A 121,896-nucleotide genomic window follows, 5' to 3' on the forward strand; every position below is an offset into this window, starting at 1 on the left:
CTCCCACAGTCCAAAGACATGCATGGGGTTCGGTCAGTTGGTGATTTTAAATTGCCCATCGGAGGGAATGTGTGCATGGATGATTGTCTGTCTTTCTGTGTTAGCTCTAGGACAGACTGGCAACCTGTCCATGATGGACCCCACCTTTTGCCCTAAGATAGCTGGGATAGGCTCCAGCCCCCCTGGACTGTACAAGCGGAAGAGGATGGATGGATTATGAAAATGAAATGAAAATGATGTGTACTGGAACACAGGAGTGTGAATTTATAATGATTCACATCAGTTTCATATTATTTATAGACCAAAAAAAACCCAAAAAGACATTCACAAAATACATCTAAAGCTGCATGATGTGTTGCAGTTTCACTCAGGCATTCAGCCTCACTCTGTCATTTGATTGCTGTAGGATGGGCCTAAACTTCATCCTATTTCACAGCCACACTGTCCTCCCGAGCCGGTGCCAATCACAGCAGGCAAACTCGCCCAGAGCTCAGAGTGGCTGGAGCTCATTAGAAAAAGCTGGGCATGTTGTGGAGCCAGAAACATCCGGAAACCCAATGTGAGACATTCCTTGAGGCGTAGGAGAGGTTAATCAGCAGGGCAAAAACAATGAGCTCGGGTCCTGCAGGTAGAGAGGAGGGAGGAGGAGAAGGAGGAGGGAGGAAGAGGAGGGCGGTGTCCGAGGGAGTGCGAAGGACGGCGTGGTGGGTCGACTGTGAAATGAGGGAATGTATCAGGAAAAACACAAGGACATCCTGGATGCTGCTTGTTTCTGTGTATGCAGCAGATTTTTGTAAGTCACAGCATATCAAGTGTTTCGTGGAAGTGTTCAAAATTCAACATCTGTTATAAGCCAAAGGTCCTGTGTTATATTAAGACTTTTTTATTCCACCCAAAGCAGACATTAGGCAAGGCACCATTATGGCACACTGTGCTCCTCAGAGTGAACAAATTAAACCTGCAGTAGTGAAACAGATTGCATATATAAACTAATTCTAGCTAGTTAGGTTGTGTGGATACATATACTTGCTAATGACAGCTCATGGTCCAAAGGTCCAGTTCAGGGACTCCAATTAGCTGAGGTGAAGATTAGCAGACAGCTAATGTAATTTAAACAGTTGTTATGATGGGGAAAATTAGCTATAAAGATCAAGATATTTTTTTCTGTAAACAACTACTGCTGTAAAGTTGGAAGTTTTTGCATAGTAGTCTCTGGGGACTGACTTATTTCTGGAGCCTCTAGTGGACATTAGAGGAAATGCAGGGTTTAATTGTTAATCTTTTAGTAATGTTGAGAATTGTCAGCATCAGCTGTATTGAATTTTATCCACACTCTCCTGACTTCTATAACTACTTGGCAAGCATTTCAAGCATTGCCTTACTGTCAAATGTTTACTGAAGATAACTGTCGCTTTCCAAAAACAGTCTGACTAAAGCAGTACTGTACAAAAAATGTCAACATGTGTCCATCTACAGTACAGTGTACAGTGTTGAACGGGGAAAAAATTTGACATTTCAAACATGTTTTCTAAGTAAGGTGTGCGTGCGTGTGTGTGTGTGTGTGTGTGTGTGTGTGTGTGTGTGTGTGTGTGTGTGTGTGTGTGTGTGTGTGTGTGTGTGTGTGTGTGTGTGTGAGGAGAAAAAGAGATGAGCAGTGAAGCAGCATGTGAAAGAGACAAAGATGCCCCACCCCTTGCGTCAAAGGCTCCAAAAGACTGATTTCTCGCCCCCTTTTTAAGTTTACTTTTTTATTTCATATCATTTTCATTTCTCAGAGCCAGCAGTCCCTGCTTAGGTAGCAATCAATATGTATTGTAAAAAAAAAAAAAAACATAGAGTGGTGGAAACTTGAGGAAACATGCTTTGGTTGTGCTTTGTTTTTTTGCTGAATGGGACGTTCCATCCATGTAATGCGGGAGCAGATTTAAAATATAACACAGAGTGGATAGCTTGGACAGTTTCATACATACACCACAGCCCATTTTAACCACTAATGGAATGGGCATAGTGTCAATTCACGGCCGGTCCCAGCTGTAGGACTCACTGTGGCTGGTTTTTATATGAGGTGCCTTTGGCCCAGGCCCACGCCAGGCTAACCACACTGCCCTCGCACCGCCACTCATATGAGACAAAAATACTGTACATCTCTCAGCAAACAAAGTTATGAAAAAGTATGATTCAAATGAAACAGCAGGGACTAATCTGCGCAGTATTTTTGTTTTTCCCATGGCTCCAGGAAGGATGATTTTTTTTGGAGCGATAATGTCAGCTGAGGAAATGAGAGATAAATCAAATGTCAGTACAATCTCGCTCACACTCCACCCTGAAGGATTTTTTTTAAAACTTGTTGATAGCACCACCTTCCATTCTTTGTACCTCTGGCTTCACCTGCTGCAGCCTCTGCTTTCTGCTGCTGTCACTGGACACATTCATTAGCATATCTGGTCATTTTCCCTCCTTGTTAACATGCACAAGTCTTATTCGTTTGTGCCTCAGTTATCAGCCTGTACCATATGCTGTGTAGGTGGTAGCAAAGAGTCTAGACAGATCCTTTGGCAACTCTATCTGCAGACCCCCTGAGACTTTCCTCTTAGTTGCTTCCCGACACAAGTTTATTCATCCCCTTCTATGTTTGATAACCCTCCCCTCCTGGGTGCTGTGTGTGTTTGTGTGCGTGTGCTTGTATATGAAGGTGCCCGCATGTGTCTGAATAGGGCAATGATGCACAGTCTCCTCTACAGGCATTAATCATTCCCTGGCAAAAATGTGACGTTGGAGCTGAATTCGCGTGTGTTCGGCATTTCTTTTATCTCACCTCTTGTAGGGCTGAATGCATGCGTTAAACCCGTGTCCACCTCTCCACCTGTACAACTCTGTATTTTTGGCTGTGTGATTTTCAGTTAATTTGACTTTATTCTGAGACACACGTCAGCTCTCTTTCTCTTTTTTAATTCTTTAGACACATGAGATAAATGGACCCTTTGCCATTAATTGCTTGACAAAACAGCCACAGCAGCAAAGCACAAATCAGGGTAGCAGTCTAACAACATAGTACAAGCATGCTGATTAATTGATTTTCAAGAATAAAGCTTTTCAGTTATATTTGGAAAAAATGATAGCATTTAAAAATCACATAAAAATTAACAAAGAGCTTGTGTTTTTTCCCCAACATGTTATATTTGGTTTAACGTGTTTCCCTGGTTAACTATATAGATGCTGGAGAGTGCAAAATTAACCCCTAGACTGCAAACCCACAGTAGGAAATTCAGAGAAATGAAGTGGAATTGCCTCATTAATAAAGGTGCAATAATAATGATAGTTACTGTAAAATCTGATAGAGTGGTTAGAATGAATAGCAGTGTTACATGTTGTTCTATGCAAAGCATCTCCACAGCAGCAGTGTGGATCTCAGGCGCCCTGCAGTGCCTGATGGTGGTTGCTTGGGGAGTGGTCAGTTATGTTCCCATAATTTGCATGGTCGACTGTTTTGGCCAGACAGAAAATGAGACATCCAAATAGGGCCGCAGAGGCCGTTTGACCTCTGGCTGTATTTACAGCATGTTTTAGAAGAGCAGTTTCGCCCAGAAGAAAAGTTCTGTCTGCTCCTGATGCTAGTTGGCTTGCATTTCTATCCTAACCCTCATAAATCCCTGGTGTTAACACACATGTCATTTTAAAGCTATTAAAAATGAATGCGGCGACAGTGGGATTTCTCAAGTTCATCCAGCTTTTTGTTGCCAAATGACCCCCAGACCTTGTGGGTTCCTACATTACGATATACTCAATAATTATTGATTGGTTTCTTTCCTGTGGTTTGTTTTCATAAAAGCCTAAATGGAGCTTGACTTACATGGGAATCAATAGTTAATGACCGACTGACAGATCTTTTCCTTTGTTACACAAAAACACCATATGGAGGATGTAAAAAAGCACTTGTGGTCACATCAGCGTTCTCATTAATTTATCAAAACCTTGTTCTTGACTGTCCTGCGTGTAAGTGCAGATGTAAGTAATTATGTGACCACACACATGTAGTCCTCACACCCTATCCTGGTCTTTAGGGGGCAGCAGTTGGAACTCGCCCACCAGCAGAAGCAGCAGAGAAGTTACCACCACGACATCAGATCTCACCTGCAGGGGCACCATGATCTCAGCCGAAGCCAGATTTTGGATAGGGGGAACGGGCTGCCCAAACAGGCTGCTTGGGCTCGGGCCAGCCACGCAAGCTGTGAAAAGGTCCCGCGGCCTCGTTCACATTTCACCAGCACTGCATTTGTTCCAGCTCCTCTCCACTTCCCCTGCCATCTGTGGTCTTAATGAAGCTGTCAAGAAGCTGTCATTCATTCACGAGTGGTGGTCCCATGCAGCATGATTGCAAACATTTAGCCATTGGGGACAGAGTGAAGCCTCAAGCTGCAGCGTAAAGTTCTAGTTTTGCTGAGTAAACGACTTTCACCTCATCCTCGCTCGCGAACAGCTTTTTACCTGTGATGACATGGGGCTTTTTGTGTGTCCTTGTGATCCCCTTTTGAATAAAATCACCGGGTGTTTTATTAACAGAATGAGTAATGACAAATCACAGCATGTCTTAGAAAGTCTTGGATGAGAGTGGGATGTAGTTGTGAAGAACAATAGAGAAAGTCCTACTGTTTGTGGCAGAGGAGTCATAGCAACGATAGACCACTGGGAAGCTGATGAATGACAGAAGGGATTCGTGTTCGCAGAGTGTCACTCATGGCTACTATGGCGCTCGATGTATCCACGCCTTCCTGTTTTTACAGGAGAAGTGGTAACTCCCTCTGTCTTAAGACAATCTGGAGCCTGTGATTAGAGGAGGGCATGAAAACTCGACTCATTTAGGCAAAAGTGATTTTTTTTAAACAACCACAATGTGTTCACTCCAGAGGGAACAAGCTGCTAATCCTCAATCCAGGCACGAAAATGTCAAGAGTTGAAATCAAGCCACTTATTTTCCCCAAGGACCAACAAGATGGCTGTTTTCAGTTAATCTGACAATCATTATTATTATTTTTTTATCTTTTCGGACTTGACATCACCCCACTCTCTTTCATGTGTTCATCTAAAGTTTAAAGACATGTTCATATCTCTTTGTTTTACCAACTAGTTTTCATTCCCACTCAAATATCGCAAATTTTGCCTTTTTTTTAGATTTTTTTTAGAGTTGCTGTTGATGCCTTGATTTAACGGCTGTGGCAGCATCAAAGGTCTAACATAAAGACAAAATCTGCAGTTCCTCTAGTGGCCACCTGAGGGTTTCTCTAAAATCTAGGTAGTCCATATATACTCCCATGTTAAAATGTTTCAGCAGAAATAAACATGTTTATAGTTTGAATGCAAGAAAAGAGTGTGGTTTCATGGGGCAATAGATTTGGTGGGAAACTAAAGGACAGTTTGGCATACAGACTCAACCAGCCAGTGATCGAACCACCAACCTTCCATTCCAAACTAACAGACTGCAGCTATAGCTCACTCTTCATAAGTAGAAAGAATGACAGTGTAAGAATGACAGTATTTCTATGAAAAGCTTTAAGTCTTTAAACTACAGTTACAGGTGGTACATTCTTGCAGCCACAACAGTAGTAAAATAATAAGGATGCACTAATGTCATATCTGCTGCTGTTGGTCTTTTACACTACTGTGCTTGTAAATCTCACAAGCTGCTCTATTTATTTATTTATTTTACATCCTGCACTACTTCTGCAATTGTACATAGGTTTAATTTAAATATATTACTTAGTGTCCTTTATTTATTTTCATATTCTTCAGGAAATTAAAGTGTGAGAACCTTTTTTATTCTCCTGTGTGTCCTGTACATGTAGTGGATTGACAATAAAAAAAAAAAAACTTTCAATCTTTGATTCTTGAATAAGAAGGCAAATGTGACCATGCTGCCACTGACAGAATTTTATGAGACTGAAAATATCAATAAAAAAAATTGAGGATGATGATGACCCAAAATGTGGACCACATTTTATTCAGAGAAATTCATAAACTAAGATGTAAGAAGTACTTAAACAGCTGGATATTTGCAAAGTTTCGTTTTTGATCTGTTAGACCCAAGAAAACCTTTAAAGGTCAACGGATGTGGTTCTTTCAGAGTCTTGCTGAAGTGCAGTGTTTCACTGTACATGCATACATGTTGACATGTTGACTACCAGCACTGTATACTCTCAGAGACAGGGGTACAGTAAAAGTCCATTTATGTCTCCACAGATACCATGTGCATCAATGTATCCCCAAGGGATTATTAATGGACCTCAGGGTAACTGTGTATACTCTTTTGAGTGTCAACTTACATACATAGTACATGTATGCAGTGAAAGCTTCATAAGCTTCAGTAACAGAGAGTCTGAGTTGTGGCAAATACAAAAAGAAATTTGCTAAAATATTCATTTTCTTATTACAATTCAAAGTTTAACTGTCCCCTAAACTGATTTCATTCATCCTAGTTAAGTAGTACATAAAAAAGCAGTTTTCATGTCGCACTAAAGATGCACCCAAACTGAAAACTGCCTCACTTTGAAGATGATGGTGGGTTGCTCGTGGATATTCCATGCTTCACTTGTCTAGCTAATCCTCTAATGTATTTATTGTCATGTGTCAGTCTTATGTCAATCAATAGTATGCTGTGCTCTCATTGATAGTTCCATCAATAACTCACCTGGATAAAGAGGTTAATCTCAGGTGCCACTCATTTCATGTCACTAGCATTTAGTTCACAGTGCCTTTTCTCTGGTTGTCCTGATTGCTCCCAGTGTGGGTGCAGATTTATAAAAGCACTCCACAAATGTTAGTCTCTTAAAAAATGAATATGTGACCCAATTTTGTATCTTTTTAAAAGGTCATTAAGACCTCCGTCATCTCTGGTCTCTGAGTGAAAATATGTATTTCCTGACCAGTTACTTTGCTACATGGCCTGATGTATGTGTTGTATTATTACCAATTATTAATACAAACCTTAAATCACTCTCCTAATGAGGACACACAGGCAGGCTCTTCTAGTGTTGAAGTTTTAGGCAGAGGGCAGAGCTGACATCCAGCCCAAAGACCATTTGACAGAAAAACATGGCCACTGTGATTCTGTTGTAGAAACATGCACTGGGACATGAATGAAGGCTACAAGGCTGACTGCTTCTCTCTGCTTCTGTTAACTGCTGAAGATCAAGCTTTGGCTGCTTGGCTACATACACTACAGCATACACTCAACTTGAACATCACTCCAGGTTCTTAGCTAGCTTTGTGTTAGCATGCTGTCTGTCCAGATGCTTGCAGAGAGTCTCTGTGTTAGCCAAAGTTTTCTCTGACCTGGCAATAGTTTGCACTTTACTGTTACATTCTTACCCTTTCATGGAATAAAAAGAAAACTAATGTCTATATTTTCACTCCTCAAAACTTGCAGACTGCTCCACTGTTTTCCTACATGCAAACCGTGTGCACAAAAGGAAAAAAAGCTGCATAGGCACAACAGGCACATTTGATGAGTTTGAGGTTGATTAGTGACTGTAATGTGATTACAACATTTTGAACAATCACACACTGAAAAATATAATGTGATTACATTAACATGTTTGACCCACAGGACATGTGGGCTACTGTAGTCCACATGTCCAGTGGTGTCTGACACTGAGATCTCAGCAGTTGATGGGCGAAGCCTCTGGTGATCTGGATGCTTGTTCTGGATGCTCGTTTGAGTTGGGATATCGAGAGTTTGGCAGCTGTTTGCGGGCAAGTGTTGTTCATGTTTAGGCTATGCCAATGTTTAGGTGGGTGGTAAGTATTAAAGTAACATCCGCATGATTGGAAGAACCTGACATTTCCCAGTGCTGGAACAAGATGATCATTGTTCACTTCATCAGCGAGTGGTTTTAATATTGTGGCTGATCATCCAGACTGCTACATAATCACCCTCCTGCAGTCCTCAGATGCTGAACTAAAGAGGAAAACAGAGAAAAAGCCTTGGGTGCGAGTTCAGTGTCCTTGAGGGGGGAATTTTAACCATGAGAAAGTGTCGCTTTTTCCACCAGAGCTTGTTGGGATTGTGAAAGGTGGAGGCAGTGGAGTCTTTTTTGTGAGTGCCAAATGGGGATGAGTAAGCGATCCCAAGAGCCAGAGGTTGTTCTGGGCAATAAGGAGTGTGGCCACACTGACGTTAGCCAGCGCTCTCCTTTTATAGAGGAGAAGGGTAGCATGGAGCCAAAAGAGGCAGACTGAAGCAGCCAAAGCTAGCAGCACATCTTAGCGGCTGTGGCCCATTCTCATCTAAGCCTGGACAGGCACCCACAACCGCAGAGCCTGGAACAAACCGCTTGCTCAGTCCCTTTCATTTAACCCATCACTCTTTCATTTCTCCAGCTTCAGCCTCTCTCCATCTCTGTCAGTTTTTGCCTCCACCTTTGGCTCCTGCTCTATTCGTCATTCTCCTTTGCGCTTTTTTTTTTTTTTTTGGCTGTCCCACTTGTCAATCTGTTAAACCTATCAGGCATTGCTCACAGGGCAAAAATGTGCCATAATGAAATAACATAGGGAATTACAGCATGTTGTGGGTGAAGATGAAACTGGTCTATTTATGAGCGCAGAACAAATAAACTAGCTTTGAGGGTACGTCTGGACAGCGTCCACCACAGAGTAGTGACAGGGCTTCAAAAAGCAGTAAAGCTGGAGGGAAAAACCATTTCACAGCCTAAGTCGGGTCGTTATGAACAAATAACGTAATGGTTGGCTTTAGGTTAGCAATATTTCTGATTTTAGACTGGGTAGAGTTTGATCTTACTCTTAATTAGCCAGTTTTCAGGTAGCATTAGCACACTTAAATCTGCTCAGTGCACCCACTGGATATGATTAGGAGAAAAGAAAAGCAGACACATTCTCACAGTGTATATTTCATTTTCACACAGACAGCTGGCATAAGGTGGTGGAGCTGTGACTACAGCTTGAAAAAAAGCTCTAAGAAAGCTCTAATATGAAAATATTAAAAATAATAGCAACGGCTTCTTAACCAAGCCTTTCACCCCGAGAATGCCTCTGAATAGACAAGAATGCCATGAAGCCAGAAGCATTGCACCTGTTGTTCTTTGCACCTGAAAGCAATGACAGGAAATGTAGCATGAAGTGTTGTTGCTATGGTTTCCTATAAAAACACTGGGTAAAAAGAGTAGTGGGTATAGTAAGTGCAAAGTGGCCTGATATACTGCACTCCACTGAGGCTGAAGTCATCGACCATGAGTCAGTGAATGGCTAGAAAAACATCAAAAAGAGGCTTTCACATTCGACGTTAAACATTCCTTTAGAGGCAGGGAGGGAAGGACTTCAGATACAGATACAAGGCAAAGCATTTCCTTATTGTTTGACTTTCACTATCTTTAAACCTAGCATATGCCCACATATCTGCACAAGTCCCTGACATTTAAGTGAGGACAGAAACAAAATAAGTATTGAAAATTGACCATAAGTAAGTTGACTGTGTTTAACTGAGATGTGTGGCAGCAACAACTCTACTGTACAAATAAAGAAGCAGCTTCCATAACTGTCAAATGAAGCTAATGCTGATGAGCCAAAAACTGCAGTTCCTCTGATTACCGCTCATGGATCTCTCCAGCAGTGAGTCAGTCTCTTAAGTTAAAATGTCCACTACTACAGCAGAAATCAGTATGTTCACAGCCTGATAACAAAACTGTTTTACTCGTTATAGCTAATTTCACCCTTCATAACAGCTGTATAAGAGGTGATCATTATTATAACTGACCCATTCGTATAGAATTAAGGCTTAAAACTAGGGTTTGGTGTCTGTGAATGATGGGTGGATGGTGACACAGGCAGCTGTAGCTTCTAGCTGTCTGCTAGGCCTCACCTCAGCTAATTGGGCTGTTTTGGGGATCCTTTTGTAGCATTTTAATGCAATTATCTGATCAAGAATTTGGCTGATCTGCGGTTAATTGTACTAACAAACTGTTCCAGTTTTGATGAGTGAAATTATCAGATTTTATTTGGATTTTACTAAACTAATCAGGCATCTTTGCACAATGCACTCAAACCTAACTAGCTTGCAAACCAAGGTAATTAGTGTTTGTTGAAAGCTGGCACTTCATCCTCCCACTCAGAATGGTCACTTGGAGACATAAAACAGTGGTAAAGGTTTAAAATTTGGACTATGGTAGAAACTAAACAGCCTCAAGAGCTATAGAAGTATGCCTATAAGATAATGTTACTTAACAATATTTAGCATACATCTGAACCATAGAGTGTGAGGGTTAATATTGCTAACCAAGCCTTTTCGTGACATTAACACGCTCTAATTTCACTTCATAGGAAAGCTTGTTTCGACCGCTGAAAAAAATCTCTGTCTTTTTAACCAGTCAATAAGTCAACAATAAGTCAAAATTTCAAGTTATTTTCTCAGTTTTAACTGATTTTCTCAAGAGCCTAAGTTAGCAAGCTGGAATTTTGAGACAATAACCTTTTTTTTTGGCTCATGAATATTAAAATGTGTTTTTATTTTAGTAGCAGGACACAAGCTTCTATACCATTGTACACCATGGTTCAGGTCTGTGCTTCTGTTTGCTGTTCAGCATCATTTTGGCTTTGCAGCCTTTCAGTGTTAACTATTGCTTGTGTGTTAGCATGTTACCTGTGCAGGTCTTTGGAGATATTTAATGCCAAGTTTGCAGCAGTGGTTCGTTGGTCTTAGCTGCCGATTAGCTACTTACACTTCTAATGCTGTCTTTTCCCAAGGTGGATTACTTTCATTAACTTATTAATGAACAAAATGAAGGAAAGCTGCTGTTTCTGGGTTCCAGGTGAAAGTTAACTGACTTTTTTTTTTTTACTATTTTGTACAATGGCAGGCTTTCTTGAGTTTTATGCTAAGCTAAGCTAAACCCATCTACACGTCAGGTTAGAACTCAGACATACTTAGCTGTCAATACTTCACCATGATATTTCTTTTCCTTCTGTGTGACAGTGTCCTCACTTGAGCTGCAGGTCTCATAACAGGACAAAAAAAGCACAGCTGTCCTCTGGAGCGATGAGGACAAAGAAGGGGAACGAGCCACCAAAGCGTGCTTTTAGTGACACGGTGAGCGAGATCAGACTCTTTCTCATTACACACCACCCTCACTTTGCTCTAAGGATTCTCTTCCTCTCACACACACAGAGGTCAGTCATCCATCCAGATTACAACACCCGCTGTGGGGGTTGTGGGTGGGTTCCTGCCTGATACTGAAGGGAGCTCTCACTTTGACACTGTTATTTCTGGAGCGCTTTCGCCTGATCGTCATCTGCTTGGAGCACTTTCCACTCAAACCTGCACATTTAGCTCATGTTCACTAAAGCTAACATGCAGCATGACAAGCAGCAAGATGACAATAAAACTGGCTGTAATTCACTGCTGAAACATACTGTATGTACGCTCAATGTTTCCCTTAGTGACACTGTACTGAAAAATTTAATGTATATGAATAAAAGTTGTACATCTAAGGTGGAATGTCAAAACCTTTTTAGTCCTTTTCTATTAATTCCCCCTAAAATGTCTCAATAACTATAAATGTTGAGTTAATAACACTGCACCAATGAATAATACAGCATTTTATAATAAATATAAGACAGATTGAACAAACCACAAATGATTCTAAATCTTGGTGAATCATCCATACAACCAGTAAGTAAATTCAACATGCAATGTTAGCAGTAAATTCAACATGCAATGTTCCATAGTAAATCTTTTAGTTATTCTTTAGCAGTAAATTAAGCTTGAATTTTATCATTTGTAGGTCATGCATAGGTGAAGTAGCTGTGCTGATAGATTTGAAAAATCCCTGTTTGGAAAATAGGTCAACATTAATCCAAAATCTTTACAACCATGTTTGGCATGCAACCACAAATCGAGGTCAGAAAATTCCTCTGGCTTGCAAATTCGAAAGCCGTGCTGTTTAACCTTGTCCTGTAGTTACTGTAAGCCTGAGGAGTTTGCATGTTCTCTGCTATTTTTCAGCTGCTTCTGGTTGTTTTCACATTGGCCCGAGTGCAGCTCGTCATCTGTTCAATTTGGGTTTTTCATTTCAGTAATAAAGCTAAGCTATCATTAAAATAAATTGTGTGTATTAGATTTTTTTTTTCTTTTTCAGGAGGATTTAATTTCAGGCCACTTTTTGTCTTGACCCAGAAGTTGGCCATGTCAGTAAAAGCTTCACCCTCCCTCAGGCTTTGCGAAGAGTGACCAGGAAAAAAAGAGTCGAAAGCTGTGGGGATAAATAGTAATAAAAAAAACACTAATAAAACCTGGGATGAGGCTGTAACAAGCATTAGCTCTACCTCCCGTGTCTGGCATCTCCCGGGAACTCTTGCAGAGCAACAGATGGTAAACTCTGAGTGACTCAGCTGCAGCTCGTTCATGCATGGTCCTCTACTGGCACCTGCAGGTCACATGCAGTAAGGATCGACTGCGCTTTAAGTTACAAATAAGGGGAAAAGTTGCACTATTTGCCATCTTTTTAAATGCTCACTGTGTGCCACTTTTACACATAGCACCACTCTACCCTCAACACGCCCTGGAACTGCTTAATGAATCAACTTAGTGCAATAAGTGAGGTTTCGACAGCTATTGTGAGTGATGATGAAGAGATCTCCGCACAGCCTCGGGCTCTAATCATAAACACATGTGAGTCTTCCCACTATCTGGGCCAATTATAGGCTGCAGACACTAAACAATCTATCACAGGCGTATAGAAAAATGACCCCCCTGATACAAAAGGAGGGATGAAAAATGGCATGGAATGTGAAGAGGTGAGAGCAGATGGATTATGAACTATAAATGTATAACAAATGAACCGAGCAGGGGGCTCAGGACTGCCAGACCTTCTCAATCAATCACCACTCTAACAAGACGGAGGGCAGCGCGCTGTCGTCTCAAAGTGAAAGACTTGCAAGCGGCAAATTCCACGATCGGATGAGAGTGGCACACAAAACACACAAGTCTGCACACAAAAAGAGGAATGAGCAGTTGGAAGGTCTCTCTGCAGGATGTTTATAAGGCTTTGCAAGGTTAAGAACTCATCAAACAGCTCTGTCTGTGTCTGCTGTTCTGCACACCAGTGTTACAGACAGACAGATGCCATGTGGTCACTCCAACGCTTCAGGCCAAAGTCAAGTATCTCAGCAACAACTTCTATAGGTATTGCAGGGATGGGAGAGATGAACTTTTGTAAGTTAAGAGCATTTAATTATATTTGACAACTGAAGCTAAATTTGTCACAAAGTGCCGAAATATGAAATACTTACTTGTAGTAAATATACACCAAAAATAAAACCTGTGTTAGTTAACAAAAAAAAACATTCAACTTTGGAGATACAAATAGCCAACGAATACAAAAATTGGCCATATTCATAAATATGAATAAAACTCAAGTCATTTTCTATTCTGCTCTGTGTGAATGGGTGTAATCAACTCAGGATCACAGCCACACTTTAAACTTTAGCTGAACTACTCGGTCCCCCTCAGCCACAGTTTAGAGTATGATTTTCTTTTGCATTATTGATGTGGATGGAGTGCTGCAGCAATGAGTCCTAAAACTCAGATATAAATTGGGTCATTTCATAAAAAAATCACCTCCCACCTCATGCATGCTTAAATTCCTAGGGCCTTAAATTGTTTGAATTATGTAATGCGTCCAAAATATTTAAAAGAGCATGTAAATGCCAATGTCATCTGGCATACGATGTTAAAATGTAGGTTAGAAAAAGAGTTTCATATGATCTAATGTGCTTTGAATAGTCACCTATGCCCCATCATGATACAAGCCTTGAAAATTTACCCAGAATGCACTTTTCTGATGTTTCCTCCAGCAAATTATTAGAAAACTCATCAAACATCCAGAGTACCAGTGCTGGTTTCTTTTCCTTTGTGTCACAGATATTGAACTGCTGCACGTTATTCAAACTGCGATGTGTCCCATCATATTGATGTTCCCAGCTGGTTATAGAAAGAATCATATTGAACTAAAAACAGATTTTGCCTTTAGACTGTAATTTGTTGCCTTTTTAACTGGAGCTTAAATATGGTTATAAGGGTTCAAAAATCCTGGAAAAAGTAACTTGAGCTAATGAACACCAAATTTTGGCTCAGTCCTATGTGCCTGTCATTCTAAAAATATTTACAACTTCATTAAATATGATAAAGTTATTGTACAAAGAAATAAAACAAATTATTGTGAAAAGATCAGGTGGGAATTTGCTTCACATTTGGTTGGTTTTATATGGAAATACCCAGTTACCCTTTTGCGGTTCAAGTTCTCTGTCTTGAAGTAATTGTGTAATTTTTTTTTAACTAGTTGCTAACAAGTAGTTCATTGAGACTGAGGAAGATGTTTGGGGATATCCAGGCTATCGTGCCAAATACAGCAACGTAAAGCCATTGACATTAAAGTCATGGGACCGTGGTATAGTTTGTTTACAGCCTAGCTTCAATATTTTACTTTATGAGTCATACACTTTTTGTTCAGCAGGATAATCTTTTCTGACTCTAAACTTTTATTTCTCACATATCTTATTTTCATTGATAACTCGGAGGCCTAGGAAAACTCTCATTGGCTTCTTGTCAAAGGAATTACAGTGATACTAACTTCCAGCACTTCCAATAATTAAGCGTGGATTTACGTAACGGAGAACACAGCAAATATTTTCTCCCGACCTCTCTCTCTTCAACCTGAACAGCACTTTGCTCCTTCGCTGTTTACCTCCGCCCGCCCCTCCCTCACTAAACACACTTCTGGCTTTAATCCTCTTTGCTCCTGCAGACAGACTCTCCCTGCTCTGTTTCACTCACTGTCCACACACATATCCACTCTGCCCTCCCCTTCTCAGCCTCCGCCTCATCGTCCCCGCACAGATGACCTTACGGTCCAGCCGGAGCCCCCACCTGCCACTGGCACCATGCAGACTGAGCTCAGGGGCCCGTGTGGGGGTGGGAGCCGGATGGCTAAAGCGCCACATGCAGCCAATAAACACATTGTGCCGTGCTGTCCGAGTCCAACGAGTCACAATGAGCCAACAGTGTGTGTTCTGGGTGCAGTGATGTCCTGTTGTCGGGGCCTTAAAGGGACACAGAGGGAGGAGGAGGAGGGAGGACAGTGCATCCCTCTTCAACCAACCTCCTGAGGTATTTAGAGGTGAAGAATGGAGCTGTTAGCACAAGATATGCATAGCAAGACACATAAGTTCTTTTCTTTTGCAACCACAATACTTTTCCTCAGATTTCATGTGGAAATCGCTGCATTGGTTTGTTCCATACAGGGAATTTGGGGGTTGGAGCTTCATGATACCAAACCTCTCAGTAAACCCTGCAGCAATGAATGTTTTTTAAGACTGGATGACACAAAAGTAAAATGGCTAGTTTGAAAAAAGTGTAAGAAACTGGTAGTTTGATTCATCCCACATATCTGTGGGAGAACTCATGCTGGACATGCAATTGCGTAGCTCAAAACACTCATGTGACCAGCTGATACAAGCCCTATGTTAGTCTGTCTGTGTTGTGTGCCTGTATGTGTTACTATGGAGACACCTAAAGCAGTAGGTGCAACCACAAAGGCTGGTTGAAGTACTTCAGCAGGTGTTTACGTGTCTGTCTGGTGACTAATTTTATCATGTCAATATTACAAGTTCCAGTCAGGAAATTTTACAGGTGTGTAGCTGAGATCAGCTTTCAGTTCGTGCTTCAGTGCATAACTGAGACACACCAGCTTTTGCATTAAGGAGGAGCTGGGGTGGAAGCAGGTTAAAAAGCATTGGTTCATATGAGGTTTATAGAAGCGTATCCAGCTGAAATGAGTGGGACTGTGGCTGTGTTGTGTCATTGTTGCCCACAGGAGCTTCTGTTGTGCATTTTGGTGATGATTTGGTCAATCAGACCGAGTTCAGTGTTTTGATTGATTTTTCTGTCGGCTCTCAGGGTCACCAGTGTTCCTGGAATCAGCAGATAGTGAAGTCAGCTTTTCAGTGTTAAGGCCAAGAACTGTTTTGTGTAAACATGCTGATATAAAATATACACATCACAGTATAAGTATGCATATGTAATAGAAACCAGGATTAGCTGAAGAGTGAAAAAAAGCCTTCATAGAGAGAAAAGGGTAAAGTGTTTATTTAGCTGTGCTACCACAACTGCTCTGTCGTTGACACCTGTCTTTATCCTTGTGTCTCAATAACTCTTTTCTTGCCTGGACAAATGGTACAAGTCCATGCAGGTGAATTTTTGAAATCCCAAACTGGATTTCTTAAGGAACTTTAAGGTGGTTTGGAGCAGAGAAGTCAAAGATAATTCACAGGCCATCACTTGTCATTCAAACCACCAGTGCCTACGTCACTCCATAACTGCATTTGTTTCCCTTTTTTATTGACTTAAGTATCCAGCATTATATTGAGAGTTCATATTGAGAGTTGATCCAGCATTTGAATCCATCTGTTTAGCTTTGTGCAATTCAGCTGGTTACCAAAGTACTTGTGATTTGGCTTATAATATAATTTCACCTCATGAAGTATTGGAATATGTCTGTTTAGGATGAGGCAAGTCAACATCACTTGCTAAGGTTAAGAGATTCAGTCCTGATAATAAAATCTTGAGTTAAGGTTAGGCACTACATTTCTATTGTATCTCTTTAAATACCTACATTTAAAATCATGCAATGCCACAATATAGGATTTCTTTTGATATGAAGCATCTTTTGAAAATGTGAAAATTAGCATTTAGCATATGGCTAAAACCAAAAACAGCCTCAGACCTAGTCGGTGGGTTTTAAAGGTGAAAATACTGCTTCAAGCACAAATACACTTGCTTTCCACTTTCCTCTCATCTTCCCCCTGGCTCAGATTTTGAGAGGACAGCAGTGTGAAACTGACACAGCCATTATCTTGCTCTGTCTCAGCCCTCCCTCCTCTCCGCTCTCCCATCTCTCACACAACAGGGAGGGGAGTCTCGTACCCGAACAAAAGGACGGCAGCCGCTTTGTCTAAAGATTCTGCTTTAAGGTCACCGGTTTGTTGTAAAGCCATGCAAATATTAGCATGAGCCATGGATTGGTGGATTGTCCGATTAAAGCTTTTTTAAGTTGTATATTTACATTTTCCATAATGAAACCCTTTAATACTCATCCACCCACCATTCACTTTGGAGCCAAAGTTGTGACTTTGACCTCCCTGAGGTGAAGATGCCATCAGTTTTAGTTATGTGGAAGCAGAGTCCTGGGTTTCATTATTTTTATGTTCAGCTACTCGTGTATTTGCCTGTGCGGGTCATCCATGTATCTTCCTTAGACAATTGCAGCCAAGTGGAAACCTTCCTGCCAGCACTCGTGTCACCTCCCAAGGCTCCGGTGTTATAACTCAGAGGAGCTTCTGCAGAGGGCCTTGCTTTACTGCATCACCTTCATTAACCACCGTGCTGGAAGCTTCCCTGTCATCCCTGGGTCGATGACTTGCCTCTCAACTCCGGCTTAGCTTCCCCCGAGTTTATTTTTCCACTTATCTGTGGTGAGGACGGAGGGAGGCAGAGACAGAGGCAGAGGAAGGGGAGATACTCGGGGCTTTGGATGCGTTTTTTTAATCTGTTATTCTCCTGTATTGGCACGGGCGTCTCCAGTGTGGGGATTAAGAATCCAGACAGAGTGATGGAGCTCGGCGCTGACCCCGAGGGCGGCTGAGGAGTAGAGGAGGAGGAGGAGGAGAGGGGGAGAAACAAAATAAATCATCTCTGTGGAATGAAAGAGAGAAAGACTGAGACACAAAGAGGATTGTGGGTTTGTGAGTGTGTGACGGACAAAGACTGTAGAGAAGAAGCAATAGGGAGCAGAGAGAGAGAGAGTTAGCTGCTGGCAGTGGTAATGGTCTTGTTGAAGTGGGGAGCAGTCTAAATCCTGAAACATGACCTAATAAATCTGAAGGTTACCTCACAGCGCAGCTCTGTGGGAGGATCACACTTCATTTCCACACTGACAAATGCATCAGATGAATTAACAACAGTTCACAGTTTCTGGATCGAGGCCTATCAGCTCAATGCCATTTACCTCATCTCTCATTTCTTCCACTTTTCCCACGGCAGATAGATCGCTGCGTTGCTCCTGAAGGAACTGGTGTCCTGTGGTTTTTAATTGGTCTCCTATGACTCTGTATATGACCCAGAAAAAGAAATACGGAGTCTGTGCTTGTTGTTTCAGGTGCTATTTATTGTTGGAGCATGCAAACACAAGTAAAACTCCATTTCCCCTTGACCTGAAACAGACTGTAGCATCAACAAATTCTCTGGAATAAGCAGATTAGCTAAAATAAGACAGAAATCTAAACAGAAGGTCAACTCTGAGGCAAAGACAAAATTGTTATACAAATTTCAGGAGATTTTTAACTTTCAGAAGGATAGGTTTGACTCAAATCATCTAAGCTGATATGAAATATAAAACCTAAAATGATCTAACCCTTAAATCACAAGTTTTGGGTATTTTGTTTTGTTTTGTTTTTTACCTACCATCATCTCATCTGTGCACCAAATAATGTAGGTACGGTACAAATAGATAGAATGAAATGCAAAATTAAGCCCAACAAACATGATTCTTGAGCATATCTTCATCCTGCCAGTCTTGACTTAAGAGCTGATCGATGCTCTTTTCAAAACTGGTTTGTAGAGGAGATCGGATAATGGCACACGCTGTCAGATGGTCAGTAGCCAATGTTTTCTTTCTAATTTTTTAGACACTCTGAGGAATTGAACAGCTCTTTTAACTGGGAAATTCCCCAGAAACATTTTAGTGTTAATACCTAAAACACTCAGATTCACACATTTTTTGTTTCTGGCGTCACAGAGGTGATATTCATATTGTGGTCATGTCACAAGTACAGAAGCTCCACCCACCTGCTGGTCTTTTCTTTTTTTTTTTTTTTTTTTCTTTTTTTCAAAATCAGCCAATTATAGGAAACCTGAACTAAAGGAGGACAAGCTAATAAAAGCTTGTTTCAGAGAGTGGATGAACTGAAGCCCTCTAATTCTAGTATAATCCGAGAATAAAAACAGGAAGTGAGCAAAATATGACATCTTTAAACTGATTAAAAAGGTTAAAGATTAAAAAGCAAAAAATTAAAGTCCTTCTGGCTGCTCAAGTTTAAATTGTCTTCATGTGAACACTAGATGGTGCTATTTTTTCCATCTGACACTTTTGCTTTTATGAAACACCATCTTATTTTCAGCAGTTAGGGTACATGCCGGTTACAGTATACATGAAAGCAGGCAGATTTAAACCCTCTGACCTCTGCTTTGAGTTTAAACTGAGCAGTGAAACTCGTGTTGCTGAAGGAAGATGTTTGCATGCGTTCTGGATGTGCTTTTTATGTCTTCAGTTGCCAGTTTTAGTCGTCTAGATGCACAGCTTATGCACAGACTCTAATTATTTAATGTAAATCCAGCTTGAACAGATATGCAGGCATCATCCCAAGGGAAAATATAAGAGTTGGAAGCAAAGAGCTCCTTTAAACTTCAAATAATCTGAGTTCATCTGTATTGGGATTCTGGAGAGCCCACAGTCTCTTTACCCTTTAACATCCTCCGTGTTTTGTTTCCCTGGGTTTCCTTCCCAGGCTTTTTATTTGTCGTGATTGCTTCCTGGCTCAAGGTCATTTCTTCTTGCTCAGCCTCCTCTCCTCAACGTATCGATGCCAGGAGAGCCAAGGTTCTTGGCCCGCTAAAGGAAAATCGATATCCCTGAGCGCTCGGAGCTTGTGCTCTAATATCCTCCGAGCGGCGCCTGCCAAAATGTTTATGCTGTGTTCATGGGAGATTTTCAGAGAGACACAGAGAAGAATAAGGAGTGACGAGACCGTATCACAGTAGCTCATGATTTACACTGTTCTCATTAAAGAGGTGCAGCTCCACTCAGTCTTAGCTCAAGTTTGGTGAGGAGGATAAATGTTACTGATCTGCAGGTTACAGGAGGGTGGATGACCTCGTTCTTCTGAGTGTTTATTTAACACAGACAAAGGGAGACATGAGCTTCCTCTCCTCCACGTGCTGACCGCTGGTGAATGGTCTGCCACAGGTGTGAGACCTGACAGCTCCCAGCTCTGCCAGATGGGCAACAGAGCAAACACAGGCCGTGTTAATCTCCAGTTGTCTTTTTGCCCTTGTGGCTGGTGGATGTGACTGTCAAGGGTGTTTGCATGAGGCGTATTGACGGTTTGACCTCCTGACTCGATAAACTCCTCTGTACTTCATCCTATGGAGCAGACAAAAGCAAGGAATGATGGGGAGGGGCGAGCTTTGGTATTCTGGTGGCGCACGTCTCCATTGTGGCACTGTCACTTCGCTTTGGGAGGAGGCCAAAGGAAAGGTGGGGGTGCCTGGGGGAGGGGGGGGGGGGGGGGGGGGTTGGCCTTTGCCTGGTTAACATGCAAATGAAGCATTTAATGGGCCTGAAAAGGTCATGGAGGTCGAGCTCTGTGATAATCGAGAAAGAGATTAAAGCGCCATCGAAGCAAATGTGTGGGTGTTTGTGGGTGGCTGCGCAGCGTTGCAGCTGGACTTCTTTCTTTGCTCTCCAATGTTAAATAGAAGCTATTCTGTGCCTTTCCAGCTATTTATGTTTATTTATTTTTTCTTTTTCTTTTTGTATTTGTGAACTAAACGAGATTAGCTTTGCATGATTCACGAATTACTGGAAACTTTTGGACATGTTAAATATGACAAATCACCACTGGAACATATTTTGCATAGATAGAAGCAGAATAGCTTTAAAGCCTAGACGTGGAAGATCGTCAGATTGTTTCAGAAACTGCAGATTTTATCTATCCAAAAAAGAACAATTTAAATCAATTACAAGATGAAATCATACATTTACAATTAAATTCAGTGTAATTAATAACAAATTTTAAATGGAACGTAACAACAGTACAAATAAAAAAAACATAAAAATACAATAAAAATGTTTTGTATGAAATATTAAGCGATTAAATAATTTTTTAAAATAAAACACAAAAGAAATTTTTTTATAAAAATATGGAAAAATCAAGTGTATCAAGTGATAGTAGATAAAAATCAGTAATAATTGGACATAAATCAAACCGAACAAAAGGAACAGATGGAGACGCAAAGAGAATTAGTAACACAACGAGTGACGATGGCTTTTCTCAGGCTTGATGGTGTGGGTGTGCAGGTTGTTTGGGGACAATCAATTTTGTATGATATCTCTTTTTTTTATTGATATGCACCCTGGGGAGGTAAAGGCCATCATGGCTCGTGCTATAGATGTCTGCTTGGTGGACGATTGATTGGTCTGGCATTTGATCTTGTGGCTCACAGTGTAGGATGGGGACACAGAGCCATGAGAGCACTCATGGCCACCCTGCTCACCATTCCCCACCTCTGTGGTCCCTCTCATCCCTTTCCCATCATTTATCCCCCTAGACCTGGTTACGTCTGCTTTTAAGATGATATTTAATATATTTTTAATTCCATACTTAAAGTCTGAATGAAACATGACTTTGTGATAGAAACTAATTGCACTCAAAATGTAAAAATACAAAGGATAACTTGTTTCCAAGCACATCGATTAATCTTTGAATTTTTTCTTTTAAGAATCCTTGTTGTAGCATCACATTAAGGTACAAAATTGTCACGAGAAGTTCAAGAAGGCTCTCTGTGAGGTACAAACCGCAAGGATGGACAGAGAGCCATGCTGACTTATCAAAAGTAAGCAAAGGGACACCCACTCAATCAAAATAAAAATAAAAAACCTTCCAGATGCTATATAAGCATTTAAATGAGCCTGCATTTGCCAGTTGTCTGATATGTGTCACTTCCAGTGTTGGGACTAACGCGTTATTAAGTAACGCGTTACAGTAACTACGTTATTATTGTGGTAACGAGCACGGTAACTAGTTATTATGCCAAAACTAGGAACGCGTTACTCGTTACTGGGATTTAGATAGGCTCGTTACTCGTTACTACGTGTGGTGGCTATCACGGAGCTTCCACAGATTCAATAACATTAGCAAGTGGTGGAGGCCAGCAGGTGGATGAAGGAAAAGGGACGCAGAAGGAAAAGAGACCCGAGGCGGCCGCCGGTCCAAGTGTGAACTGAACTTCAGGTAAGAAGTTATGACCTGCAGTCTCTCTGGGTCAGATATAAACCAAGTTTAGGTGGAGTTTATTTTCGTTATTCTGACTTTTTCCGTACTGCGTGCTAGCTAGCATGACGGAGTTTCTATACAGCTGGGTGGTGCTATGAAGTTAATGATGTTGAACTTTATTTTGTTCATAAGTTATTAGAGTTGCCAACTGTCCCGTCTGGTATTCAGAGAAAATATTACGCGTTTCTTATTGGGGTGAAAAGGAACAGTTTGTCCCGGACTTCAGCTACAATGAAAAAGGCACAAAGCTGGAGTTATTCTGTGTTTACGCTGCACAGCTGCCTCTCATTCTCTCCCCCTCCCTCTCCCGTTTCTACTTCAATCATGAAACTGATCAATGATCAGCTGATCGGCTTTTCTCTCTTGTTTGTTTATCGCTCACTTTGCGCCGAAAGAGGAAACCAGCGGATGTTGCGCTAAACAACAGCAGCACGTTTAAGCTTGATCAGCTATCGTTAGAATTTATTTAATATTAATTTCTAGTATCAGCTGATGTTTGCTGGAGCCACAGCTGCAAAAAAGCTGCTGGTCATGATATGGTTTGGTTATCTGGTGAGAGGGAAACATGAAGATGAAACCAGGAGATGTCCTTACTGGATCATCAGAGCTGAACAGGTGATGGAGAAACAGGTTTACCTTTTAGGTGACATGAATGAGTTGAAGTTATGAACTGTTTCTGAGAGACAAATAACCCCAGGATCCTTTTTTAGGTAGCTGACAGCTGGTAACTGTGCAGGGGCGGATCTAGCAAAGTGTTGCCAGGGGGGCATGTAGGGCATTAACAGGGAAAGGGGGGCACAAAGAAATACTTTTCTTTCTTATTCTCATTTAAAATGTCTAGCTTTTAAAAAATAATTATCTGAATCTTACAACAAACGATTGATAGATTGATGCATATATACCATCAAAACAGTGTACATTACTGTCACAACAGCGTTTGTTTTCATTCAAAGGCTTTATGATTTTTCCTATAATGGTGGGCTGGTCTCTAGTCAAAATGCCCAGGACGATTTTTTTGTCCCAGTCCAGCCCTGTATGCAGCTCATCTGCAGTCTGGTGTTACCTACATCTTCCTATTCAGAAGGCAGAATTTCCGAGTTCTGAGTACAATCGAAAGCACCACGACTGCAGTTTTTGTGTTGGATGTAAAAGGCGCACATGACGCTGTGACGTAGGCTAGAATCATGGCAGCAGTCAATGACGGTCCAGGCGGGGGATTTCTCTCGTGGAAATATGCACATTATCTTTTCCTTTCTATTTGTCGGTGGCACAGTGCACTTGTGGCAAGTAAGCAAGCTAGAAGACTGGCAAAGTTATGGAAGCAACACATTAACAAGAAAATTCTGAGTAAAACCAAAGTTACTTTCCCTAGTAACTAGTTACTTTGAAAGTAACGAGTAACTTGAAGTAACTGAGTTACTTTTGAGAGAAGTAACTAGTAATGTAACTAAGTTACTATTTTAAAGTAACTTACCCAACACTGGTCACTTCATAAATCACTAAACGCACCGGACTGGGGTTGAGCTAAAGCAGTACAGGCTCATTGCAGTTATTCACCTTTGATGCTCCCTCTTATAGATTTTTTAGGGCGATTTGTGGTTAATGGTTCGAAGACTTCTACCTATGAGTCTCCCCTGCTGCAGATCCCTCTGTGAAATAATAAAATGATAATGTAAGGCAGAGAGGAGCTTTTAATTTGTAAACTGGGCTCCACTTCCTTCTCCGTGTGCCAGACACAGTAAAGGGAGAACCAACCAGTTCCATCTTCTACTTTGATCAGACACTTAATGCAGCTGGATTCCCAGCATATATTTTCTTAAATGGGAGGTAATGAAAAAGCTGCAGGTATTAGCACATAAAAGACTGAAGCACGGGGGGATGTGAGGGCTGTAAGCCGGTGACTGTGAATTAATGTGTTCAGTGAACATACTATGAATCATAAAAGCAGATGGAGCAGCAGGATGGATGTTTAACATATGTGGATGAGTGCTTTCAGCAGTCTGCGCTGCCACCGTGTGGCGAGTGAAGGTATAGATGAGAGCCCCAAAATGTGCCCAACGTTTCCTTCTTGAAATAAAAGTCTGCTTTACAAACCATCGGTCAAAGCTGGGTGATTATGAGAGTATTACAGGAAGGAGGAGAACTGCTCTATTGCCACCATTTCCACATGAAAGTCCATTTCCTTTCGGGAGTCTCAGAGAAGAAGAATGCTGTGGGGGGAGCGAGGCTGGAGTCGCTCTTATCACTGCCACCTCCTATAGGCAAATTTATAGAGACATTTCTCTGGCGTGCTCGGCCTAAACATCAGATTTCTAATCCTGAGTAATCCTCAGTGAGAGGGTGAGGGAGGATGTATGAGACAGCTCGAGCTGTACCAGGAATGTTTCTGTGCATCAGCGTGAGGAAATCTGAGCGAGGATTCACGCTCATAAATCACCTTTTAATAAGCAGAGTGACGTTAGAGCAGCACGGGGATGGAGATGGAATCATCAGACTCATTTCAGCGTTGCTCATTTAAACCACATGGAAAAATGTTTCATAACATGACATTTTCATGGGAAACAGGATGATGGGCAGCTTGATGGGCCAGCTGCCAGCGTCTGTTCACAAATGTCTCAGTTACAGAAAACAGGGCTGGGATTACTCCCTCCTCCTTTTTCCTCGTGCAGGTTTTCTGAATGGGAGCTGGTATCATCAGCGGGATTTAGAGTGTAAACTGGGCTGTTACAGATCACAGCAGCATTTCAAAAGGAAACACAGATTATCATATGCTGTGCCATGTATGATGATAATAATTATAAAGTTTATCTGTGTAGCACTTATCAAAGCCAGTGATATAAAAAGCTGTACAAAGAACAGATAACACACAATAAACTGAAATCATGAACCAGGAACTACATTTTAATTTTTATGACAGGTTATGAAGGACATCCTGGAGTGAAAACTGAAAAACAGTGTGAAAATTAACCACAATAAAAATAAAAACTAGGCACATTTAAATGAAGCAACATTTTGTATAAATTCACTTTAACAGAACAAAATTCAAAACTGAACTGGGTTGAACAATAAATAAATAAATAGACTAAAAGAATAAAAAATAAAAATCATTGAATGATGGTAAAATTTCTAAAATTTGTTTGTCTTTAAGCTTCTTCAATCCAAACTAAGCTAAAATAAAATAATACACACACAAACAAGAACTAGAGACTGCTTTTTATCATCTGTTTCTATCTACTTCATCAGAACAGAATAGAATTGAAGGAGAAATAAAAATAACATTTGCAGAGATCTGGGGACCTTCTATAAACTTTGACTTTCTGTTAAATCCAAATATTTTACAGTCTTAATAATTTGTTCCTGTAAACCAAGCAGTGTTGGTTTACATATGTTTAGTATGAACAAAAATGGTTTTAGTTTCATGATGTTATACTAGGGTGACCGTATTTTGATTTCCAAAAAAGAGGACACTTGGCCCAGTCATGAAGAACTTTAAAAATACTGTTTGCTTAAAGAAAAATTTACCATATTTAAACGATGCCTTCTCTGTACAGTTAATGAATGGTGAAATAAATAAAAAAAATGTCATATAGGCTTTTACAAGTCAACAAGTGCAAAAAAAATAGGAGAGTTGCTCATCCTATGTTAGACTACATAAACAACCACTGAAATTAGATTTGTAATGATGGATAACAATTAGTGAATCCCTAACTAAAAATAAAATGAAATTAAAAAAAGAATCAACAAGTAAAAATATAGATTAAGCAGCCTACACAAAAAGTACAAACTTCAATGTATTACAACAAAGCGTTCTGCATGAAGTGAAACATCTCATTCTGTGAGAAATAAAACAGAATAACAGGATATTTAAAAAATGGTTGTTCGATTGTTTTGTTTTGTTGTCGATTGGGACTTTAAAAAAGTATATCGGTAAAGTTTCTATCGTTGGGGAAAATCGGAATTTTAAACTTGTGTCGCGGAACTGTTGTTGAGCTGTTTCATTCGGATGCATTTGACCGGTGCACGCAACATGGAGGACGGTGTGTAAACAGAAGCGATGGACGCGGCTTAAAGGTTCATTTTCAAAGAAACTCCGCTGCTCTCTGATCGCATGAAGCCGTGAAGGTGAAGGTGTTCGGGTAAGTAATATAAGGAAATGAATGGAGTCACTTTGGACGCTTTTATTCCCCCTGCCCCCCATTAAATATGATCAGAAAAGCTCGCAGAGAACAAGACGAGCCGCAGAATCTGCTCGGACGTTTTCTAATTTACTGTTTTATGAAACATGAAGAGTGAGTGACTGTGTTCCACACTTAAACTACAGAAGTGGAAGTGGGGAGGTTTTTTATGCTGCTGTAGTTCAGGGGGGACTGTACCTGTGCGAAACTGTCAGGTGACCTCCGCGTGTGCATCTCCTCTCAGGGTCTGACTGATCTGAAATCAGCGGGGTAACATGCTTCCTGTCCGGCAGCTCCTGCGGCTCCGGCCTGGGGTTGCTGTCAGCTGTGCCACTGGGCAGAGGATCCATAAACTGGCCTCGGTGCAGAAGGTCACATCACTTACCCCGAAGAAGTTGCGAAGTTTGCTGTACCCCTTCAGCGAGCTGGAGGCTTACCTGCACAGGTGCGTAAAACAGGGCTGGTTCTTAGTCATCAGTAGTGGAGATTTTGTGAACGTGAGCTGGCATCATCTGCTGGAGTTGCACTGATAACTGTGAAAGATAACATCATCAAGTTTATTTGTACAGCACCCATTACAACGAGTAGCACAAAATGCTTCACAGAAACATGTAAGACACAAAAAAATTAAACATTACGACAAATAAAACAGAAATTATGCCACTGTTCTCACAACTAATTTAATTTAAAATATTTATGTATGTGTAAGTTATGGAAAAATGTACAGATGAAACTAAATCTGTGTGAAAGTTTTCATGAATCAAAATGAAAACAAAGACAATCAAGGCAGCAATACATGTGAACTCACTTTAATTAAATAAAAATACCTGAATGTAAGACAATGATAAATAATAAAGCAATAAAAAGCACTCTGAGAGTGCAAGCCTCCAAAAATCGGAGGGTAACGTGTCAGTTCTTTACTTTAATTACACAAACATAATGTAGGTGTAGGTAATAGATAATGGGTACAAGCCTGTAAATAACTGCACATGAATAACTTTATCTTATTATATAATATTACACTGCAGCATATTTCTAACTAATGAGGCACCTCATTGGTATCATTTTGACAGACTTAATTTTTAGTAAGGTTTTTATTGTAAAAGATTTGGAGGAACTATTTTTACCGTTTAAAAAATATAAATGAGTTTGCCAGTGGCTTCTGTTTCAATCTGTAGCATGTAGCTGTTGATACAGACATTTTCTAATGAAATTGAACCATATTTGTATTTTCAGGTCTGTGGACCGGACACAGTTCCAGCTTTTTGATCCCACTTTGGAGGACATGATTGAGGCAGAGAAGCTCTTCCACTCTTCACCGTCTCATAAGATCGATTACTATATCTCTGCAGAAAGGATGGAGCACGCACCCGATCTCAAACAGCCAGAGGTCAGAGGACAGCATTGCTCAAAACATTGTACATAAATCATGGACATAACTTCTGGTGTTGGGAGTGCCGTAAACATGCATTCTTTCTAATGGCCAGCAGGAGGCAAAGCTGGATAATGCCAATCTGTATATGTTACCATTGCCACAGTGAGACAGACAAGCTCAAAATCCATATCTTGATACTATCATGATACACTAACTTTCACAGACGCTCAGCTGACTCTTAACTGCTAAATAGAGTCTCTGAACTGGACCTCTGGACCACATTTGTGCTCTTGGAGCGTTTTGGAGCATTTTAATTCCATAGTTCTGACCAATAATATGGGTGTTGTGCACTTCATTTCACTAACAGACCATCCAAAAAGTCTGAGCTCCAGTTTTGGTGAGTGATTTTGTTTAGATGTTACTGAGCACTAATTAGCAGGTATCTGTGGATGCAGCATTAGCTGAAAACATAGCATTTGTTCCTCTTGTTTAAATATGACGCCACAGAAACAAGATATTGAGGACTGCAGTGCTGAGATCAACGGGAGTTCACAAATCAATCAGTGATGCCAGTTTAGCTGCGTCCATCATGAATTTCTTTAGCCTGTCATTAATAGTTAATGTAAGGTGATAATTACCCAACAGTACATTGCAGGTTTGTTTAATAGGTAAATACTTGATCAAAGTGGATTACAAAGGGAAGGGTTACGCATATTTCTGTTTGCTCTTAATGATATATTTAATGATAAAAGTGGGCTTTTTCCCCCCATGCATTTGTCATGACAACATGTCTTCTTTCAAACATGTTGATGCTTTGACTATAATTTTCCATTTCTTGTCACTACAATATAATTGTTTCCTTTCTGGTTTATAATTGCCATTTTTCTACTCTTACTGGGCACTCAAAGCACTTTCACAAAGTAAGCCACATTTACTGGACAAAGCCTCTTTGCTAACAGAGTGAGGGTAGCAACATTTCTTGCTGGAAAAGGTTTGAGGTGGAAATTTTGCCTCAAAGTGACAATGAAATCAGCTCAGAAGATGAGTCGGGTTGGATTACTCTTCCTTGCAGAAAAGTGACTCAAAACCACAACTGAATGATAAAGTAAATGTTGTAGGTATGAGGAGCACAAACAACCATTTAAAAAAGGATTCTTGTGTAAAATATGATCACTTTACTCAGTTATTTCAGTGGTCATTTGAGGTTTAACACAAAACACTTGTGCAGAATAATTTCCCTGACTCTGGGTCAGGTAGAATGGCTGTAAAGAAAGAGAATGTGGACTTTAAGTAGCTTATTCGTCCCTCCTCAACCCTAAATGGATGAAAAATGTAACCTAATGTCTCTTCATCCTCATGAATAATGAAGCAGAACTGAACATGGCTAATAAATCATCAGATTTATAACCTCATGGAGAAGAACGTTAAGCTCTGGCAGCGAGTGTTAACAGGACAGAGAAGTTCCGTTACCACTCGGCCTTCTCCAGAAGGCGAAGCGTTCAAAGCTCGATGACAGTGTCCACCTGGCAGGTGTGCCACATGGCTAAATGGCGCTAAAGGTGATATGGTGGCAACTGGAGCAGGAAAAAGATTCCAGGATAAAAATCGCAGAACTGTAAATTACAGCACACAAATCTGCAGCTGACTTCCTGTTGGTGTTTTCCAGGTGTGTTTTATCGGCAGGAGCAACGTGGGCAAGTCGTCTCTCATCAAAGCTCTGTTTTCTCTCACCCCTGAGGTGGAAGTCCGAGTCTCTAAAACTCCAGTGAGTAACTCGTCACTCCAGCTCCACACACTGTTTCCCTTTAAAGTGGTGAACAAACACAAACCTCAGTTATTTATTTTATAAAAGCTGTATTTCTTTTATAAAATGCTGTGTTTACATTCACACCTGATTGTTGCTGATTTTCTGTTGTTCTTTGGCCGCTCTGGCTGTGAAAATGACTTAAAATGATCTGCTCTATACTATTAGATGGCTTTTTTTTTTTAAAATACTCTTAAAATTATGACCTTTTTTGGAAGTGGAAACTTCAAATTACACTTTGCATATTCAGTTTCTTTCTTACGGCGAGGGAGGAGATGTAAGAATTTCTGACCAACTCACTTAAACACAGACGAGGGTTAGCTTGTAGAAAAAAAATTTCTAAAAATAAAATTTTTTTATACCTGCATCTAAGAAATGGAGCAAATTCTGGGAACTACTTCAGGTGGTACACATGAGTATGCCTCACTCAGTTTAACGCCTATTTAAGCTGCAAATTTCCCATCATTCCCTCTGCCATGACATAACGGGAGGTGATGAGTTTGGACCTTGGACAGGAAACTCTAATCTGCCTCTATTATAAATCAGTCATCTCAAACATTAGTTATCTTACTGAAAATGTATTAAAAAGATACTGATGTACTTTCAGTACCCTGCTATCATCAAAAATACTTCTCAGTTTGACAAAACTGAGCATAAAAGTTAAAAACATAAATTTTGCACTATAGAAAGTGTTGGTAATATGATGTGCACATTTTAATTGAATTTGTGTTGGTGTGGGGACCATTCAGTGTGTGTTCTGTAAATGTGTTACATGTAGAAAATAATAAAAGTCACTGTTTTACAAAGAGATTGGCTCAGAAGATGCACATTTGCCACAGGGATAAAAATAAGATAGAAACTGGCAGATAGAAACTTCACAATAAAAAGGCCCTGAGTTCATTTCCACCATCATGGTCATCATCATTTTTTTTTTGTGGAGTTTGCATGCTCTCCCTGTGTTTGTGTTGGTTCTTTCCAGGTATTCCCGCTTCCTCCCACAGTCCAAAGACATGCAGTTAGTGAGCATTGGTTAATTGGTAACTCTAAACTTCCCATAGGTGTGAATGTTAGTGTAAAGGGTTGTCTGTCTCTATGTGTTAAGCCCTGCAACAGACTGGCGATCTGTTTAGGGTGTATATAAAACTGGGCATACACTGTGTGATTATTATTATTATTTATTTATTTTTTTTGTCGTCAGTTGCGTTGTTTTGATCGTGATAATTTTGTGAAGCCACATCAAAAATCCTCAGATGAGTTTGCCAAAGTTCTACAAGTTCGCTTGTACCCAGATCACACACTGCACTGACATGCTACTCCATCTTTTCACTTCCATTTCTGTGTTTGCGTTATGAGGGTTGCAAACAATCGGCAAGAATCAGGATTTTTTCTGGTTATTTAAAACTTATCTGAAAATCAAAGTAAGAGTGGAAAAAATAACTAGACAAAAAATATCAATGGTTTTAATTTTACACATAATCAGCCTGATTATAGAGACTATGATGTCTACATGTTTGCATGTTTTCCCCATCTGGAACTTCTTACATGCTGCTCCTCCTTGTGATAAATAAAAAGACTGAAACTAATAAAAACTAAACATTGTAATTTAATGTTACAAAGTTGAAACACACTCACTGATGCTGCAATGACTGAGTTCATCAATATCTGGACATCATAAGCTTTGCCTGTGTCTTACCTTCAGGGTCACACAAAGAAGATGAACTTCTTCAGAGTGGGCAAAGCCTTCACCATCGTGGACATGCCAGGGTATGGACACAAGGCACCCAGAGATTTTGTGGATATGGTAGAGCCTTACCTCTACACACGGAAAAAGTAAGTGATGAAGAGCTGATGAAAGACTTGTTTGTGTTGTTTATTCATGATGTCTATGATGGAGCAATACTGAGGATTGCCTCTGACAGTTAGCCAAAGAAATCATGCTATGAAACTATCCTGAGGGGTTGAGGTAAGTAAGGAAAAGTTGTTTATTGCAGTGAAAAACCAGTTTGGCTAATGCTATCTGCTAATATAAGCCTGTTTAGTTTGCCTTGTAGTGATTGGTCATTGCTGTTGTGATGTTTTTGGCAACAAAGACATGTTCACAAAAATCAGCGCTTTTCTTTCCAAGCTCTTTAGAGTACTATGACCTGGATGACTGAGAACTTTCACAGACAATATATACAAAACTTAAAAGGTGGTTGACAACCAACATTTTAAAAAGGAAAATGTTTAACATTAGTAGTCTTAAGCTTTTAAATGCAGTCTCTTATATTAATTTGATCCTTCCCGCTTATTTAGGAGTTCCTAATAAGTATAAACTAACACTCAAACTAATAAAAACTAAATGGATGTTCACCAGGTCTCAGGTGACACATCTAGGTTTGCGGTGAGCTTAAATGTCACTCAGCGTTTGTGCTCCTGTCTTTCTGATGGTGAGTGACCATGTCTTCCTGGTGCGAACCTGGTGTTCACTAAAAAACCTTGTGTAACATGTCTTCTTTCAGCCTCGTGAGGACCTTCCTGTTGGTCGATGGCAGCGTCGGTCTGCAGAAGGCTGATCTGATTGCCTTGGAGATGTGTGAGGAGACCCGATGTCCGTATGTGGTAGGACTCTGGCTTAATTTCAGTTTTGTAATCATCAGGATGATTTGGTGCGAAAAAAGTTTTTAAGATCTTGCGGTTTGTAGAACAAGTGAAGCCTGGTTAGTTGATTGAAAGTAACTAAATTTAATCAGCTTTCCATCCATCTTCATCCGAGGCCGGGTCGCAGGGGCAGCAGACTAAGCCGGCACACAATGCACCCGACCCCTATGGCGCCTCCTGCGGGAGGATGGGCCCATGTCTCCTCTTCGGGCTGTGCCCGGCCGGGCCCCTTAATCAGCTTTCATGTGGAATATTTTGTGGAATAAATGGTAAATGGTAAATAGCCTGTATTTGTATAGTGCTTTACTAGTCCCTAAGGACCCCAAAGCACTTTACACATCCAGTCATCCACCCATACACACACACACACTCACACACTGGTGATGGCAAGCCACATTGTAGCCACAGACACCCTGGGGCGCACTGACAGAGGCGAGGCTGCCGGACACTGGCGCCACCGGGCCCTCTGACCACCACCAGTAGGCAACGGGTGAAGTGTCTTGCCCAAGGACACAACGACCAAGACTGTCCAAGCCGGGGCTCGAACCGGCAACCTTCCAATTACAAGGCGAACTCCCAACTCTTGAGCCACGATCAAGAGGGGTCTTTGGGTTTGCGCTCTTTGGTGGAGTTGTTGAGCACTAACCAATCAATCAGCTTTATTCGCCACATGCAGGTTGCCCTGCAGTGGAATGGACCCACCCCCGACCTTACACACACAACACAGACATCACATGGGGATACAGGTCGGAGATCGGTAACATTACAGAAAACCACTGAAATGTACACTACAATGGGAAAGTACAAGAGGAAAAAAAGAGACCTCTACTCATGCTGGACTCCTATGGGAGGACAGCATGAGAACAGGAAACAAAAAAACTCCTCTGCACAGAAATCACATTGGTTGAGCAAACACAGCAGCCATCCTGCCACTGCGCCACCACTCCAGCGTGGGTCCAGACCCGCCGTGTTCTCCAGGAGGAAACAAGCATCGAAGTGCCTCCCCCTCCGCCTTACATGTGGCTCATTCTTCTTCTCAGTCCTTCATCATTATGTCCACACTGAATTAATGCTGAACGTTCCCACTCAGCTATTTAAAAACTGGCCGTTAAAATGAAGCAGCCCCGCTCGCTGCGCACTCTGCGGTCAATTATTCATGCTCTGAGCTGATTAAACACTGCAACACATTAAGGCTGTGACAGCACAGTCGAAGACAGTTTCAAACTTAAAACTGATATTTCTGTGAAGTTGAAAAAGAAATGGGGAGTGTACACACTTTAAATATGATTACATGGAAGTAGTGGTTGCAAATGATCGGATTCTTTTAATGATTTACAAGGCAAAGGACAGACTTGTCAGTGAAGTTTATTGAGTGTCACATGGTAGTAGGTGGCAGGAGGTCTACGTTCTCTTGCCGATAGATTTTCTGTACAGCTTTTACAGTCAAGGCTGCACCCATTTTAGACTCGCCGGGTTCCTCGTTCATTTCTTTGAACTGCAGGAGAACAACAACAAAGTGAATCCTTTAAAATGCTGATCAGGGAGTGCAGTGTTTTTAAGAGACCACCAGGTGTCAGAGCTAGTCTGCTTTGTTAGTTCAGGATGATAGAAGCAAGCATAAAGTGAAACATATCCTTGCTAAGGGAGGGTCCATGTAAGGTACCAGTATTTATATAGTGCTTTTCCAGTCTTACTGGGCACTCAATACAGTTTAGAATAAAAAACTATTCTAACCGTGCTTTCGTGCCATTCCAAGCACTGTAATTTGCCACTTTAAAAGTGCCGGTTAACCTAACGTGCATGCATTTGGCCTGTGTGAGGGTGTCTACATCCAAAGAAAAAAACCACAGGGACATTGGTCAGACTTCACTCCGAGACCACAAGCTGGATTTTAACCCAGGATCCTCTGGTTGAGAGGTGACAGTGCTAACACTTCTGCACTAGCTTAAAAGTTATCAGTGGATCAGGATCATCTGATTCATAACTTATTTATAACCTTGATCACAAAGAAAAGTTTGAAGCCTAATCTTAAAAGAAGAGAAATTAGAGACTGTTTCTGTGTCCTGAATCCAAACTGGGAGCTGGTTCCACAGCAGAGGGCCTTGTCTCCCATTCTAGTTTTAGAAACGATGTAAGTCAAGTAGGCCGACATACTGAGATAATTGGAATAATATGGCACAATTAAGTATTTAGAATATGATGGAGCCGGATTCTTCACAACTCTTAGCCCCGTTAGTATTCTTCTTGCAGTTTTGGATTTACTGAAGGCTTTTTGGGGGAGCCACGGGGACATCCTGTCTGTGCGCTTTTCTGAGAGTTGTACTTTATTGTTCAGATGGTGGTGACAAAGATCGACAAATGTGGGAGTGGCACTCTGCTGACAAATTTGCTGAACCTTCAGGATGTGGTAAAGACAGAGACGACGAGCTGCTTCCCTCAACCGTTTCTTATTAGGTAACTGTCTCACTTCCTCTCACAGACCAAGACTCACACAGTGGGTTTCTTAGTGATGAAAAAATATAAACAGAGCCCTCAATGAGTCTTCTTCCTTTGAAGCTTGAGTGATACTTCCTGGATTTCTATTGTTATATTAAACCTGACTCTGACACATATGTTTTCATTAATTATTGTTTTTGTTCAAACTCAGTGCCTGAAAGCTGATAGTTTTACAGTATAACAATACTTCACAGCATAATAAAATGTCTATATTTCTCCCTTTTTGTGTTCTTTGTGAAACAGCTCAATCCAGTTTGGGGGGATTTACCTGCTGAGATGCTTCATCGCTCATGTAACAGGCAGCATCAGGTTAAAGGAGACGTCACAGAGCTGAAAAGAGGCCGACTCGGTCTCGCTGAGAGGGGCAAACGGGCTTCTCTGCTACATTTCTTTAAAAACAACAACAACAACAACAACAAAACCTGATATCCAAAAAACTGCTTCAGAGGCTTTTATTTTCTAATAAAATGTGAAAGACTCTCTGGTTTGCTTATCTTCTTACTTTCTAGTTTGACAGACTGTCAAGTCCAGTTTCAGACACTTTACTGCTCTGAATTTGTGTTTTGTGTCTTTAGATTGGAACTATCAATATTAGGTTGAAAGAAATCTCAGTGCAAGTGAGGAAAGCCACTGTTAGGCTTAATGAAAATAAACATATAGAGATGATGACAATTATTGCCATGGTTATGAAAACCAACTTCACATCATCTAACCAAGTCAGGAACACTATTTAGGAGGTAGTAGGATCACTGTCAAGTTTCCTTCATGATTGCTGTAAACTCTGTTTATTTCTAATGTACAAACCACTGGTTACGCTCAATAATGGGAAGGAGAATTTACTGAAAATTTACTGAGGATATCGCTAGTACTTATGTAATTATTAGGGCTGAAAAATGCTAAAAACAATAATTAAAAAACAAATTTGCACCCACACCTACTGAGGGTCTGCGTCTCAGAAAATGATCATAGTATAAGGGTAATATTCTGCATACAGCTTCATTAAATATACTGAAGCTGTATGCAGAATATCAGAATTCTCAGGGTCAGATTGGAGGCGATTATTTTTTGATGAAATTATTTTTTTTTTTTTTTACATTTATTCTTACATGATGCTGCCAGATGTCTCATTACAATCCCACTTCTCTGTACTGCAAGTGTTTTTATTCAGTTTGTTTTTAAAAATTATGTTTTGTCTTATCCAGAGAGTGTTGTCTAATGAGGTTGGCATGTAGACGGATACAAAGGGCGAATGTTTGACGGTGGGACTTAGAGTTTCCATGCTGCACCTTGAATGGGCTTTTGCATGGGAAGGCTTTGGGTTGCGTAAGGACAGATGACCGTTTTGGTTAAATATTGAGTGAACGCCATGTCACAGTTGACTTTCCAGTATAAAACTATGACTAAGACAATGTCATAACTATAGCCAACAATTGTGAAATACTTCTACATATACAATGTTAATGTCAGGAATTCACTGTTAATTCAAACATAATAAAAAAGGAACCTTATATAACGAGTTGAATGCATTATAATGAATTCTATCCTTCACAGAACTTGGCTAAACTTTAATATAGCAAGTAAGTGATTATACAACACCATAAAACAGTGAGACTGGCAGCCATTAAGATAATCCTGGACATAAAAATTTTAAAGGTTTTCCAGTTTAAGCATAGGCCTAACCTCAGGCCTGTTTTTTCTGTTGATTAAAAAAAATAAAAACCTCTTAACTAAAAATAAAAATCTACATGGTTGAAAAAAGAAAACTCATGATGCCTTGATCTCTGTTATACCCTCTTACATTTACCTTTATTTTACCAGGACGTTCCACTGAGATTGAAATCTCTTTTACAAGGCTTGGCAGCTTTGCAAATTTAGATCGTTGGGGTTTAAAATGTCTAAATTTATTGCTGTGTTTCTATTCCTGAAGGTTTTTATCTGTTCCTACTTTTACTCTGACACAGTGAGAAAAGGTGCAAGAACAGACCAATAACTGTTGAACATGTGAATAAAATTTGTTATATTGTTAAAAAAAAATCTAAAAGAATCAAACCTTCTCTCCTAATATCACCCCATTAGAGACCCCCCCTTGTTCTAAAGAAATTATTCAATGACTCATCTTCTAGCTGCTGATGTGATCTTGTCCTTTGGAAAACATACGTCTGAATTTAGAGAGAAGTGTTGCAAAAGCTCATCAAAATAACTTAAAAGAGTTATCCTATGCTCACAACATGTTGCTGAAGTACTGATTACAAGGAGCTGTTTAAGAATGGGAATCATATCAGAGTCCGCAATCTGTTTTCATCAGAAAGCTGAAACTAATGAACTAATTTTGACAAAGATCAGAATGACAATTGCTCAGACTGGTTTGATTTGTATCCACAAGGCCACATGTAAAAATAATAATTAAAAAAAAATACAAATCTTCAGTTTTTAAATGCTGAAATCATAATATGACTGAAAAATTAATAACTATTACAGACAGACTGAACTATTTATTCCCCTTCTTTTTGAGAAAATAGATTATCATTCATTATAATGTGGGAATAGCCCATTGTTCCATTTCATTACGCAAGTTTGTACTCTGATAAAATCGAAACAGTAGTTTCGTCTAATTTGTTTTATGTAACATTTCTAAGATTAAATCAATTCTTTACAGTTAAACCAGTTAAAGTATCACAATAACACAATAACCGTGGGCCAAGGATTGAACTCTGTTTAAAGTAATTAAACAGAGAGGAAGACAGAAGTTCTTTTCTATCATGTGTTTGTTCTAAAAATCCAACAGTCCCAACACAGCACAGAAGTTTTTCTGAACCACACACCTACTACACAATCGAGCTCTGATCCAGTGTTACAAAACTGCTTTAAGCTTCATGAACAAATAAACAACTAACTTACAAAAAGCAAAACAACAACCAATACCCAGAAAGTTGGTTGTGTTCATCTGGACGTAGCATTTTCAGTGGGAGAAACACCGCCTCTCTGTGGCTTTCAAACCCCAAAACATGTTGCGTTAGAAATTGGCCCACCCCAAGGATCCGGTCCCCTGGCACATACAGAATAATATAGTGTGCACTGTTAAGTGCCAGGAGGCTTGCCATGATTTATACATTAGGGAAACCAAACAACCTCTGGCTAAACAGATAGCACAACACATCAGGGTAGGTCTCTGCAGTCTATTTACACCTACAGGCCAGTAGCCACTTTTTCAATGATGAGGATGTACACATCAGGACAGGGAGGAACGCTGGTTTGAGCAATATCTAAAGAATTGGGGAATGGCTGCAATCACAGCATTGTAAGATGGTAAAAGATGTACCATTAGGCCCCCTCCTTAATTCAGAGATGGTCTTTTCCCTTTTCATGTAAATGGTGCTAAAATCCATTTATCATTGGCCATTGACCAAAGGTTGTTGATCAATGGTCATGTCAGTTTGCATATTAATGATCAAGAAAGTGACCTCACAGTCCATTATTTACGGAAATCTGCTGTCTGCTGAGACATCACCTGGATGAGTAACAAAACGTTTCCTCCTCTGAAAACACTACGGCCACATGAACAGAATCAACTTTTTGGAAATTCCTTATCTGGATGACTGAGACAACAACAAAATACTTTTGACTGGGAGGTTGAAGATGGCACAACTTGGTACAAATCCGTAAATCCATAAACTTTTCACAGGAACTACTATGCAAAAGACCAGGGCCATAAACTCAACGCAAACTCAACATCTGTTGAGCTAGTTGGCTTCTCCCCAAGCGAGATGAATTCTTATCACTCTTTTTTCTTTTTTTTAACAGTAGAGCAGTAACTACGGTGTGAATCCTATCAGATTAAATTGTTATCTGCAGACAGATTTGTGGATATATGACCCAACAAGCCTTCACACGCTCGTTCACATCAGGAGAGAAGCCATACTTAAAGTTTACTGCAGTCAGAACGAAGGACAAGTCAGATTGAGCAGAAAAGATAACAGCTGACCCAGATAAAGACTGATAAGACGCCCTCTGAAGACAAACTGTTTTACACTGCAGTGGATGACTATGATCCCCTTCCTCATAGCTGATCTGCACACATACCTTTACACTTTATGAGCCGTGAAAACTTTAAAGGTGCCCTATTAAAGTAGTAGGGCTAAAAAGCAGAAGAGATATTATGTATATTTACATACGCCCACTTTATACAAAAACTCATATTCAGCAACATCATTAGTCAACTATATGTTACAGTTTATTAAAACACTGGTGCGATCAAAAAAATCCTCCCTCACATGGTAACTTTTGGGCAATTTCAGTGGTTTACTGTAAGTGTTCTTTTTTCACGGAGGAATGATTGCACGTCATACATGTGTAATTAACTGAAAAAGTTAGTTTGATTTTAATTTGGGTTTTACCTAATCCACACAGGCTCAAAATTATACATACATGTTTGAGTATATACATATGCGATATAATATATAGATATGTATTTTATTAGGTTGTGTTGAAATTTATACAGTGTCTTTCATCTTGGCATGGCCGAGATCTATTAAATTTTTGTTAGTGATAGCCAAACCTTTTATTTTTTTCCACCAGTTACATTTAAAGTTTGAGCTTCAAAAGAAACGATTAAAGATTTAAATCTTTCAGCTGCTGATGTGATCTTGTCCTTTGGAAAACTAAAGCATAGATTAAGAGAGACGTTTTGTAAAAGCTCATCAACATAACTCTCTCACTAGATCCTGACAAAAAGTTGCTGAAGAAGTGATTACAAAGAGGGGTTTAAGAATGGGTATCATATCAGACTCCATAATCTGTTTTCATTAAAAAGTGGATATTAGAAACTACAACTGGCCAGCATAAAACAGATTTATTTGACAGCAATCACTAAATTGACCAATACTCAGAAAAATGGAAAAGTCCAAGGCACTCAATGATGGTCTAAGAATGAGAATTGAGCTGAGACTCACACAAGTTAGTAAGGTCTCTTGGAGCCATTCCTAGACAACTGACAACATTTTAAAAAACTAAAATAAAATAAAATGTAACTACAAGTTATATCAGACACTGCTTTGTTTTAATAATCAGTGTTTGCTTTGAAGACTCCCAAAAAGTTGATTCTACTCTGGACGTCCTCTTTTCAGTGGGAGAAATGTTTCGTCGCTAATCCAAGTGACTCTTTCAGTCTCAGCAGGTTTCCCCAAAATTATAAACAGTACGTTTGAATAATGACTGAACCCGCTGACAAATAATAGGCTGTGAGGCCAGTTTATCTCTATCAAGAAAAGGAGAAATTAGGTTTTGATTTCATTTGTTTGTTTGTTTCTCTCACTGAAAATTCTACGTCCAGATGAACAGATTAAACTTTTTGTGATTTCCTTACCGGATGATTGAGCATGCATGGAAACTTTGAAAACTGTTTACTCAGTTTTACTTTATGGGTTATTTTTCAGGGAGTCTCATAAAAATGTAACACATCAATAACAACTTCTCTCACTAGCAGTTGCACATTCAGTTTCTCCCTGCTATTTCCAAGAGCTTCCTTTAAAAACAATGGCTAACCGAAGTAAAGGTTTCATGCGTCATTGTATTTTTAATGACTTTAGTCATTAAACTCATTAAACTAAAGTGCCACCTGGAGCTTCACTTTTTAAATGACAGTACAATGACACTAGTCACTGGGTTCACCAGAGCATGCTGGTGATTTTGTACTCAGGTTTTTATCCACCTTATGAGCCCACCACTACAAAACATAATTTATCCATTGATCATTACCGCCATTTACTAGTACATGCTGCAGTACTGTTTGCCTGTTCATGCTATTATCTGTTAAATGAAAATTATACCATACTATAAGCGTCTGGACTTTGTTAAGTTTTTTATATCATGTATTGATGTATTGCCGAGGTCCACTATGGGAAACTGTTGTGGAGAAATGGTTTTCAGGTTCAGTGAGATTCCTGTCTGAAAAGGTCTTCACCCATTTTTCCTGACCGTCATTGGTTGTGAAGTCTTCCTGTTCTTGTCTGTATTGTGTAGATTTTGACTGTGAAGTACAAGTTTTCGTATGCATCCATTGGAGTATGAATGTGTGTGAATGTTAGCTATGAAGCACTTACAAAAGTGTGCTTGTGTGAATGGGTGAATGCACAAGTTGTGTAAAGCGCTTTGAGTGCTCAGATGAGTAGAAAAGCGCTATATAAGAACCAGTTCATTTACCATGAATGAAGCTAGGACAGCCACTGATGTTTCTTCATTAGTGACAGTTTGCTTGCGTCGACATTTTGGCAAATCCATCACTGAACCAGTGTTGGATTTACAGTTAGCAAAACAGTTTGCTAACTGTAGCATGGGAGATGGGGGGTGTCGTAGGGTGTCTTGCATTGAAATCTGCTGCAATGACCCGGTTACTGCGTTCACCAGATATCAACACAATTTTGATCCGCTCCTCACGTGTTAACCTCTTCGACATGTCAATGGCTGTGAACAAAGAGAAACTTGTAAATAACTCAGGAAAGAATAAAGTTAAGTTGAAGCCAAGCACACCATTGTTTTTCTTGTGACATTACCAATAAGTTTGATGTGTCACATGACCCTCTTCCTATTGAAAAAACAAAAGTGGTATCCAAGATGGCCGACTTCTAAATGGCCACCATGGTCACCACCCATCTTGAGGAGTTTTCCCCCTCACCTATACTAATGTGCCACAAACAGAACTTTCACCAACCATTCCCATGTTATAACGATGTATCCATATAAATGGCCCACCCTGTAAATCCGTTGGGCATCTTTCTTTGCCTTTAGACAATAATTCTGATGACAATGCCAAAAGAACCAAACGGGACAGAGGACAGGTGAAGAAAAAGAAAAAGAAAAAAAAGAAATCCCAGCAGTGGCTGGACAAAGCTGGACTGAAGGACAGCACAGAGACACTAATCATGGCAGCACAGGAACAAGCTCTAAGTGCAAGATCCAAAGAGGTTGGGGTCTATCACAACAGGCAAGACCCCCGGTGCAGGCTGTGTAAAGATGCCCCTGAGACAATCAGCACATAACAGCAGGGTGCAAGATGCTAGCAGCAGGCCATACATGGAGTGCTATAACCAGAGGTGGAAAGAGTACTCAAAATTTGTACTCAAGTACAAGTACTGTTACAGTGGTTAAATTGTACTCAATTACAAGTAAAAGTACTGGTGTTAAAAATACTTGAGTAAAAGTGCAAAGTACTCTTCTCAAAAACTACTCAGAGTATTAATTACTTGTTAACAGACTGATGTTTTATTCTGTCATCAATAGCAGGCATTCAACTCGATTCACCAGTATAATGTTCAAAGCACATTTCTCAGATGAACAAGGTATAGAAAGGTAACTTGTTTTGTAAATAAATGTAGATATAAAAGAAGGAATTTTGTTTGTTAAAAGAATGACAAAAATGTTTCTGAACATGCGTCGAACCATTTAAACTTTTCCCCATACACTGAACAACAGGCAGGTAAGTGTCTTAAACTCTTAGCATTTCTGTCACACTTTACTTTCTGAACCTTTTGTTCAGTTTCAGCAAGAGCTGGTTTTCTAAATTAACAGAGGCTATCCGACTTCGTTTGGCTGTGAAGAGTAAACCAGCACAGCTAAAAAAATCGTTCACACGCAGCAGAAGCAGGCAGAGCTGTGTTCAGTTTAAGAGAGAGGTTTTTGATTGCTGAGAAGGAGTGCAGCAGCTCCATGGTGTCTGTGGCACAAGCAAGGTAACCATCAAGCTCAACTGTACTTTGCAGCCTTCTGGAGATTGGTCTGGAGAAGAATTCATCTTCATCAGATGACTCTCTTTGCTGATCCTCACTCCCATGCTCTATCGTTTCAAGATGTTGTTTGATGTATGTTAAGGCTGTAATTGCAAGTAGATAATACTTAGAGAGCAAAATATGTGTATTTAGCAAATCTAATTTAAGAAAAGGGATCACATACACAAAAATGCTGCCCATACAGCTAACAAATAAAAACAATCTACATTATGTTCTTTAAAAAAATATATCATATTGGGAAACATATAACCCTACTGATCAAGAGCCATGTCACTATGATAGGCCTATATCAGGCCAATGATACTGATCAACTGATCCATCAATCTGGCTCTGGTACATGTCAGCTGAGAGCTGGAAGATTAATTTGAGATGCAGCTCAGCACTATGTTCCAGTTTTTTTTTTGTTTTTTTTTAAATATAGGCCAGCTGATTGTAGGCCTGTGAGTTTTAAATGACTACAAATTTAATTTATTGTAATGACGGTGGTTGTCCAAATAATAAGCTAAAACATTCCTACGAATTGTAGCTCATATGCATGTGCACACACACGCACGTTAGCTAGCTCCATCTTATTTTAATATCAGGCTAACCAATGGTGGTGACAATATCTTAGCCAAACTAATAACCTTAACACACATGAAAAATAAGAAAGCAATATTGTACACGTATAGTTGTGAAACCTCTTACCTCAAGTTTTAAATGACTACAAATTAAATTTATTGTAATGATGGTGGTTGTCCAAATAATAAGCTAAAACATTCCTACGAATGAGGTCAAACAAAGTTTGCATTGCATCTGGACGCTGTCCCCTTTTCTCCCTCTGTACATGAAAAATTCCTCCAGGTACAGCCATGGGGGGCACTCGTCCTCCGTCTTTTCTACGTCGTTTTCATGGTTGACAGTGTTTTGATTTGATAAATTTAAATTTGATATACCTTTATTAGTCCCACAAGGGGAAATTTCATAAGGCTGCCGACCTATTGCACGCAATGGCGGCGCCATCTTACCCTCCGACCATACATACATTACACAAAACATCACATGGGGAAGACAGGTCAGAGAGGTATAACAATGGAAAATGCACCACATGAGGAAAGATAAGGAGAAAAAAATAACTCCCCCTAGACTGAGCTCCAACAGGGAGATCAGTTTGAGAACAGAAAAAAAACACCTCTGCACATAGCACATGAAAAAAACTCTTAATACACCAAAGAAACACATGACAAGCGACAGGGGTGGGTAAAGGGTGAAAGACAGCCGAATTAGACAGTACATCCGGGCCTGCATGCGCTGGTCTCCTTGATCCCCGTCAGCATCGGAAGAGAATAAGTGTCGAAGGCGTTTGGAAAGCGAGGGGGGATGAGTGTGTGCATATCAGTGTATATGTGCGTGTCCAGAGTTCAGCTGAGACAGTGTCCTTCGCCCTGCTAGGCTAAGTAAACAGTCTTCCAGCCAACCCAGGTGGCCAGCATGGAATGGGAAGGAACAGACTAAACACAGTCGTTATCAGGGTGTTATTGTTCAGCTCCAGCCTTGAGACCGCAACCGGCGCCAAAGGGGGTATCCGCATAAGTGATAGTGATTTTTACTTTAGTGCGAACAGCTCATATGAATTTCAAAGCAGTTCTACAGTCCAACACTGGTCTTTCAATCTCCCGCAAGCTTCGCCATACTTGTGTTCTGTGATGTTGTCATTTCTTGTGCTCAAGATTTCTGAGAACTCACGGCAGTGTGCCTCCCCGAGATGTCATCCAATTTGCGCCCAGAGATGATATTTCGGGCTAGCCCTTCTGAGATGTATCCAGTCTGCAGTCAGAGATCTTATTCAGCAGCCGTAGCCTCTCCAAGATCTTATCAATGAGCCCATTTTGAGAAACTCACACCTCTCCCATCGTTCCAATCCCAGCGGGCAGCCTTGTGGGGGTTTGAACAGCCGGTTCCGCTTTCTTAATTCTTCGATAAGTCAGGGCCAAGCCAGCTCCGATCAGCCAGAACCCTGTTACCATGGTTCCGAATAGGTAGATATCTTCAGCACTAGGGATGGGTATCGTTTAGGTTTTATCCGATACCGGTGCCAAATCTGTACTTTTGAAACGGTGCCGGTGCTTAAACGGTGCTCGAACCGGTGCTTAAAGAATGGAGAACACAAACTTTGTCCAAAAACCTCTCATGTTCAGCTGGGTTTTTTTGTAAAAAGACAACAATGTGTGCCTTTTCTGCAGCTATGTGGCATATATGGCATCACTCTTGGCTGGAAGCAGTGCTTAATCAATGGAAAAAACACAAACTTTGTCCAAAAACCTCTCATGTTTAACTGTTTCCCACTTTTTCTTTGGTCATTTTAGCCTTTTTGGCCAGGGTGAAGGGAGCATCTGCCATCAAACAAGAAGACAGCCGCATGTAGCTATGATGATGTTTGCTAGTTCACCTTACATGCATTCATGTAATAACGTGGTTAGCCTACTCAACGTAAATTACACACGAACAACATGAAGCTACTCACGCAGAGAAGAACGGCTGCTGCTACATCATCATCCGTCATCATTTCTGCTACACTGGCAGGGCTAGGGGCCAGGACTCTATTCTTCGGGTTTTTGGGGGATGTTGCTCCGGGTCCGATAACTGGCAACCCACCCAACGTGCACGGTGTGAGGTCTGGCAGCAAGCTATCAAATACGGCGCATTTCTCGGCTTTTAAAAAAACGCTATGCGTCGCCAGCTGTTTAATCGGATTCTTGGTGTTACCTCCTTTGACAGTATCACAGTATCAGCTTAAAGCACTTGTTGCAGGCTGCTGAGTTTGCATATTTTGCTGTGAAGTACAGGCAGACTTTTGACCGCTTCGCCTTGGACATTTTTAATCTGTAGCTCTGCTCTAACAGAACGTACGTACCTGGCCCCGCCTACTATCCTCGGAAACGTAAAATGATTGGCTAGAAGTGTATCACAGCTCAGGAAAAAAAAGCACCGAAATAAAGCACCGAAATGTGTGCTGCTTTTCGGTCTGGTTACTACCGTTTATGTCAGAACCGGTGCCATGATGGCACCGGACACCGGTACCCATCCCTATTCAGCACTCAGGCTCACCCAAGCTCAAACTTCTCGTTGAGAAAGGGGTGTCGATTGCATTTAGTGACCAGTTGATCCAATCCATAATTCCTCTTTTAGGTTTTAGAGAACAGACTGTGAGAGAATGTTCCAGGGAAAAGTAAGTAAAAACACGATCTATACAATAATGACACATTTATTGACTTCCAACAACTAAAGGAAAAATTTAAACTTCCAGACCAAAATTTTTTTAAATTTCTACAAATAAGAGACTGGATCAAAGAAAAAACCAAAGGAACTTTCCCTGAGATTCCCAAAGAAAGTCCTTTTGAAACGCATCTTTCACCAAACCATGGAAGTCAATAAAAGGAATAGCATCTTCAATATACACTATTATTAATGAAAAATTACCTGACTACAACAAAACGGCTCTGAAAAGAAAATGGGAGGCAGATCTGGGCTATGTTTATGAAGAGGTAGAATGGTACCATCTAATGGAACAGGCACAGACCATGTTAATTTCCACAAATCATAGACAAATGCAATTTAATATATTCCACAGGACATATTATACACCTTACAGATTACATAAAATTGATATTAATTACTCTCCCAAATGTTTGAGATGTAAGGTGATAGATGGTGATCTCCTTCATATGCTGTGGAATTGCCCAGTAATAGAGGAGTTCTGGAGACGGACTACTGAAATAATTTCAAGGGTGATTGGGATCCAAGTCGAAATGGACCCAAAACTATGGATTTTAGGTGACATAGATTCTATAAACGTGGATTACCACAAGAAATATTTTATTTTACTTGCAAGTACTGCAGTTAAAAAATGTATTCTGACACATTGGAAATCTGAAAATTCTCCAACACTGAGATATTGGATTAATGAGTTAGCATCCTACTGTACACCTGAGAAGATATCGCATAGTGTAAAAGGGAAATACGGAACCTTTAAAAAAATTTGGGGACCATTTCTTTCAGTATTACCGTCTTTGGACTTGACAGAATATAGAGATGACGTAAATTCCTCTGGGTTTACCCTGAATTTATCCTTGGTTAGGCCCTTCTGATCAGAGTTCTTGAATGTTGTGCTGATTCTTGTGTATAGACGGGTGTAAATATGGGCTGTTTGGATACACGAATGTGATGAAGTTGAGAGCCATACAGGGGTAAAGGGGTGGGGGGATGGTGGGGAAAAAAAACAAACAAAAAAAAAAAAACACAAGACAAGACAAGGACATAAGAAGCTAAGCAGGGAAGATAAGGGAGAGGAGGAGGAGGAGAGGAGAAAAGTGCGACCGCCTTCGTCAAGAGCAAGAGCAGGGTCCTCTGTCTTCATTTTGGCTTCTTTGTCTCCAAATCTTCCGTCTATAAAGTAGTTTATACTCCACCATTTAGCACCTCTAGACACCTGTGCCTGCTGCTGCAGCGGAGTTTATTCTTTGCTTACGTCTTAAATTGGCGCGGTCGCTATTGCACAGCGTTATTGGCTGCAAAAATGCAGATGAAAGGTTTGAATATTAATTCAAATTGTGGGTGTACTCAGTAGCGACTTTTGATTTTATAAGTAGCCAAGCAGATTACATGGTGTAAGTTGTACTCAAGTATGAGTAAAATTACACACTTGAAAAATTACTCATAAAAGTACAAGTACCCAAAAAATCTACTTAATTACAGTAACGTGAGTATTTGTAATTCGTTACGTCCACCCCTGGCTATAACGAACTGATCGGCATAGTATACAGGAATATGTCACGGTTCGGGGCAGCAGCCGTGTGAAGAGTGGAAGGAGGACTCAAATGCAGCACTTATTCAGATGTGAAGGGTGATTTATTAACAATACCAGACATAAAGTGGAGATGGCAAACAGAACTAAGGACGAACTAAACTGGGATCAACTACACAAAGGAGTGGCAAACCTGAACATGAAGGGAGAACAGCAGGGAGAGCACGCAGGGGATTTCACAAGGTATGAATACAGACGACGCGACGAGGAACAGAGGCAAACACACACTATAAGTACACAGAGAGACACTGGGAAATCACACACAGGTGGGAGACACAGCTGGACCTGATTAACCTGACGAGACAGGGGAACACTAACACCAGGGACCAATAGAGGGAGCACAAACCCAAAACCCAGTATCTAAAATCCCAAAACACAAACCATCCCAAAACAGCCCAAGAATAATAAAGAGAATAATAACAATAAGGAACACAAACACAAAGTCACTGAGTCATGGCCGCAGGACCATGACAGAATATCTGTATGGCCTGGAAGTCACGAGTTCAAAATAGGACACTCCCCATAGGGTGGTCAATAGATGTAGCTATACTACATATATCATTAGCCTGTGGTAGAGAACCCAAGCTTGAAGGATAGAGTGCCTGAAGGGGCAAGACGGGATTTTTTTGTAATTTTATTTATCATTTTAGCCCATTGCTAGGTAGGAATGTCCTCATGTTTTAGGCAACATGATGGGATTAAAATAAAACATTTATTAATCAGATTTGTAAATATAAACATGGTCTTATTTTGATTAAATTAAACTGATGGGGTGGTGTTGTGGTGCAAAAATGCAAAAACATACTACTTTGGTCCTACTTTTGCTGTCATGCATAAATGAGTTATTGTGGATATAAATTACATTTTACTACCATGAAATGAAAATACCAATGTTGTTTAATAGGATGTTATATGTGCATAAATCATTTTAGTGTCTTGACCTGGCAACCACGTGGCATCCACTCTGTAGATAAGAGCCTTTAGGGGCCTAAAATGTACCTGTGTGCCAAGTTCAGTTGCTCAACTGTGTTAAGGGAGTTGGTGGATAAAGTAGCAAACACACAGACAGACAGACACTTCATGTGTTAAAGTGAGATGCACTAATGTCAGGATTTAGCATGGAAATGCTTAGTTCCTCAATAACCCGCAATATATTTATATGTAAAACATTCAGTTCAGTTCAAGAATGAAAGTTAGACATTGACATGACCATTATGGACTGATATGGGCATCCAGAGAGGATTTAAAAAGGTATTGCGTTGGTGTGTTTTAGGTTTCTAACCTCATGATGTCTCATGTACAGTACATTACATAGTGAGTGCTTAAAATGAAGACTTTACTAAAATGAAACAACACATGATCTGATTAATATGAAGGAAACCCCTGTGAAAGAATCATAAATTACATAAACTAGTCTGAAAAATAAATGATAGATGAAAAATAATAATAATGGATTGCATTTATATAGCGCTTTTCGGGACCCTCAAAGCGCTTTACAATACCACTATTCCTTCACTCTCACATTCATACACTGGTGAAGGCAAGCTACAGTTGTAGCCACAGCTGCCCTGGGGCAGACTGACAGAAGCAAGGCTGCCATATCGCCCCATCGGACCCTTTGGCCATCACCAGTAGGCGGTAGGTGAAGTGTCTTGCCCAAGGACACAACGACCCAGACTGCAAAGTTGCATAAAGTCAGTTAGGAAGGCAATAAAATATATCTGGAAAATAAAGCCACCAATTAGAGAACAGCCCAGGGATCTCCTGGTGGGTTTAAACATGCTCATGTGGCAGATTTCTTTTCTTCTTTTATTAGGTAAACTGTTTTTATGTTGATGATGCTGGTACTATCCTTGTGATAGCCCTTAAATTTCTATCAGGACACTTTGACTTTTTATTGTTTCCACACCTGGTATATTGACATGAAGTGCCCGTAAACATTTTCATCCTTTCATGTTTTATTGTTTTACAGCATCTTGATTCTCTATATAATTAGACCTATGGCACATAAAAAAAATGTAAAATCAAAATGCAAAAATGAATGACACCACAGACAAATCACCTCTAGCCCACCCCCCACCCCCAATTTATGTGCTCTTTTCCTATCAATGCAAAAAATATTTCTACACTTTCTTTTATGATTGTGTAAGCTGCATGCCTTTATATTGGGAATGTTATGGGAACTGTGCAAAGAACATGTGCTCTGTGGCTTTTCCTGCATGATGATGCTTGATGACATGAGAGTCCAATAAAAATTTAAAACCCACGTGGCTATAAAAAATGGAGCCAAGGTCCAATGGCATTTCATATTTCATTGGGATTTTCTTTTTTATATGCATGTGTTTTGAACGCTGACCCCATAAAACATAGACTATTGGTTAATTTTTTATCTTTCGGGCAAATTTTATTTGGCTTTGGAACCGTGGGCATAAAGGGCAGTGATCCAAGCTCACTCCTTCTCTTTGTCAGGTCCATTTTCCTGGACAGGGGGAGAGACTGGACTCGTCTCATTTCAAGGACCCTAGCCCCAAAGTGTGTGCAAGTTTTAAGGATCTGCTGATATTCTTCTTCTGCCACAACAATGTCCATGCTGAAGCCAACCACCATGCTGCCAGCTATCTGTGACAATGCTGCCACAGCCTGCTCGGGCACAGACTGCCTTGTTCCTCCCAGTAACTTCAATGCCACCCTGAGTGTAGTGATGAGCACGGTGCTCACCATCATGCTCGCAATGGTCATGTTCTCCATGGGCTGCACAGTGGAAGCTGCAAAGCTGTGGGGCCACATTAAGAAGCCATGGGGCATTATCATTGGCTTCCTCTGCCAGTTTGGCATTATGCCTTTCACAGCTTTTGCCTTGTCACTGGCTTTTGGGGTCCAGGCTGTGCAGGCAGTGGTCATCATCATCATGGGCTGCTGTCCAGGTGGCTCAAACTCCAACATCATCTGCTACTGGTTGGAAGGAGACATGGACCTCAGGTGAGACCTTGGGCAGGTTCATTGCTATTTTTTCTTTTTCCCTTAATGTTAAAGAGCAGACTTCTCTGAGCCTTTTTCAGCTGGTGGTTTCTCCCTGTTAAAAAAGGAACCTTCTTTTTTCCCTACTATCACCAAGTGCTGCTCTTAGAGGACCACTATGTCTACTCTATGATAACTATTTGTTTCTCTTGTGTATGTAAACTAAATAGAACATTTTCATGTTTTTTGGATCCCAGAACACTCTTAAGCTATTTTAAGGAAGACTTTCTTGTTGTGTAGCTACCTGGCAGGAGAACAACAGAATTAATGTATTACAAGTTTTTATTGGTCTAGAGTTTTATTTACATTTATTCAATGTTAATGCACTATTTAAATAAAACAAATTGTGTTAGTGTGTATAAGCACAGCTAGGGACAAATGCAGAAAACTCATCAGTGTCCAAATCCTTCGCTCCTCAGTATCAGTATGACAACCTGCTCCTCTCTCCTGGCCTTGGGGATGATGCCTCTCTGTCTTTTAATCTACACCAGTGTATGGACATCCAGTGACACCATCAAGATCCCGTATGACAGTATCGGTAAGGAAAGCTCTCGCGGAACTGAAACACCTGTAAGAATTTCAAACATGTGCCTTTAAGAATGTGTATTATCAGGATGTAACTGTGAATGCTGTTCCTGCCTCTAAGGCAGTGGTTCTCAAAGTGTGTGGAGCACCCCACTGGTGGGGCACAAGTTACCTGGCAGAAAGGTTATGCGGAACTAACATCAGAATCACTTTTATGGTGGAACAAAGACATTTGTGGCAGCTAGGTTAATAATATGCACATCCACTGCATCCCCTGAAAAGCTGCAGCCGCGTGTGCAAGTCTGTCGGCTGTCGACTTACACATGCGGCTGCAGCTTTTTGGCTACAGCCTACACACATCAACAGTACCTAGTTCATTCTGTTTTAAGCTGGTGAGGTGTGTTTGCGGATGGCGCTCAGGTATGTTCACCTGCCCCGCAGACCACGCCCCGCCAAAGCTCTGCTATCAAAAGCAGGCTCACTGCAGCCACCATTAGTGAATAGTATTAAACTCTCATTTAAATGATATATTTTTCATCTCTGTTCACAAGTTTCTGGATTTTGTTTTTTTTAACTTAGACTGAACATTATTTTTCCATGTCTGATAATGTTCACATTCTGTTTAACTTGTTGCTTTTTTGAAGAAGTAGTGCAGACTAATGAAGCAGTCTAGTGAAAAAAGTTACAAGTTGTGAAACTGGGTGATTGGGACCCACAACCAGTTTCACACCTTGGCTCAGGCGATTAGAGGATCATCAGGGGGTCCTTTTGTCCCTCTGTGGGGGGATACTCCCACTGGGTTTATATCTGGGACTCCCCACCATTTGACCTTAGAACTGAAGAAGCTTGTCGGATGAGAGGTGAAATGTCTTCAAGTAACTTAAAGAAGTCCAGACGCTTTTCTTTGCAAGCTCATTTGACTACGATGACCTGGATGACTGAGAACCTTCACAGACACAATCTACTATTTTGCATCATCAGGTATCACTCTGGCAGCCCTAATCATCCCGATTGCTGTGGGAATGTACGTAAAGCGCAGGTGGCCTGAGATGGCAAAAAAGATTCTGAAGGTAGGAATACTCTACAGCACAGGTGTCAAACTCCAGGCCACGAGGGCCGGTGTCCTGTAGGCTTTAGATGTTTCCTTGATCCAACACAGCTGATTTAAATGGCTAAATGACCTCAACATTTCTTGAAGTTCTCCAGAGGCCTGGTAATGAACTAATCATTTGAATCAGATGTGTAGACCCAGGGAGATATCTTAAACCTGCAGGACACCGGCCCTCTAGGCCTGGAGTTTGACACCCCTGCTCTGCAGTTTATTGAATATAATGCTACAGGTTTAATGTTTTCACTTATAACATCTTGTGCCTCTGTGACATGTTTCTTTTTAGAAATAGCATTTCCATCATACATACTGGGGGGATGTGATATTTCCATTTTACAGTGCCGAACCAGTTAAATCACCTGGACTGGGTTTTAATGGAGTGTTTATGTTGTGCACAGGTTGGATCCATTGTTGGCTTGGTTCTCATTATTGTTATAGCTGTGGTTGGAGGAGTCCTCTACCAGTCGTCCTGGACCATTGCTCCCTCCCTGTGGATAATTGGCACCATCTACCCCTTTATTGGATTGAGCCTTGGGTTCTTCCTGGCTCGCTTTGTGGGTCAACCCTGGTACAGGTGAGGTGACAGCAAAATGTTTCTGACACAGCTACATTTAAAATTTGACTTATTGATGAGGTTCGTCATTGTTCCTTTATTTGTTCAGATGTCGAACCATTGCACTGGAGACAGGTTTCCAGAATGCCCAGTTGTGCAGCACTATCGTCCAACTGTCCTTCAGCCCAGAGGAGCTGGAAATCATGTTTGTCTTCCCCCTCATATACAGCATCTTCCAGCTCGTGTCAGCACTCGTCTTTGTGGGATGTAAGACCTTAAAACAAACAACACATACATTGGCCATTTTCTCCTGCATCGCTTGACTTTTTTTTAGTTCTTGGTCAGTGAATGCAGCTTCCTTATTTTCCTTCTTTTCGTCCATTGTGATGTTTTTTTGCTGTGTTGAGTCAACAGATTGAGCCAGGTGCTGTGCCATATAAGGATTAAATATTTAACCCAAGTTTAACCAGTAATAGAGTTGCAGCATGCTTCATGCTTCTCTGGTGGTTTATCTGTGTCAGAGATCAAGTATCATAACACCTATGACAGCAGCGGTGATGCCCAACTAGCTGCCACACAAATATCAGCTACAGGTACCCCTTTAAAAAGGGCCAAAGGAGCTGCCATTCCCTGATGGAATGAGCTCTCACTCCCTGGGGCAAAGCAAGACCTTTGGTGCTGTATGCCAGTGAGCTTGCTTCTATAATCCAGTGGGACAGCCTTTGTCTGCTTCACCAATCCAGCCAGAGGTAGAGCTCTGTGTAAACATACAGCTGGTAACATAAACACACATTCTGAGTGCTCTCAATGTGGGTACGTAGCACACACACTGGACAAAGAGAATGCATCCTCCTCTGCTCCTCAGATGCAAAAGGAGGGAAGCAAAAGCTCAGCAACTCAAACTCCATTCAGTTATAAGATGCAGGCTTGACCTTGGGAAAATAGGCAGCATTCGGACGCAATACGACCTTATGGCCATCAGGAGAGAACTGTGCAAGAGGGATGCACTGCAACGCATGTAGGTCACCCACTTACTTTGCTGAAGCCAAAGTGAGAACTGATGCAGTCTTATATGAGAGAAATTTCATATCCACAGACTCAATGGGTTCAAAAGAGGGGCTACATATGCCTCCAGCACTAAAGAAAAGTCCCAAGCAGGGACACTGGACTTAAGCACAGGTCTCAGCCAACAAACCCTTTTCAGAAAAGGTATGGTGAGGGGATGTGCACCTGGTGTCACCCCGTCAAAGCCAAAATGACAAGCAGATATAGCTGCTAAATAAACCTTAATCGTTGAAAATGAAAGGACCTCATCCAGCAGCTCCTGCAGGAATTTCAAAACATTCACAAAAGAGCACTGGAATGGGACAGTGTGGCAGTCCTGGCATCATTGCTCGAAGGCTCGCCATTTCTAACAGTACAAGCCTCTAGTGGATGAGGCCGTAGTGTTCTGAATTGTCACTATCACACTAGGTAGCAGACCCTTAGCAATCAAGTTTGACCTCTCAGCAGGTAAGCATGAAGACGCCACAGATCCGGGCGCAAATGAATTATTTCTCCTCCCACCTGAAAGAAGAGGTCCCTGCGGAGGCTAAGTTGACTAAGTTGCCAAGGACTCACTGCTAGCAGGCTGATTATCTCTGAATACCAAGACCCTGTGGGCCACCAAGGGGCCACTACAATCAGTCAGAGAGACTGCCGACGCAATCTCTCTAAAATTGGAGATATCATTTCCACTGGGGGAAATGCATACAGGAGCATGACTGGCCATTGGTGCGCTAGCGCGTCCATGCCCAAGGTTGCATTGTGAACGATTATTGAGAAGAACAGGGGGCAGTGAATATTTACCCTGGAGGCAAAAAAAGATCTACCTGTGCATTGCCAAACAGATCCCAAATCTGAGCCACTATCAAAGGGTGCAACCTCCATTCCTTCACCAGAGTACCCCCCCTTGGGGGAAATGAACACTGCACCATAACAGCAGAGAGCGAGACAGCTTTAATAGGGGAAGGGAGGGTGTCCCTCCCTGACTGTTTATGTAAGAGACTATTGTTGAATTGTCCTTCCTGTATAAGACATGCTGGCCCTCCAGGACTGGACGGAAATGTTTGAGAGCTAAGAACACTGCTAACAGCTCTAAGTGGTTGATGTGAAGATCACGCAGGGCTGCGGACCAGATCCCTCTCACTGATGCACCCTCGCACAGCGCTCCCCACCCCCTTAGGGAAGCATCTGTGGACACCACCTTGCAAAACAACACCCTCCCATCTGAGAGCCCTGATGCAGTAGCCTGGGCTCCGTCCAGGGATAGAGAACTAGCATGCACGATGCGGTTACCATCAGCCTCCTCCAGAGGTGACGCGATGCACACAGGTGGTGAGAGAGAGTCCAGCATTGAAACACTCTCATCTTTACCAGTCTAAGTGGCACTACAGTGATCATAGATGCCATCGTGCCCAACAAATGTAATATCGTCTGGAAACGCAGTCTCTGTCCCAGATGAAACTGAGCGAAGCTGTAATGAAACGCAGCCACGCAGCCAGGTGCAAGCGTGTCACTGAGGCAACTGAGCAGCCAGCTGGCTGACCTGCAGCATCAATGGCGGGGCGTTGTGTGTCTGTGTCTTTAGCACTGATGCACTGATGCTCTAACATCTATGAACAATTTTAAGTGCAACATCTTCATGAGTTTTTATGTCACCCAGGAGTTTTTTTGTTTAGTGGGATGTTTTATTTGCTGTTATTTTTCATCCCTCACTTTTCCTTTCAATTCTACTCTCTTTAGTTTGCAAACCAAAAGGTTCTGTGTTGGGTTTAGGTAATTACAAGTATTTTAAGTAATTTAGAGAGAAAGACTTTGGTTTGGGTTAAAACAAACCCCCTAAAAATAGTAATCCTGCACATTTACCAGTGATGAGATGGACCTAACACAATCTCACTAATGCCATACCCCAGTGCAAATCGGAACACATCGGAAGGAAAGACTTTGCTTAAATTAGCAATGCCTGTGTGTTTGAGAAGATGGGGCTACTTAATGTCACAGAGGTGAGAATAGCCTTGAATAAACATAGGTTTTAATGTGTGAAAATGTGGAGTGAGGGGATTGATGGAAGTTAGAGTTCACATTGTTGAAAATGATATGGAGGCCGTCTTCTGCAGAATACCTTGAAATTTTCACTTTTCTTTCAGTCCTGGGCACCAAACATTTGAGAACAGTGGTTTACAGATTATCATAGATGCTTACTAATTTTGAAACTGAACAGAAAAGAAGACGTAGGATGCTTCAAATTGTCTTGTTATGGCATCTTGCATAGATGCTTTGTCACTGAAGTCCTGTTTATTCCACTTTTAAAGGTTTTGTCCAAAGGTGTTTGCTCACTGGTTCTGAATCTATGGTTTGTTTCCTGTCCAGGCTTCCAGCTTTACAAAAGGTATTGTGGTGGCGGTTCGTCTGCAAACAGTGACACTCCGTACTTGGAAGGTCACAATCCTGATCTAGAAGAACAAAAGTACCGCCCACGGGAAAATGGTGGCTTTGAGGGCGATGAGAGCAACAACACGGATGTGAAGGATAAAAGCACTGACAAAAGCACTGAGCTGTGATGCAGCCCTGAAAACCAGAGATGTTCGGTTGTTGGTATGAGCAATAACAACTGCATCACTGAACACACCATTCAGACTCTACTGTGAAGACACAATGCACTCTGCAGGCTGTATGTGCACCACACTAAACCATTTGGAAAAGTTTTAGCTGAACAGGGTTGCACAAATTTCTTCCCCGGGACAGTCAGTATCTAACTTCAAGTGGGAACGTGGTGGGGACCAACTGCTGAATTATGTGTTATTTACTTTTATTCATATGTAAATATTTAGAACCACTTTGCCTGTACATTGTTAGTGTCTCTTAATGAGTGCTTCAGTGGTGGAAAACAGGGTGGTTTTTTGTTGTTGTTGTTTTTTGTAATGTGATAGTCATAATTTATTTGATATTACTGTTATTTCAAAAGCAACAAGAACACAGTGATGACAATAAAGAACAAAATGTGATATACTGATGTAGTTACAGCGTAAGAAAAATCTATGTGAGATCCAGCCATGTAAAAGGTGCTGTGGAGTTGTTTTTTTGTTTTTTTCAAAGTGTGTGATTGAAACGACCCTGCCTGATGAAGTGACACTGAGGTACAGTTACCGCAGAAGGATAACTCAGATGTGGGTGGTGATACATACAAATAATCTGAAGAAACACCAATTTAAAAAACTGAGTGCAACTGTACTTGCTTTGGCAGAGGGGTTGGCAGTTAAATAAATGCAATGGACAAGAAGTAGAAATCAAGTAGGATGTAGAAAACCCAAAAGTATACAGATCAGTTTAAGTTACACAAATACAAGAAAAAATGTAAATAGATTGCTATAACATTAAAGAAAAATGTGACATTTCTTATATAAAAAATATGGTTACCAATAAAGCTGTTAGCATGAATTAACTGTGTAACAGCTCCATAAAAGTAGATAAAGATAAACAGATTTTTGTTATTGTTGTTATCTAAAAAAGCATATTTGTTGGATGTTATTTATGCCCTGCCGGGCACACATGGGGCGGCGTAACCGAATGTGCAGCTTAGTATACAGGAACATCTGTGCCAAATATGGCCTAGAAGTCCCGTGGTCAAAATAGGACATACCCCGTAGGGTGGTCGAGAATAACCAAGCCAAGATCCTGTTGGACTTCCAGATACAAACAGACAAAGTGATTACGGCTAACCAATTGGACACAGAAGTGGTGGATAAGCAGATTAAGATGGCTGTAGTGATAGATGTAGCTATCCTAAATGACAGCAACATTAGAAAGACGGAACACAAGAAGCTGGAGAAATACCAAGAGCTGAGAAAAGAACTCAAGGAGATGTGGAGGGTGAAGGCAACATTAACCAGATTTGTAAATCCACCATATAGATAATAACCTGTAGAGGCCTAAAATGTACCTGTGTGCCAAGTTTGGTTGCTCAACTCTTGATTGTGTAGAGGGAGTTGGTGGATAAAGCAGCAAACACACAGATAGACATTTCATGTGTTAATATGAGATGCACCAGATTTAGCATGGAAATGTTTACTTCCTCAAGAATCTGTATTATGTTTATATGTAAAACATTTAATTTAGTTCACAAATGAAAGTTAAATATTGGTATCACCATTATGGACTGATATGGGCATCCAGAGAGGATAAAAAAAGGTATCACGTTGATGTGTTTTAGGTTTCTAAGCTCATGATGACTCATGTACAGTACACTACACAGCAAGTGCTTAAAATGAAAACTTTAATAAAATGAAACAACACGTGATCTGATTAATTTGAAGGAAACCCCTGTGAAGAAATCATGAATTACATAAACTAGTCTGAAAAATAAATGATAGATGATAAATGATAGGTAATGGCAAAGTTGCATAAAGGGAATTAGGAAGGAGATAAAGACTTTAATAAACTAAAACAACACAGGTTGTACTCAGTGGTTAAGAAAAGCGGTAGAAGCACTTAACAGGACAGTCAGAAAAACTCACGACCACACTGGTACTGGGAATTCCACAGTGCTTGTCCTTTAGTGCACATTCTCTACATCTACCTTACAAGGCCCGCTTATCATACATGAAGCACAACCTGTGTTCCTACAACACAGTGTTCCTACAACATTGCAAGTAGTTAAAGAGGTGAAAGACTTAAGGTCCGTCCAGTCCATACGCTCACGTGCAGGTGCATACTTATGAAGTTACTAACCCTTACCTTGCATTGTCTTAAAGAGAAACCACACCATTGTGACTGTTACAACATGTTCTCATTAATTTGAATGAAACCCCTGTGAAAGAATCATAAATTACATAAACCAGTCTGGAAAATGGCAAAGTTGCATAACGTTAGTTAGGAAGAAGATAAAATATATGAAAAATAAAGCCACTAATCAGGGAACAGCCCTGGGATCTCCTGCTGGGTTTAAACACACTCACGTGGTGGATTTGTTTTTGTTTTTTTTAATTAGGGAGGCTGTTTTTATATTAACAGCATTTCAGATTAAAAATTAACTCATGTTCAAAATGGTTGATCATGCAGACTTTGGGGTGTTAATTAAAGATTATGTCACCATGAAATGACGAGCTTTTTCCTCCGTGCCTAGTCTCCTGTACAGAACAGAATGCATTCAGCTTGTCAAATTTACATACGCTTTCGATCGCTACAGTGTGACTCTGCAGTGCTGTGCTGTATGTTTGTAAGTTTTCTCCCCAACAAACACAACAATGGCTACGAAACATTTTGAACCATCAAAGGCAACTGCGGTACCACCCATAAGGCAGAGGAAGGAACCATCGCACAAAAGGTTGGACTTCCGGACATGCTAAAGGAAGGTAGAAGTTACCGTATTTTCCGGATTATAAGGCACACCGGATTATAAGGCACGTTAAGCGAAACAAAACAGATAAGTCAAACTTAACTCATTCTTCTTGCTTTCTCTACTTGATTCATTGATGTTGAATTCTCTGGCAGCCGCTCTATTCACGTTCTGCACCTGAAACAGGGTTTGATCTTTGGTTTCATTCTATAATACTGGACTTATTTTTCTACAAAGGTTTGAACTTTGAGGGTGTTTAAACAAGAGAGAAAAGTGTGAAAATGTTCATGCCTGTCTGAGAAAAGTGTATGAAGTGTGTAGTGAGGGGTTTTTACAGCTTAAAACATCTATAATAATTTTTTTTTAAAAGCTGACTACTTTGCGGATTTGACCTATCTCAGGTTATTTTTTAGAACATAACTCCTACAATAAACGAAGGACCACACCTTTATTTTGTTTTATGGGCTCTGGGTTACTCATGTTTAAAAGAATGATTAAGAGACCAAAGACGGCCATATATAATTGTGCAAAGGACATGTATTCTGTGGCTGCTGCCTCTTTGAAACTTTTCCTGCATGATGATGCTTGATGACATGTGAGTTCATTAAAACTTTAAAACCCACAAGGCTGTAAAAACTGGAGCCATGGTGTAATGGTATTTCATATTTCATTGTGATTTTCTTTTTTATATGCATGTGTTTTGAATGCTGACCCCATAAAACATAGACTATTGGTTATTTTTTTATCTTTCCGCCCAATTTTATTTGGCTTTGAAACCGTGGGCATAAAGGGCAGTGATCCAAGCTCACTCCTTCTCTTTGTCAGGTCCATTTTCCTGGACAGGGGGAGAAACTGGACTCGTCTCATTTCAAGGACCCTAGCCCCAAAGTGTGTGCAAGTTTTAAGGATCTGCTGATATTCTTCTTCTGCCACAACAATGTCCATGCTGAAGCCAACCACCATGCTGCCAGCTATCTGTGACAATGCTGCCACAGCCTGCTCGGGCACAGACTGCCTTGTTCCTCCCAGTAACTTCAATGCCATCCTGGGAGTAGTGATGAGCACGGTGCTCACCATCATGCTCGCAATGGTCATGTTCGCCATGGGCTGCAGAGTGGAGGCTGCAAAGCTGTGGGGCCACATTAAGAAGCCATGGGGCATTATCATTGGCTTCCTCTGCCAGTTTGGCATTATGCCTTTCACAGCTTTTGCCTTGTCACTGGCTTTTGGGGTCCAGGCTGTGCAGGCAGTGGTCATCATCATCATGGGCTGCTGTCCAGGTGGCTCAAACTCCAACATCATCTGCTACTGGTTGGATGGAGACATGGACCTCAGGTGAGACAGCGGGCAGGTTCATTGCTATTTTTTCTTTTTCCCTTAATGTTAAAGAGCAGACTTCTCTGAGCCTTTTTCAGCTGGTGGTTTCTCCCTGTTAAAAAAGGAACCTTCTTTTTTCCCTACTATCACCAAGTGCTGCTCTTAGAGGACCACTATGTTTACTCTATGATAACTATTTGTTTCTCTTGTGTATGTAAACTAAATAGAATATTTTCATGTTTTTTGGATCCCAGAACACTCTTAAGCTATTTTAAGGAAGACTTTCTTGTTGTGTAGCTACCTGGCAGGAGAACAACAGAATTAATGTATTACAAGTTTTTATTGGTCTAGAGTTTTATTTACATTTATTCAATGTTAATGCACTATTTAAATAAAACAGATTGTGTTAGTGTGTTTAAGCACAGCTAGGGACAAATGCAGGAAACTCATCAGTGTCCAAATCCTTCGCTCCTCAGTCTCAGTATGACAGCCTGCTCCTCTCTCCTGGCCTTGGGGATGATGCCTCTCTGTCTTTTAATCTACACCAGTGTATGGACATCCAGTGACACCATCAAGATCCCGTATGACAGTATCGGTAAGGAAAGCTTTCAAAGAACTGAAACACCTTAAATAATTTCAAACAAGTGCTCTCAATAATGTGTATTATCAGGATGTAACTGTGAATGCTGTTCCTGCCTCTAAGGTAACCTTTTTATAATCTACTTTTTTGCATCCTCAGGTATCACACTGGCAGCCCTTATCATCCCGATCGGTGTGGGAATGTACATAAAGCACAGGTGGCCTGAGATGGCAAAAAAGATCCTGAAGGTAGGAATGCTCTACAGTTTATTGAATATAATGCTACAGGTTTAATGTTTTCACTTATAACATCTTGTGCCTGTGTGACATGTTCCTTTTTAGAAATAGCATTTCCATCATACATACTGGGGGGATGTGATATTTTCATTTTACAGTGCCGAACCAGTTAAATCACCTGGACTGGGTTTTAATGGAGTGTTTATGTTGGGCACAGGTTGGATCCATTGTTGGCTTGGTTCTCATTGTTATTATAGCTGTGGTTGGAGGAGTCCTCTACCAGTCGTCCTGGACCATTGCTCCCTCCCTGTGGATAATTGGCACCATCTACCCCTTTATTGGATTGAGCCTTGGGTTCTTCCTGGCTCGCTTTGTGGGTCAACCCTGGTACAGGTGAGGTGACAGCAAAATGTTTCTGACACAGCTACATTCAAGTTTGACTTATTGATGAGGTTCGTCATTGTTTTTTTATTTGTTCAGATGTCGAACCATTGCACTGGAGACAGGTATCCAGAATGCCCAGTTGTGCAGCACTATCGTCCAGCTGTCCTTCACCCCAGAGGAGCTGGAAAAGATGTTTGCCTTCCCCCTCATCTACAGCATCTTCCAGCTCGTGTCAGCACTCGTCTTTGTGGGATGTAAGACCTTAAAACAAACAACACATACATTGGCCATTTTCTCCTGCATCGCTTGACTTTTTTTTAGTTCTTGGTCAGTGAATGCAGCTTCCTTATTTTCCTTCTTTTCCTCCATTGTGATGTTTTTTTGCTGTGTTGAGTCAACAGATTGAGCCAGGTGCTGTGCCATATAAGGATTAAATATTTAACCCAAGTTTAACCAGTAATAGAGTTGCAGCATGCTTCATGCTTCTCTGGTGGTTTATCTGTGTCAGAGATCAAGTATCATAACACCTATGACAGCAGCGGTGATGCCCAACTAGCTGCCACACAAATATCAGCTACAGGTACCCCTTTAAAAAGGGCCAAAGGGGCTGCCATTCCCTGATGGAATGAGCTCTCACTCCCTGGGGCAAAGCAAGACCTTTGGTGCTGTATGCCAGTGAGCTCATCTTTGTGGGATGTAAGACCTTAAAACACACGACATATACATTGGCCATTTTCTCCTGCATCGCTTGACTTTTTTTTAGTTCTTGGTCAGTGAATGCAGCTTCCTTATTTTCCTTCTTTTCCTCCATTGTGATGTTTTTTTGCTGTGTCGAGTCAACAGTTTGAGCCAGGTGTTGTGCCATATAAGGATTAAATGTTTAACCCAAGTTTAACCAGTCACAGAATTGCAGCGTGCTTCATGTTGTTTCAGTGGTTTGCCTGTGTCAGCTATAAAGTAGAGTTGGTACGATACCACTTTTTTATGTCCGATACCGATATCATAAATTTGGATATCTGCCGATACCGATATGAATCCGATATAGTGTGTTTTTTAAACAAAAAAACTGTTTTTTAATATCGTGCCGCTTTTTGTATAAGTTCATACTCAAGTTAAAAAACAAACACTAAAGCTATTCTGTTATACCTGCATGCAAAAAATACACTGCACCCAAAACATTTCATAGTTCAGCAAAACTGATCAATCTAACAAACTTAAACCTACTCTATCCTTCCTATTCTGGTATTTTAAAGAGTAAGCAACCTAACTAATAGGGTTCTAAAACTCCCAGCAAAAAATAAATAAATAAATAAATAAAATAGGGAACCACCCACCCTCCACCTCATGATGCTTAATCGACGTAATCAACTTTAATTTGATGCAGTGTGAAAAGAAAATGAAAAATGCACAGAAATAAATTATTTTCCAAAAATAATTAAATAGATTTAACATCTTTCTTCAACAGAATTGCAGACTGCACAGATTGTACCTTCCCAAAAAAAAAAGTACTAGCTTACTGGGGTATATTAGACTTAATAGTTGCTATATATAGTAATGGACTTCTATACAGTTTACATCAGATTAAAATAATTATTTATTAAAAGCTAGATATTTTAAATGAGAATAAGAAAGAAAAGTATGTCTTTGTGCCCCGTTTTCCTTGTTAATGCCCTATCGGCCCCCTGGCAAAACTTTGCTAGATCTGCCCCGGCTGCATAGAAAAAGATCCTGGTGTAGAACATAAATAAATTCCAACAACAGCTTATCAAGCTTAAACGTGCTGCTGTTGTTCAGACCCTGGTTTCCTCATTCTCATAACTTCTTGGAGATGAAATGCCGGATTGCTAGCTAGGCTACAAATACACACAGCTGCTCTATCACGTGACAAGCACTGCTGCAACGTGCTACGGTTATGAGCCGAGTTACGCCGTGTGGCAAGTTTTGTGAGGTGCTTTCGTGATATTTAATGGATCGGATTACATTTTTTAAATTTTTCTCCGATTTCCGATCCAGTGATTTACGTCAGTATCGGACGGATACCGATACGTAATATCGGATCAGTCCATCTCTACTATAAAGTATCGTAATATCCATGTCAGCACATAGTTTGAATATTTTTTCCACCAGTTTCTTTCGGGAAAATTGGGAAAATGGATGACTTTACCTCACAGTCTTATTACTATTTCTTTGACCATTGAATTGTCTAACTGTGAAAGCAAATTACATAAAGGGGGATGCTGCTTAGAATTCAAGGGCACCAGTCAAGGTTAATTCAAGTGTTTCCCAAGAGGTGTCCAGGTGTGCCAGGGACTTTGTGTAAACCAAGCATCATTTTGTAACAGAAAAAAAAGTAATGTAAGAAATTGAATTTGACTATATTATTGACTGACGCATTTAAAGCTGTGATTGAGGAGAGCATTGGAGAATGGCGGAGAAGATGAAGAAAAGCACCCCCAAAATCACCTACAAAAGCTACCTGTCTTTAGAAACTTCCTCGCATGAAGTAATTAGCAGCAGCTTTACAACCTGAGACTCCTGAATGGCAATGACTTTTCACAACTTCCTGCAACAGTGTGTAAAATAACAGCTCAAATAGACGTTGAGAGGATTAAGTGACATGAGAGGACAATATATATGTTATAGGTTTACCTAGGCAACTGATATCTGAAATATCCAGTAGCAATTAACATCAGAGATGTTAATGGTCATTAGCCCAACTGTGGCATTTGTTGGCAGGAATTAACTAAACATTCTCCTGAGAGAAATACTGGCTTTTGTAAAACAGTGGTGGATTTGAACCAGAAGAAGCAGGAACAATGCACTCTCAATAAGAGGTATTGTTCAACACCGCTTTCTCGGGTCTGCTTACTGTGTCTCGCCATGCATGCAGACATCTTTAGCATTACTTTTTTTTTTTTTTTGCCTGTCCCATTTGGTTCTTTAGCCATCAGAATTGTTGTATGAAGACCAACGAGGATACCCAATGGATGCATCTTTAGCATTACTGCACTGAAGCTCTAACACCTATGAAAAACTTTAAGAAGTGCAACATCTTCATGAGTTTTTATGTCACCTAGGAGATCTTTTGTTTTGTGGTATTTTTTGCTTGCTGGGTTTTTTTTCATCCCTAACTTATTCCTTTCACTTCAGGTTAAAACAAACCTCCTGCACATTTACCAGTGACGAAATGGACCTTCCACAGTCCCACTAATGCCATACCCCAGTGCATCTCGGAACACATTCAAAGGACAGAATTTGCTTAAATTAGCAATTCCTGTGTGTTTGAGAAGATGGTGCTACTTAATGTCACAGACGTGAGAATAGGCTTGCATTAAAATAGGTTTTCGTGTGAAAATGTGCAGTGAGGGAATGAATGAAAGTTATAGTTCACATTGTCTAAAATGACATACAGGGCATCTTCTGCAGAATACCTTGAAATTTTGAATTCTGTCTGTCCTGTGCACCAAACATTTGAGAACCACTGGTTTACAGTGTATCGTAGATGCTCACTTATACTTGAAACTGAACAGAAAAGAAAACATGGGATGCTTCAAATTTTCTTGTTATGGCATCTTGCATAGAAGTCCTGTTTATTCCACTTTTAAAGGTTTTGTCCAAAGGTCTTTGCTCACTGGTTCTGAATCTATGGTTTGTTTCCTGTCCAGGCTTCCAGCTTTATAAAAGATTTTGTGGCGGCTCGTCTACAAACAGTGACGCTACATACTTGGAAGGTCAGAACGCTGATGTAGAAGAGCAAAAGCACTGCCCACAGGAAAATGGTGGCTTTGAGGGCGATGAGAGCAACAACACGGATGTGAAGGATAAAAGCACTGACAAAAGCACTGCGCTGTGATATTGCAGCTCTGAAAACCAGAGACTTTGGACTGTTGGTATGAGCAATAACAACTGCATCAGTGATCACAGCATTTGGACTCTACTGTTCAGTTCAGTTCAGTTCAGTTCATTTTTATTTCAAACATTTCAAACATGTGCCTTCACAATCATTACAAAATATCATTCCATTATTTGTTTGAAAAGGAGTAGGCTGAAGTATTTACTTATTTGTCCCTACCCCCTCAAGTTTTACCTCTCATTCATTTAATTTTTTTTTGTCTTAAATTAAACAAACAACATATGAAACATATAAACATATGAAGTAAAACAAAACATAACATACATAAATCAAAAACAAGAAATTAGCAAGCCCCACCACAGTATAGTTTCTTTCATATGAAAAATACAGAATGTGTATATTTGCAGATACACAAGTTATGGAAAAACAACAAACCAAAACAAAACAAAAAAACAAAAAAACAACCAAAAAAGAACCGCAACACCATTACCAGCAACATTACCGTCCTGGGTTAACCCCGTTTTCTTCATTCTTATACTTATTTAAAATTAGGTTTTTATATTTTACTTTAAACTGTTTTATGTTTTGACTGTCTTTTATTTCTTCTGTTAGACTGTTCCATAATTTAACTCCTGCAATTGAGATTGACATAGTTCTTAAAGTTGTTCTAGCACTTTGTATTTTTAAATTCCATTTCCCTCTTAAGTTATACCCACCTTCTCTTTCTATGAACAATTTACAGATTTCTTTGGGAAGCAATTTATTTCTGACTTTATACATTATTTGCGCTGTTTTAAGCTTCACCAAGTCTTGGAATTTAATAGCTTGCATTTTGACAAAGAGTGCATTTGTATGGTCCCTGTACCCTACATTATTTATTAATCTAATGGCCCTTTTCTGTATTATAGTTATTGTTTGTGTGTTACTTTTGTATGTGTTTCCCCAGACCTCTACACAGTAGCTCATATATGGCAGTAGTAAAGCACAGTATAAAATGTGCAGTGCTTTCTGATCCAACATATGCTTTGCTTTTCCCAGGACGGCAATGCCCCGTGCCAATTTCCCCCGAACATAAGTAATGTGTGGCTTCCAACAGAGCTTGTGGTCAATGATCACCCCAAGAAATTTTATTTCATTTACTCTTTCTAAATATACATTGTCAACACATATTTCTACTTCGATGTTTTTCTTTTGGTTTCCAAACAACATAAATTTGGTTTTATCGAGATTCAATGATAATTTATTTATATCAAACCACTTCTTTAATATCGTTAATTCCTGTGTGATCATTTCCAAAACCTGTGGCAATTCCCCACCTGCACACAGTATATTTGTGTCATCTGCAAATATTACAAACTTTAAAATCTCCGATACTCTGCAGATATCATTTAAGTACATAATAAACATTTTTGGACCCAGTACTGAACCTTGAGGTACTCCACAAGCTATATCCATCAAATTAGATTTATATTCATTTATTTGTACATATTGTTGCCTATTCCCTACATAGCTTTTTAACCATTCCAAAACCACTCCCCTAAACCTGTACTTTTCCAGTTTTTTTAATAGAATTTCATGATTAACAGTATCAAACGCCTTCTTTAGATCTAAGAAAACTCCGAGCGCATACCTCTTATTATCCATACATTCCGTTATCTTTTCCATTAAATCTATCAGTGCCAAAGCTGTTGATCTGTTGTTTCTGAACCCATACTGACTATCTGTCATTAATTCATATTTTTCCACAAAACTGTCAAATCTTTTTATGAAGAGTTTTTCCAGTATCTTAGAGAACTGGGAGAGTATTGACACTGGTCTATAGTTTGTAAAATTATGTCTTTCACCGGTTTTGTAAATGGGAATAACTTTAGCAACTTTCATTTTTTGTGGAAAAACTCCTTTTTGAAACGACAAGTTGAATATATATTTTAATGGTTTTACGATACCATCAATAACTGTCTTTACCGTTACCATATCAATATCATTCCAGTCTGTACTGGTTTTGTTCTTAAGTCCTCTAACCATGTCATAAATCTCTTTCTCTTCCACTGCTCTTAAAAACATTGAGCTACTATTCCTTTCAATATTTTCACCAGTGTCCCTTTCTATTCCATCAACCTTTATTTCTTCTGCCAGTTTTGGCCCTATGTTTACGAAGAATTCATTAAAGCCATTTACTATCTCCTCCATGTTATTAATACTTCTTGTCCCTTCTATAAAGTACCCAGGGTAATCATTATTCCTTGATTCATTTTTGATTATTCTGTTTAATACATTCCATATATCTCTTGTGTTATCTTTATTGTGTTCTAACCTTTTAATGTAATACTCTCTTTTACAGGATCTCATTATATTAGTTAATTTATTTTTGTAAGTTTTATACTTCATTTCAGTTTCTATTGTTCTCTTTTTTATGAATTCTCGATATAAGGTATTCTTTTTTTTGCTGGCATTTTGTAGTCCTTTAGTCATCCATGGTCTTCCTGCATAGTTGTGTTTCCTATTGATTTCAATTACTGGGCAGTTTTTATCAAGTAATGTGTTAAATGTTCTTAAAAATCCTTCGTAAGCTTTATTAACTTCTGTTTGTTCATATACAATATTCCAATCTTGCTTTAAAAGTTCATTTCTAAGACAATTTAAGGTCTTCTCTGTTCTTATTCTTTTGTAAATAATCTTATGTCCATCGTTGTTCACTTTATAATGGCAATTATACGATGCAAAGACTGGTAAATGGTCACTTATATCATTGATTAACAGCCCACTTTTTATCTTTCCTTCTATTATATTTGTAAATATATTATCTAATAGAGTTGCACAATGAGATGTTATTCTGGTCGGTCTTGTTATCAGTGGAAATAAACCGATGCTGTACATGGAATCAATAAATTCTTCTGTACTCTTATTATGATTTGGATTCAATAAGTCAATATTAAAGTCCCCACAAATAAACATTCTTTTCTGATTTATATTTGTAAATAAGTCCTCCATATTATCCTTAAATATCTCAATCTTAGATCCTGGTGTTCTATATATACAACTGACAATTAGGTTTTTCCTTTTTTCTATAATTATTTCCACTGATAAACATTCCATCACTCCATCAATAACAGTTGTCATTCTTCCCATTCTTTTGTACTTTAGGTTTTTATCAATGTAAAGTGCCACCCCACCTCCTTTCTTGTTGATCCTGTCTACATGAAGGAATTCATATCCATTTATTTTAAAGTCTTCTTCTTTTCCAGGAGTTATCCAGGTCTCCGATATGGCTATCACATTGAATGGCTGTTCAAACTGTGTTATGTAGTCTTTGATGGATTGAAAGTTTGCATATAAGCTTCGACTATTAAAGTGAACCATTGTTATACCCTGTTCTACCTTGAATTCCTTTTTAAGTTGCTCATTTGTATAATAATTGCATTCATTTGTCTTATTGTTAAAGAAATTACAATCAGGATCTATGTTGCTGTCATACATCAATGTCTTATTTTCAATATCTATATGAGTTGTTAGTTGAAAATTGTCAGACATCTGCGTTGGTTGTGCACTTGGACGGTCACATCATATTTAGCACTGCTTTGCATTTATCGGTTATATTTTTCTAGTTCCGTCATCTCTTTGATGACTAGAACCTTAGCCTGCTCTGGTGTTCCATTTAACTTAATGAATATTTTACAGTCTGACGTCCAAGTTGACTGTATTTTCTTCTGTTTTCTTAATATTCTTGCTTGTCTTGCAATGTCTGCATTTTTCTTGATTAGGTGTTCATTTAAATAAACATTTGTACCTTTTAGCTTTCTTCCTTGCTTGAGCAGTTCTTTTTTCTGTTTTCTATTAACAAAACGAATGATAATGGCAGGTATTTGATTTTTTCTCGGAAGAGGATGGCATCCCTCAATATTTTTACTATCCATTTCTATACCTTTGCTTTTAAAGAAGGCCATTACCTGCTCTTCCAAAGAGCGTAGCTCTTGCTCGGGTGGCTCCCCTCTCTCTGCTGCTGCTACCCGTGCGTATGTCTGATGCTTGGTTTCCAGTCCTGTCACTATCACATCATTTACTCTTGAATATTGTTCCAGATCTGACACCCGTCCTTCCAGCATAGCAATCTTCTTGTCCTTTTCCTCGCTCTGCCTTCTTAGTTCTTTAATATCATCCATTAAATTGAGTATCAGTTTTTGTTGTTTTGAAATTGTTGTTATTTCTTCAGACATAAAGTTTAGGGATTTCTTTATGTCCTCCAGTTCCTCCTCATTAACGTTGCTCCTCTTAGGCGGCATCTTAACGCTCCTGGGCCTGAAGACACAGACACACTGCACTCTGCAGGCTGTATGTGCACCACACTAAACCATTTGGAAAAGTTTTAGCTGAACAGGGTTGCACAAATTTCTTCCCTGGGACAGTCAGTATCTAACTTCAAGTGGGAACGTGGTGGGGACCAACTGCTGAATTATGTGTTATTTACTTTTATTCATATCTAAATATTTAGAACCACTTTGCCTGTACATTGTTAGACATGTGTCTTAATCAGTGCTTCAGTGATTGTAAACAGGGTGTTTGGGGTTTTTTGTAAGGTGACAGCCATAATTTATTTCATATTAATGTTATTTCAATAGCAACAAGAACACAGTGATGACAACAAAGAACAAAATGTGATATAATGATGTAGTTACAGCTTAAGAGAAATCTATGTGAGATCCAGTCATGTCAATGTAAAGCTGTTAGCATGAATTAACTGTGTAACAGCTCCATAAAAGTAGCAGTAGTAGTTAAACAGATTTTTATTATTACTATTTTGGTTATTTATTATTAATTATTATTTTATTATTAAAATTGGTCAGTAAATCCTGTGGTTAGTTGTTGAGTGAGGAAGTAGCTAAAAGCCAAGTGTGAATGATTGAAATAATAATTTAATAGTCATACATAAATGGTTAATAAGAATGTAATCAGTCTTTGAAAGTCTGGGGTTTCAGTGATCAGTTTTTCTGTCCATACTCAAGCATCAGACTTTGAAATCAACATATTCACACTTTAATGTATGAGTCTGCTGTACTGCAAAGGGACTTTGTTTAATGAAGCAATTACAGTTTAATTTCATTTACTTGGACATTTTTTTAAATGATGAACACAAACAGTTTTTAATGAATACATTTCTGTTCTCAGTTGTGTAGTTATAAATAAAGATTATTTGCATGTTATTGTTTTTGTGCAGTTGTTCCAATGTCCTTTGTCTTGTTTAAAAAAAAAAAAAAAGACTAAAGCTTGTCTTTGACCGTAGTGTGGTAAAATGTGAACAGCTGCACGTAGTCTTGGTTCAAGGTCACAATCATAATGTTATGTAAATAGTCACCAAGTTGAACAACAAATGCAACCCATGGAAAACAATAAAGGACAAGATAAGTATGGCTGGAGTTATTGGATTATGTCAAGTTTCATTCATAACAGTGGCACTGTGTCACCCCTGCCATCTAACACCTCAGTTGCTTCAAGCATAGGCTTAGCATCTACAAACATAATATTGGTAATGATGTAGCCATCAGAGATTAGGATTATCAGTCAAATTCAGGGAATTGTTGATGACACGTAAAATAACCTTCAACAAGGCAAAAGGTTAAGTTTAACAGGTCCCTGAATTAAACTTAACTTTCGAGGACCTGACACCTTTACCTTGTTGAAGGTTATTTTATGAGGGCATCCCCCAACTTACATGAAAACTAGTTGTCTAGACAGTGGCCTGCATGGGTTTCTGTGTTGGTCAACTATCCATCCATCCATCCATCTTCATCCGCTTTGTCCGGGGCCGGGTCGCGGGGGCAGCAGCCTAAGCAAAGAGGCCCAGACCTCCCTCTCCCCAGCCACCCCTGTTGGTCAACTATATATTTCATTTTTGGATACTTCCGTTGTAGGCTTGTTATTAGTGAGTGAGGCCTGATTAAGAGGTCAAATCAATGCTGCAGATTAAAGGCACAGCTGTCCACAAACAAAAGTGCAAACTGCTCTGATAAAGCAGGGTCATTGCTGTGACTTAAGTGTATGCCTAATTGTCTTTACAATGATTCCGTGCTTATGTCTGACTGAGTAGTCCTCAAAACACAATTTTGGAGAAGAAGTCACAGTGTCTTTATCCAACTAATTCCACTCCTTTATCAAACACACTAAACCCTATAAACATTCACCACAGGTTTTTGTGAAATTAAAATCTGTAAGAATGCCACAGCAGAGCAACCGGACTGGGATCATTCTGCTGCAATGCTGGAGGCAACCCGTGAATTTGTTTGAATGGCATTCAAATCCTCCATTGACTCAGCAGCAACTTCAGGCAATTCTGACTGAAGAGTGGGCTGCCAACCCACAAAATTACATCTGGAGGTTGTGCCTCTATGTGTCTGAACAGGCATATTACAACAGTGATCAGTGAGGATAGGGTGCACACTAATAACTGATTGTGTATTTTTTTATTTTTGTAATCTGCAGGGTTGTCACTACAACAATATACAGTGCTTATTTTTCTTGTTTTGGTCCTCCTTCTGTTTGTTTTGTCACTGATTAAGTTAGGAAATTCAGTGGTCATTTGCCTGCTACACAAACTACACCAGAGAATTTATTCGTGGTGCATTATTAAATCCTTTGACTGTGTATTTGCTCTCTAAATAGTGTCAAAAACATCAGATAATGTCGGCTAGATCAGTAGAGACTGATTATTAGCTAAAGTTAGCTTTATCTAGTTTCCACCCAATGAACTGTTTTTATTTTGGTACTGTTCTGGTCGAATTGGGCTTCGTTGTTTATTTTAAATTGCCTTTAAGGAGAGTGAACTTAAATAGTGAAAACAGCCCAGACTTATTGGAAATGCACAATGATATACTTGTTTTTGAATCTTTCATCAAAGCTAGTTCCAGGGTTTCAAATGGCTGGAGTACCTTGCTAAGAATGCATCTTTCTGTTTTGTTTATCAGGTTTTTAGTAAGAATCTAAATAACAACATTTATGAAAGGCGGAGTTAGGAGTTGGCAGTGTTTACAGCAGATAAAAACAGCACATTTCAAAGTAAAAGTGAAGCAAAAAATACCTGATGAGACTGACGAGAGACCAGATGATGAGACCAGAGATGGAAAGTCAGAACAGTTGGCCTTCTGTGTGAAGGAGGGTGCAGTGAAGGAAAGGTTCATGGCCCAAATTTTGATGCTGCATCTACTGCAATTGAGAAACTACTGGTAGAGAAAGGAACTGATCAACTGAAAGTTGAGTCTGTGTAACATAGAATTACCACAGACTTGCAACAGTCATAGATTGGGGCATTTGGGGGTGTGCAATCCCATTTTAGAAAACAGTAACTTGAACTAATATACACTATATTTTCCCTTCATATCTGCTTTGCTATAAACTGTTTATTAGCAACTGGAAAAAATTCTGATAATCATGATTGAGTCGTTCCGTTTTTCACCCAAGAGCACGTGTATTATATTAAAACGGATTTTTTTAAAATCATTCTTATACATCATAGTCACCTAATTAGGTTGCTTTTAAAAATAACATTGTAATGTGTATCTAAAATGAGGTTTCATATCTCATCATACGCAGTACATTTGTTTTTTGCCGTCACGGACGCGTGGCCAATCCAAACAAATTCTTTCACTTCCCAGACCTGCGGTGGGAATTTACGAGGTGAAATCGAACGCACCAGCAGCCCGTTAGCAGTAAAGCAGCGACCAAAAAAGAGACACTGCAGCGGAGGACTGTGCGTAAGTAAAACATCATTTTAACGCCAAAACTGGCTGTTTTTTTTGTTTTTTTTTCACACGAAGTGACCTTTTTATAACTATTTTAGAGCTCAGAGGCTTTTCGGCACTGAAGCTCGGACCTGCTTTGGTTCCGTTTTGATCAAACAGACGAAAAAAAAGTTGATCTCATTTCCTCTTCTCGAGCGTTACCGTTATCATCCCTCTGATAGATTTTCCTCGGGGTTTAATATGTGGGAAACCAGTAAGTTATCTTACTTTAGCCAAGTGGCTTTCCTTCGATTACATAAACTACTGAAAGCACGCGGGGTGTCGCTGCTGGAGATGTGAGCGAGTTGTGGGTTCACGGGTCGCATTCCCCCTGATTAAACTGACGTGTCTAAAGTCACGTTAGGAACGGTTGTACACATCAGACAACTTCACGTTAACAGCCGCCTTGTACAAAAAAGCGCCTGTTGCTACTTATCTAATGTTAAACGGTTAGAAAACACTTTTTGTCCTGAGTATACACCTAAGATAAAGAAAGAGGGCAGTTAGCGTAGCCTTAGTCACCCAGACAACTTCATGTCTTATTATCTGTAACAGTCCGAGAATTTCAGATTCGATAGGAGTGAAAACATCACTAATGTGGCTTCATGGGAATACAGCGGCTCCATTGTGTGTGCTTTATCTGATTGCACCAGCTTGGGAAAAGTAATATATTACACATTTACCCAGAGGATTGGCAGAGACTGGTTGATTTAAATCTTTACCTCATATTTTAAGTTCGGTACCATCTATAAAGTGCATTTCCTTGGAAAGAATATATTACTGAATTTCTGATTAACATCCTCCCTAACAAGTCAGCTACCAGAATACAATGATGACACTATGTTGGTCCAGTAACTCCACAGATCACTTCCACTGTACTGATGAATGTTTGTAAAGCAGTAATAGCTTACTGCATTTAAAAAGAGGCCATGCAGTCTCTTTTTAAATACTTTTTAATTTGACCCTTTTTAAAAAAAAATCCAAATTATTTGTAGGTGATTATATTAGCTTTTTTTTTGCAACAAGCTAACAGTTACTCTGTGTATAGTCCTGAAGTGGCCTCCACACAGTAGCATCCACACAGGAAGTGATTTGGTTGTTTCCTTCCCATAACATTGTCACTGGCTGTTGGTTGGTAGTGGATAGGATACCAGGCTCTGGTTGCTTAGGTAACACTTGTGTATTTACTCCCCTCGTGTGTCAGTCAATGATATCCTTTGCACTCATTGGTGGTCAGTTCAGTCAGTCAGGACTAAGAAAGGTTTAACTGCCATTAACTTTACTGATCTCTGGTTTCCAGTTTGATTGCAGTTGCTTCCATAGACTCCCGGTCCCACAGAAGTCTGTGGGAAACTAGCCCTGACTTTTGTAAGCACTTTTCAGATTTTGTATCAGGCGACACAGGATAAAATATTTATTTGATCAATTTTGGTCATTTCGTCACGAATTGGTTGCAAAACTCTTCAGTTTGATGCTTCATAACACAACTTGATGAACCTACACCAGAGGTGCCTCTGTCCATCTTTTGCACTGTGTTTTATACTGTATAGAGCAGTGGTCCCCAACCTTTTTTGCGCAATGAGCCGGTTTATGTCAGACAATATTTTCATGGACTGGCCTTTAAGGTGTCGTGGATAAATACAACAAAATAAAACGAGTACCGGTACCCAAAAAAAATTATTCATAACACACGGGAAAAGACCCAGGGAAACCAAAGTTAACAATAAATACCCTGTAAATCATACATTTCACACCGAGCCTCAACTCTTGTGGCCCAGTACCAAACAAAGTATCAAAGTTGTTTGGTACCAGTCCGTGGCCCGGGGGTTGGGGACCGCTGGTATAGAGGACACTCCTTTAAACTAATGGAGATAGTGGATCTGGAGCAGATGCCATGGAGAGTTCAGCAAGGTGATTCACAGGCCTGCACGTACTGTCTGGACTGGACCCAGCTGCGCTCACCAGAAACTGGACTTCGGTATTGAGTTTGTACTGCTGCATGGGCTACAGCATAGAAGAGATCATTTTTTCCCTGATCATTAAACGTGTACATGGAGCAGTCTGAATGATCTAGCATCAAAAAACAATAGGAGGACATTTTTTTCTCTTGCTTTGATTTTAGATTGGAGCTTAAAGTGGCTAAGTTTAAAAAGATCTCCTTTTATCTTGTTCCAACTTTGTTTCAGCAAGTGTGCGTGTTTTATAAAGAGCGGCGTTTATGCAGGTGAGCAGCAGACTGAGTTAGTGGAGCTACGAGGTAAAAATGCAAAGAGGATGCAGATTTTTTTACCTGTTCAGCTGATAGCTGTCCACGTATGGTCACAAATTCTGGTCATCTGAATTTTTCATAGTTGCACATGAACATTTCTTCATGCTTGAAGTTTTTTTTTCTCATCAGTACTGTTGTGTTTTGTCTTTGGGCCCCACATGGTTCTTTACGAAGTATAAGGTGGTGCTTTAATAGGTGCATGTTAAACTCGACTGCGATTGGATGATTTATTGGGTCAATGGAGCAGATGGGCTAGCGCTAGTTAGAGTATGCTCACAGTTTCGAAACATTGCAGTTTCTTTAACAGCTCCATCCTGTTTCATTTGTTTGGCTGATATCTTCACATATTGTAAATTCATTAACACAAAGAAATCTATAAGACTTAAATAACCTATGTAAGACAGAAACCAACATAACAACATAGGAACAGTTTTGCTGTGCTATTTTCACCACAGGAGTTGATCATGGTGCTCAAACGTTATTTAAATTCCAGTGGGCAGCATTGCAGCAACCTGAGTTTTCTGCGACTCAGATTTCTGTAATAACATGATTACACATCCTGCTACAATAACAGTATTTGTTGACTGAGTGAGGTTCAGTCACTGCAGGAGAAAACCTCTTCACTGAAAAAATCCTACGACAAATCTGAAGTCTCAGAGTTGGTTAAAAACGACAGTAGAGTTTTTTTTTAGAGTAACTTGTTGTAATATTTGTTGGAACTGTAATTGAAATCAAAATACACAGTTATTTGCACAGCCTTAATTCGAGCTGCTTCATTATAGCAAATGATTGCTTTCCATAATTGGACCTCGAAAACCACAGATTCTCTGACTGTCATCTCAGCCTGAGCCGTGAGTGAGTTTTGGCTTTTAGAAAACACTTGAACAGAGGTGCATTTGAATTGTAACAGAAAACAAACGAGTAATCACTTTATCCTAATTATCCTGTTTTATTTAGAATCACTGGAAGACAAAATGTAAAAAGGAATTCCGATTAACCTTTCAGTGCTAGTATAATCACATGCCTGAAATGTTAAATTTAAGAATAAACTGTATTTATGCCAAAAGCTGGAACTTCCTGTGTTATAGTATCCAAAATATTAAAGAATGCCTATCACAGATTAGCTCAAATAAAATAGAAAAGTTCAGTAAAATAAAATCCAATAAGGTAAAATTTACAATCAAGAAGGAGTTCATTTACACAGAAAAGGTTAAATAAGATTAAAAAAAACAAGAGCGTCATAAACCAAAATCTATATTAAAAACAGAGCAGGTGCTTTGATTTGTAATAGAGGACAAAAAGAGAGCTTAAAAACAAAAAAGCCATTGTTTTAGCCTGAGGGGTGCTGAGGCGCAAAAGTCCACAAAGGTTGCTAACTTCCTGCATAGTCAGTTGCAACTGACCTCCAAAATAGCGATGGGAATTCCGGCTCTTTTTAGAGAGCCGGCTCTTTTGGCTCGGCTCACTAAAAAGAGCCGGCTCTTTTGGCTCCCAACTGGCTCTTCAGGTTGTTTTGTTGCTAGAAAGGTAGAAGCCTGGGGGATGCTAGTGTTAATTAATTTATTATCAACAACAATATAAAATTATGCACAAAAGGAATTACTAATGTTTTTAAAAAAATGTGGTTTTATTTATATATGTTTATATATAAATATATACGGTGGCCCCTAGAGACAAAGCACGTACAAACTCTGAAGCATGTACAAACTCCAAAACACATTTCTAGCGTTAACTGAACTTCCAAAACAAAGCTACCTAGATCACTTAAAGTACACAATTGAAAGCATATGTGTATTGTTTGTGTATTTATACACAGGCAGTCATATATATTCAAATAATTTAAAAAAATGTTAATTTACTTGGTACTTCGTGGCTTGTGTAACCACTAGGTAACAAAAGCTCAACACTGCCCCTAGCATCCTGGAGCACTTCCGTTGTGTTTTGTACATGTTTTGGAGTTTGTACGTGCAGACTGCAAACCAGGCTTTGTCATCCAACACAGCGTCTAACCTCACAAATGTGCTTCTGGAAAAATTGTCAGAAATTCCCATAAACACGCTCTTAAACATTATGGAAAGCCTTTCCAGGAAAGCTGAAGCTGTTATAGCAGCAGAGGGTGAGCTGACATCATATTAAACCCTGCGTATTAAGAATTAGATGTGACCCTGAAGTTCACAAGGCAGATGAGCCGATGCTTTAGGAAATATAGAAAAATATGGTGAAAAACAGCTGTTGCTCCATTTGATCCTAGATTTTAAGGACTGCATTCCTGAATATTGCTTTTTTTTCTCCATGAACAACAAAGTTATGGTCCCATTTATTCATGTGACTCTCAAGTATTTGGACAACACTTGGCTAGGTGTGTCACTTAAGTGTTGTGACCTCAGAGCTGTTTGCTCTTGTGACAGCCTGATAAGACAGCGGTCAAGTCCAAACAGAGGAATACTAATGGCTTTGTAAAACTGAGTATATTTCCTCACTTAGAGATGGAAAATTACTGCTCACAGTGAGAAAGAGCAACGCTATTAAAACTCAGCTTACATGTTATGTAAAAGCATCCTTAAATGAGTCACTGGTGCTGTTTAGTGACTTGTAGTAATATAACTGATATAACTAAAGCACCACTGCTTGTTCATGCGTATATTACACAGTAAACCGACCTTATATCCATCTGTGTTCTGGCATTTCACGGAATGATCGATTAGCTGATGAATGATAAAATAATAACAACAACAATAACAAAAGTCAGTAATTTCATTGTCCATTGGAAAAAGAACAGCCCTTAATATTTTTTTATGCTGTAAAACTAAATTACATTTAAAATGAGCCAGTAGTTCACGTTTTAAATTTTGGTCTTTTTTATATTTTCAACTTTTTGAAGGTGGCCTTGGGTTAGAATTCACAGGCTGGCTAGGCAATTTTTCTGTATTGAGTTTCCATGTTCTAAATGTGCCTGTTTTGGTTCTCTTTAGTACTCTAGCTTCGCTGTCTCTGCCACAACAAGTATTTAAATATATGTTTTTGAAATGCCAAACGATCATGTGTGTCATCAGCCATCCAGGACACCATCTATTAAAGCCAGAGAGAACATGCTGAGCGCAGTGTTTCCCATAGCTGTATTAGTTTTTATTTAAGCAGGAAGTGAAACTCTTGAAAAGAAGCTTTATTTCCCTAGAGTGCTATGGGTGTTGGCATGTTTCAGGATACTGGGAGTAACTCCACCTCCAAGAGAATATATGAAGAAGCCATCCGTCAGGGAGAACATGAGGCTATCTAGTTAGCATCAACTGGACTTTCAAAATAAGAGTGAGGAGGATTATTCATTAGTAAAATAGCTAGTAAATGTGGGAACACAGAGACAGACGGCCACTCATACTCACATCCAGCCCTACATGCACTTCTGAATCACTAGTTAACCTCACATGCATCGCTTTGGACTGTGGCAAGAAGCTGTAGTACCCAAGCCACTGGAGGAACATGCAAACTCCAACCAGTAAGTGTCATGGTTGGCTGTGTGGTAGGCGGGCAAGCAGGAGTGGTGGATCCAAAATGCAGGACTCAGACACAGAAGTTCAACTTAAAGCGCAGCTTTAATGCTGGAAAACCTCTTACTAACTAAACTCACCAAAAGACAAACAAAAACGCTGGTGGACTAAAACACTGAAGCACAAAACACTGAACTGGAAACAAAACACTGGCAACACGGAGGCAAAACACACACAGCTTGAGGGTACGACGCAACACTAACTCAGAGAAACACAGGGTCTAAATACACTGGGAAGTAACGAGGAGAATGAGACACAGAAGGAGAGCACAGCTGGGGGAAATTAGAACTGACGAGACAAGCAAAGCAGGACACATTCACATAAGTCACGGACCTTCAAAGTAAAACAGGAAGGATCACACAGAGACGCGAACTTGACACCGTGGAGACAGCAACTAAGAAACACAGAGACATAAACCATAAGGCAGAGGACTCTAAGAACCGAGAGACACAGAGGGGAACCCAAACATGCAGACACAGACTTACACAGAACAGAGGGCACATAGAGAAACATGAAGGGCAAGGGATAGAAACTAGAAACCACAGCATAACTCACACCAAGTACAATAATACAAAACCCACAAAGAACTAAAACGCTGGGTCAGGAGACCCAGGACCCTGACAGTACCCTCCCCCCAAGGGCTGGCTCCCGACAGCCCAACACAAGAAAACGAAAAAAAAAAAAAAAAGAAAACCGCCGAAAACAGAAAACAACCCGACCAGGGCAGGCGGCGGGGGTCCAGGAAGGAGGGCACGAAACAAAAACACAGAAGCATAAGAAAGCCCAAAAACAAAACACGAGTCCAAAACAGAACAGGTCAGGGGGCCGGCCGTGCGGAAGCCAACGGCGGCGACGACGAAGGAGACGACGGAGCAGGTCCGGGGGCCGGCCGCGCGGAAGGCAGCGGCGGCCACTCAGGCGAAGGCGGTCCGGGGGCCGGCCGCGCGGAAGGCAGCGGCGGCGACTCAGGTGATCCGGACCAGGCGAAGCACAGGCGGAGGCTGGGCCAGGCGAAGCACAGGCTGAAGACACGGAGGCTGGGCCAGGCGAAGCACAGGCTGAAGACACGGAGGCTGGGCCAGGCGAAGCACAGGCTGAAGACACGGAGGCTGGGCCAGGCGAAGCACAGGCTGAAGACACGGAGGCTGGGCCAGGCGAGGCTGAAGACACGGATGAAGCTGGACCAGACGAGGGTGAAGACTCGGATGAAGCTGGACCAGACGAGGGTGAAGACTCGGATGAAGCTGGACCAGACGAGGGTGATGAAGCTGGACCAGACGAGGGTGATGAAGCTGGACCAGACGAGGGTGATGAAGCTGGACCAGACGAGGATGATGAAGCTGCAGCAGGAGGCTGGACGGGCTCCTCGGACCCTCCAGCGGAGACAGGAGACGAAAGCCGGAGCGGTCCCTCGGACCCTCCAGCAGAAGCCACCACTAAGCCAGCAGTCATGGAGTCCTCTGGCAAACACGAAGGCAACTGGCGATGCACTGAGCACTGGCTCTGCCCAGGCAACGCTGACATGGTGCAGTTCTCAGGCGGCTGCATAGACTTCAGGGATCCAGAATCAGCTGGGGACTGAGACCTAGCCTCTGGGGAAGCCCTGGAGCGGCAAACTGTGCCAATGGCGGCTGAACCATGAAAAGCACCTTGAGATGAAATTAAACTTTCTCCCTGCATGGAGTGAATGAGCGAAACCGGTGATACTGGAGCCAGAGCTACGGGTAGCGGGGGCACTGGAGCTACTGGGACCTGCGCGACAGGCGGCACTGGAGCTACTGGGGCCTGCGCGACAGGCGGCACTGGAGCTACTGGGGCCTGCGCGACAGGCGGCACTGGAGCTACTGGGGCCTGCGCGACAGGCGGCACTGGAGCTACTGGGGCCTGCGCGACAGGCGGCACTGGAGACTGAGCTGAAACAGGCACTGGAGACTGAGCTGAAACAGGCACTGGAGACTGAGCTGAGGGAGGCTGCGGGGCAGGTGACACTGGTGTACTGGGGTGAAGGCAACGAGGATGCAGTCCCTCTCTTAAGGGAGGATGGAATGATTTAGTGATAAGGCTTGATGGGAACAGATGCTGATGCTGAGAATACCAGGCAGCGAGGGCTTCCAGGAGGGTAGCTGACCCTTCCTTGCCTGGACCGCCCATGCCAAACAGTTCGAAGCACATCCTGGCTCTCAGAGCTGTTATTAGTTGTTTTAATCTGTTAATGTCCAAAAAAACAGCTGTGCAGAGGGTGGAAGACAAAAAGTTGTCGAAAAAGACCACCTGAAGGAGTCTCTTGGGGGTGTCCTCAGCGTGGATTACTTCCCGGCAGTAATTCCACAACTGCGCGAAATACTGAAACCGTGAGTCCGCAGGATCCATTTGATGGTTGCGTCGTTCTGTCATGGTTGGCTGTGTGGTAGGCGGGCAAGCAGGAGTGGTGGATCCAAAATGCAGGACTCAGACACAGAAGTTCAACTTAAAGCGCAGCTTTAATGCTGGAAAACCTCTTACTAACTAAACTCACCAAAAGACAAACAAAAACGCTGGTGGACTAAAACACTGAAGCACAAAACACTGAACTGGAAACAAAACACTGGCAACACGGAGGCAAAACACACACAGCTTGTTGAGGGTACGACGCAACACTGACTCAGAGAAACACAGGGTCTAAATACACTGGGAAGTAACGAGGAGAATGAGACACAGAAGGAGAGCACAGCTGGGGGAAATTAGAACTGACGAGACAAGCAAAGCAGGACACATTCACATAAGTCACGGACCTTCAAAGTAAAACAGGAAGGATCACACAGAGACGCGAACTTGACACCGTGGAGACAGCAACTAAGAAACACAGAGACATAAACCATAAGGCAGAGGACTCTAAGAACCGAGAGACACAGAGGGGAACCCAAACATGCAGACACAGACTTACACAGAACAGAGGGCACATAGAGAAACATGAAGGGCAAGGGATAGAAACTAGAAACCACAGCATAACTCACACCAAGTACAATAATACAAAACCCACAAAGAACTAAAACGCTGGGTCAGGAGACCCAGGACCCTGACAGTAAGGCCCCAAACAGCTGTTTGATTCAAATTCAGCACTGTAACTGAGTAACATTAAACTTCTTATAGGCTTGAAATTTCATATTTCAAAACTGCAGGAAATTACTGGATAAATGCTTCCCACAGTAGGGGTTCAGTCTGGATTTAGCCTGCTTTCTTTGTAGATGAGAAGCTTGAGTGTCAGTTTGAAGGTTTCTGCTTTGGCTCCTTGTTCAGATGCTGGGTGCTCTCAGTCGGTACTAAAAAGGTATCCAGTTGGTATCCGGGGCTATGGCTCCCCACGCCCTCTAGCAGATCATTACACGAAGGAACCTTTTAAATACAAGCGCGCTCATGCTCACAGGTGTACACACGGGTGCTCACAGACACAAACTACACCCTTTTTGGCTCCTACTTCTCCTCCTGTGTGCTGTCAATCCTACGTGCTGCACAATAATAATTAATATTTAGTATTTACTGTTATATTCACATAGATCATCGCAATGATGTTGTTTATTATATTGCTCTCTCTTTTTTGCTTGTTTTCTCTTTTGTCTTTCTCAACAGGTGATCCAGGTGATTGATATATGTATTTTTTGTCTGTTTGTTTTGTTGGTTTTTGTTTTTTGCCCTTTATCATCATTCCTCTTCCCCGCTGTTTTTCTTTCCCTCGTTCTTTCTCCCTTTTCTTTCCCCCAGTCATGTCTGTCCCGTGTGTAGTAAGCGAAAATAAAATAAAATAAACAATAAAAGCAAAGGTGAGTCAAATAGACCAATACGGCAAGGCCGGGATGGTCCATTTGGTCAAGTAATTCTGTTGGGCATCTTTCTTTGCCTTTAGATGATAATTCTGATGGCAAAAGAACCAAACGGGACAGGGGAAAAAAAAAAGGTATCCAGTTGTTTTGTGCGTCAGAACAGTTTTCCAAAGGCTGCTGTTGTCACTGGCCATCGGGTAAATGCAGAACAAACAGGATTCATTTGAGGAGTAAAGTTAATGTGCACTCAAACCAAATGTCTTCAGTAAATTAATTCAGGAGAAAAAAATTTGTTCATTTGATAAGAAGTTTATCATTCAACAAGGAAGAAGGAAGAAGAATGGTATAAAATTCTGTCAATGCCACAATGTGCATGTAAATAAAAGTTAATTTTGTCTTTCTCAGGACTCTGCAGGCAGTCGGAAAAAAGATGCAAATGAGGGAAAAGCTCTGATGGGTTCTAAAATGAAAGTTAAATTAGTGTAGTTGCGTGCAGGATCATAAGTACTAGAGTTTTTGGAAAGTTGAGTAAACTATGATTATATTATCGTGTTATATTATTATTATTACACTACAATTCTGGCTCTGTTTGAGGAGCGGTGCTCCAAAAAACTTGGTGTAGTCCCTCTGCTCTTTTAAGATATGAACTCGTGAATCTCCACTCATGTTCTGGTGATACAGACAGTTTTTAAAGCATTTATTGTGTAGTGGTTTGCACATTAGCTTAGAAAGTAAAAGGTTCCAGGGTCAGTTCCAGCCACAGACAGGTTAGGAAGGGCATCTGGCGTAAAACTGCCCAATCAAACATGTGGAGCTTGCTGTGGTGACCCCTCGTGAATACGGAAGCAGCTGTTGCTTGGGTTTTTCATTTGTCCTGTCTCCTGTAGTGCAGCCTTTGTTTCATCCACTTTGATCAGGGCCTGTTCACACGGACGGAGATGAAACTCATCGTTTTGCACCGTTTAACAACTTACAGCATCCAGGTGGAGTCAGTCAGCGGCTCTAGTATCTAAAAAATGTAAACTTTTAACAGAAAGAAGGCTATTTAGTCCTGCATATCATCGCACAATGAAGCTAAAAAGGTGCTACCAGTCTGTAACATTTGTTCTTGGCACTTTTTAGCCATGATAGTGGGTCCATATAACGCACGACTGTATACACTTACTTTCTTTTAGAAGATGTTCCAGTGAGAGTGAGGGCTGCCAGGTATGAGTCAGAACAACCCCTGTTTGTGGAAACAGCTCCCCCTGAGAAGCAGCCTGTCCCCATGCGACCGCTACAAGCACGCCTGCTGCAGCTACAATGCAAACGTCTACGTCCTGGGAGGCAGAGAGAACAGATGTCTGAGGGATTTCTGGAAATACAACGTGGGTAAGGGCCCCCATCCATTAATAGCCATGCATATATAAAGATGCAGCTCTATATAAAGACGGATGACAGAATACTTCCTTAGAAGCGATATCCTTGTGGCTGGTCGCAGAATAGCCACTAGAAAGACCTCTTTTTAAGAATTACATATTAGGCAGAGTAGCCAAAAACCATGTTCAGGTACTCATTTACATAAAGCCCTCTCTTCAAATGACCAATTAGTCTACTACTTAAAACAGCACAAAAGAAACAGACAAATGTTATGACTTAACACTTTGATCTTCACTAAGATCTGTCCTTTCAGGTATGGTTATGATCACCTCCTGCTCTGCCCTGGTGAAGGCTACAATGCTTCAAATCTCCATCTTTTATATGCAGTCTTTTATTAAAAGATAGCACCAACTATTCCTATGGTATTTGGGCAACGCCTTTGTGCAGATGTAGAAAGTGTTGCAAGTCGTTCAAGTTTATATACACACTGTCATTCATGAAAAAAGATGCAACATTTATTCCACTTAAACTTTGCAAAGGATGTTTTTTGCTGCATTCTTATAAAACAGCCTCCTGTAATATTCTTTTTGTAATCATCAGTTAACAACACTGCTGTGTTCAATATTTCAGTGTCTGATGAATGGACCGAGTTGAGCTGCAGTGGTGAAGCGGCACCAGAGGAGCTAGAGGGACATTCTATGGTAGCTCACAAGGTACCTTCAATTTCTTTAATCATTGGACATAAAGCAGAGAGACCATCTTATGACAGCGGTGGGCATGCAGAGTATGTTTAACAGCTTTGAACTTTTCAGGGTTTCCTGTACGTGTTTGGAGGCCTGTTGGACTCTGCATACACCACATGCAGATGTGCTCTCTGGGTGTTTGACATCGGTGAGTTTCACTGCAGTGCAGCATGGGCTGGCAGCCAGTCACACTACTGTTGTAGTCAATTCTCAGGCTCAGCAGGTAAAACATGTTGCTGCATGTCGATCCTCCTAATCCCTGTAAAACGTTTCATTCCTCTGTGTCACTAAAGCTGAGAGAGAAACCTGAGAGGGTCTCCATGCTCATAACCTCACGACTCTAAAGACAATTAGAAACAACATAAGAAAAGGTGATTTACCCCAACACATATTTATCAAATGGAGGAAAACTGCAGCTGTGTTCATTTCCTGCTCTAACACTTCCTGTGTTCTTCACTTCAGCTCAGTTTTTATTCTGCTTGTTCCAACATAACCTAAATTCCATCTCATGCACAGTTTTTTTCAATTCTCACCACTTATTGTATATAAAATCATATCACATCTGTAAAAAGCCCCCGAAACGCCCACCCTCAAAATCAATTGGTTCTTTTGTTTTCATAAGAACTACAATATGTTTAATGAAGCAATTGTTTTACACAATTGTTACATTTTACCGAACTTGGATATTTTTAGAAGTATAAGCTCTTGAAGTTTTCGTTCCACTCCAAGTGTCACGATGTAAAGAAAAATCTAGTTTTTGTTCAGCATGATGGGATCTGTCATGACTTGCATAAAATGCAGCAGTTTCATTTCTTTGACATAGAGCAACAGAGACAAGCATTGAAAAAGTGCATTCTGGGTAAACTTTCAAGGTTAATATCCTTGGATGGATAGGTCAATGTAGCGATAGCTGTGGAGTGGAGAAGCAACACTGGTGTTACCGCAATCTCAATAATAGTTAGGACAGATCACACTGATCAAAGCAAGTTATGGTCCTGAAGATGTTTTTCTAAGTTCGAATCTCAATTGAGTTGAAGGTCAAGGTCAGGGGTCAACTTCTCTTAAAATCACCTATGCTAGGAAGCGGACAGGTAGCACAGGTAGCTGGTGGTATTTTTAAATATGTTATTTATTAAAAATATTTTGCCTGGTTACATTTAAGCATTAAAAACGACAGGATTAGGTTTAAAACTGTCTTGGTTTAGGTTAAAATATAACATTTACCACGTCTTTTAAAGCCTCTCTACTTTGGCCAACTGGACAGTTTGTGTCCCTGTAACAATAGATTTCATAAGACTGGGCTGCACAACAGTGTGTGTCAGTGTATTTCAGAATTATTGCAGAAGTGCCTCTCCTCTTTGTATGTTAGCCTTTACTTACTTTTTTTTGTCTTGGAGTAAGGCTGACAGATGTTGTAAAGATATCATATCCATTTTATTGTACGTCACTCTTTTAGTTTAATTTTCTTGTGTCATTTGTGTTTCAGCAAAGCAGAAGTGGGTGCAGTGGCAGGGAAAGAGGAGCTTGCTTCAGGTACCGAGTGCTTTTCATATCTAAATGATAACATGTTCTCTGTCTATAAAAAACAATCAGATGGTTAGATCTCATTATCAGCTTATAACAGAAATAATTAACCGCTCAGTCCTCGTGTGCTGCCGTTTGTTTTGTGTCACGCAGTCACAACACTTGGAAGCACATCAGTGAACACTGTGCACAGTTCCTGCCATCCTTTGCTTGTTTTAGCTTGTATCAGCAGAACAGAAGTCACACACTACCCACATATTTGTTAGAACTTTAAAGGTCAAATAAATTGATTTGCAGTGTTTCCCCACAGAATGGATATACCTAAGTAGGAAGAGGATCACCAAAGTAGGAAGAGAAAGGTTAGGGTTAGGTTGAAGAAGCCCAAATTTAATGCATTTTTTGTGACTGTTCAATCAAGGTCATAGAAGTAGCTTACCATCTATTCTAAATGTATTTCTCTCTCTTTCTGTGTGCAGACCCAAATGCCGACCAACAGGAAGGGCCACAGCACCGTGGTGCTCGGCTCTGCCATGCTCATGTACGGAGGATTCATTGACATGAAAGGCACCTCCCAGGATTTCTGGAGTTTGGACTTTAGTGAGTTTAAAACTGACAAAAGGGAGAATTCAGTCAGCTCCTTCCATATAAAACTAACCAAATCTTAAAATTCCCACCTCACACCCTCAAAATCAGCTGACCTTTTATGGTATTTGCCAGAGTTACTATCAAAAGATTAATTGTAGCTTTTGTTCAGCATGATTTTTCTATAAGCAACTTTGAGCATTAATATAATGGGATAGATCATAAGTTCAGTAAACTGCATCAGTTTAGTCCCACTTGATGCCAAGCTCATCTTCTAGCTGTGATTCCATCTTGGTCAATATAATTTTATAAACTGCTCATATTTACCAGTGTGAATGTAGTTTATAGCTGTGAGATGGAGAAACAAATTGACAATTAAACTGAGCTGAACCGTTTCTAGGAGTGAAGTCTCACCCATATTCAGTTAGAGGGCAGCATGTGAACATCATCAGCATTGTGACACATGCAAACACAATGTGAGCTGCAGAATGAGCATTAATTATAGATACTTGTTTGTGTGTGTGTTAATGGCAGATACCATGTCTTGGTCCCTGCTGAGTGGCTCTCAGCAGGACTCATTAGGCCCAGGCCCCAGACACAGTCACTCAGCTATAGCCTATCAGGGCTGCGTGTACCTGTTCGGAGGCTTAAAAGGTTTACGGGAGCAGAGAGACTTCTGGAAGTGGAATTCCAGCAGCCAGACATGGAGTTCACTCAAGTAAGTGCAGAGTTTGTCTGTATTTTTGAAAACTGGATGCAGTGAAAAAGATCAGTCTCGACATTAAAACCACTGACAGGTAGTGATGGGCAAACTGAGACATACAAAGTCGTTGTGCCAGCACTGGATCATGGTTTCAAAACAATTTCACAGCCATCTCCACAGCGACACCTGCTGGCTGCTTTTGTGTCAGTACTTGAACAGGCTATTCTGTGAAACAACACAGACAAGCATTGCAGATTTCTAGACAAATCTACATGTTATACCAGACTATCAATAGTTATGATCAATACATGTTTTGGAGAACTTCCTTTACAACAAAATAAGAAATACTTTGGAATGGTTAAAGACAGCGATGACTGCAATGAACTCTGTGTTTCAGCATTTTGCTGTGGTTGTGTTAACGTACATGAGGCTGTTTCAGTTACTTACTAATTCAGTGCAATACAAAACAAGCCAGTTTGTAAATAATGTATACTGAAATTAGCTGCTCTGTTCATCATGATGTCCACACAAGGTCTGTGGATTTGACTGCGGCTCATTTTGTAAATAGGTTAAGTAGAGGCCCCAATATCATTTATTCTCTTTGTGACTGAATATAGCTAATTACACTTATGGAAAATGAATAAAATAAGAGAAAAATGAAGCAATACTGTCTACATTTGTCATATGCAAAGATTTTTATTCACGACATTTTGAGTCTTTTTGGTTTTTCAGCTATTCTTAGGTGAGTCAGATGTTTTTTCATTATTATTAACTGACATCCCTAACCTTGGAAAAAGTCCATTCACGAGGCACACTTATTGCAGGTATACATAAGTCTTTTTTGCCATGATATAAAGGTGTGAATATGTAACACATCACTCCTGTGAATATACTACTGGATCATATGCCCCTTGAAGGAATTCATCTCTGTGGGTTTCACTAACCTGGCTGTCAAAAAGTTCTATGTTTTTTTAATCCTGTGCTGTGGTTATTGTTTTTGCTGCTGCTGACTCTTAAGCTTTCTGGGAGTTTTTACTATCATTATATTTGGTCTACACTCTGACAATAAAACCTAGAAGCTGTAGGTAAGCCGCCTGTTGAAACTATAGTTAAATGCACCAGCAATGAACCCAGACCCAGAGTCATTCTAAATTAGCTCACACTGGCTCTTACAGATGGTCAGCCTCTAAAAAACACAACTTTGCTCATTAGCTTTTTCAATTTAGGCCCAGTTTATACAGGGAGTGCAGAATTATTAGGCAAGTTGTATTTTTGAGGGATAATTTTATTATTGAACAACAACCATGTTCTCAATGAACCCAAAAAACTCATTAATATCAAAGCTGAATGTTTTTGGAAGTAGTTTTTAGTTTGTTTTTAGTTTTAGCTATTTTAGGGGGATATCTGTGTGTGCAGGTGACTATTACTGTGCATAATTATTAGGCAACTTAACAAAAAACAAATATATACCCATTTCAATTATTTATTTTTACCAGTGAAACCAATATAACATCTCCACATTCACAAATATACATTTCTGACATTCAAAAACAAAACAAAAACAAATCAGCGACCAATATAGCCACCTTTCTTTGCAAGGACACTCAAAAGCCTGCCATCCATGGATTCTGTCAGTGTTTTGATCTGTTCACCATCAACATTGCATGCAGCAGCAACCACAGCCTCCCAGACACTGTTCAGAGAGGTGTACTGTTTTCCCTCCTTGTAAATCTCACATTTGATGATGGACCACAGGTTCTCAATGGGGTTCAGATCAGGTGAACAAGGAGGCCATGTCATTAGTTTTTCTTCTTTTATACCCTTTCTTGCCAGCCACGCTGTGGAGTACTTGGACGCGTGTGATGGAGCATTGTCCTGCATGAAAATCATGTTTTTCTTGAAGGATGCAGACTTCTTCCTGTACCACTGCTTGAAGAAGGTGTCTTCCAGAAACCGGCAGTAGGACTGGGAGTTGAGCTTGACTCCATCCTCAACCCGAAAAGGCCCCACAAGCTCATCTTTGATGATACCAGCCCAAACCAGTACTCCACCTCCACCTTGCTGGCGTCTGAGTCGGACTGGAGCTCTCTGCCCTTTACCAATCCAGCCACGGGCCCATCCATCTGGCCCATCAAGACTCACTCTCATTTCATCAGTCCATAAAACCTTAGAAAAACCAGTCTTGAGATATTTCTTGGCCCAGTCTTGACGTTTCAGCTTGTGTGTCTTGTTCAGTGGTGGTCGTCTTTCAGCCTTTCTTACCTTGGCCATGTCTCTGAGTATTGCACACCTTGTGCTTTTGGGCACTCCAGTGATGTTGCAGCTCTGAAATATGGCCAAACTGGTGGCAAGTGGCATCTTGGCAGCTGCACGCTTGACTTTTCTCAGTTCATGGGCAGTTATTTTGCGCCTTGGTTTTTCCACACGCTTCTTGCGACCCTGTTGACTATTTTGAATGAAACGCTTGATTTTTCGATGATCACGCTTCAGAAGCTTTGCAATTTTGAGACTGCTGCATCCCTCTGCAAGATATCTCACTATTTTTGACTTTTCTGAGCCTGTCAAGTCCTTCTTTTGACCCATTTTGCCAAAGGAAAGGACGTTGCCTAATAATTATGCACACCTGATATAGGGTGTTGATGTCATTAGACCACACCCCTTCTCATTACAGGGATGCACATCACCTAATATGCTTAATTGGTAGTAGGCTTTCGAGCCTATACAGCTTGGAGTAAGACAACATGCATGAAGAGAATGATGTGGACAAAACACTCATTTGCCTAATAATTCTGCACTCCCTGTAGCTGTATTGTCCTAATCGCTCCAGCAGTTTAGCAAATTACAAGCTTGCTACATTGCTTTTCATTTTTTAAGTTAAAGTACTTTTTGCTTCCTAATGTTTCTTTATTCACATTTTTTTTTTACCTGTGTTTTAATTTGTGAAACTATATTTTAGTTGTAATTTATTTATTTTTTTAGTTTTGCTTTTAAAGAACTTTGTGTTTCAAATCAAGAAACTAATTTGCTTCAGATGATTTAAATGATTTATTCCAGATAGAGTGGTGTAATGCAGAGTAATGAGGCGTGGTGTTCATGGCAAATTGTAAAGGGTGAGAAATGAGTCAAACCTTGTAAAACAAATGCAGTTTTTAGCATAAAGAGTAAAGCAAAGAGCAGGAGGAACATAAAGGGAAGGTCAAGACTCACGAGAAAACTTGACAAGCAGTCTGTTGCAGCTCCTCATCTGAATATTCCCACATAACACAACATGGCAGAAGAACCTGATCCAGTTGATGAGACAGAATCCTTCAGCAGCGGCTGAAAAGACTGGGATCACTTTTCAGCCGCTGCTGACAGGCTGACATGTGAGGTGGAAACACTGATTGTAGTGTGTCTGTTGAAAAAAAAAAAAAAAAAAGGAAAGAAAGAGTCCTGAGGAACCGTCTCTTTAATGGTTTAGTAATACGTAAATTTATGTATATAAAGAGCTTCAGATCACTGAGATTTACATCTGGAGACTTGTTTTTCTTTTGTTGTTTTTTTTGTTCTGGATGACTGAATATGTTACATGTAAAGACTTGTGGATTGATTCGTCTGGCGTTATGAACATGAACAGCAGTTTATCAGGACTAATGATTAGCCGGTCAGTAGCATAGTCAGGACTAACGTCACTTGTTTTTGCCCCCTGAGGCACAGGTATCATACAGCAAATGGAAAAAAAACAGACAGACAGTGTGACCCTAATAACACAATGTTACTGGAAGGTCTTGTGATTTCTAATGGTGATAACCTGACTTTGTAGGTTGTAAACCGTTACAGTTACATTTAAGTAAAGTCTGAGAAAAATATGACAGCTTAAGATGCAGATGTAATTGTTTGTTTCTCACCTCCCCTCCAAACTTTCTCTGGTTGGTTTAGAGGCGTTTTATGGCAGGGTTCCTGAAATGAACTGACTGAGTGCTGCCAACTTACAGTGGGGCAAAAAAGTATTTAGTCAGCCACCGATTGTGCAAGTTCCCCCACCTAAAATGATGACAGAGGTCAGTAATTTGCACCAGAGGTACACTTCAACTGTGAGAGACAGAATGTGAAAAAAAAAAAAAAAAAAAAAAATCCATGAATCCACATGGTAGGATTTGTAAAGAATTTATTCGTAAATCAGGGTGGAAAATAAGTATTTGGTCAATAACAAAAATACAACTCAATACTTTGTAACATAACCTTTGTTGGCAATAACAGAGGTCAAACGTTTACTATAGGTCTTTACCAGGTTTGCACACACAGTAGCTGGTATTTTGGCCCATTCCTCCATGCAGATCTTCTCGAGAGCAGTGATGTTTTGGGGCTGTCGCCGAGCAACACGGACTTTCAACTCCCGCCACAGATTTTCTATGGGGTTGAGGTCTGGAGACTGGCTAGGCCACTCCAGGACTTTCAAATGCTTCTTACGGAGCCACTCCTTTGTTGCCCGGGCGGTGTGTTTTGGATCATTGTCATGTTGGAAGACCCAGCCTCGTTTCATCTTCAAAGTTCTCACTGATGGAAGGAGGTTTTGGCTCAAAATCTCACGATACATGGCCCCATTCATTCTGTCCTTAACACGGATCAGTCGTCCTGTCTGGTGCAGGTCTACAATGCTTTTCCTGGTGTCCTTCGAAAGCTCTTTGGTCTTGGCCATGGCGGCGTTTGGAGTCTGACCGTTTGAGGCTGTGGACAGGTGTCTTTTATACAGATGATGAGTTCAAACAGGTGCCATTCATACAGGTAACGAGTGGGGGACAGAAAAGCTTCTTACAGAAGACGTTACAGGTCTGTGAGAGCCAGAGATTTTCCTTGTTTGAGCTGACCAAATACTTATTTTCCACCCTGATTTACGAATAAATTCTTTACAAATCCTACCATGTGAATTCATGGATTTTTTTTTTCACATTCTGTCTCTCACAGTTGAAGTGTACCTCTGGTGCAAATTACTGACCTCTGTCATCATTTTAAGTGGGGGAACTTGCACAATCGGTGGCTGACTAAATACTTTTTTGCCCCACTGTAATTCAAAGACATTATCAGAGGTGCACGTCACAGAAATCACTGCGCATTAGAGCTCTGAAACTGATGAAGGAGACTTGGAAATCAAGTTTGCATCCAGATCAAAGGGAAATTTTACTGTCTGCATATTCTTGGTGACAAACGTACCACAAATAGACTCACTGTTTTTCTAATCTGTGATATATCAGCTTTAATTCCCAAAGTGTGAAAAGAGCTTTGGCAAAAGGAAAGGAAAAAGGGGGCAGGAAGCTTGTAGTGTCTGCTGTGACACACAGATGTATCTGCAGTCAGTTTTTTGGTGTCCTCAAAACACACAAGAGTCAGTATTAAACTCAACACCTCACTTTAAGATGTTTTTCCACAGATCATTTGCCTCACCCCTCTTTTGTGTCCTCAGTTCCTCTCTTAGCGTATTAGTCTTAGCCCCTCCCTACCACAGAGAGCAGAGGAGGCAAGGAAGAGACACAAGGAGAGGAGTCAAGGCAGCTGGTGTTCAACAAAAAGAGATGTCCGTCCTTTAAATACGATGAGTGACACATCTGTCAGAAATAGATTTATCATCCCAGGTTTAACAGTGCAAATGATGTGTTTTATATCCAGGGGTAATTTTAATAAAGTAACATGGCACAACACGCCATATAGAAATATTATCACACATACGATCACACATGGATCAGCAGATTATCGATTACAGCTCCTGGTGCTCCCAGCACTTCCTGTCTGACCGGTCTGTTTAGCTCTGATGTTTTTAGCACTGACTGCTGAACTTATTTGGCATCATTTGGTGTGCTCTTTCCTGCTAACACCACCTGTGGTTGTTTTTCTCAGGTACGGCCCTCCTAAACTCACAGGACACTCAGCTGTCACCTATAAAGACTCAATGCTCCTTTTCGGTGGAGGCGAGACCCAGGACTCTCCAAAGAACTGCCTGTGGAGATACAGCTTCATCACTCAGACCTGGATGCAGCTCACCACACTCCCGGGCTCCAACCCCCCAGACAAGATTCACCATTGCTGCACTGGTCTGGGTCCCAGCTACAAAACCAGTAGCACCAGCAAGAGCTTCTGCTCAGACTCAGGACTCCAGCCCAGGTTACTGGGAGGGAAACTCAAGCCGTTTAAGAACAAGTGCTTCCCAGCACCAGATAACGCTATAGAGCTGGAGACTTTCACTCCAGACAGAGAAGCCAACAGAAGTTCTTCAGAACTGGAGACCAGCAGAGAGGCCTTAATAGAGATAGATGGTCAGCGTATTGGAAGCTGCCTGACATTTGAGAACAAAGCATTCATGAAACAATGGAGCTGCTCAGAGGAGGAGGCGCTGGAGGACAAGGATGGAGACATCACTCAGCATCTGCCCGACCTGCTGCTGGTGCTCGGCGGAAAACCTTGTACGAGAACCAGCCCCATCTCCATGTGGCAGGTGACGATGATTGACTGAATAAACGATTCTGTTCTCTGCGCGAGAAGCAGGTTTTAATAGGTGTTACTAGCTTTCTGTGAAAAAGAAAACAACATGAAATATTTTTATACTTTTGTACAGTTTCAGTGTTTTGATTTTTACATTTTTTGCAACATTCAAGTAAATTTTGGGGAAATGGCATTAGCATGAGCTGTGTCCTGTTAACAGTGAATGTGAAAAAACACAGTATCTGTTCTGTGTATCTGTTTATAGTTTCTGTAAGAACAGGGAAGGTATTGGAATCAGATCTTTAGTGAGCATCAGCCCAGAATTTCACAGTCATTTATTCCTGTATTAATAAAGACAGAATAGTGCATTTTTATTCTTGGTTGTACTCCCATTGTACACTTCATTAGGTACACCATGCTACCACCAGGGTGGACCTACTTTAGTTAATTGTTCATGGCACAGATTCACCCAAGTTTCTGCAAACATTCCTCAGAGATTTTGTTCCACATTGACATGACAGCATCACACAGTGGCTGTACAGTGAACTCATTGTCATCTTCATGATACCAGATACCAGATATGTGGCACATCATGTTATCCTGCTGGAAGCAGCCATCAGAAGATGGATACACTGTGGTCATACAGATAGGCAACAGCTATACTCAGGTATCTAATGAACTGAAAAAAGAACAAAACAGAAATAAATGAAAAATAAGCATTATTTAATTAACATTAAAATAAGTATTTGCAGTGTCAGAAGGCTTTGGAGTGTCTGTATTTACCATTGGTACTTACTGAGGCAGGGACATCTAAAGAGTGAGTCAGCTCTTTGTGTTGTGATGGATTATTTTATTCTTCTGACCTCCTTAAATCTGTCCACGATCAATACCACACATCACATGAGACAGAACAGCTAATCTAAAGCTGAACACTTTCAAACAAAAAATCAACTGTAATGAGCAAACCTGCTAAGAAATACTCATTCAAAATACACAAACTCCCTTCAGGTGGTGCCAACAAAGGTGAACGTGTGTCTGAGTGAGTTAAGAATATTTCTACTCGAGTAAAAAATATTTGAAATTGTGTTGCATTCGTTCGTCAGCTGAGCTTCTCCCACAGCTCCTTTTAAAATGACCAAAATTGTTTCATTTATGTTCTCATATTTTTATAGAAATATAGCTTCATGACAGAAATTCTTACCTGTTCTATGAAAAGGACATTTAAACAATTCCCATCTGTTACTTCTTACAAAACAACTTCTTTGTTTTAATAAAAGTACAAAAAGTAAACTGAACGTATGTTTGAGTGAATTACAGTATGCTTATATTATTTAAGATGGCGACTGTGCAATACTTTGATAAACAACATATTGCACTGGAGACCTCACAGTCAGACTCTTTGTTACCTCCATGCTTTACTTTCAAACTAAATCCAAACATCTGGGCTGCAGATGTGGAAGATCGGCAAGATTTTTGACAGAAACAGAAAATCTATAGATCACTCAAATATCTGAAGAGTGTCAAAGTCATACCAAATTCTCTAAAAGGATTCTTTTTTTTTTTCAAATAAAAAGTATTGCAAAAGTACATCGAAATGTCACCTAAAGGTCAGTGAGGAATATTAGTGAGTTGTAAAATAATAGTGTGCTGAGTGCGTCCTTATGCCAGGACACAAACTTAACAAAAACAAAAAGGAAATTGTGATAAAACTTCGAAACACTGAACCTGCCCGCTGATCAGCTCCTCTTACTGACCACACAGCTGTGACCGTTTGGAAATGTTTTCACCTGCTCAGAAATTTGAACACAGGTCAGCCTGACAATCTTCTAAATCTGTTTGAAGTGCAATCAACGAATGCTTTCACCTAACAGTAATGTCAGCTACACTACACAAGAGGGCGCCACATCTCCACAGACTCCATCAACGAGCTCCAGAAGATGAACTGCTTACCTATGTCTGTTTTCACTTCTGACTAAAAATCCCTTTGGACTCACAGATGGGTTTGATTTCATCTTTTAAAAAAAAACAAAAAACGTGTGTCTGTTTTTAAAAAGAACTGTCGTTTACATCATGAATTCATGGCTGTTTAAAGGGGATTGAGCAGGTCATGAAAATCTGAAGTTTTTATTACATTAGATGCAAATATTGTCACCGAGGGGCTCCCGTACCTTCACTGTAACTGATGTAGTTTGTACAATGGTGCTGTTGTGTCCTGTTTACTGTCTGTGCTTTATTTTTTGAGTAATGTGTAACACTTTAATGTAACTGCCTCAGAGTTACTGGATGTCTAAAAAGATCTCTATATGACCATTGGCGCTTTATTGCACTGAACTTTTATGACTTTTATGATTTTCTAAATTTAAACATGTTTCATGGCTGACCCTCTTTTTAACCAGAATGTCCTGTTAGAAATGCCAAGGCTTCAAATGTTTTTCTTAATCCACTTCTGTAAATTGTCCCTGTAAAGTGCAACAAATCCTCATGTTTGAGGTTTGCTAAAACCCACTCTTTAAAAATGAAAAGTTACATATTTTTGAAAAATATCTGTGGACTTCAGGCTGGGTTTACCAAAAAAAAGGGAAGTCAGAATGTAAACCTCAGAAACTTTGGATTTCCACTTGATTTTACAGAGAAGTTCAGTGAATTTGAACACTGGGTCTGCCTAGAATCTCAGCATTAATAAAATGCTAAATAGAGTTCATGTGGACCTTTATTGATCCAACTTTTATTTTCTCTCTGAAGTACATCTGTTCTGGGGTTACTCTGGCTTTGCGTGAGTACACCTGTAGGAGAGTAACTTAATCAGCTATTATGCTGCAGACCAGGCTGCTCTAATCCATCGCCGCCGCTGCTGCTCTTCATTTCTTTTGACCTATTGACCTACATTGCTGCTACACACATGACACACAGACGCTTCTGAAAACTACAACAGGCACTCTTACTGGGACTTAAAGGCTGCACAGTCTAATCTGACTGCTGTGCAACATACTGGCCCTCATTTAGAGCAGCAGGTGCCTTTTCCTTTGGAGATTGTAGTTCTAAAGACCCGATGAAAGCAATCCAACACTGATGTTTTCTTCTTATGTAGTTAAATTGAGAGGTTATTACCAAAAGATCACACACCCCTGTTCTCTGCTGGACATCGGGGCGGGGGGGCTGGGAGGAGGTGTTGGCCGTCCGATTGGGATCTGGGATGCGGGGCCTCCCCGCTGCTGCGGAGCCTGGGGCGGTCTGCTTGCCTCCACCCCGGGGGAAAAGGTAACATCTCCTGGGTCTAGGTGCCGTTTCCCCCTCCAGGGGTGAGGGTACCTGGACCTGGGGTATAGAGTTTGTTTGGGGAGTGTGATTGTGCGTACAGTGTCCATGTATGTCTATCCCTACGTTGAGTGAGTGCTGAGTATTTGTATATGTGTGCATGAGGGTGGGAATGGATGTTTGTGTCTGTGTGTGCCTGTTTGTCTGTGTTTCTATGTCAGGTTGGGTCTTACACTCCACCTCTCTGGGAACTCCCAGGCCCTCCAAAGGCCTATCTCCCCTCACCACACTCCCTGCGGGTAACTGATGCCCTCAGGGGTTGGTGCGTTGGTGGTTTTTGGTGTCCGGGGCTGGGCGCTCAGGTAAAGAACCAAATGGGACAGGCAAAAAAAAAAGAAAAAAAAAAGAGAGTAACTTAATCAGCTATTATGCTGCAGACCAGGCTGCTCTAATCCATTGCCGCCGCTGCTGCTGCTCTTCATTTCTTTTGACCTATTGACCTACATTGCTGCTCCACACATGACACACAGAAGCTTCTGAAAACTACAACAGGCACTCTTACTGGGACTTAAAGGCTGCACAGTCTAATCTGACTGCTGTGCAACATACTGGCCCTCATTTAGAGCAGCAGGTGCCTTTTCCTTTGGGGATTGTAGTTCTAAAGACCCGATGAAATCAATCCAACACTGATGTTTTCTTTTTATGTAGTTAAATTGAGAGGTTATTACCAAAAGAGTGAAGTATAAAATATCAAGTGTTATAAGTATTATAACATCCCTTTACAAATGGATTATTACATTTAATCATTATATTAAAAAAAAACAAAAACAGATGACATTTTTAAAAATCCAGTTTACATATTTTTTTAATGCATTCAGCATTAAAAGCTAAAATTTCAGATGTGATATTCAGACTCTTAGTTTTTTCAAAGCCTGTTTGACAGCAGTTACATTGTGGACATCTTGGTTGAGTGTGTACAGACTCTTGGATTTGGGAAGTTTCTCCCACTCTTCCTAGGAGATCATCTCAAGCTTGGTTGGGCTGGATGGGGAGTCTCCTGTCCCTGGAGAAATCGCTGTTGAACATCTAACCTTCAAACTGTGGATATGCTTGGCTGAAATCACCCTAGCAACCATATCTACTAGTTGAGGAATGCCTCCACAGCATGATGCTGCCTCCACCATGCATCACTGCAACGGTGGGCGTATCAAGTAAAGAGCAGTGCCTGGTGTTTTTCCTGGAGTTCTGCCAGCGGGTATAGTTTTTCTTGCATCAGACATGGCAGTATGTTTCCTTGTGTGCTGCTCATGGACCTTACAGCCGCTGTGATGTCACTCATTGGTTTCAGTCTCTAAGCTCCGAAGTATCCGCCATGTTTTGTTGGAGTAGAATTCCACATATTTTGAGGCCCGAGGCTCCAGAAAGATCATAGACTGTATGGAAGCATCACACAGATTAGTGTGATGCTCAGTAACATGCAATTGAAATTTTAGAGAATCACTCATTTAAACTGAAGTATAAACTTTTAGGATGGTAGGGTAGGTATTCTGGACGATGGCCGAGAGGACACCCTAGTTTGCTATTGAGGCTGCAGATGACTAGATGACTAGAACTATTCTACATACATGCATTGACAGCTGTAGGGCCAAACAGGCATTTCGATAATACTTAATAACCCCCTGCTGGCCCTGGGACCATTTTTGTACATTGTAGTTTTTCAGTTACAAGCCATTTGCACTGTGTTGAATAGAATATAGCCAAATTCTCTAAAAAAAAGTTTGGCATAATTTCATTTCAAAATTCAAGTCTGACTTCCTTAACTTAGCTTCAGTGGCTAAGCTAACAATACACATCCTCTTAGAGCCCTAGGGGCCGTTTGCGGCCCCATTGACTTCCATTATAAACGCTATTTTTCACTGCAGAATTATTACCGTTAATGTCTTGGTGATTACTTATGTTTCCGTTTCGTTTTGCAGGACGGGCCTTAGAGTTGTAATTTTTTTATTTGTCCACCGGGTGGCGCCCTTGCTCCACATTTGACCCCGGGCTGGAAAACAGTGGGCTGCTTAAACAGACCTGCGGGAAATGAAGCCTCATTTCCGGCGTGCAGCAGCGGCTTCGCCCGCTGATCAGGCGGGACCATTTTCGGCCCCTAGGACCGTGAGAGGGTGCATTTTTTTTTTAGTCAACAGGAAATGACGTATTTGTTGTCACGTGGTATCGGACGTGTGGGCTGGAAAAAGCAGTCCCCGGTGATCGTGCCCCGGTGATCGTCGCGACTTACCCCGGGACGATGCACTTATTTCGGCCTAGAGGAGGAGCATTTGCCGCCTGGAGACCATTTTCTGGTCCTGAAAAAATAAATAAAAGGCGATCGAAATGAATGTTGGTGCCAATCTTTAGTCCATCTAAAGGCCTAATTATAATAACAATTGAATATGACCTCAAATGTTTTTTTTGGAAAATATTCAAGTTTTATGTTTTTTGGGGCAAAAAAAGCAGTGCGCTCATGTGACGAAACCGGGATATAAAGGGTTAAAATCCGCGAAATGTAATTAAAACTTGACATGAATATTTCAAGGAGAAGTAGGTCTAAAAGATTGGCTAATTTAAAGTGGAATAAAATATTAATATATAAATTTTTTATAGCACTTTTTTGGGCGTGGTCGATTAGGACCGATAGTGTGTGCATTTTATGAAATGCGCTCCTGCAAAAAAAATAAAAGGCGATCGAAATGACTGTTGGTGCCAATCTTTAGTCCATCTAAAGGCCTAATTATAATAACAATCAAATATTACCTCAAATGTTTTTTTTGGAAAATATTTAGTTTTTTTGTTTTTTGGGGCTATAAAAACAGGGCGCTCATGTAATAAAACTGGGATTTAAAGGGTTAAAACAACGAAAATATAATTAAAACTTCATATGAATATTTCAGGGAGAAGTAGTTTTAAAAGACTGACCAATTTAAAGTGAAAAAAATATGAATATATAAAGTTTTTATAGCACTTTTTGGGGCATGTACATTTTTGTACACTAGGGCCTTAAAAGGATGCATTTTTAAGGGCCAGCCACTCACTTGACTTTCATTGGTCACTGGTACACTGGCAGCAGGCATGTCATACTTACTGACAGTGTTGGGAAGGTTACTTTTAAAATGTATTCCGTTACAGAATACAGAATACATGCCCCAAAATGTATTCTGTAACGTATTCCGTTACGTTACTCAATGAGAGTAACGTATTCTGAATACTTTGGATTACTTAATATATTATCGTGCTTTTTACAACAACGTGAATGTACTATTGCTGTGTGATTTATTACTATTACTGAAGGTCCGCGACTCCGAACTGTAGTAAAGGGACCTCTGACTAATACGGCGGGGTCCCTGTCGGCTCATAGCCGAAAAATAGCTTTACTTTGTTGTGTGGGTCAATTTTTCTTGCGAGAGACAGAGAGAGGCGTTGAAAGACTGCTCCAACGGAACTTATTGTTTTCGGAGGAAAACACGAACACGGTGTACAGTCGAGTCTTAATAGCTTACTTACTACTGGGCTCGTCAGGCACTCTTCTTGGCTGCAGTGGTTATTATTATATTTACATGCTTCCAGCTCCCGTTTTTCCTCGACGACAACTCGTACCTTTCCACTCCCCTTTTTCTCCCTCCTCGCGCTCACAGACACATAACGTGTATGGCAGTGCATTCTCCCTGCAGCACGGACTACACTGCCCATGATGCTACATTCTTTAGAGCTATGCTTGTAGCATTCTGCCTGTTAGCTTAGCACAACAACAACAACGAAAAGGCGCTCTCTCACCCAGGAAACACACAGTCGCAGAAAGAGAGAGAGAGCGTCGCCCTGTAACCATGGCAACCGTAACGCTGCCGCCTGGAACGACAGAAAGTAGCTGTCAAACAAAACCCAAACAGTCCTGACCCGCGACAAAATGAAACAGGAAAGTACCGCAGTGTAATCCATTTATTTCAACAAAGTAACTGTATTCTGAATACCACCTTTTTAAACGGTAACTGTAACGGAATACAGTTACTCATATTTTGTATTCTAAATACGTAACGGCGGTACATGTATTCCGTTACTCCCCAACACTGCTTACTGAGTCCACTTTTCTCCTAGAAATACTCAAAGGAAGGCGAGGAGAAGATAACTCAACTATGGATTTTATCACAGAACTCTCCAGAGAGCTCCTTGTCCTTCATTTACTGGGAATTGTGAGATAGTCCTAAATTTAGGAGTGTCTTTCTGTTTGTGTATAGCAGCAGTGTGTAATGAGGTCTTTCTGTCGATAGATGGCGCTGTTTGTCTGATAATTTGTGTGGTTATCAGCCCTGCGTTCTCCTCATTTAAGTTCCTGATTTCATTTATGGTTCCATCCACCTTTTTTTAAAGGTTGCAGTGAAATATAAATTCAGTCTTTAATGTATCTGATTAAAACTATTATTTTTTTCTATAGCTCACAAACACAAGTGAATGAATCAAAGATACTGAAAATGGTTCTGTATGGGCTGTAATCTGTGTGAAGTTCGAATCCTGTGTGGAAACACACGTTTGATGCTTTAAATCTAAAACGTTTAAAAATCTTTAGAAAGTAATAATTAAAATGACTAATTTCGGGGGTCTGACTGTGCGCGGTACCTCCGCTAAAGGGGCCGTTATAAAACTTCCTACATTTGGATATCAAGTGATCACCCACACTGAAGGCTGTAAGTCAAATATTGCCAAGACCTGAGGGAGAAAAAAAATTATGCAACCGCTCCGGGGCCTCCGTGTTACCATAATAAAACCATGTCCCACAGTCGTGGATCTTTAGACGTAGTAATAATCCCTTGCGCGCTGTTGGTGGAAATCCCCACGTGGTGTACGAATTCCTGTATAAAAACTTTGGGTGTGCGGAGCCCCTGTTGTCGTGATTGCAAAGAGAGGAAAGGGTCTCACTGAGCATAATCTTGCAGGACGCACGGGAGCTTGCCACCCTCACCCGCGCACGGCGCACACACAAAAAGACTCGGGACTCACGGAGCGCTCGCGTTCTGCTTGAAGCTGCGGGACAGGAGTCTCCGCAGGCTGCTTGAATGGAGAGGAGCCGCCTGTACGGGGTTTTATTCACACTTGTGCTCTTTTGTTTTGGCAGATTACGCGTCTGAACGCAGCGTGGTTTGACAGAAGCGCATCAACAATCAGAACTGTCGTGCGCGCCTCTCGGTTACAGAGATGAACTTTTATTTTGTTGCTGGATAACGAGCTGGAAGCACAATGACTGGAATCGTTTAGTCTCCTGGAATACAAACACATGCTCAGTGGATTTATTCACTGGATGATTTCTCCCGGAACTTTAGTAAATGAAAAGTCGCTTAAATTTCGGTGTGCATTTTTAAAAGATTCACAATTTCTTTCGTAGCGTTTGGACTGTAGAATAAACTTTAAAATGAGCTTTTATAGTGTGGCACTGTCTTGTTTAGTTGCGTGCGTGCTGTGCGTGCGCAGCAGCTCGGTGACCGGGACAGAGACTCAAAGCTCACCCCAGGAGTCGTGCGCGTCCTGCGGCTTCAGGGGGCCGGATCAGTCGGAGCGCATGAACATAGATTTCCTGGAGGCGGTAAAGAGGCACATACTGAACCGGCTACAGATGAGAGAGAGACCCAACATCACCCATCCCATCCCGAAGGCTGCGATGGTGACGGCGCTGAGGAGACTGCACGCCGGCAAAGTACGAGAGGACGGCCGGGTGGAGATCCCCAGCTTCGACGGGCAGGCTGCCTTCAACAACGAGGTTCAGGCGGAGACATCTGAGATCATCAGCTTCGCAGAATCAGGTACTAATCAATAATTCACTGCACATGTCTAATTCGACCCTTGCCTGAACTCTTTCACCCTTTGAGTCTTAACAGGCAGCATGGCACCAGGTGAGTTAATAACTGACAATCCTTAGCATATATATATATATATATATATATATATATATATATATATATATATATATATATATATATATATATATATAAAATTTTTATTTTTAAGCGGCAGAGGCAGCCACAACAAACAGCCATAAACCAGCCATAAACACGGAATCTGGTGCAGCCGTCATTTTTTCATCATCTTATTACGTCACACTGGCTGCTGATTTAAATCCTCCTGTTCTGGAAATCCAGAAGAAATGAAACCAAAGACAGAGTCCTTAAATTACCCCCTGTGTTGTCTAGGGGATAAAAAAAGCACCTCTGAATCCAGTTTCATCTCAAAGCTGAGCTCACACTCAATACTCCAATGTATAAAGCCCTCTTTTAAATACGGACAAAGTCCCTCAATTGGCCATTTATCCCTTCCTCTAAGAATGTGTATCTAACTAATTCTCAGAAGTCTAAAGAGACACACACACACACACACACACACACCCTCCTGTGCGCGCACACACCCTGACACACAGCCTCAAAAACACACATACACACACACACATATACACAACAAAATCATCGACAGAATGGAATAATTGTCACTTGGTGCTGTGAGTACCACGTCTCCAGCACAAACTGTTAGTTTAAGAGAAAGGAAACATAAAATTAAACTCACAAAAATAAGATGCTTTGTACACACACACACACACACACAGGTTTCCCATTGGCTCTGCAGCTACAATTAGCCTGAATGGACTGTGAGCTCCTGCCTTCCATTGGGAATGATCTGAGCGCCCTCATGACAAGGCAACAAAGGCCGGGCAATTATTATAAGAGCTCTGTGTGTTCACATCATGTCAACATGGAGAAGAAAAACAGCAGCGAAAACAAAAGAAATTGCTCAGAATAATGTATGAGACATCTGAGTCCATGCTGGGTTGGATGAGGTGATGGGACTGTTGGTGCTGTTAGTGTGTCTGTGTGTGTGCCCATATTGCAGCGTTGCAAAGCTTTAAAGGTTCGCTGGGCTCCTTTGCTGCTGCTTCTTCTTCTACTTCTGTGTTTTTCCTCGCTCTATTCTTCCTCACACCTTTGAGCCTTTGTGTGGCATTGTACCATGGAGCTGGCTCGGGTCCCTGCTCCCTAGACCCCGTCTGCCTCCCGGCCAGCTGGCTCGAGGCCCCCCAGATCGGATGCTGCCAGCCAGGGCACGGTTTAGAGGCGAGGTCTCCAGAATGCTCTGAAGCCAGGGGAGTTTGTCCCTCCCCAAAGATGAGGAAGCCTGAACAAGGCGAGATGGGGGGTGAAGTTGGCATCTGTTTAGCCAACAGAGAGCCAGTAAATGGATGCTGATAGGTGTTTGTGTGCTTTGTTTTTCTGTGGGGTCAGCTTGTGTCCCGTCAGCGCAGGGTTAACCGCAGTGCCTTATCTCCGGTAGCACAGTGGTACAGAGTCTGCCAAGTGGCCTCGGGCAGGTGAGGGAGGGGATGCCAATCTCTCTTCTCCCCTGACATGCTCCCGTGGGCCCTCACTGAGGGATTCGGTGTCCCGTATCCACAGGAGCGAAGCGGGGAACACGGGCAGAGAAGAAGGGAGGGCGAGAGAGAAAGCGCTGGATGGAGAAGTTCAGATGGGCGCTTCTCGATTGCTCGCTGCCACTGCTTGGACCCAGTGAACTTGTGACAAGTGGTCCAAAACTCAGAATTAAGACTTCATTATGGGAGGTCACTAAGTAGTTCCTCCACAGGATCAGGTTGGCAGGTTTACTGCAGGACACTGCTCTTTCATGAGGAGCTGTCAGTCATGGCACTCCTGGACCTGCTCCAGCCATTTTCCACATTCACTCAGCGGGGTGTGTTTCAGTCAGTGGGATCGGCTGCTACTGTATAGCTCCTGATCCTATAAATGATTTATGCACAGTGATTAAAAATTCCTCTGTGGTAAAGCTTTAATAGCAGCAGGTCCAGCACATTTGTGGCTTTAACCTCTGGTCAAGAGTCCAGAGTCTCACGTCCACGCCTCCTCGGTCTGTGTGGAATTCCTTGAGAGCTGAGGCCTGAGGGGTGGCGGCCATATGACACGTTAGAGCCACGCCGTGTGGTCTTGTCGACAGCATCTTTGAGTAATGAGCTCTGAAGCTTTCTATCTACCTGCCTACTTGCCTGCCTCCATCCACAGCCTCCTCCCTGGCTCGGCAGCGCAGGTGGAGACACGCTGAAACAGCCCACCCAGGTGTCCTGCCTGCTGATAATCACTAACAACGTTTTTCCACTGTGGGGTCAGGCGAGGCGTGTCCAGGCCAGCTCCAAGCTGCTTGTAACACAGCATGAAAAGAACAGTTCATTCCTCCTAAAGAACCTCAGCTGAAATAAGTCATGCAGTGTTCAGATGTATGCTCTTACAGCGCGAGGATCTATATGGTCCATGACACTGAAGGAGTGATTGTTAATGCTCCACTCAGAGAATCAGACATATGCCACCTGTCTACAGGTAGAAGCTACGTTAGACGCTGTGGTTTCAGGCTTATTTCAGCACTTGAAAACCTTTGATATCAAGCAGAAGTCCATTCATGCCTTTGTAGTGGCAGATTAAACCTGCCAGTTGTCGTGACATTGCCGATTTTTCCTGTGGATTTTAACCCTTTACCATCCACAAAGTCACAGGGCAACCACTTAGGGTTAGGGGTTGGTGGCATTTTAGCTACTTCAGAAACTAGAAGACATGACCTTTCAGATCAGCTCTGTCAAAATGCAGTTTTTTGCAGTTTTTCTGTGAGTTTTATTTCCCTCTAACTATGCAAATAAGTGAAAATTCCATCAAAATAAGTTCATGTAACCATAACCCAGGTAGCTGTTAAAAGCAGGGCTGGATATGGAAAAAAAATCATATCAAGATCATTTTTTTTTATATCAGTTGAAATTGATCTATATTATGATACAAAACAAATCACTATTTCTGTGAAGCCTAAAGGTTTCTGTTCACTCCAAAGTGTAGATATGAGGCTATTATATAAAATATAATAGATATTGCCCTTGCCCTATGACAGCTGGGATAGGCTCCAGCACCCCCCGCGACCCTGAAAAGGAGAAGCGGAAGCGAATGGATGGATGGATTAATACATATTAATTAATAGATATTAAATGTTTATGATCAGGGAGCCAGATAACAAGGATCCGCTGCTTAAATCCAACATTTTCCACTCTGCTTGCTGCCGTAATGTCTTACAATGTAATGCATTTGTGATGTCACTGTGTCACACTCTTTGGCTTTTGCTGTAAAAGCATGTTACACAGAGAAAGAGTCCTGGTTTGTATACAGTCTTGGATTGTGTGTGCATTTTGAAGGTAAAAGGTCAGCTGTGCACTGATGCCACTGCTTCAGATTGTATAAACGATTCATGGTGTTGCCTGCTTTTGTGGGAACAGTTTGTGGCGCATGCTGCTCTGCTTCTTTGTCAGATTTGAAATGGCCAACATGTCTTCACAGACCACCGGAATCCTCGGATGTTCTAGTGGAAAACGCCCGATGTCTGTGTCGATGACACTGTTTTTGTTAACGTTTGTCATTTTCTCTTTCATGTCACTCACACTCTTGTCATACTGCTGTGTACGGCTGAGTAGCTCAAAGATTAGCTGCTTTTTATCAATTTTATTTTAACCATATCTCAGATTGTGATTAAGGAAATGTTATTATCATTATTTTTATCATTTTCTTGCCCACCCCTAGTTAAGAAGTTAAAAAAAAATAGAACTGTTGTGTTCAGAAAATTGGTTTATTTATGATTTTATTCATCAGTTTTATTACCTACTGTTTCTCCATTTGAGGCAGAACGTCACCATTTAATGAATTAAACACGAACTAACTAGCAGAAAACCGTTAATAATTTAGTACTTAACCATGGTTATCTCAGTTTTGAAGATTCACTTTCCTTACTGGCCAATCTTGGGAAAATGTCTTAGATTGTGATTTGATCATATCACTCTGGGAAATTTGATAAACCAATTTAAAGACAGATTCATGAGTAATTAAATTAAAGCTTAGTCACAGGCTTACTGCAGATCCTGAGCAGCTACAGCATAAAAGCAGCTCAGTGATATCCAGCGTGTAAAAATTCCTCAAACTGTTCTGGCAAAAGATTTCAAATGTGACCTCTGAATACTCCTAAACCTAAACCCCTCTGTGCATACTTTTCCCAACTTGTCCCTAGCCCCGTTTACATCCTAACCTTTAATCCCTTCTCTTTCTCTGTCCCAAACCTTTATAACCCTTCTCTTCCCTCTCCCATTGTTTAGTTGTTCTTTAGTCATAGTACCATATGGTTTGATCATGTAATTAAGTTATTTATTCAAAAAAAAAAACTGTAACAATACTTGTATAACAAACACAATTTTTATTTTCAAATCTTCTCTGAAGTTTTGTCAGTTAAGGGACAAAGAAAATAACAATTGTAACTCAAACACACGAAAAACTATTTACATTTTCCCCAGAAGAGTCTCTCTAACGTCTCATTATTCCTCTGTAAAACATAGGGGTTAGGGTTATCACCAATGATGACTTAGACCTCAGACCCCAGAGGGTTACCCATCATCAGTGATGATCCCAACACTAACCCTAATTCTCACCCAGGCAATCAAATTATTTATTTATTTTCTTTGCAATTGGTTCAAATATAATTCCAAATTACACACACTGAAGAATAGTCATGCTTTGTTTTTTCCAAATTAAAAAAAAGAAAAAGCACATTTTTACCTTTCTCCAAAATGTGGGGTTTGAGTTACCACCTATATTGCACTTGCATTTCGGAAGGTTAATACATACGACACAAGCCAAATGAAGCAAAAGAATACTGTCTGACAGGAAAATGAGAATACAGTGTTAGGGTTATGTTGGTGTAAGGTATTATGTTGGTGGGTTATGGTTTAGGTTTACTTCTCAATATCAGCAATGACTTGATCTCGGATGTTAACTACACCTGAATTTCATCTCTTTGGGGAATAGGTTGGCCTGGAATCAAAATGGGACATGATCATACAGACGTCTTATTTTGCAGCCTGTCACTGTGTGATGCCCGTCTCTCTCTGAGCTCAGAGCTGTCAAGGCACGTACGGTGATGACTGAGGCGAGGTTAGTTACTTGTAGCCCTGAGGGGTCTTTGCATGAGCTGCTGTTCAGCTGATTCCTTCACGGTGCTGGCTTTGCGTCGATTTGAGCGTGTACTCGTTGTGCACCGTCATATTTTAGCCACAGGCTGATTGTGTGGAGAGTTGCTTACCGTGGGGATGGGTGGGTTTGTGTGAGCAACCAGCTGACGTACTAGAGAGTGGAGAGCTGGTCTGAACAGGCCCCTGTGTGAAGGTAAAGCTGCACTTTAATGGAGGAAAAGGCACCAGGCGCTTTAAAGAGGAGGCCCGTCTTTGGTGGCCACCTGTTGACACTGACACACACTAATCAGTGGGCAAACAAAGTAATTTAGCTGCTTTCAAAGCTCTGCATGAGCACATTGTGGCAAATCTCCTGAAACAGAAACCTTTCTAGTTACCTCAGGGTAATTTGGAAGACATCATTGGGCTGAAAAAAAAAGTAGTGCCAGAGAGAGCCCAGCGCCACCTTTAGACACCCAGGATCTCTTCATTGTGCTGCTGTAGAAAGTGGCCAGTGTCATGTAAATGGCTTTTATTTTTGCCTCATCATGCTTTTTGCTGGAACGCCACGCGTTTCAATGGTGGGCTGCAGCGCGGCGCTCTCCCACTGCCTCACACAGGGCTTTGTGCTGTCACTCTCAGGGTGCTCCCGCTGGAAGGAGGTGCAAAGGGGTAGCATAGGGTGGGAGGCGGGGCTCGGGTTGGGCACGAACAGCGAACTCAGTGAACCCCCCGCAGGCCTTAGCCATGCCCGCCACCCTCCCAACTTTTCCACTTCTATCCTTCCTCCTTCCCTTCATCTTCCTCCTCCCTTTTCCTTCTTTCGCTCTCTTTTCTTTTTGGTCCTGTCACTTACAAAAATGGACCTAAAGCCAACTGGGCCTGATCCCAGAACTGGCCTGTTACCGCTGGCCTATCAGGAGCTACCACAGAGGTCACCTGATGCAGTCATTGAGAGTTAACAGAGAAAACAAGGGGAAAACAGATCTGTGGAAACAAAGCTGTGCCCTTCTCAGGGGCTTTCTCTGTTTGTGTGTTTGTGTGAGCGTAGAAAACAGTCTGTAGGTCAGTAACCTTTCTCCTGGAGCCACAGAAGTGCGCTTGGTTTAAGCACAACAAAGACCTCCTAGCCTGTCATGGCTTTCAACGACCCATGCTCAATTGTCGAGAAGATGATTAAGCTGTCACATGTTCGCCTATCTCTCTTGGATCAGATGTGATATCACTTACTGAAATTACAAACTACAGCCATGTGATAACTGCTGAAGCATTTTCATAAGCACTGAGCAAACTGAAAACAATATAATGCTGCTGAAAGGTCCTCAGCTTTGGATCCTATGATTTGAGTCAGACATTTATTTTTGTTTTTGCACACTGAACTGACTAAAAGAGACTGTCGTCTACCTTCTTAAAAATTCTACCTCTGTGTAATAAATTCTTCTGTTTATTCTCTTGCTAACAGATGAACAAACACCCTCCAAATCCAACCTGTACTTCCTCATCTCCAACGAGGGAAACCAGAACCTGTACGTGTCCCAGGCCAACATGTGGCTGTATTTCCGTATACTTCCAGGTGGTCCTCAGAAGGGCATCAGGAGGAAAGTGACAGTCAAGATCCACTACCAGGAGGCCACGGCTGTCAGCAGAATGGAAGGAAGCCCAGGAGGTGGAGGCGGCAGAGGGGGAACAGGTCGCTGGGTTCTGGTGGAGAAGCGGGTGGATCTGAAGCGCAGCGGCTGGCATACGTTCCCGCTATCTGAGGCGGTACGGGCAGTGTTTGGGAAGGGCAGCCGGAGACAGGACCTGGAGATCCACTGTGAGGACTGTGAGACAGCTGGAGTGGCTCCTGTTCTGGTGGACCCCGGCGACCCATCCCACCGGCCCTTCCTGGTGGTGCGTGCACGACAGCTGGATGGAAAGCACCGCATTAGAAAGCGGGGGCTTGACTGTGATGGCACCAGCGGGGGCTTGTGTTGTCGACAGCAGTTCTACATAGACTTCCGGCTTATTGGCTGGAACGACTGGATCATTGCACCAGCAGGTTATTACGGTAACTACTGTGAGGGCAGCTGTCCGGCCTACATGGCAGGCGTGCCGGGCTCAGCTTCATCCTTCCACACTGCGGTAGTTAATCAGTACCGCATGCGGGGGATGAGCCCGGGCTCAGTAAACTCCTGCTGTATCCCCACCAAGCTCAGTACTATGTCTTTGCTCTACTTTGACGATGAATACAACATCATCAAGAGGGACGTGCCCAATATGATCGTGGACGAGTGTGGCTGCGCCTGAGTCCACACTGGCCCGTCATTATCTGGACTGTCAGGAAGGCCTTTTGTACAAACAGGATGTTATTGTACGGTACACATATATATCTATACCTACTGTATGTGCAAGCAACACACACTGGTACCATCTAGCAAAAGCAAGTATCACTGTTGTGTCCACGTGTGTTTGCACGTGTCAGCACAGGCGTGTGTATTTATCAGAGTGAGCGACACGCTTGCCGCCCGCATTCTGCCCATTCGTTGGTCAGCGGCGGCACGAGAAGGGAACGCTTATCACCAAATGATACTTTTCTCTAGTTTGCCATTTCTAGTTAAAAAATAATGGCCCGTCATCTCCTCGTAAATGAAGATTTAAAACAAAACAAAACAAGCGCTTAAGGAAAGTGACATGATTGGCTTCACTGCCCACACGCCCCCTGCCCTGCTCCTCCAACCCTCTGAAGTACTCTGAGCACATAACAGACTTGTGTTTTTACAAAGCACTGACAGTTCATCAGCTTATACAATTCAGAACACCAGCACTTCCCTGCCATGCAGACAGACTCAGTCTGGCTGTCCTCTCTGGTGGAGTTAAACTGGCAGCGCTTAATGCCTTGCAGGATTACAGCCTTCACAGCAGCGCAGCGGCAGAACAAAGTCCTCCACTGAGCCCCCACCGCCACCTCTGCAGCCGCCACTGCTGGCGTTATTGTGGCCGTCACTCTTGTGTTGACAGAGAGAGAACTGCTTTCTCCTTCCCCCTGAGGCTCAGCAGAAGCCAGTCTGCAGACTTGGAGACTCTAGTTTTGGCCCAGTGGGTCACCACAGTGCAGTGCAGCACTTGCAGAAACTGAAATGCACACCCTGAATAGCACTTGTATAAATAAATGCCTTCCAAGGGGTACTGAGTGTCCTGTCCTATCGCTGAATAAGTGCCACATGAGCTATGCAATGTATAGTAACCTATACCCATACTCAACATGCTATTAGACTGAATCCTCTCCCCCTCTCTTTCTCTTCTTCTTCTTCTTTCTCTCTTCAGTCCTCAACTCTTTATCAATACTTGAAATGTAATCTTTCGCTTCCTTTCCAAAGCGAATGATTGTTGTGACGTTTGCACTGAAAAGTTGCGGATTTAGCGAAACAAAAACTGCCATTGAAAAGTTATTTTTATAGAAGTAAATTTGAATTTTGTTTCAGATGTATTTTAACTAATTAATGGAACCAAAGAGGCCACGATTTTAGCTGTAGTGCTCGGACGGCAAGGCCGCCGGGTCACTGTGTAAAATACCGTTTGTGATCATTTGTAAAAGGCCTACCACCGCATCAGGGTACGACATTTGATTCTCCTGTCTTAGCTCTATTTTCATTCTCTGTTTTGTACAATGAGCAACATTTCATTTTTCATCTTTAATTCTATTTTTTGTTCCAGTTTTCTATTTAATAAGAAATGCTACTTTAGTTCCTGTCTAAGAAACATTTAGTCCAGTAAATGTCATCTGTACAGTTTATGTAAAATAAAATGTTTTCTTAAATATTTTGTAACTTTAACTTCCTTTCTGCATCATGTTTTAAGTGTGACTGTTTTTGCCTAATGACAACATTCATAATATATTTTATTATTATTATTATTATTATTATTATTATTATTATTATTATTATTATTATTATTATTACTACTACTACTACTATTGTTGCTGTTGTTGTTGCTGTTGTTGCTGTTAAATCTGCTAAGGAGCATTGGGACCAGTCATAAGGTAAAATTCAAAAATAAAGTCAAAATGTCAAGAAAAAAAGTTGAAATGATGAGAATAGAGTCAAAATAGTAATTTTGATTTGATGGACCAGATGTTTTTTTTTCCTCCACATTTCAACTTTATTCTGAAAATTCAAAGTAATAAAAGAAAAACTCTTCCTGTAGAAAAACTTCTTCACCTAAATGTTTCGCTAAAAACACTCTAGTTGTAACAGTTCTATGGTGTGTGTGTGTGTGTGTGTGTGTGTGTGTGTGTGTGTGTGTGTGTGTGTGTGTGTGTGTGTGTGTGGCCCCCTAACTGACTTCACTGTTGTTGGTAACGGGTGGCCCCCTATGGCTCCACCCCTGGGTGAAAGTGTTGGGTTTGTGCTTTAGTCTTTTCTGTGCTTTAGGCTGATATCCACCTAAACAAAAGGGTGAGGCTGAAGTTGCAAGAAAAACATGAGCACATTTCAATCTTTGTCTCCACTGGTTCAAACATAAAACATTTCTCTGCTGTCGCCTGCCAGGACCAAGTGTCTCTCATAAGCTGGAGCTGTAGAACAGTAATTACAAGCATGATTAACAGCTTCAGTGGCATCCACAGCGAGTGCCAGCGGACAAACCTTCAAATACCTGCCCGATTCCTCCTTGGCTGCAGAGTCTGTTGCCGTGCTTATTTGTCATCTGTCTGCACGGCGTGTTGTTTTAGTTTAGGATACTTGTGCACATGCTCATGCAGGCTGTTACATCAGACCTGTTTCCCTCTGCATCACAATGTTTCTATTTCCCAGCGTAGGTCTGCAGTTGCTACAATGTGTCAACACTTTATGCAACAGCACAAGGCTTGCCCGCCTGAATGTCTGTCTGTCTGTGCCAACACCTACCAACGGCAAGATTTCAAATAATGTTTCTGCAGAGCCTCCATCACAACACATCACATGTCCCTGTTAAAACATCAGCCAGATAATTGCTCTAAATGTGTCTATTAGGACCTGCCAGGAAGCGCAATGAGATTTGTTTACCTGCAGGGCAAATAGCACGTTAGGGAGGGATCAGTGTAAGTAACTTTTTTACCTGGAACACCGCGTAGGAGTGAGAATAACCTTGAAGAGCAAGAGAACATTTCTCTATAAAGACAAATTATGAAAACAAATCAGTGTTATGGTGTATGACTGACAGGTGAAGAAGAGAAATGATCTGTCACAGAGTTTTTTTTGTTTAATACTTACTGGAGGAACCTGACAACGTGTGCAGAGAGCAGGGAGGTGCGTAGCTGTCTTGTCATGCTTTCCAGTGCATGCCAAAATCAAAACAGCTGGAATGTTAACGACGCCAAGCTGGAGCTGCAGGCCATTAAAGCAGAGCTGCATTCTGGGCCACACACTCGCTCCCTTAAAATCACATTACAGGTGCGTATTTTGTAGGCTTTTGGCATCGATAATCACTGGAGCTGTACGCACGTTCCCAAAGGCACCTTTAAACAAACATGCACATACACAAGTGCAGCCTCTCCAACCCCCGAGCTATCAGCTTAAACAAATATTGTCCTCCTTGCCCTCCCACATCTAAAACCGTCACAGGTTGAGGTCATGACAGCTGCCAAGTTGACAGGGTCAGCTGGTTTATCGCCGCAATAGCAGCGCTTATTCTTCCAAATCAGCCCTGGCCGCATTCACTAATGAATTTATGATTATTCATCGCCTGGGGCCAGGAATTCCTCTGCTTGTGTTTGTCTCCGTGGTCTGGAGGAATGCATTACATGTGTTGATGGGGATGTACTGATTGCCCACGTACCCTCTACAAAGGGATTGTTGGATGGTAAGGAAGGTTTTATACCCACCATCCTTAGGATGGCTTTAATCTCCATTAGAGGTGATAAAATCCTGACCTTTTTTCCCAGCCTCAAGATATTGTCTAGAGGGACTTTTATTCTACGGAGATATGCCATTAAATCTAAGACAGGAGGCTCATTCTGCCTCTATTTACCTCACCTTTTGAGGTAATAAGTATGTTCATACTTCTTCCTACTCCTTTTCAGACCAAACATTGTTACATTATGTCAGACGATTTTGTTTTATTTCATTATATATTTTTTGTTTATCTGAACACATACGTGTGTGTGTGTATATCTACATATATATTCGTATCTGTAAATGAAAATATATGTAGTGTGTATATATTGTTTTTTGTTTTATATGTCTGAAACAAATAAAGATACAATACAATACAATACAATAGTGACATTTTGACCTCTGGAGCAACATGGACTGTGCTCCTTGGGAGCTCCTTCTCACAGGAGGATTACGGCAGCCATGAAAAGGCTTTGCAACTTGAAAGCATATTTGTGATCACTAATGAGCCCAAAAACTTCATTAATCCAGATATTCCAGCCTCGATTTCTTTTTCTTTTCTACTTTTTGCCCCTCTGTTGGGTTAATCAAAATGATGTAATCAGTTTACTGTGCCAAAGGTGACACGGGAACGACCAGTATGGAAGTGCTGGTTAGGATTTAAGTTGACTGACAGGAGCACCAACTCTGACTTTTGGTTTTACAAATGGAAAACAGCATTAACACTGCTTCTAAGTGTTGTTACCAGATCAGTGATTATATTTTCTCTCTTCTGGCTGCTGCTGAGCAGGAGGTGAAGAGGTCAACGCGGCACAGGGCGTGTATTTTTGTGAGTCCACAATGTCATAATGTCAGGGTTGTTTCTTAGCAGATCAGTAGAACAACTGAAGCCTTGTCACCAACTCTCCGCCTGCCCCCCAAACTGTCTCGCTGTCAGCCCCTAAACCTTCTCACCTTCTCACCCCACCTTCCACCATCCCGACCTCCTGACTCCCAGAGTACTGAAGGCAAACTCAGGGGCAACAAAGCCCTCATTTGTTGTTGTCTGTGTTGCCCACCTTAATGATAGAATGGATGGATATGTGAGACTAAAGGGTACAGTCTTAGATTCTGCTATGTTTCCTTTCAGCATAAATTTGTAATAATCTGCAACACAACCTGAAACACAACACCATGAGTAATTTGCAAAAGCAGATTAATATGACCATAGATTGTAGGAAAAGCTAGAAGCAGACAGCGTGGTCTTTGTGTTTTGGAGCCAGAAATGTATTTCGATGAGAGCATGAAGTACTGCACACAGACAAAATAACATCCAAATAAAATCCTAAAATTTCACTCACCAAAACTGCAACCATATTCTTGGTCAGATAATTTACTAAAAATGCTCCAAAGGGCTCCAGCAACACAAACACAGTCCAGAGGTCCAGCAGACAGCTAACAGCTACAGGTGCCTGCTTGCCATCCACCTGTCAGTCAAAGAGGCCACACCTCTAATTTTCAAAATGTTAAGCCTTGAAGGTACAACAAGTATTTTTTTTAACAAAAAAAGAAAAAGAAAAGCATGCTCTCAAATATACATTTATTAGTATGTAATTATGTCTTTCACCAAACTGATGCATGAATCCATTAAAAATACACAGGATATGATCCCCTTCAGTAAAGAAGCAAAAACAAGAGGAAAATGATAATATGACTGGCATCTGGATAAAAATCTCCCTCCTCCTCTTTATCACAAACCTCATCTCCTAAGCTGTTCTCCTAAGTTAGGTCTCTAATACGCAAAAACATGCATAAACATGCTTATTCGTTCCCAAGGTTGTCACAAGTACTTACTGTCAGCAGATCAAACAGGTGACACTCATATTTCCAGACAGCTGACAACAAGCCAGCTAAACAGCCACAACAGCTGGTTATAAGCTAATATTATGGCAGCTAATGTTAGGCCCAGCACTCCTAAAAATCACACTTTCCCTCTGATAACCAGTTCAATAACTCTCTCACATTGTATGACAGTTTATTCAAGTGTCCAAGTTCAACAATGTTAGAGCCATATGAAAGGAAGATTTCTCTACACCGGCTAACAGCAGCTAACAGGGACTGACAGCAGCTAACAGCAGCCAAAATCATTGAAGTAAGAAATAAGCATAACTGACTCATCAACTCATACTGGACTCCTTTCACAAAGTTTTAGCCTCTTCCAGAGGAAATAGATTTTGATACCAGTTAGACTGACAGCCTACACTCACTACAGAGCAATGGTGCCCAGAGCTGTTTGTCCTACAGCAACCGTCAGAGCTAGGATTATGCACTTCAGTTAGCAGGAGTAAGAAAACATAATTCAGTTGACAATCTGCAATCTACTGATATCTAACTTTAAACGGGTCAGTTTTAGTAAGAATGATAGCGATAAAGGGGATGACAAAGAGGAGGAGATTGGGAAGGATAGAAAAACTTTGGACTTGATGGCATTTCTGCGACCTTTAGTGATCCACTGCTGCCTCTCCCCATTTCAGTCCACCAACTTAAAAAGTAAGGGAGTGAAGAGTCAATAGCAATGCAACCAGTCAGTCCATTTCAACCAGGGGCCAATAGAGCTTGTGTTCAGCATAAAAACAATAAACAAACAAGCAATCAAGAAAGAACAAGCCACCTTGATTGCAGTCTAAGTTAAACTGAAACAGAAAGAGAAACCTAGAATTAGAGCATTAAAAAATAAACCAGTGTGGCTTCAAACAAATGTCAGTTAAGATAAGGGGTGTAAACAGTGGTGGTTAGGGTTAATGTTCGGGTCATGACTGAGACCTCACATGCACCCTTTTTTAAAGAATTTTTGCCGAAATGAACCAACGAGATGGTGTTTAATGGAAAACTAGGAAGTGCAAAATATTTTTATTTGACATGTAACATCTAGTTTCTGAAAATTGTCCTTTTCAGTAGGTAGATGAACTGAAACTGGACATATCAAGGTGGCTTAGATTTTATATGTATGTTTATATTAGTAGGATTATTTAAACCTTCTAAGTATATTCATTATGAATCAAATAAAATCATTTACATTAATAATAAATCCATACAAATTTTCTTTAAGTTAAATAACTTTTTGGTCAGCTTAGATATTTTGTATATATTTGTATGTTTTTAATACATTTTTCTATTCTTTTCACTCTCCTTTGATCAGCTGATGGCTTACTGTTAAGTCATGGTAATAGATGATTGCTGTAAAAAAAATCATAGTAATGATGTAATTACATGATAATTAATTATCTCATTGTTCACTGCGGTACATTTCCAAGTTCAAGAAGTTCACGCTAGAATAAACTGCCTGAAATGTGTTTGGTGTGAACACACCATGTGGCTCAATAACCGGCACCCCCACACTTAGTCTCCATCTATCCATGTCCTCCTCTTCTGCCCCTCATTATTCATGCCTTTGGACATCTTCCTGTCCTTTGTCCCCTGGATTTGTTGGCCAGTTAAATTTAGCTCTCTGATGGTATTTTAGACCGATGAAGGATGCTTTTTAAAACCTTTAAAAGGGAAAGGAATCCATGTGACTAATGTCACATGCACTCCTGGGAGTTAAATGAAGAATCAGTATATAAACAGTCTGGCTTTTGTTTCCAAGAAGCATAGTTTCAGTCCACATTTCAGTGACGTAGTGTTGTGTTTGGCTGATAGACAGGCAGTGATGCTGAACTCACTCACAGAAGGAAACAATTGTACTCATTTTTAACTAACACTGAACAAGGAAAAATATATACATGGAAAATCTATGATAATTTATCTGTAACACTACTTCCTTGTACACCTTTTAGTAGATGTGAGTGTGTGTCAGAGGGGAAATTCCAGCCAAGGGGATGTAAGGTGTGGCTACGGATCATCTCTGACCACTTAAAAGCGAGGCCATCATCAGCGTTCCTGTATGACTCTCAGCCCCAGCTGCATTTCTCTGAGGGCTCATTATTCCGGCAGGTGCCCTATTGTCCCAACTTTGCGGGCCTTTTCATGAGCATACCAAAAACACAACACCAAAATATGCAGGGGGGAGGAGGACGTGAGGGTGAGAGTGGAGGGGGTGGTGGCCTGTGTCAAAGTCAAGAAGACTCAGAAAAAGTATGACATCAAAAGCAGAGAAGAGAGGACCCTTTGTTGCGAGAGAGAACGCCTACCTGAGCTGTTTGGATGTTTGGTGGGATGTGGTGATGGTGGCCATTAGAAAGGAAAAAAGGTAGAGTCAGTGATGTAAGGATTATCAAATGAGCTGCTGGAGTTCATGTAGCAGGGGTCAGCCGGTTCAAGGCATCCTGTGTCTTTTTATTAAGTTTGATTCATCAACCATCTCCCAAATCCTCCTTCAAAAGTTAAAAGAAAAGAATCACAGAAGCTCCACTTAAACACCAAGGTCCAAATTTGTTCAGTTCTTTTAGCATGGCTGTTCTCCAAGGTGTTACAATGAAGTTTAAAAATAGAAGATTTACAAGGTTTAGCTGGGATAGAAGTAAGCACAAATTTAGGTCCCATTAACATGGACCTACATGTGAGTCAGCGACTGGTTGCTGGAAGTTGTTAACATGAAATTGGTCACCAATAGGCATACGGTAGTTCACTGAATACTAGTGAAACAGTGAATACTGCGATGTATGCAGTATTCACTGTATGTTTCCCTTCAAAGTAAAAGCTGCACTTTTTGAAATGTGTTGGTTGCAGCAGTAAGGCAAAACTTCATTTCCAGTTTGCTCTTTTTACTTCTAGCACATTGTGAGTGTTAACAAATAAGTCAGCATCTTTTATACAAACTACTGACATCTGTGGGAACCTGCTCATTGCAGAGCAATCACAGGGTTTTTGCTGCAGCACAGTCTTTGCAAACAATTTCACCTGGGAAGACCTTTTATAGTCTTTACAGGAATTGGTCCTGTCATGTGGTGAGGAGAACGCAAAGTTGTGTGAAAAATGTATCTGTTTGTTTGGCTTTTTTTTTTTTTTTTTTTTTTTTTACCATTAGAGGCTTTGCTTCGATTCACTCCATTGTGATGTTTTCAGTGAACTGAGCCAACAGAGCGTTCCTACTGCAGAGTATTTCTCAACAATCTCATTTGAGATGATCTGTCAGAGATAAAGGAAACATGAAATATTATAAATATTACCCACAGGGAAATATTGCCCATATATTGATACACATTGAACAAGATTATTAATCAATAGATAAAATTACTCTTATTCACAGAGGAACCTGTGGAATATTTAAAGGTCCAGTTCACCCACACAACCCCCCAACTATGATCTCACTCCAGGTGAGTTGAAAGTTGGCAACGTTAAATGTGTCATCATTTAAGAAGCCGACAGAACACATGCGATAAAGTCTGCTCAAAGTTTATCAGCTGTCAGTTTTACTGGCTGTTCGGTTAGGTTTGGGAAGAAGCTTTGGTTTAGATTAAAGTTCACCTGTTGCTAACTTTAATTGTGCATGCTGAAAATGATGCCTAACGTCATCCTGTATGTGACAAGCAATGTGCCCGGGGCTTTGGGGCCAGTGTTCAGCTGGCCTCAAATTAACTGTTTTTTGTTTTCTGATGCTGCATTGTCACTGGTTTATGTTTGGATGGATGTCAAGGCACTAACATCCCCTGCTGTGTGTCAGAGATTGTGTGTCTTTGTTGTATTTCTTCCACACTAAAAGGACTTTCCGATGAGGTCGTACAAAGGATCTATTGACAGATGTTTCAGTAATAGAAAAACAACTGAGGCTTGTGTTTTATTTCCTCAACTGTGTTTGTGTGTTTGTACACCAAAGAGACATTGTGTCACACATATGTTAACACATTTTGGAAACCATACTCGCAGATTATTGATATTTCATCTAATTTAGAACTAAATAAGAGTCATCCAAACTGTATTACAGTCACACACAAAAAAAGAGTATTAATGTTTTAAGAAAATGGGGATGTACTGATTGCCCACGTACCCTCTACAAAGGGATTGTTGGATGGTAAGGAAGGTTTTATACCCACCATCCTAACCCTCCACCTATTTGGTGGAGGGTTAGGATGGCTTTAATCTCCATTAGAGGTGATAAAATCCTGACCTTTTTTTCCAGCCTCAAGATATTGTCTAAGAACTTGTTGTGTTATTTATATAAAATCTGAATTTTAATATTAACATTAAGTTTCAATAAACAAAAAGCCACAATATAAATTGATACATTAAGACACATTAAGAAAGAATTATGATAGAATTTATCAAGAAACACAATCATCAATATATTTTTATATTTGTATTTATTGTATTGTATTGCATTTAATTTTAAACCTATAATAAAAGTAATTATTTAATTAATTATATCTATTATTTATATTATTAACGTAATAAAGAAATGAATTTTTTGTGATTTTTGTTGTAAATTGAATCTCAAACTATTTTGACTGAAAGCTTGCAGTGCTTATTTTCAAATATTACACCTTTTGTACTTGTAATACAGATTTTGAGAAGGTATGATTAAGAATTAAGCCTAACTCAGTTGTTACATAGTGAGAGGCGGACTGTAGCAAGACCAATATAGAAACAGCAAATTGTGTTATTTTTAGCCCATAGCTGTTTTTTTCCACATGCTATATAATATATTTTTGGTGGCACGGTGGTACGGTGGTTAGCACTGCTGCCGCACAGCAAGAAGGTCCGGAGTTCAATTCCACCATCAGGCTGGGGTCTTTCTGTATGGAGTTTGCATGTTCTCCCCGTGTTTGCGTGGGTTCTCCTCAGGTACTCTGGCTTCCTCCCACAGTCTGAAGACACACTGTTAGTGGGGATAGGTTAATTGATCAGTCTAAATTACCCATAATGTGTGAGTGTGAATGGTTGTTTGTCTCTGTGTGTCAGCCCTGCGACAGACTGGCGACCTGTCCAGAGTATCATAGATAACACAGACATTAAAGAGTAGCTTGGCTGCTTGACAGTTAATAGGATGAAATATCGCCTGTAAGATTAACCTTCTAAGACCCGAACTCCTTCATGCATGCATTTTTAATTTTTCTTTGCTATTTGGGTTGATTGGGACCTAAAGAATGTAAAAACAAAGAATTACCAGATTTTTGTTTTTGAGAAAAATGAGATCCACATATGAGGGCATTTGCTTCAAATTTTGATAGAACAGTGGCAGTATAATGTCCTCATAAGTGGATATCAGGCCCTTGTAGAGAAAAGTATTTTGGTCCCAAAATGTGATGTCCACATATGTGGATGCCACATCCTAGGAGGTTAAACTCACATATGTGTGTCTTAGTAGCAAAAGCACACGCCCAGAGTGCTGGTAACACTGAATACAGGTTTAGTATCATAAGCTTGTCACAGAGACACATTCACACCAGTTAACCCAACGCTATGCATGTCTGTGGGAAGAAACCAGAGTACCTGAGAAAAGCCACCCAAACACAGGGAGAAGCTGCACACAGAAAGGCCCTGGGCTGGATTTGAATGCAGAATCTTCTTGCTGTGAGGCGACATCACCATGCCATCCTAGGTGAACAATGTAATTTGTATTTACATTTTTAAAATTTTATTTATATAGTGCCAAATCCCAACAACAGTCTCCTCAACGCACTTTACATGTAAGGTAAAGACCCTACACTAATAGAGAGAAAGCCTCCCTTTTAACTAGAAGAAATAGGAAGAGATAATAATAACTAATATTAAATGCAGAGTGGTGTATAAACTACTGTGTGGACAAATGTTGTATATTTGTGATAATAAATGCCTCCTGCTTTA

General features: G+C 40.8%; 5 protein-coding genes across 6 annotated transcripts; all 5 read left to right on the forward strand.

Annotated features, from left to right (window-relative positions):
- The first annotated feature begins 26,170 nt into the window (after positions 1 to 26,170).
- Positions 26,171 to 35,079, forward strand: gtpbp8 (GTP binding protein 8). Its single transcript, XM_080903495.1, has 8 exons — positions 26,171 to 26,306; positions 26,590 to 26,790; positions 27,582 to 27,735; positions 29,387 to 29,485; positions 31,224 to 31,354; positions 32,026 to 32,125; positions 34,500 to 34,618; positions 34,904 to 35,079. The coding sequence occupies exons 2-8, from the start codon at positions 26,621 to 26,623 to the stop codon at positions 34,992 to 34,994; spliced, it is 864 nt and encodes a 287-aa protein (XP_080759621.1). The 5' UTR covers positions 26,171 to 26,306; positions 26,590 to 26,620; the 3' UTR covers positions 34,995 to 35,079.
- Positions 35,080 to 47,424: 12,345 nt separating this feature from the next.
- On the forward strand, positions 47,425 to 56,458 carry LOC308409842 (ileal sodium/bile acid cotransporter-like). The gene is made up of 7 exons (XM_080902841.1): positions 47,425 to 47,467; positions 49,754 to 50,263; positions 50,722 to 50,840; positions 51,809 to 51,897; positions 52,334 to 52,509; positions 52,598 to 52,755; positions 55,900 to 56,458. The coding sequence occupies exons 2-7, from the start codon at positions 49,866 to 49,868 to the stop codon at positions 56,088 to 56,090; spliced, it is 1,131 nt and encodes a 376-aa protein (XP_080758967.1). The 5' UTR covers positions 47,425 to 47,467; positions 49,754 to 49,865; the 3' UTR covers positions 56,091 to 56,458.
- A 3,343-nt stretch (positions 56,459 to 59,801) lies between these two features.
- Positions 59,802 to 65,234, forward strand: LOC308409843 (ileal sodium/bile acid cotransporter-like; the record flags this gene model as incomplete). The annotated part of the gene is made up of 6 exons (XM_080902842.1): positions 59,802 to 60,199; positions 60,658 to 60,776; positions 60,921 to 61,009; positions 61,215 to 61,390; positions 61,478 to 61,635; positions 65,047 to 65,234. 6 exons carry the CDS (start codon positions 59,802 to 59,804, stop codon positions 65,232 to 65,234), a joined length of 1,128 nt encoding a protein of 375 aa, XP_080758968.1.
- Positions 65,235 to 72,881: 7,647 nt separating this feature from the next.
- klhdc3l (kelch domain containing 3-like) lies at positions 72,882 to 95,565 on the forward strand. Of its 2 annotated transcripts, none has more exons than XM_080902235.1 (8): positions 72,882 to 72,976; positions 83,790 to 83,985; positions 84,604 to 84,686; positions 84,786 to 84,864; positions 86,203 to 86,249; positions 86,717 to 86,837; positions 87,357 to 87,540; positions 93,397 to 95,565. In XM_080902235.1, exons 2-8 carry the CDS (start codon positions 83,823 to 83,825, stop codon positions 94,007 to 94,009), a joined length of 1,290 nt encoding a protein of 429 aa, XP_080758361.1. In that variant the 5' UTR covers positions 72,882 to 72,976; positions 83,790 to 83,822; the 3' UTR covers positions 94,010 to 95,565. The 2 variants fall into 2 exon arrangements, with proteins under 2 accessions (XP_080758361.1, XP_080758362.1); XM_080902236.1 differs by having other exon boundaries at positions 72,905 to 72,976; positions 83,793 to 83,985.
- A 6,543-nt stretch (positions 95,566 to 102,108) lies between these two features.
- On the forward strand, positions 102,109 to 112,500 carry inhbb (inhibin subunit beta B). The gene is made up of 2 exons (XM_080902561.1): positions 102,109 to 103,064; positions 109,746 to 112,500. Exons 1-2 carry the CDS (start codon positions 102,677 to 102,679, stop codon positions 110,570 to 110,572), a joined length of 1,215 nt encoding a protein of 404 aa, XP_080758687.1. The 5' UTR covers positions 102,109 to 102,676; the 3' UTR covers positions 110,573 to 112,500.
- The last annotated feature ends 9,396 nt before the right edge of the window (positions 112,501 to 121,896 follow it).

This window comes from Rhamphochromis sp. 'chilingali', assembly GCF_963969265.1.
Source record: "Rhamphochromis sp. 'chilingali' genome assembly, chromosome: 14".
Lineage (NCBI taxonomy): Eukaryota > Metazoa > Chordata > Actinopteri > Cichliformes > Cichlidae > Rhamphochromis > Rhamphochromis sp. 'chilingali'.

What these genes read in the sequence shown, in the direction of transcription:
- gtpbp8 (XM_080903495.1), top strand. Translation starts at nt 26,621, where the DNA reads ATGCTTCCTGTCCGGCAGCTCCTGCGGCTCCGGCCTGGGGTTGCTGTC. An exon ending in AGACCCGATGTCCGTATGTG is followed by an intron (nt 32,126 to 34,499) that starts GTAGGACTCTGG and finishes TTTATTGTTCAG; the next exon opens with ATGGTGGTGACAAAGATCGA. An exon ending in CCTCAACCGTTTCTTATTAG is followed by an intron (nt 34,619 to 34,903) that starts GTAACTGTCTCA and finishes TTTGTGAAACAG; the next exon opens with CTCAATCCAGTTTGGGGGGA.
- LOC308409842 (XM_080902841.1), top strand. Translation starts at nt 49,866, where the DNA reads ATGTCCATGCTGAAGCCAACCACCATGCTGCCAGCTATCTGTGACAAT. An exon ending in GATCCCGTATGACAGTATCG is followed by an intron (nt 50,841 to 51,808) that starts GTAAGGAAAGCT and finishes TTGCATCATCAG; the next exon opens with GTATCACTCTGGCAGCCCTA. An exon ending in GTGGGTCAACCCTGGTACAG is followed by an intron (nt 52,510 to 52,597) that starts GTGAGGTGACAG and finishes TTATTTGTTCAG; the next exon opens with ATGTCGAACCATTGCACTGG.
- klhdc3l (XM_080902235.1), top strand. Translation starts at nt 83,823, where the DNA reads ATGAGTCAGAACAACCCCTGTTTGTGGAAACAGCTCCCCCTGAGAAGC. An exon ending in TCTCTGGGTGTTTGACATCG is followed by an intron (nt 84,865 to 86,202) that starts GTGAGTTTCACT and finishes TTTGTGTTTCAG; the next exon opens with CAAAGCAGAAGTGGGTGCAG. An exon ending in CAGACATGGAGTTCACTCAA is followed by an intron (nt 87,541 to 93,396) that starts GTAAGTGCAGAG and finishes TGTTTTTCTCAG; the next exon opens with GTACGGCCCTCCTAAACTCA.
- inhbb (XM_080902561.1), top strand. Translation starts at nt 102,677, where the DNA reads ATGAGCTTTTATAGTGTGGCACTGTCTTGTTTAGTTGCGTGCGTGCTG. An exon ending in CATCAGCTTCGCAGAATCAG is followed by an intron (nt 103,065 to 109,745) that starts GTACTAATCAAT and finishes TCTTGCTAACAG; the next exon opens with ATGAACAAACACCCTCCAAA.